The sequence below is a fragment of the Phoenix dactylifera genome, chromosome 1 (genome assembly GCF_051530095.1).
Source record: "Phoenix dactylifera cultivar Ajwa chromosome 1, Ajwa_hap1_PhDact_Kaust_v1.1, whole genome shotgun sequence".
NCBI lineage: Eukaryota > Viridiplantae > Streptophyta > Magnoliopsida > Arecales > Arecaceae > Phoenix > Phoenix dactylifera.
In genome coordinates, this window is record NC_143190.1 from 20,132,568 (window position 1) to 20,268,946 (window position 136,379).

The 136,379-nt window shown below is 40.4% G+C and overlaps 2 protein-coding genes across 2 annotated transcripts; both read right to left on the minus strand.

The window, feature by feature from the left end:
- Nucleotides 1-18,169: 18,169 nt before the first annotated feature.
- Nucleotides 18,170-18,766, minus strand: LOC149768539 (uncharacterized). Its single transcript, XM_089929924.1, has one exon. The coding sequence runs from the start codon at nucleotides 18,764-18,766 to the stop codon at nucleotides 18,170-18,172; it is 597 nt and encodes a 198-aa protein (XP_089786050.1).
- Nucleotides 18,767-31,255: 12,489 nt separating this feature from the next.
- On the minus strand, nucleotides 31,256-96,610 carry LOC103720603 (histone deacetylase 15). The gene is made up of 18 exons (XM_088717698.2): nucleotides 96,585-96,610; nucleotides 96,319-96,535; nucleotides 90,479-90,964; nucleotides 90,207-90,300; nucleotides 75,026-75,087; nucleotides 69,402-69,477; nucleotides 69,170-69,234; nucleotides 68,677-68,732; nucleotides 67,714-67,837; nucleotides 67,420-67,545; nucleotides 67,201-67,251; nucleotides 62,604-62,672; nucleotides 57,546-57,654; nucleotides 56,887-56,966; nucleotides 48,654-48,736; nucleotides 48,511-48,556; nucleotides 47,167-47,335; nucleotides 31,256-31,592 (listed from the first exon to the last, which is right to left on the minus strand). The coding sequence occupies exons 1-18, from the start codon at nucleotides 96,608-96,610 to the stop codon at nucleotides 31,459-31,461; spliced, it is 2,073 nt and encodes a 690-aa protein (XP_088573824.2). The 3' UTR covers nucleotides 31,256-31,458.
- Between the last annotated feature and the right edge of the window lie 39,769 nt (nucleotides 96,611-136,379).

Sequence of the window (136,379 nt, forward strand, 5' to 3'; positions counted from 1 at the left end):
GTCTCCAATGCACTCAGTCATTTAATGAACACGGCTCAAGACGATCTCCGGATCACTGAACCATCAAAGCGTATGGCTCTCCCTGACCGTCGGTTCATTCGGTAATAAATGCACTTACCATCCACGGACCCCAGGCCCACCACAGCCGGCGGTTCAACCACTCCAACAGGTCCGATCGACCGTGACAACTCCCTGGTTCCGGTCTGATTCGGTCCCGTTCTCCACTACGCCATTAATGGGCCAAATCGTGCCCAATTATGATGAAAAGAGACAAATTCCCCTGCCACCTCCCAGGTAACGTAATCCCCTTCTATAAAAGAAAACCTGGGAGAAGGGAATGGGGGACCCCCGGAGAGAACCCTCCTGGACCGGATGAAAAGAAGCAAACAGCACAGACACAATTGAGGACATCATCCTCTTCATCTTCTTTATCTGATCCAAATGCTCTCCTGCCTGCTCTCTCCACATATTCTCCCTCTGACTTAAGCATCGGAGGGCCGGCGCCGGGCTTTTTTGCAGGACAGGACAGGACTGGACGCACCACCCCTCTTTGCTCTCTTCCACTCCCTAGCGGAGGACGCGGCCGGCCGGCGCCCCGCCGTCCGCCCTCTCAGGCGGCGGAGCTCCTCCTCCCCTGGCTTCGCGGCGGCCCCCGGGTCCAATTTCCAGCAACAGTTGGCGCTAGAGGAAGGGACCGAGTTCGCTGCCATGAAGCTAAGAAGCAAAGGGGCTTCCAATGCCTCTCGACGTCCTCCACCCAGTCCTGAGCATTCCGTCCGGAACTCACCACCTCCGGCCGAGTCAACCCCTCAAGTTCGGCCGGAGCAGTTTGATGCCCTGGTGCAACAAGTGCAAGCCTTGGCTACCGCTGTCCAAAGCTTGCAACCCAGGGGCATCCCAACGGCACCGCCTCCTCCGGCTCCAGCTCAACTGGAGCCTCCTACAAGCGGACTTCCCCTTCGAGGTCAGGACTCCCAAGTCCAGGCCTCCCTCTGGAGAGAGCACCCAGCCAGAGGCTACGGAGGCTGGCCACAGCCTTCAGAAGCTGAGTCGGTTCCAGGGCAACCTGCGCTCGAACGAACCGCTGCAGCGATCCTCCAGAATGATGAACTCGACAAGAAGGTCGAGAAGCTGGAGCGCCAAATCCAGGCACTCCACGGGAGAAAATCAGGACGTGATAACGACTTCGAGTTCACTACGAAGTCACCCTTCTCCCCGGAGATCGAAGATGAACCGGTCCCACTACGGTTCAAGATGCCCCAGGTGGAGCCCTACAACGGCAAGGCTGATCCCCTTGACCACCTGGAGAGTTACCGGGTCTTAATGGCCCTACAAGGAGCCTCGGAGGCCATGATGTGCAAAGCTTTTCCGGCGACACTCCGAGGGCCAGCCCGGCTTTGGTTCACCGGGCTGAAGCCGAGTACTGTCTCTTTCTTTGAGCAGCTCGGCAGATAATTTGCTGGCAACTTTGCCGCCTGCCAGCCCCAGCGGCGGACATCCGACTCCCTCCTTGATATCAAACAAAAGGAGGGAGAATCCTTCAAGGAGTACTTGGACCGGTTCACCGCCGCAACATGGGAGGTCCGGGAGCTTGACCAGTCAATCGCCATGTCGGCGTTGAAGACTGGAGCCCGGTCCTACAGATTCCTCTTCTCGATCGAGAAGAATTTCTCCACGGACCTCACCGAAATGTTCGCTCGGGCGCGGAAGTATGCCAAGGCAGAAGAGGCCGTAGCGGTTAGGCGGGGCGGGACCGAGCAGAACCCCAAGAAGAGACGTCGCGAGGAGCGCGGCCAACCCAGAAGCCCGTCTCTGCGACGAGCTAAGAATCCGCCCCGCCCGAAGAGTCCACCTCGGTTGAGAGGACCGCCACAGCAGAGGTCACCACTCCGCCCGAGATTCCCACTGCAGGCCCGTGCACCCGAAGGGAGGTATGAAAAGTATACTCCCCTCAATGCTCCTCGAGCTGAAATCCTCATGGAGATTGAGAGTCGGGATTGCATCCGGCTCCCACCTCCGAAGCCAGACACCAGAATCCGGCGTGATCTCCGGAAGTATTGCCGTTTCCACCGGGATCACGGCCATGATACCGAGGATTGTTATCAGCTCCGAAATGAGATCGAAGCACTCATTCGCCGAGGGGTGCTCGATCGGTTTGTGCAAGGCCGGCGTAAAGGGAAGAAGCCAGCCAAAGGAGCAGCACAGCCTGAAGGTTCAAATGCCAACAGGCCCATCGCCGGCGTCATCAACACTATCCGAGGCGGGACCTCGGCTGGGGAAGCCTTAGGGGAAGAAGCCTCCTCGAAGCGCCCGCGCATCTCTGAAGCCATCTCCTTCTCAGATGATGATCTAGAGGGAGTCGAAACTCCCCATGATGATGCCGTGGTCATCTCCATGATCATAAATAAATTTGATGTAAAACGCATCCTGGTTGATAATGGAAGCTCGGCGAATGTTTTGTATTTTGGTACTTATTGTAAAATGGGGATGACAAAAGAACAGCTACGGAGGATGAATGGTCCGCTAGTTGGATTCACTGGGGATTCAGTCCCAGTAGAGGGCGAGATCGACCTTCTGGTCACAGCCGGGCTCGCCCCTCGTGAAAGTACCGTGGGTATGAGCTTCCTTGTAATACGCTTGCCCTCGGTTTACAACGCCATCCTCGGAAGGCCAGGACTCAACGCCCTCCGAGCAGTGGTCTCAACTCACCACCTGCTGATGCGATTCCCTACCAGCCAGGGAGTCGGTGAAGTTCGAGGGGACCAAATGGTGGCAAGACGATGCTACCTAGCGACCCACGAGGCAAGACGACCAGCCGAGGTGCCTGCCCCAACGACTGACCAGCCCTCAACTGAAGTTATGGAGGCACGGGTCAACCCCCAGAAAGAGCGGGTAGAGCCTGGTGAGTTGTTAATTCAAGTTCCCTTATGAGAGAACTTTCCCGAGCTAACCGTGCAGGTCGGCTCTCTGGCCTTGGCGAACACGAGAGGAGTCGCCTCGTCAACTTCCTACGGGACAATATGGATGTCTTCGCATGGTCGCCTGCAGACATGCCGGGGATAGATCCGGAGGTCATGGTCCACCGGCTTCAGGTGAAGCCGACCTGCAAGCCCGTGCGACAAAAGAAGCGAGGCGCCGCCCCTGAACGACAACGAGCAGCAGCCGAGGAGGTCGGCAAGCTCCTTGAAGCCGGCTTCATCCGGGAGATATCCTATCCGGAATGGCTCGCCAATGTGGTCCTCGTCAAGAAAGCCAGCGGGAAGTGGCGTATGTGCGTGGACTACATCGACCTGAATAAAGCCTGCCCGAAGGACAGCTTTCCACTTCCCAGCATCGACCAGCTCGTGGACTCCACATCGGGTCACGAGCTGCTGGCATTCATGGACGCCTTTTCCGGATACAACCAGATCCGCATGGCGCCAGAAGATGAGGAAAAGACAGCCTTCATCACCGACGAGGGAACCTACTGCTACAAAGTGATGCCATTCAGCTTGAAAAACGCCGGGGCAACTTATCAAAGGCTGGTCAGCCGGATCTTCAAAGACCAAATAGGCCGAAACATGCAGGTCTACGTGGATGACATGCTGGTGAAAAGCAAGGTGGCGCAAGACCACATAGCCGACCTCAATGAAGCATTCTCCACACTCCGAAAGTACCAGATGAAGCTCAACCTAGCTAAATGTGCATTCGGGGTCACCTCCGGCAAATTCCTCGGCTTCATCATTACACAACAAGGAATTGAGGCCAATCCAGAGAAGATCCGAGCCCTCCAAGAGATGACGCCTCCCAGGACGGTCAAAGAGGTACAGCGGCTCACGGGCCGAGTGGCAGCCCTCGGGAGATTCATCTTCCGCTCGGCCGAGCGCTGCCTTCCATTCTTTGCAGCCCTCAAGAAGCCGAAGAACTTTTTGTGGTCGGACGAGTGCCAGCAATCTTTTGAAGAGCTCAAGCACCTACTGGCTTCCCCTCCCCTGCTCATGAAGCCTCAACAGGGTGAGCTCCTCTACTTGTATCTAGCTGTCTCCCCTGTAGCAGTAAGTTCGGTCCTGGTCCGAGAGCAGGGCAAACTCCTGAAGCCAGTATATTATACCAGTCGGGTCTTAAGGGACGCCGAGACCCGATACTCCAAGCTTGAGAAAACCGCCTATGCTTTGGTCATCTCGGCTCGGAGGCTCCGACCCTACTTCCAAGCTCATACAGTGGCTGTGCTGACTGACCAGCCGGTCAAGCAGATCCTGCAGAGATCGGATCGTGCGGGTCGGATCACTAAATGGGCCATTGAGCTCGGGGAATTCGACATCGAGTACCGGCCCAGACCGGCGATCAAAGCACAAGCACTCGCAGACTTTATAGTCGAGTGCACCATACCGGATGAGGTCGAGCCTGAACCTGAGCCACCAGTGGAGCAGACCCCGAGTTTGACATGGACTCTGCATGTCGATGGCTCTTCAAACTCGGGGGGTAGCGGAGCGGGACTTATCCTCACCAGCCCGGAGGGGGTGGTCGCCGAGCAAGCCTTGCGCCTCGAATTTTCTGCTTCAAATAACATGGCAGAGTATGAGGCACTTGTCGCCGGGCTTAAGCTAGCCAAAGAGCTAGGAGTGAAGGACTTGAAGGCCTTCAGTGATTCTCAGCTCGTCGTCAACCAAATTGTGGGCGGCTTCGAAGCCAGAGACCCGACCATGCAGAAGTATCTTCAGAAGGTACGGGATCTCGTCTCGACCTTGGAATCCTTTCATATTCAACATGTTGCCAGGTCGGAGAATCTCAGGGCCGACCAGCTATCAAAGCTGGCGTCCTCTCGCATGAGCGAGCTTCCCAAAGAGGCAGTACTGGAATATCTCCAAAAGCCCAGCACAGACGAGCCCGAGCAGACCCTCTGCACCGAGTTCGAGCCAAGCTGGATGGATGAACTCATCAGCTATCTGCAAGACGAAACCCTCCCCGCTGATGAATGAGAGGCTCGCCGAATCAAGCGACTCGCCACCCGGTACATACTATACGAGAAAAAGCTCTATCGGAGATCCTTCACCTCTCCCCTCCTCAGATGCCTTCGCCCAACGGAAACTAATTATACCCTGCGCGAAGTCCACGAAGGGATTTGTGGAAACCATCTGGAAGGGCGAGCATTGGCCCATAAAATTCTGCGCCAAGGATATTATTGGCCGACACTCCAGAAGGATGCTATGGATTTCGTCCAAAGATGCGACCGGTGCCAAAGGAACGCCAATGTTCAGCGCCGGCCCTTGGCTCCTTTGACTTCTATCAGCTCCCCTTGGCCCTTTGCCCAGTGGGGAATTGACATTCTAGGGCCATTTCCACTGGCCACCGGGCAAAGGAAGTTCCTGGTCGTCTCCATCGACTACTTCACAAAGTGGGTAGAAGCCGAGCCCCTCGCCCGGATCACCGAGCAGAAGATGCGGAATTTCGTCTGGAAGTCCATCATTTGCAAATTCGGGCTTCTCCGCATCCTTATCTCTGACAACGGTCGCCAGTTCGACAACATCCATTTCAGAGAGTTCTGCTCAGAGCTTGGCATTGACCACCGCTTCACCTCGGTCGCGCATCCTCAGACAAACGGAGAAACCGAGGTAACAAATCGTACTATCTTGCAGGGTCTCAAAGCCAGGCTCGACAAATCTAAAGGACAATGGGTCGGAGACCTGTACAATGTCCTGTGGGCTTACCGGACCACGTTCCGCGTCCCCACCGGCGAGACCCCCTTCAACCTAACATATGGGAAGGAGGCCGTCATTCCACTAGAGATTGGGCTCCCCTCTCCAAGAGTCGAGCACCACGATCCCAGCTCCAACTCTTCGCAGCTCAGAGGCAACCTCGACCTAATCGAGAAAACAAGGGAGGCCGCCCGAGTGCGTATGGCAAGGTACCAGCAAAAGACAGCTCAGTACTACAACGCCAGGGTCAAAGTCAAATCTTTCAAACCAGGGGACCTTGTCCTCAGAAGAGCTGAAGCCTCCCGACCAACTGAGCAGGGGAAGCTGGCCCCGAATTGGGAAGGACCATACCGAGTCACGCGCATCCGCCGACCCGGGACTTATAAGCTAGAGTCCCTAGACGGGACTCCCATTCCGCGGAGTTAGAGCTCTGAAAATCTCCGCGTGTACCACCAGTAGAACCCTAAGGGGTTCCCCATTATTCAACCATTGAATTTCATTCTATGAATTTCATTTCACAATAAACTGATGGTTTGCGTGCTTATTCCGAGCTCACCAATTCTCCTGATTATCTCATGCCATCAGGTTTATTCTTCTTTCCTGACCACGGTTGGGATGCCCCGGTGCCTCGGGATGATAGAGTACCTACGCGGGCTCCCTGAAGATGTTCGTGAGTTCGTGGCGCGCTCTCCACCGGCAACGAGCTCGGCTCGTTCTCCTACCCTGACCACGGTCAGGATGCCCCGCCGCAACGGGATGCCCCGATTCGTCGGGATGGCCCGAGACGTCGGGGAGTGGTCCTCTCTGACCGGACGAGCTCGGCTCGCGCTCCATCGACTATGAGTAGCGGTCCTCTCTGACCGGACGAGCTCGGCTCGTGCTCCATCGACTATGAGTAGTGGTTCTCTGACCGGACGAGCTCGGCTTGTGCTCCATCGACTATGAGTAGCGGTCCTCTCTGACCGGACGAGCTCGGCTCGTGCTCCATCGACTATGAGTAGCGGTCCTCTCTGACCGGACGAGCTCGGCTCGTGCTCCATCGACTATGAGTAGCGGTCCTCTCTGACCGGACGAGCTCGGCTCGTGCTCCACCGACTATGAGTAGCGGTCCTCTGACCGGACGAGCTCGGCTCGTGCTCCATCGACTATGAGTAGCGGTCCTCTCTGACCGGACGAGCTCGGCTCGTGCTCCTACCCCGACCTCGGCCGGGATGCCTCGAGACATCGAGATGCCCCGGTTTATCGGGATGCCCCGATGCGTTGGGATGCGGTCTTCATTGACCAAGACGAGCTCGGCTCGCTGTCCGCCGGCTTCAACCGACGAGCTCGGCTCGTTCTCCATCGCCGGATTTCTCTGCCGACGTTCCCAAAGAACGGAGTCCGAGCAGAGAAGCGTCTTCAGTCGCCTCGGCGCCAGGACGCATACGGTACAAGGTACCCATTTACTTAACGTTAATGTCTCTATATTGTCTATTCTATTCTTGGATTTCTCTGTCGACGTCCCCAAAGAACGGAGTCCGAGCAGAGAAGCGTCTTCAGTCGCCTCGGCACCAGGACGCACACGGTACAAGGTACCCATTTACTTAACGTTAATGTCTCTATATTGTCTATTCTATTCTTGGATTTCTCTGTCGACGTCCCCAAAGAACGGAGTCCGAGCAGAGAAGCGTCTTCGGTTGCCTCGGCGCCAGGACGCACACGGTACAAGGTACCCATTTACTTAACGTTAATGTCTCTATATTGTCTATTCTATTCTTGGATTTCTCTGTCGACGTCCCCAAAGAACGGAGCCCGAGCAGAGAAGCGTCTTCAGTCGCCTCGGCGCCAGGACGCACACGGTACAAGGTACCCATTTACTTAACGTTAATGTCTCTATATTATCTATTCTATTCTTGGATTTCTCTGTCGACGTCCCCAAAGAACGGAGTCCGAGCAGAGAAGCGTCTTCAGTCGCCTCGGCGCCAGGACGCACACGGTACAGGGTACCCATTTACTTAATGTTAATGTCTCTATATTGTCTATTCTATTCTTGGATTTCTCTGCCGACATCCTCAAAGAACGGAGTCCGAGCAGAGGAGCGTCTTCAGTCGCCTTGGCGCAAGGACGCACACGGTACAAGGTACCCGTTTATTTAATGCTTTTACATTACTTATCTACCCTGGGATTTCTCTCTACCGATGTCCCCAAAGAGTGGACTCCGAGCAGAACATTTTCAATCGCCTCGGCGAAGAAGTGCTCATGACACCAGCACATTATTATACTAAGCCCGGTGAATCCCCGTCACGAGCTGACGAGTATTCAACCCATTTGTTGGAAAAGAATCTGGTCCACCCCGATAACTCAAGGCTCGGACCCAGAGTTCACTAGCCTCGCTAAAATTTAAGTCCTAGAGACCGGCTTAGGGCTCGATCGAATTCTGGACTAAGCTCGGAAAGACTCTCCGAGCCCAAATCCCTTTGGCATAAGCGTTGTTATGCCGCTGGTCGAAGGTCTGAGCAATAAAGCTCGGCAAGCTGAACCTAAACCCAAACCCTGTGGCGGGCGAAATTAGAGGCCATAGAGCCCATCTCCTTGGAGCCTAAAATGGATCCGAGCAGAAAAACTTGGGACTATAACAGAATAGTTTCCAAAATTATGTGTTCATTTCAAAAAGGCCCGTAGGCTACAAGGATTCGGGCTCGGCCCTTACAAAATGCGGGGACTCCCGACTTAAAAATAACAAAATTACACTCTAAGGCTCGAGCTCGACCACTTCGGCTTCGGCAGTGTCGGGGGCGGCGGGCTCAACAGCCGGGACCTCCTCGGCCTCGACAGCGATAGGAATAGTCTCGGAGGCGATCTCGGCAACTTCGGGGACGGCTCCGGCCGCCTCGGCCAGACCTCCCTGGTCGGCCCCCGGAGTTTCTGCCTCTGCCTCCGCCTCCGGCCTTTCGACTCCTGCTCCCGGTCGGAGCAAGTTTACATCAAAATCCGGGAGGAGCCGCCGCAGCTGGTTGCGGAAGTCCCGGAAGCCCTGGATCAGCCCATTCAGGCCCTCCTCTGCTAAGAGGTCGCGGAACTCCTCCGACTCGCGAAAGAGCGCCACCGCGCTCTGGGCTTGCTCCCAAGCCTCGAGCTCCCGAGCCTCATGATAGGTGGCCTTCCGCTCGAGGTCCCTTAGCTCCCGCTCGAGCTCTAAGTGGCGAACGCGGGCATTCCCCACCTCCTGCTCACGGGAGGCCAGCGCTTCCTCGGCTTGGGCCAACCGAGCCTCTGCGGCGCGCAGCTCGGACCTCGCCAGTGCATGCGCGCCCTTCTCCTCATCGAGCTCTGCGGTAAGAGCTCGAACCCCCTCCTCGGATGCTCCAACTTTTTCCTGGAGCACCTGATGTTCGGCCTCGGCGGCTTGGTACTTCGCCTCGGCGGCTAGGTACCTCGCCTGGGCCTCGTCATAACCGCGCTGGCACCTCCGGGCCTTCTCCCGGTATTCTTGGACTAGGTGCATCAGCATCTCCGTCTCGTGCAAATGCTGTAAAAGAGACGAAAAGAAAAACATAAGGCGCCACTAGTAGAAAACCTATACAGATTACACAGGTGGAAAATTTTACTTACCCGGACGACGTTGCAGTGGGTAATGTCCATGAAAGCATTGTAGCTCATGGACTGCATCGCGGCCCAGTCGGCTGGGAGCAGCGCGACCCGGAATATCTCACGCGCTACTCGAGGGTTTTCGAGGGCTGAATCACCCTCGAATACCGACCAGGTGGGTGCGAGGGGCACCCGTTCTTCCAAGCCCGATGGGCCCGGAAGGCCAGCATCGGCTGGCCTAGGCGGAGCCGACCCCAAGGCTCCCTGACTGCTCCCCAGCTCGGAGCTAGGGGGTTGGGGTCGAACGAGCGGCTAATTTGACCGCCGCACAACTATAGCGGGGCGTGCAAGCACGGGACCCGCGGAACTCCTCCCCTGGTCGGCAACTGAAGCGTCCTGCCGACCAGGAATCTGCGCTAAAGGCGCTGGGCATGGGGGCGCCACCGAGGCTTCTCTGGAGCCCGAGCCCCCGGAATCCGCGCCCTCCCTCCGACCAGCTTCGAGGCGCGCGGGCTGAGAAGGGCCCGCCTCGGAGTGAGCGGGGCGAGAAGGACCCGCCTCGGCCACCGCTGCCGCCGGGGGCGCTGGGGTCGCCGAGACCTTCCGTTTCTTCCTCGGCTCGGTGGGCTCGCCCGAGAGCTCGGCTGCCCTCTTCTGGAAGCGGGCGTAGAGGACTTCGCTTTTCGTCACCATCTTTGCGATATCTGCAAAGGCAAAAAGGATTAGAACATTAGAACAGTAGGGAAATAAAAAGACATCTTGTAATTACTTACCGTGGGGATGCGCCGAGCTCAAGCCCACGTTCACCAAAGCGTCCTCACATATGAGGCCGTTCAGTAAGATGCCGTCCCCGAGACTGCGGATGGCGTCGAGGATCCCCTGCTCACGCGGAGAAAGCTGGGGGGGCCTGTTGATAGACTTAAGCTGGGCTGGCCCCCACCTGGGGTCAAACCCCCAAGACCGTTCAGAGCCAAGGAAGAAGAATTTCTCCTTCCAGCCATGAATGGACGAGGGGGCACCATGAAAGAGTGGCCGACCCGCCCGAAGGGCGATGTAAAGCCACTCCCCATCTCCCGGATTCGACTTAAAGATAAAAAGTCGCCGGAAAACGTTGACAGAGGTCGGAATCCCCTGCAGTAAACACAGTGACAGGAAGCCCATCACTGTCCTCCAGGCATTCGGAGTGAGTTGCGCCGGAACCAACTGGCATACCGTCAGCAACTCATTCACGAAGCCGTGAAGAGGAAATCGGAGGCCGGCCCAGAGTGATTCCAGGTGCACTCCAATCCGGCCTACCGGAGGATCGGTTATCCGACCCCTTCGCCTGGCGGGCTCCAAACGGAACCCCTGAAGAGGGAAAAACCACTCTTCGGTCATTTCGACCTCCAGGATGCTCATGGTGGACTCAACCTCACTGGGAAGAGAACCCATTGCAAAAAAAAAGAAATTAAAAAAGAAGGGGGACCTGAGGAAGATGCCGGAGAAAAGGGACTTCGGTCTGAGGAAGACTGGAAGAAGGAAAGCTGGAAGCAGAAGGCAATAAGAAAGAGGACGGAAGGCCAGGGGAGGGTTTATATAGACCTCCCCAATGGCCCGGATCAGCAAAGAAAACGCTCTGTTCCAATTAGATGATAACACGTGTCGGTCTAAAAGACAGAACGACGCATTTAATTAGAGCCAGCGCTTCGAACATTGAAGCGCCCCATCGGATCGTGCGGAAAGGCGTCCGCAATCGAAGATCGTGTGGCCCCATCATGAGCCCACGACGCGAGGACGCTTCGCGAAAGGTGCCCCAATAATGAGGCTTTTCGGGAAAGAAGAGACGCCGCCTATTAAAGGCACCTCGAAGCTTCCGATAATTCAAAATGCGCAGTAAATTAAAATTTTCGGAACCCGAAATGACCCAACCGAGGCTACTTCCCGCGCTCCAGCTGGTAGCCAACTGGAACTCGGAAGTCGGGGGGTAGTGTTGGGGGAAAAATCCCAAGTTATACCGCCACAGAGGCGCTCGGCTAGAGAACGCCGACCGAAAAAGCGCTCGACTAAAGGACGCCGACCAGAGAGAGCGCCAAGAGGCGCCCAACCAAAATAACCAAGTAGGGATGCTCGGCTAGAAAGAGCCGACCAGAAGAACGCCGACCAGAGAAGCGCTCGAACTAGGAAGCGCCGACCAGAGACAAAGCGCCAAATAGAGGCGCTCGGCTAGAAGGTGCTCGCCCAAAGGGCGTCGACCAGAAGTACTAGAAGCAACCCCGCCATAGGGCGCCCCTCTGGGCGACCAGCTCGGCTCGGCACTCTTGCCGAGCCGATGCCTTAACTAATACTCCTCCCCGCCTAGCTTTCTCGAAAGGTCCGACGGCTATACACGCGACTCTACTACAACCTGCCACTATCTCCAAGCCATCAAGGCATAAGATCTCCGCAGGCATTCGGCACGACCTGCCATTAATGCATGAGGCTCCCTCAAGTCTCCAATGCACTCAGTCATTTAATGAACACGGCTCAAGACGATCTCCGGATCACTGAACCATCAAAGCGTATGGCTCTCCCTGACCGTCGGTTCATTCGGTAATAAATGCACTTACCATCCACGGACCCCAGGCCCACCACAGCCGGCGGTTCAACCACTCCAACAGGTCCGATCGACCGTGACAACTCCCTGGTTCCGGTCTGATTCGGTCCCGTTCTCCACTACGCCATTAATGGGCCAAATCGTGCCCAATTATGACGAAAAGAGACAAATTCCCCTGCCACCTCTCAGGTAACGTAATCCCCTTCTATAAAAGAAAACCTGGGAGAAGGGAATGGGGGGACCCCCGGAGAGAACCCTCCTAGACCGGGTGAAAAGAAGCAAACAATACAGACACAATTGAGGACATCATCCTCTTCATCTTCTTTATCTGATCCAAATGCTCTCCTGCCTGCTCTCTCCACATATTCTCCCTCTGACTTAAGCATCGGAGGGCCGGCGCCGGGGAGCCCGGCCACCGGCTTTTTTGCAGGACAGGACAGGACTGGACGCACCACCCCTCTTTGCTCTCTTCCACTCCCCAGCGGAGGATGCGGCCGGCCGGCGCCCCGCCGTCCGCCCTCTCAGGCGGCGGAGCTCCTCCTCCCCTGGCTTCGCGGCGGCCCCCGGGTCCAATTTCCAGCAACAATATCTATATGGTTAGATCAAGACTGGTACTTGCTTTAAGTAAGAATTTTAGATTTATTAATTAAATATTCATTTTAAGTGAGCAAAAGGAAGATAACAAAATTCTTGATGATTATATTTTTATGTGATCGGCTGATATGTGGAGATTAGTAGATGTTCAACGGAGACAACGGTCAAGGTTTCTTTTTATCATTTTAATGATAGAAATCAAGATCTAGGCCCAAATAAAATCTTGCTTTGAATATACTTGTACAAAAAAAAATAGGAGTACATAGATTTGTAGTATTTATGTATTCATTAAGTGTGCATCTGAGTATGTATGCATTCACATGAGATTAGGCATATAATGGTAGGATAATGTCCAAAGCAAATTGTTTTTACATAAAAAATAAATAAGTATACATATTTTATATATTTAATTAAGTAAATTTGATGGAAAATATTTAATATTCAATTAAATGATATTTTGTAAAAGAATGCCATTAGGCCATCTCGTAGCTTTCCTTGACCAACTATTTTATCATGTCTAAAGTGTGATTTGGGTTGACAAGGAGCTGCTGAAGTGATATTGTTGGGTCAGTTTGGTTCGTATTCTAAATAGATTTGGATCAATTTTGATTCTAATTTTTAAAACCTGATTGGATTGGTTTATGTCGAGATTAGAGGGCTAGTATCCCTACCCAACCAATAAAGTGTTGGAAATATACTGTCCCAGAAAATTTTAAATCTATAATACTCTACTTCAACAAATAATAGGCAGAAATAGGCTTACAGAAAATAAATAGAGAAAGTGAAAAAATGGAACCCGAGATGCTGAGGCGTGGTATGTTGGTCACTTTCCTTGAAGTAGATTTCGCCGCCTTACAGTGCACTAGGCTTGGATGGCGTTCTACTCCTGAGATACAACAGCCTCTCGCACTGTTCCTTCTGCCTCAATGATTTACACGGATCAAAGAAGCTTTCGAACCCAGAATCAGTATGCAGCAAGCCCGTTGATTGAAAGAAAAACAGCAAATAGGGAGAATAGAAGTTCTCTGTTTTCAATTTTTTTATATCCTGTCTAATCCGAAGAGGTCTATTTATAGACTTCTTCGGGACAGACGCGACCCAAAAACGATCCAACGGTCGAAACCGGTAAGAAAGTTTGAAAAAACACTGGGAGTATGGCCAGCGGATGCGAGGTTGGTTGCGAAGAGGTGCTAACGAGGAAGCGACGTGGCTCCTCGTGCTATGGGTGCGAGGCACGACCCACGCACCTCTTGGCTCATCGTACCCGTTGTCCGACCTCGGCTCCTCTGGGCTCATCACACCTGTGGTCCGACCTCGGCCTCGGCTCTTCGCGCTTCAGTTGAGGTGGGTCGGACGAGCACAGGCACACAGAACCTCGGACGAGCAGGGGCAGGGCCCAGCGAGCACAAGCACATGCGCAAAGAACCTTCGCTCGGACAAGCACAGGCACAGCTCGGCTACAGAGAACCTCGGCTCGGACAAGCACATGTCCAGCTCGGCTGCAGAGAACCTCGGCTCGGACAAGCACAGACACAGAGAACCTCGGCTCGGACAAGCACAGGCCCAACGAGCACAAGAGAACCGAGCTCGGCTCGGACAAGGAGGGAACATCCCAACGAGCACAAGAAGACCCAGCTTTACGTAATAGAAATAAAAAGGAGGGAATGGGAATCGAACCTGTTATCTCATCCCCACCCAAACAACACACCAACCACCAAGCCAAACTCCCTTATTAACATATATGTATAATATATATATTTTAAGTATGAAAACTTTTAATCATTATTTAATAAAAATCTAACATTCCCCCACCTGATTAAAATGTTTTCAAAACTTTATAAAATAAAAAATAGTCAAACCGGGCTTGTTTATGTCACGACTTCAATAAAGGTAGCTTGCGGCTTTGAACCTTTACCTAGTGAAAGTATATTTTCATCTGAAAGGTATAGTGGTAGCTAAAAAGCTTTGAACCAAATCCTTTGGTTCAGATTTCTATATACTTCACCCATGACAAATGCAAATACTGGGTTCATTATAGGTGGTGCTTTTTCTGGCCTTATGCACCAATATCTCAGTTTCATGAGTGCTCTAGGGGTTAAACCCTTATCCCCATAGACTGCGGCCACACAGTCACACTCACATAGGTGAGTCCTCCAAGGGTGCTCGCAGCACGGCACCTTGCCATAGACTCGGACTCATTCAGAGTTTTAAACTCTTCCGTATACCTCTGCTGTATTTAGCACTCACATCACAGGGAGAGACCAAATGACATAAAGTCATTTTATAATAGTGCTAACTAATCATTTAAACAACTTGTTTTTCCCGTTGAACCTTTCATCTTGGGATCTCCAGTCAGAATAGGTCGGGTTGCCATTGTCAATGATTCCTTATGGGTTTCAGTCCCATCCCCTTTGATGTTTCTATGACTTTGCTTCTAGCCAGTCCTTTAGTTAAAGGATCTGCTAGGTTATCTTTAGATCCAACAAATTCCAAAGTTATGATACCATTTTTAATTAGGTATCTAATAGTCTTATGTCTCACACTAATGTGTCTTCTGTTTCTCTTGTTATACTCAGTATTTCTACAAGTATTAATTGCAGCTTCATTATCACATAACAAAGAGATAGCAGGTATAGGCTTTTCCATAATAGGTATTTCAGACATAAGATTCTTAAACCATTCTGCTTCTTGACTTGCAGAATCTAAGGCTACAATCTCAGCCTCCATAGTGGATCTTGTGATCACAGTTTATTTGGATGATCTCCAAGCAACAGCTGCACCACCCAACATGAATATGTATCCACTAGTTCCTACTCGATTCACTGAATCAGTGATCCAACTAGCATCACTGTATCCTTCAAGTATAGTGGGAAATCTTGAGTAATGTAAACCATAATACATTGTACCTCTCAAGTATCTAAGTACTCTATCTAGTGCTTCCCAGTGACTAAGACTAGGGCAACTATTAAACCTACTAAGCTTTCCTATAGCATAAGAAATGTCAGGTCTACTTGTATTTGCAACATACATCAGTGTCCCAATAATTTGAGCATATTTCTCTTGGGCCACTGGATCACCTTTATTGCACTTCAAGTTCAAACCATGCTCATAAGGTGTACTCACTGGTTTACAGTTGTACTTATCAAACTTCTTCAATATTTTCTCAATATATTGTGATTGATCAAAAATTATACCATCAGGTATTCTGGTAATCCTGTTACCAAGAATTACCTCTGCCTGACCTAAATCTTTCATATCAAAATTATTAGACAAGAAAGTTTTGATATCAGTCACCATATTCATATCAGTACCAAAAATTAAAATATTATCAACATATAAACACAAGATAATACATGAATCATTTTCTAACTTTGAATATAAGCACTTATCTGATTTATTTGCTTTAAAGCCATAAGAAACAATTATTTTATCAAATTTCCTATGCCATTGCTTAGGAGCTTGTTTTAAACCATAGAGGGATTTGACTAACCTACAAACTTTTCTTTCCTGTCCTTGAGCCACATATCCCTCTGGCTGATCCATATAGATCTCTTCCTCTAAATCACCATGAAGGAAGGCAGTCTTGACATCCATTTGATGAATTATCAAATTATGGATTGAAGCCAGTGCAATTAAAGTACGAATTGTGGTTATTCTAGTTACAGGAGAATATGTATCAAAGTAGTCAATACCCTCTTTCTGAGAAAAACCCTTAGCAACTAATCTTGCTTTGTATTTTTCAATAGAACCATCAGGTCTTAATTTCTTCTTAAATATCCATTTACAACCTATAGCCTTACTACCAGGTGGTAAGTCAGTTAAAAACCATGTTTTATTAGTCATAAGTGAATTCATTTCACTATTAATAGCTTCCTTCCAAAACATAGAATCTAATGAGTTCATAGCATCTTTATAAGTTTTAGGATCATCTTCAACCATAAAAGTATAGAAATCAGATCCAAAATCTTTCTTTTTCCTAATTCTTTTCCCTTTACCAAGTTCATTAATATCATTAAGTTCATTTTCATTTTCATTATTAGGAATAATTAGAGAATTAGATGGTGAACTACAAGATGCATCATTAGATCTATTTATTACATGCTTTTCTATTTTATCCTTAAATGGAAAAATATCTTCAAAGAAAGAAGCATCTTTAGATTCAATTATAGTATTCTTTTCTATGCCATTAATATCAGAACTAATGACTAAGAACCTATAAGTAACACTATTAAGAGAATAACCAAGAAACACAGCATCAAAAGTATTAGGTCCTAATTTTCTTTTCTTGATTAAAGGAATATTAACTTTAGCCAAACAACCCCAAACTTTTACAAAGTTTAGGTTAGGTTTTCTTCCTTTCCAAAGTTCATAAGGAGATTCATTAGAACCTTTAAATGGAACCCTATTAAGCAGAAAACATGCAGTAAGCATTGCTTCCCCCCACCAAACCTCAGGTAAACCTGAGTTGGCAAGCAAAGATCTTACCATATCTTGCAGAGTCCTATTTTTCCTTTCAGCCACTCCATTAGACTGAGGTGAATAGGGAGGTGTAACTTCATGTAGAATTCCATTAACTCTATAGAATTCATTCAAGTCATTAGAGGTGTATTCTCCTCCTCTATCTGACCTGAGAATCTTTATTCTCTTGTCAAGTTGATTTTCTACTAAAGATTTGTAAGTCTTGAACATCTCAAATGCTTCATCTTTAGATTTCATTAAATAAACTTGACAATACTTAGAATAATCATCTATGAAGGTAATGAAATACCTTCTACCCCCTTTAGTCAAAGTTCCATTTAGATCACATACATCTGAATGTATTAATTCTAATAAAGTGGAATTTCTATTTACTATTTTAAATGGTTTTCTAGGTTGTTTAGATTGAACACAAATTTGGCACCTTTCCTTTTCATTTAATGAAACATTAGGTAATAAACCAGAGCTAATCATTCTTTTAATAGTATTATTATTCACATGTCCTAATCTAGCATGCCAAAGAGATGAAGAACATATTGAAAGCATAATTTTATTATTGTTATCAGAAGGAAAATCCAAAGATACATTATTTATTACATACAAGCCATCACACTCATAGCCTTTGCCTACAAATGTTCCATTCTTTGTTATAATCACTTTCTTAGATTGAAATAACAAAGAATAACCACTCCTATTTAGAAGAGATCCACTGATCAGATTCCTCCTTCCATCGGGCACATGGTACACATTAAATAGTATAAGCACATTTCCAGACGTAAGCCTTAGAAGTACTTTTCCAGTTCCAAGCACTCGTGCCGAGGTGGAGTTCCCCATAGTTACTGTTAGGCCGCTCCGGACTTGATAAGTAGTAAAAAGGGTATGATCAGTACACATATGAACATTCGCACCTGTATCCACTAACCAATCGGTAGAGCAAATTGCCAAATTTAATTCTGGACTTAAAGTTACATACCGATCATCAGTACTAGTAGGACCAGTACTGGATAGCACCATGTTGGTTTGTGGATTTGCAGGTTGAGAAGGCGCATGTTTGATAGTTCTGATACTTCTTCTTCTTCATCCGGCATACTCGAGCCATATGACCGAGTTTCCCACAATTGTAGCAAATCGGCTTCCGATCATTCTTATTGATATGATGTTTTGGCTTCATAAGTTTTCTTTTGTTTCTAGGTCCACCCTTTTCAAATTTGGAGTTCTTAAACTTATGGGTCTTATTCTGGCCTTCTACAAAGTTCACCTTGGTTAGAAGCTCAGGATTCATGAGTTACTCATTATCTTTCTCAAGGTGTTGTTCTTGGATCCTAATGGCAGACAATAGAGTTTTCATTGTCATATCCTCGGTTTTATGTTTCAGGGATAACCCAAAGTCTTTCCAAGAAGGTGGGAGCTTGTCAATGGTACAAGCAACTTGAAGGCTCTCAGTTATTCCCATTCCCCTTAAGCCTAATTCATGATAAATCACTGTTAACTCATGGGCTTGATCAACTACGGGCTTGGTGTCAACCATCTTATAAGACAGGAATTGACTAGCAGCATACTTGTCCATTCCGGCATCTTGGATACCAAATTTCTTATTAAGATCATCCCAAATCTCCTTGGAGGTTTTAAAAGTGCAGTAGACATCAAAAAGGGGATCAGTAAGATAGGACAGAATCCTTCCCCTACACAGGTAGTCTTTCTTCTTAAATTCCTCCAAATTACAAGTTCTAGCTGGTTCATTCTCTTCCTCATTTGGAGGAGAGTCAAAGATTATGGAAAATAACCCAAGTGTGGTTAAGAAGATTTCCATCTTCTGTCTCCAACGCTTAAAGTTATTTCCATTAAATTTTTCAGGAGGAACCAGGTCACTTGCATTGGCCATTGGGGTAACTCTAAGTACTAGCCTATTATATGTAGGAGAGAATCTACTTCAAGAATGTTGGGAATATACTGTCCCAGAAAATTTTAAATCTATAATACTCTACTTCAACAAATAATAGGCAGAAATAGGCTTACAGAAAATAAATAGAGAAAGTGGAAAAATGGAACCCGAGATGCTGAGGCGTGGTATGTTGGTCACTTTCCTTGAAGTAGATTTCGCCGCCTTACAGTGCACTAGGCTTGGATGGCGTTCTACTCCTGAGATACAACAGCCTCTCGCACTGTTCCTTCTGCCTCAATGATTTGCACGGATCAAAGAAGCTTTCGAACCCAGAATCAGTATGCAGCAAGCCCGTTGATTGAAAGAAAAACAGCAAATAGGGAGGATAGAAGTTCTCTGTTTTCAATTTTTTTATATCCTGTCTAATCCGAAGAGGTCTATTTATAGACTTCTTCGGGACAGACGCGACCCAAAAACGATCCAACGGTCGAAACCGGTAAGAAAGTTTGAAAAAACACTGGGAGTATGGCCAGCGGATGCGAGGTTGGTTGCGAAGAGGTGCTAACGAGGAAGCGACGTGGCTCCTCGTGCTATGGGTGCGAGGCACGACCCACGCACCTCTTGGCTCATCGTACCCGTTGTCCGACCTCGGCTCCTCTGGGCTCATCACACCTGTGGTCCGACCTCGGCCTCGGCTCTTCGCGCTTCAGTTGAGGTGGGTCGGACGAGCACAGGCACACAGAACCTCGGACGAGCAGGGGCAGGGCCCAGCGAGCACAAGCACATGCGCAAAGAACCTTCGCTCGGACAAGCACAAGCACAGCTCGGCTGCAGAGAACCTCGGCTCGGACAAGCACATGTCCAGCTCGGCTGCAGAGAACCTCGGCTCGGACAAGCACAGGCACAGAGAACCTCGGCTCGGACAAGCACAGGCCCAACGAGCACAAGAGAACCGAGCTCGGCTCGGACAAGGAGGGAACATCCCAACTAGCACAAGAAAACCAAGCTTTACGTAATAGAAATAAAAAGGAGGGAATGGGAATCGAACCTGTTATCTCATCCCCACCCAAACAACACACCAACCACCAAGCCAAACTCCCTTATTAACATATATGTATAATATATATATTTTAAGTATGAAAACTTTTAATCATTATTTAATAAAAATCTAACATAAAGATCCATATATGTGTTATATAATCATGTATAGTAGATATGTACTAATATATATTAATCATGTATAGTAGATATATACTAATATATATTGTATATAATATGTAGGTTATTATGTTTAGTTTAAGATTTGCTTTTACACACACAGTATTGAACATTTGAATGATGTTCACTCTCTTTTCTTCTCCTTTTCTTAAATAATTTGTAGGTCTATCTTGATTTTTGATATTTATGGGATATTTTTGTGGTTAACTTGATAATACATTTTAAAAAAGGAAATAACTCGAAAACTAACCCAAACTAATCCGAACTCAATTGACTGGTGTTGGGTTGGTTCCAACATTCATTTTAGTTCCAGTTCTAAAAATTAGGAGCTGGTTATGATTGTGCCAATCCAAATTTAGCTTATAATATGAACCAAAATGATAATGCAACAAAATAATTAATCAGCAATAAACTATTTTGCTGTAAAATATAATTTGTTACTGATAAGTATTATAAGCCAACGAAATAAAAAGTTGGTTATGGAACATCTTTAAAGTAATTTTTTTGGCGATGAAATGTTATCTCATTGCTAATTTCTGTCACCAAACTTGTGGTGCCAAATATCCCAATCGTGCCTACTGGTGCAAACTTTTTTTATAATGATTTAAGACTTCTGTGCAACAAATTATTATTGTCATAAATACCAAGTTTTTAGTGATGACATATTAGTGTCACAAAGTAGTTATTACTTTTGATGGCTTTGTTAGAATCATTTTCAAATATATATTTGTGAATATAAAAATTAAAAATTATCTAATTTTTATGATGAATTAATTTCATCATTAATATTTTTATAATGTTAATAAAATTATTTTTCAATGCAAATGGATTTTGATTTTTTAGCAAGGATAAAATTTCATTGCTAAATATTCTTTTATTGATGACATTTACAATTTTATCCCAGAACATAAACTATTTAGTGATGAAACAACGCTTCATCATGCAATTCATCGCTATATAAATTTACAATGAAAAGGTTTTTGTTATTAATTATCTATAGAATTTTAGTGACAATAATATTTGATCGTTAAATATACTTTATTACCAACATATATAGTTTTGTTGCAAAATACTAACTATTTGATGGCAAATTTGATTTTGGCATCTCTACATTATTGTATAACTTTTACAAGGAAATAGTTTCATTACTAATATTTAAATAATTTTCAACAATGACAATATGTAATCATTAAATATAGCTTTATTGGCAACATGTATAGTTTTCTTACATACTATTGACTATTTGGCGATGAATTGAATTTTGTCATCTACATCGCTGGTATTTAATTTTATGATGGAATAATTTTCATTGCTGGTTATTTATATAATTTTCAACAAGGTTAATATTTTATCATTAAATATAACTTTATTTGCAACATGCATAATTTTGTTCTAGACTACTAACTATTTAACAACAAACTAGATTTTATTGCTTATACACCATAGGATAACTTTTATGATGAGATAGTTCTTGTTGCTAATTATTTATATAATTTTTAGTTATGACAATATTTCACTGCTAAATAAAACTTTATTGACAGGATATCTAACTTTGATTGTAGAATATTATATGTTTGACAACAAACTAGATTTTGTCATCTATACATTACTGTATAACTTTTACAATATTATTTTATTTCTAATTATTTATAATTTATTTTTTGGACAAATTAATTCTATTGCAAAATAATTTAGATTTTTTGCAATGATAATATTTCATCACTAATTATGTAGTTGTAAGTTTTTTTTCAAAAATATGTACTTGAAAATCATATATTAGAAATAAATATTATATATATCAAATAAGTATTAGAAGCAATGAAGTTTCTAACTGCATAATTGATTATATGTCCTATTTATACTCAAATATCTTTAAAGGGTTAAGTATGCTATTTTCATCCTGATTTAGTTAGAATCCTTTACTAAATAGGTTACAAGAGTGTTTCTCTCCTTTTCCATCAAGATGGGATAACAAACATATGGCTGACTTGGATGCTTACATGGGCATACCACCAACATACCATATCACCATTCGGTATTTTTGGACCTACTATTGGCTAAAATACCTGAGCACTGGGTCCAATATGAGTAGGATCACTTAGTCATGATTTATAATTGGAAAAACGGATGCTATGAAAATACATGCCACTCATTCAAAGAAAGATAATGGAAAGTTGATCAAAATAAGTACTAAATACTTTTCAAGAGATCTCCTCTAAATCACTTCCAGAAAGAATGATAAGGAAAAGAAATGGTAGAGTAGGTTCTGGTGCTTTGACCTTCAATGACTTAAATTACACTTTCATAATATCACTTGCTTGAAAAAAGAGGAGGCAAGATGTAGCCCTGATAAACTAGATAACTAAGATCAAGGAATTTAAAGAATAAAAGCAACACTAAATTAAGGATAAAGATAAAAATAATAACTTGTTATTTGATTGGCAAAAAGGTTTTTTCAGATTACATCTCCTTATGTATACAATTTGATAGACAATACAATAGTCATCCATCTTCAATGACAACAGCTCATGTCTAGCCTCTATTTCTTCTGACAGTTCTGGTAACTAGCGCTAACTATTCTCCACTACCCATATTGTCATAATAGATAGATCTCGTATCATCTGTCAGATGGATAGAGGGTTTCCATATAGTCATACTCGATCGGCTTTAAGCCTGTCAAAAATTGGTCTTCATTCGATCAACCCATAACACTTCACCTTCATCATTGCTCTCTCTACTCAACCTATGAAATGACATCTCATGCTAAAGTACTTTCAATCTGAATTAATTAGCTCTCCTACATGGTGCCTACTACTTCGGCCTCAATTATCATCAGAATGTTTGTTTGAAATCCTATCATTATTGTCCTGCCCCAACTTTGCCCTGTAGTTGAATATACATGTTTCCCTCAAGTACTATCATGAGTTAGGATGTGGTGTAAAGAGTGCCCATGCATCCCATTGGCCATTGATTAGAAAGGATGATGGGATGTACGGAGCAAGTTCGTACTCTATGAAAAAATTTGACATCTAGAAGGATTTTTCAAATAACTCTACCTATAAGGATTTCTGTTTTTCTTAAATTTGTCTCTATCATCGTAATGGAACCATACAACAATACTTCTTCTCCCTAAACGTAGTGGCAACATACTTACATAGCATAGGTTGCCTCTAAAAAACTGCTAAAACCTAATCTTTAAAGATCTTGCAATCAAGACAAGTCTCTTTAGATTACGCCTCGATATGGCTATAATTGAATGTCATATTCATCTTTCCTACCTTGACCTTGAGCCTCCCAAGTCCTTATTACCATCCTTGTAGGTCATTCCCATAGGCCACCTAGCCACCATGGAGAAGGAAACAAAATTCCAAATTATTACTCTACAGAATAGAGGTGACCTTGCTCGTGCTAGTATTCTCAAGCAAGTAAACTCACATGTACTCATTGAGGACCCTTAAGGCTTCTTCATTTTTGGTCATGTTTTCCATTCTAAGATTTCCTAGTTCTCTTTTTTTTCTTCTTTCCTCATTCTTCTAGAGAGATCTTTCTATATGACAAGTGAGATTTCAAGACTTCGATCTAGAATAACCTCAATTGCCATTGCCATGGCCAACCAAGATCCGCCTTTCTGATCTATGGTTGGACCAAGTCTAGTGATAAAAAGTTGTTGTCTAGGAGGCCAAAGGTTTTCTTGATATTCTTTTTTTTTGAAGTCACCTCGAATTACCGATCATCTTTTTGTTATGGATGCTTTATGCTTCTAGTCTCCCATGGCTTACTCCTTCCACTTTAACTTTTATATGTCCAACCATAGACTTCTAGATTTAAGGTTTCTTTTAAATATTTATCTTACTAGTGAGATGTCTAAGCAAATACCATAAGTTGAGATCCTTGACGGTGACTTTGGCCTCGATTTTAGCAAAACAGCCAATTGTACATCATACATGAAGGCCTTTTGCTATCATAACAATTCAATCTCAAGGTAGGACTTTATCGCCTTCTTTCTTATTTAGATTTTTAAATTCTTCTTTTATTATCAAATGGTGAAGATTGTAAAAGCTCACTTCTGACTAGTTGCTGTCCTAGCCGAAGATCAACCTATATCTCCAGGATCTTTAGTCTTCGGTTGTCTCTACCAAAGCCTAATGGACTTCACCTTGGGTATTTAGAGCTACAAGGGTCCCTTGTGGAACCTTCAACTATGGCTTTCTACTTATTTCTTAGAGGTCCATCCTTTGGTGAAAATTCTTGAAGCCTCGCTCCTAAGTCTCTATTTTTTTAATATAATGGGACAGAATCTTTCTTTCGCCAAATACTTCAAAAAGTTTTATGAAGATTTGACTTAATAGCACCGACTCTCTTCTTTGTCCATTCCTTCATGCTCTGAAATCTTGTTGGTTTCTTTTTCCTCGAGCTAACAAGTCTCCTAAAGAGCTTGAGGTGGTGGGTGACCAATGGAGACATTTTCTCATCCCTTGAGACCTTTATATTGGTTCTGCCATCGAGCAATTAGGCAACAACACCTTCAAAAGGCTTTGATGGTGAACTAGCTTTTTAGAGGACTTCTCCTAAAGAAACTAGTCTGACCTAAGGTCTATCTGATCCAACGACAAGGAAGTCACCATCTAAAGATATTTGACAATACATGGTCACCATCTAAAATCTTGAAGCCAACTCTAAGTTGGACAGAAAGACCAACCGATATGATGGTTGCCTAATCACTATTAGGTCCTACACGATGATGGCATAACTGTCATCCAAACTATTCTAATGGCAACCAGGTCATCATCGGAACTTCTTTGCTTTTAGAAGCTCACCCCATGGTAAGATAGCATAGTTTAGATTTAGAATTTTTTTTTAATCTTTTCAAACTCTAAAAGTACCCACTTATTCCTATAATTGTAAGAAGCGGCAAAGTCTACCTCTATATTTACTTAGTTTTGATCATTAAAAATTAAATAAAATTTCTCTTTTTTGAATGCGCTATTGTGTGTCTCTTTCCTTTGTGGTGGATTTTGAGCAAATTTTGGTTGATTCTAGGGAACAGTGATGTGATCAATTAGTGAAGTCCTTGTTTGTGATGCACTTCAAAGGTATTAGCTGGTATAGCCATTAGCAATTACAGAGTGAGGTGGTAAAGCAATTACTTATCCCTTAGCTTTAGTTATTTAGTTTCCTTTGCCCTTTAGCTTTTTAAGACCATGATTGCTTTTAACTTCTAGACTCTATTTAAGTTATTGCTCAATTGGTTTTAGTTTCTTCTTCTTTCTCTACTTTTACTGTCTCTCCCTTGTTGACACCCCACTTGGCACCGTACGCACTCTTAGGAAGTGTCTTCTTATGCGATATCCTAGGACCTATGACTATTGCATCCCCAAGGCAAAATCATTGTTCGAACATGCACATTTTGTCCCACTTGCTTCCTCAAACATTGGACCTTCCAATAATAGGATCTAGCGGGATCTTATTGTTAGATTTCCATATTAAAATTTCCATCTTTTAGAGATCTAACTATAGATCCTTATTGCTAGGACAATTTGACGATGGCCTTATGTTTGTTTAGGAGTAGCAAAATATGACCCGACCCGCCAACTCGACCCGTGTTCAACCCACCATAAATATATTTGGGTTTAGCCTAAACAGGTACGGATCGTAAATAGGTTGACCCGTTTAACCTATTTACTAATTGGGTCGGATATAGGTTTTAGTTGTTTGACCCATTTAACCCGTTTATAATTTGATGTGAATAGTGCTTTTTTTTTTTCCCGTGGTCTGGTCCGCAACTCTGCCGCTCCGCATCCTCTTTCGTTTCCCCATTTCCCCCTTCCTCTCTAGTCTCTACTCGAAGGCCGAAGCTCCATGGCAGTATGGCACCCTCCTCCTCCTTAGTTAGCGATCAACGACCCGTGGAAGCCCCCCTCCAAGACCCGTCCCCTCACCATCCTCGGCCCCAACGACCCCCGCGACGCCCCTGGACGCCGCCCACCTAAAATCGAGCGGCGGGGAGGACGCCGGAGACGAAGGGTACCGGAAGTTTGAAGACCTCCAAGGGGGGAGGATCCGAGAGCATGAGGGCGGCGGCGGGGGCTAGGGTTAGGATTTCGGGCCCTCCCCTCTTCGTTCTCCTTCTTCGACGCTCAAGACCCCGAGCCCGCCCTAGCGGCTTAAGGTTAGGGTTCTGGCGTCGACGGTGGCGGGGGCTAGGGTTAGGATTTCGGGCCCTCCCCTCTCTCCGTTCTCCTTCTTCGACCCTCAAGACTCCGAGCCCGCCCTAGCGGCTTAAGGTTAGGGTTCCGGCGTCGACGGCGGCGGCGATGAGAAGGTACGAGTTCTGCAGTTCCTCCTGGTACGCTTTCTCCACCTTTATTAGGTTTCTATTCTTCCAATCGTCGGATCCATCGAACCCCTCAGAGCCCAACCCTTAGGAGGAGGGGGAGGAGAAGAGACGCTGGGAGTCGAGCCCTCCGCTGGAGTCATTGTTGTCGAGCCAGAGATCATCGTCGTCGAGCCAAAGATTGTTGTCTTCTTCCATGGAGAGTGCGGGTTTGCAGAAGGATGGGAGGAAGAACAGGTGGAGAACGGGTTCAGGTTCGCCTACATCTGGCCGGCAGATTAAACAGGTGGAGAGCGGGTTCAGTGGGGACTGGGGAACGAGATGAGAAGTTTTTTTTTTATTAAACGGGTTAAACGGGTCAGGTCGGTTTACTTGTTTAATAAACAAGTCAGGTTCATGTTGTAATTTTCTGACCTGTCTAATAAATAGGTCGGGTTCAGTTTATGATTTTTTGATCCGACCTGCATCTGACCAACCCGTTTATATCCGACCCGACCCGATTGCCACCCCTATGTTTGTTGGTTTTAAATTTTAATTTTAGCACCCTCTAAATTGCTTGCGGTATTGCAGAGTGACTCAACGGGTTGTTGCTATCATAATGGATGAGCTATATCATCAAGATGTTTCACCAATATTTTTCTACTGTTGGATTATTCTGACAGCAAGTTCTTCTGTTAAATCACCTTTTCTATCACATTATATCCATGTGCACCCAAATTGAACTTTTGAAACCTAGATAGGGCCGATCTTATCTATCTGGGAACCTTCCCCTCCACCTCTCCTTTATAAGATCATTAGTCTCTCACCCAATGAATGTGTTGCTTAAATGTTAGGTGATGAGAGGCCCCAAAGGAACTGCTCTGCTATGCAATAGGACTGATTGGATTTTGCTTTAGAGGCATCTTCGGGTGAATCCGGGCCATCTCGGGCTCATCTCTACCACTCTTCTAGTTACTTTTTTCCTTCTCTTTTTCATAATTTACCATATTCTATAAGTGTATCAGCTTAAGCATTTTATCCTACCTATCATTTGCCAAGGTTTTTTTAGGGGGAGGAGTGAGTATTCATACTCCTTGATCCAATTGGAGGGAAGGAAGAATTCTTTCAACCCGCTCAATTTGAATTTCTCAAAAGAAAATTAAAAGAAAATGAAAGAATAATGAAAGTAAGGTTTATGTCCCCTTTTCTTTCAATAATGATTACCATACTCTAAACTGATGTACATAGCCTCTATATATAATACTAGTAAAGTTCTCCCTTTCACAGCTCGAGTTGAATTTCTCTTCTAGTTCGAATAAGACTAGATCTCCAAAAATAAATATAACTAATAAAAAGAATTTAAAAAAAATAAAATTCTGTAGGATATAAATCTCGACTTCTATATCAACTTTATCTTTTATTGCTCCATCTAATTCTTCAAGGATTGGAAAATAACATCCATTCAAAGTCTTTTTCCAAAAGGAAAGTTTCAGTTTAGCCAACCTATTTTGGACCCAAATGATAGAATTTCGGCTCATTTCAACGAGGTTAGGCATAAGTTGTAGATCTCGAAAAGTAATCTGATCTGGAAAAAAAAACAGCTCAATCAAGCATCGTATGATCAAGTTATAGCCTTCTAAGTTTGGCACACAGTTCGGCTTTCTGATGTAGCGAATCTTGCTCCTGGACCCTGTCCAACCCTACTAGTAGTGGCCAAAATGATCCAATCGAGTTTGAGGATTTTTCTGAATTAGGGCTCCCCTTGTTTAGGGGATTTATCTTCTGCCAAATCAAAACTAAAGGTGGGGAAATGTCTACTTCTCTACCTCACAATTGAACAACTTAGCTTTACCTGGAGATAATTTCTAGCCTTGCTCTACTTTGATCCCAGATTTCAGTGAACCACTTCCCTTGCTTCCATATATTGACTTCGTAATAGAACCACTCCTTGCCGTCCTCCTTCATTGATGATGACAATGGCAACTCCTCGATTTCAATATTGGTCGATCAGTTTGTGAAACCAAAAGATGAGAGCTTGGCCTCTCATAAGTGGTATTGAGTTCTTATTCTATCATCACAAAATTGTTGCTAACATTAACGAGTCACTTCACTTGGGCATCAATTGCAAGGTCAATATTACCTTGTATTCTGGAGGCATTAATCATGAACTCCTTCCCATCCTTTACGAGATGATACTTCCTTTGCCACTTGTAGAAGACTGCATCTTGATCCTAATGAGTTGAGTTCCAAAGGATGCTCTAAAAAACAATCAAATAAACTATACAAGTTACCTCATCAATATACCTCTCAGTTATGGTAAACTTGAAAGGTATACTGCTTGGTAATCTCTAATTCAATATTTTTCTGAATCCAACAGAGAGGGTAAAGATGTGAATGTGGCTTGGTCTACAATTTTAGCTTTTGAATCAGATTTTCAGAGATGAGATATTTTTGACTTCCAGAATCTACAATAGTCTTGATAATGCTTTGCTTCATCTGATCAAGTGGAAGAGCTCCTCTCATGTCTCTAATTTTGCCTCAATTACTGTCTTAGGTTTTCTCACCATCATTCTCAATTTTGAGTCTATTTGCTCAAACTCAAGTTGCTCCTCAACCTCCACAGTTGTGAAATGCCTTTCCTTTCTTCTTGGAATCATCATCCTTCGGTTACAACTCGAGATAAAGTTTCCAACACTTCTCCTTAGTATGTCCTTGAAGGTTACAATGATCATAATATTTTTCTAAGTCATGTTGGCCTACTTCTTGCCTTGCTCCCCTTTCTGGCTTGATTTTTGGGGGCCTACTTTTTGACAATTGCATCGAAGGCTATCTAACACAAGGTGGCACCTTTATGAGTTCTTTTTTTTTTTTTTTTTTGGTATAACGGATGCTCACCCTATTTTAGTGTAGGTGCAGCCAACCAAATCAAGAGTGAGAAACTAGCACAGCAATGTAGAAGAGACACCCTAGTAAATCTAGAGGACCTCTCCGGAGTGCCAAGCTGCATAGGAAGCGACCCAGACTGCAACTTGATTTGCTTTCCAGTACACGTGCACTACCTGAAAGGCACTGCAGTCTCCCATCATCTGACAAATATCATGGAGTAGAGGGCTCGCGTCCCCCTCCACCCCTCCTCCCGTATCCAATCGATTATCGTAGCGAGTCTCCCTCCAGGATGATATGTTCCACTCTCAGCCTCCGTCTCGCATTGAAAATGCCCTCCCATGCTGCCCTGAGCTCCGCCCCTGCAACTGTCTGCCCGATAGTGCTTCGGCCTCCCGCAACAATCAACCATAAGTCATACTCTTGATTACAAAATCCACATCTGCTCTGCCTCTTTCACTAATAACACTATCATCAAAGTTCACCTTGAGATGGCTGAAGGGTGGGAGCACCCAAGAGAAAAAAAATGAGCCTGGGCTCTATATCAGCAGAGCGAGTGTTCCAGATGTCCCCAGCCATCCCAGATGAAGACTCCGTAGTGGTCCGGGAGAGCTCAATAGCCTAAAGAGTGGCTCTCTCTACTACACTACTCAGTGGTACCCGCCTGTTTTCAAAAACTCGAATGTTCTTGTCCAACCAAATGTGATACGCCAAATCTGCGCAAGGGATCCCCCACTCCATCATTCTCAAGCTCCGCATAGGCCCCCTCATTTGGCATAGGAGGTCATCAACTGATTGGGTAGCTTGGGGCTAAATAAAAGCTGCCATGCTCCAAATTTGTGCAACTCGCAAGCACCCAAACAAAACATGACTGATAGACTCCATACCCGGGCACCTCCCACAACACGAAGTAATCCAAACGCCCATCCTCTCCAACACGCTCCTAGTAGGTAGACATTCTCATGCCACTTTCTATAGAAACAAGGCCACAGAGATGAACACACATCCTCTACCATTTATCTGCCTGACAACATCTCCATCCATCTTTAAGATGTATCGTTTTTTTTGACTAATATGTTTCAGATGTATCATGGTATGCTGCAATTCAAAAGCCCTCTGGCCCCCAACATAGAGCTACTCATTTTGGTCAGCCATGGCAGCCTCGATTCACATCAACCCGACTCCTCAATCATCCAGAAAAAAATATTACAGTCATTGCTGAACCTAGTCCAATTCCAATAACTCACTCAAACCATCAGGATTGTTAGAATACTACATATTTAATCAATAGTTTATATGGCAAATCAATATTGATTAGATCTAAAATCTGCCACTGCTCATTCAATGAGCACCCAATTCGACACTCAACACCTTGAATACTCAATTGGACACTCAACACCTGCAGAATCGATCCTCCGCTCCTCACCTTCAAGTGGCACGGGATCGATCCACAATAGAGTTCTACTGATCTTGGATTTTTAAGTTACCATCATCACCCACACTTGCATCACCTCCCACAAATTTAGACAGGCATGCGAGCAAAATCAAAACAAACTCTTAGCTGCCAGTGACTGTTTCAGTCATTTTACTTCTCGAGTAATCATGCTGCAAAAGCCCAGCATTATACACAAACCTTCCCCCTGAACCCCTAGCATGCTACTTCGTAAAAATTTCTTCAATTCCCTGATTACAGATGTTGGCAACAGAATTACTTTTAACATTTCATGTAGCTTATCTAAAACTAGCACAGGAAAGAAACCAGGACAGGCAAAATTTTCCGTGGTGCCAGCAGCAAGGCACCAAAACGCAACCAGCGGCAAAGGTGGCGAGCGACGCATGCCATATACAACCATACGGCACCATCTCTGATTTCGTGTTTTTTTCTGTCACCTGTTTATGATGACACCACCGGTACTTGTTTATGAGAGAGCAAGACCCTGCAAAAGCTTGCCAGAAGAAAAATTCTTGTCCATGTGGTATTTTACGAGGGAAAAAAAAAACTTGCTCTTTACGCTACAAAACCTGCAATAGTAGGTTCTAACTCTGATGATCACAGCAATAATTTAACACCACCATGAAGTAAAACAACTTTTGCAAGTAAATGTTTACGATTCAATGGAAAAACTCTGGTTTAAATCTAGACAACTATCTTCCATTTTGAGCAGGAAAAAGTTTTGTTTGGGGAAAGTTTGCAATCTTCACCGATAACCTCATCCAAGAATTCCATGTTCATCATCAAACTAATGCATTGGTACACAGGCGACATAGCAACATGGTATCAACAGATTCTTTTTACATGTGCCCGCCCATTCAAACGGAAACTGCCATATAATAGTTCATAAACAAACCTTTTACTTCCCCATTTCCACCATAATGGACCGACTAAACGCCGCCTCTTCTTCATCTGGTTTCCTAGCAGCATCAGAGAGGATGTTTCATCCAAAAGAACAACTTAAATGAAATTTTATGCAGCGAAAACTTTAGAAATATTTCAAGAAAATGATTGGTCAAGTTAATGCCTTAAAAGCAAAAAACATAAGGATGCCTTATTTGCTGTAAAATTGGAATGTCCAATAACCATCCATCCATGATGATCGTTACTTTCACATGATTTCATTTTTTTTTTCACTTTGCCTATTGGTCACAACAGTTCTGAGTTCTAACTGCAGGATTGTAATGAAAATAAAAATTTACCACGACACAACAATCCACTGAATATCATGCTTTCAGCTGTAAATTTAAGTCCAAGGAATTAGCGGCTCCACAATTTTGTTATTATTTTAAGGTTATTTAACATGCACAAGTAACAGTCAAATTTTGATTTTTTCTAAAAATTTCCCGATATTCAAGAATGAAAGTAAGATGACATAAAGTTGACTTGGTTCAGATTACATATTCTTGTGGAGAGCTTTAATTTTGGATAATTTTCTCACATAATTTCAAAATATTCTCTAAGCACAGGTACCCATGACGATCTAAAATTACCTGCCAAGCAATGCTTAATGCAGTTGTGATCTAATACCCCCCCCCCCCCCCCCCCCCCCCCCCCGCCCCCAAAAAAAAAAAAAAATGGAAAACCAGAAAATAGTCCAGCATCCAGTTGAGAATTCTGTCCTTCAGTCTTCTATCATTTCAGTAGTTTCAAGGGTAGAACATGAAGCAACAATCACGATGACAAAGATATGAAGAGACGATCCTCGTTATTGAATGGAAACAGCAGAAGGTTAAGGTAATATTGTTTCATGAGAAATGCTATGTCCCCTTGACATTAAAAGGTTATGGTAATATTGTTTCGTGAGAAATGCTGTCCCCTTGACATTAAAAGATGACAGATTCTTTCAATATAAAGCATATAATATTTAATTGTCTGAATGTGTTGAATGCAACACAAAAATGTAAATGTTGCTATCTTAGCAGATAAGAGGCAGTTGCTAGATGATGGTGGCCCTACAGTTCTCCAATAAGTCCATCTGAAGAGGCAATTGTGGTTGCAGCCAGCTTATTCATATACCAGTGCACTTGTGGAGTCTTAATCGTTATATCACAAAATTCAAATCACAAAATTTCACTCTCCTACCACTCACTTCAAGCTGCATTATGTCAAACTTTTCCGATGCTACAGACAATCACCATTGTTAGAATTTGAACTATGTTAAGTCATTTTATTGTCAGTTTGTCTATCTAAAATTTAACATCTGCTGCACGCTAATCATAACATCACTTCACCTGTCATCAAGTGAATGCTATAAGCAGAACATCTATTCACAACGACAAAGTTTCAGAACTTAAATTATACAAGCTGCCATCAATGCCAGATTGCATCATCCACAAGAAAAAACCACTCAAAACAACGTAAACCTTAACCTTTTATACATTTGAGATTGAACTAACTATTTTGTTCTTGCATCCTACATAGAGCCAAATCCTCTAAATGGAATTTGTTTCAAACTTTAGATCAAAAATTCCAACTCTGTTTCAGGCCACTTCATCTTGATTCTTGAGCCAGAACCCGAAGACATCCTCTGCACTATGACAGACTTCCTTCTACACGTCACATCATCCCAAAGACCATCAAGCTTTACCTCCTATAGCTGTTACAAAAAGCTTGCTCATACGTCCTCATTTATGAGTCTAATTATCTGGCTCATGACATTCTAACTTCTAAAGTATTTGGGTCATCTGGAGCCTGTATCATATGTTCTTTGCTTTGTCTGACAATCTAATCAGATGAGCTAGTCCTGCAATCACTGTATTTGTTTCAGTGTTAATGTTAAATGAAGACCATGTGTCACTGCTTCACTAAGATGCACTGGCTCTACGTCTGGACATCTAAATAAAGATGTCCTTTTATTTGTGAGCTTCTATTCTACCCTTGAGTTACAAAAGAATTTCCATAAGTTGCAAGGATGCATACTCAATATTGTGTTCCAGCTAATTTTACTACTTGAGTGAGGACTCAGCCTATAGAGATACCACTTTAATGGTTGCTTTCATAAGCAATCCATGCACAATGAAAGAGTACATATATACAATGCACAGCATTTAACTACTAAACTGTTAATTTTAATAATCACCCTATCAGCTAAAGCCTTGCCAAGGAAAAGAAAATTACACAATCTTTAGGTATAAATTTTATTAAAAAAAAGTGAAAGGAGAGTTCAAGGAGGTGGACTAATTGAACAATTATAAGGACTAGAGTTTAGCATGTGAGATGCATGGTATGTCGATTGCCACTGATAGGGAGAATATTGGTTATCCTAACCTCAGGTTGTTCCGACCTACTTGACCTTGGTATTGACCGACGTGTCATTCTGGCCAGTCATGCCCAAGAGTAACGCCAAAGGTCATTGAAAGAGTTGCAATCATAGTCTTGGCAATGGTTACACCAGTACAATAGTAAATACACGATCAATACGATTATCGCTGCATGTCAATCGTGGAAAGCCGTTACCAGGCGCTAATGCTTGCTTATCCATTATCGTGCAATTATAGTACTTCTCGATAAATCAAGGGACACCTCTCTCATCCTATATATAGGGATGATTGGAGGACTCTCACATAGGCATCTTTAAGCTCCCACTTTTTCTAGAGCACTCTTCCACACTCAATCTCTCTCTTTCTCACTATTGCTCTAGATCTCCACTAACTTAAGCATTAGAGGGTCCCATGCCAGAAACCTCTGGCAGGTGGACTTCTTTGTAGGTCAATCCTACCTTCCTCGGTTTCGGCCAAGCTCGGCGTACCTCTGTTTCGGCCGACCTTGGCATACCTCGGGCGGAGACCAACCTAAACAAAGATTCTAGCAGCAACGATTGACACTAGAGAAAGGATTTGACCCACACCTGGGAAGAGAGAGATTGAAGTACTTTGTAAGCCAACATGCAGTCCGAAAGAGTCGTGATGCATCCAATGTGTCGCAGCGACAAGCTCAACCTGCATCTCATGCCTCCTAACAGAGTTTGTTTGTTGTGTGCACCACCACCACAACCGACCATCTCTATTAATCTTAAGCAATTCAACGTGCTCGTCCAGCAGACACAGACCTTAATAGCTACAGTTCAGGGCCTACAACAAACAACAACAAACCAACAGCGACCCACACCTACTCAATCAAGTCAACATTCCTGACCATTGATGCACCATATACGTCTATCATCCCCGACCACCGACGCACCATACACGTCCATTTAGTCATCATTCCTATCCGCGAACCCATGAACAATCTCGACAAAGTCGGCAGACTCAACATAGGAGTGTCAATCGAGATGAGAGGCGTCATACACCTAGCCCCCACTCTGACAAGGATTCTATTCTAGGGCACACTTTTTGCTGTCTCAAGGCGAGAGGCTGACCTTGATCGAAAGATTGAAGAGATGGGTCGCCAAATTGAGGCAATAAAGGGACAAACTTTGAGGCCTACTAATGCATCGACTTTACTACAGATCCCCCTTCTCCCGACGGATCATGGAGTAGCCAATTCCACCTCGACTCAAAATATCTCAGGTGGAACAGTATAACGGCACCTCGGATCCGTTAGATCATATGGAGAGCTTTAAAGCTCTCATGATGCTTCATGGAACAATCGATGTTGTGTTATGCAAGACTTTTCCTGCTACTCTTTGCAAAGCAGCTCAGTTCTAGTACTCGAAACTTTGGCCGAGTTCCATCCATTCCTTCGAGCAGCATGGAGGACTTTTAACGACGCACGTCATCAGCAGCCGGAGACAGCGCCGAGGCTTTGACGCCTACTTGACATCAAACAGAGGGAAGAAGAATCCCTCCGTGATTTCGTCAACCGCTTCAACGTGGCGATGTTGGAAGTACATGACTTAAATCAGTTGACCGCTGTTGGCTATGAAGGGAGGATTGAGGCCGCCTCATTTCCTCTTCTATTTAGAGCACTTTGTTGGCGACGCCCTGCACCGGAACCCACTCACACCGGTACAACCACCAACGTCGGACAAGCAAAGAGAGAAGCAAACGGATAAGCACTCTCTCGCTCCCTCGACACCGGACTCAAGGATCACCGCTTCGCTTCCGCTACGAAGGGCAAAAGATTACCCCGTGGTTTCAATAGGGTAAAACACTTGAGCACCGCAGCGGATTATCAAACCAAAGGAAGAAGAAATAGGAAGAAAATAGCAAAGCAAACACAAAGATGTAACGAGGTTCGGCTACAAGTAGCCTACGTCCTCTACCGCTCCAAATCTCAATTAGGATGAACAGATTACAGAGATAGCACACACCTGAACGATCACACGCAATCGCTCTACAAGAGATTCACACAGAATTCCCCTTGCACAAGAAGTAGGATCCCAATCCTCTTCTTCTCTAGAACCCTAGCCGCACAAAACAAGAGTCTCTCTCAAAATATCCTTGAATATCTCTACTCCTAGGGCTCTCATGAGTCCTATATATAGTCTCAAGACCTTCAGATGATCATAGCCGTCGAAACGCTACCAAAAAACACCAAAAGAAAATCGTCCGTACGATTTTCCGCGAGCCCGAGTCGACTCGGCTGTGGTTCGAGTCGACTCTGGCACGTCTGGACAAAACTGGCACGATCTAGGGTCGACTCGACTGTAGCTCGAGTCGACTCGACGATGCTTCGAGTCGACTCGACTGTAGCTCGAGTCGACTCTGACAGTCCAGACAGAAACATGGTTTTCTCGGTCTTCTGGTCTTTCTCCTCCCGGGTCGACTCGACTGTTCCCGAGTCGACTCGACTGTTCCCGAGTCGACTCGACTGTAGCTCGAGTCGACTCCGACAGTCCGCCAGACAGAATTATGCAGAATTGATTCTCCTTCAATTCTCTTCATCACCAATGGTCTCCACATACCCCAACAATCTCCCACTTGGAGACCATGGGTATATCCTCTTATTACTTGGCTCTCCTCTGTGCTCCCACTGAAACTGAATCATCCTAGTGAGATAGGTACGATGCCTCCTCAACGTCTTCAAGCATGAAGACCAGCAGAAGCTGAACAACTCCTCAGCTTCTCCACCGTGACGACCTTCGTCAACATATCTGCAGGATTCTGACTTGTATGAATCTTCTCCAACTTGACGAGTCCCTGCTCGAGCAATGACCTCACGAAGTGGTACCGTATGTCAATATGCTTCGTCCTTGAATGGAAAGCTGAATTCTTTGCCAGATGAATTGCACTTTGACTATCTGAATATAACATGCAATCCTTCTGCTCCTTCCCAAGCTCCTTCATCAAGCCCTGAAGCCATATTAGTTCCTTGCACGCCTCTGTGGCTGCCACATACTCCGCCTCCGTAGTCGACAATGCAACAACTGGTTGCAACCTGGAAATCCAACTGATGGCTCCACTGCCCAAGGTGAACAAGTATCCTGTCGTGCTCCTCCTGCCGTCCAAGTCCCCTGCCATGTCTGAGTCCACAAAGCCCTGTAACCGGATCTCAGAACCTCCATAGCACAATGACATGTGCTCCGTGCCTCTCAGATACCTCAGTATCCATTTGATTGCACGCCAATGCTCCAAGCCTGGGCAGCTCATAAAGCGACTCACAACTCCCACTGCTTGAGCAATGTCAGGTCTCGTACAGACCATAGCGTACATCAAGCTCCCCACCGCCGATGCATACGGGATTTTTGACATATTGAGCTCCTCCACCCGCGTCTTCGGACTTTGTCCTTTTGAAAGCTTTAAGTGGGCACCTAGTGGTGTGCCAACAGGTTTGGCACCCTCCATGCAGAATCTCTTGAGTACTCTGCTGATGTACTCCGCCTGAGATAGTCTGAGGATATGTTTAGATCTATCTCTGCTGATCCGCATCCCAAGGATCTGTTTCGCTGCTCCTAGATCCTTCATTGCAAATTTTCTTGACAGCTTCAGCTTCAATTTTGCAATCTCATGCATGCTAGCTCCTGCAACTAACATGTCATCAACATATAATAGCAAGATAATGTAAGATGTACCGAAGTCCCGGAAGTAGCAACAGTGATCCTCCTGACATCTCCTGTATCCTATCTCAAGCATGTAACTATCGAACTTGAGATACCATTGCCTGAGCGCCTGTTTCAAACCATAGAGGCTTTTCTTCAATTTGCAAACCAAGTCACCCGTGCCAGCTGCAACGTATCCCTCCGGCTGCTGCATATATATCTCCTCATCGAGATCTCCGTGAAGAAAAGCTGTCTTCACATCAAGCTGCTCTAAGTAAAGATTCTCTACTGCCACCATGCTCAGCACCGCCCGAATAGAACTCATCTTGACTACAGGAGAAAAGATCTCCGTGAAGTCGATACCTGCTCTCTGCTGAAATCCTTTTACAACCAGCCTGGCCTTGTACCGTTTCTTCCCATTCTGCTCTTCCTTCAGCCTGTAAACCCATTTGTTTGACAGTGCTTTCTTCCCCTTGGGCAGATCCACCAAATCCCACGTTTGATTCTGCTCCAATGACTCCATCTCATCATCCATGGCCAACTCCCACTCCTTCCTAGTATCAACCTCCAATGCCTCCGTGAAGCATTCAGGTTCGCCATTATCTGTGAGCAGCAAATAACTAAGAGTCCCATCATATCTTTGAGGAGGCTTCCCATGAGTACTACGAGTGGACCTTCTTAGTTGTGGAAAGGGTGCCAATACTTCAGGTTCTTGCTCTGACTGAGTCTTCTGACCAGAATTTGTAGACTCCTCTTCAGGATCCACAAAACACGGCTCAACAGGTTTTGTTTCTGATTCAGTGCTCTGCTGCATTTTCTCATTAAATACCACATCATTACTACGAATGATTTTCCTGTGTTCGGGATCCCAAAACCGATACCCAAACTGTTGACCTCCGTATCCAACGAAAATGCACTTCTTTGATTTGGCGTCTAGTTTGCTTCTTTGACTGGAATCAACATGGACATAACTGGTACAACCGAATACTCGTAAGTGCGCCAAATCAATCTTCTTCGCTGTCCATGCTTCCTCAGGAATCCCAAATTCAAGTTTCTTTGATGGCCCTCTGTTGATCAAGTAGGCAGCAGTGTTAACTGCTACCGCCCAAAACTGCTGTGGCAATCCAGCATGTATCCTCATACTCCTGGCACGCTCATTAATTGTTCTGTTCATCCTTTCAGCAACTCCATTTTGTTGTGGTGTCCCTGGAATTGTCCTCTGCCTGACGATCCCAGCCTCTGCACAGTAGTCCTCAAACTCCCTGCTACAATACTCACCACCGTTGTCTGATCTCAGGCATTTTAACCTCCTTCCTGTCTCGAGTTCTACCATTGCCTGCCATCTCCTGAAGACCCCAAATACCTCTGACTTGTGCTTCAAGAAGAACACCCAAAGCTTCCTGGTAGCATCATCAATAAAAGTAACATAGTACTGAGATCCACCAATGGAAGAAACCGGTGCAGGCCCCCACACGTCCGTGTGCACGAGATCTAGCTTTTCTTGCTTCCGAGGTTTACCTTCTTTGTTGAATGAAACACGCTTCTGCTTTCCGAGAATACAATCCTCACAGAAGTCCATCTCAACACTCCTGAGACCCTGCAACTTTCCCAACTGGTGCATCACCTCCAGTCCCTGATAACTCATGTGCCCAAGTCTGCAATGCCATAACTTGGCGTCCACATCTGCTGCAGCAACTCCAATAGAGTTCTCCGTGCCGTTGGCGATATAAAGTGTCCCAACCTTCTTGCCACTAGCCACCATCAACGAACCCCTGGATATCTTCCACTGATCAGCTGTGAAAATAGTCTTGTACCCCTGGCTCGCCAACTGTCCAACAGAAATCAGATTCCTCTGCAGTTGAGGCACGTGCCGTACGTCCTCAAGCTCAAGTGAAGATCCAGAAATCAACTTCACTTCCGCGCTTCCCCTTCCTTGTATGGTGCAAGGCTCTCCATCCCCTAAGTAGACTTTGCCGAAGTCTCCCTTCTCATATCCTCCAAGAAGCTTCCGTTGGGATGTAGCATGGAAAGACGCGCCCGAGTCTATCACCCAAGACTCGTCACCGGTAGATAAAGATAGAACGAGGGCATCCATATCACCGTTTTCAGCAAGATTTGCCAGATCCTTGCTGACTCCTTCGGTGTGGTCGCCTTGCTTCCCTTTAGGAGATTTGCAGTCCCTCCTAAAGTGCCCCATCTTCCTGCAGTTCCAGCACTTCGCTCCCTTGTTCTGAGGTGCTCGAGACCTGCTGGATCTCGACTTCGAGTCGCTTCGAAATCGACCGTCCTTCTTTTGTCTTCCCCGGTTAGAGATGTTTAGTGCACTTCCAGACGACTCCGTAGCTCCAGAAGATTTCCTTCTTGCTTCTTCACTCAGAAGCACTCCCACAACGTCATCAAAGATCAACTTCCCCGTCGCCGAAGAGTTGCTCACCGCCATCACCAGGCCCTCCCAGCTATCAGGCAATCCGGAGAGAATTAGCAATGCCCGAATCTCATCGTCAAAACTAATCTCCACTGACTCCAACTAGGCCGTGAGTCCATTGAACTCGTTGAGGTATTCTGCTACGCTACCGCCATTTTTCATACGAAGATTAAACAACCTCTTCATGAGAAATACCTTGTTTGATGCTGAGGGTTTCTCGTACATCCGCGACAATGTTGCCATCAACTCCATCGTCGTCTTCTCGTTTTTGATGTTGAATGCCACTTGGGATGCAAGTGACAATCTTATGGTGCCGAGCGTCTTCCGATCGAGGACCTCCCAGTCTTCATCGGACATCTTCTCTGGTTTCTTCGCTCTACCTCCAAGAGGTAAATAGAGATCCTTCTGGTAAAGATAATCCTCTATTTGCATCTTTCAAAATCCGAAGTTCGTGCCATTGAACTTCTCAATTCGCAACTTCCCTTCATCCGCCATTGCAGAATACCAATAGCTCTGATACCACTTGTTGGCGACGCCCTGCACCGGAACCCACTCACACCGGTACAACCACCAACGTCGGACAAGCAAAGAGAGAAGCAAACGGATAAGCACTCTCTCGCTCCCTCGATACCGGACTCAAGGATCACCGCTTCGCTTCCGCTACGAAGGGCAAAAGATTACCCCGTGGTTTCAATAGGGTAAAACACTTGAGCACCGCAGCGGATTATCAAACCAAAGGAAGAAGAAATAGGAAGAAAATAGCAAAGCAAACACAAAGATGTAACGAGGTTCGGCTACAAGTAGCCTACGTCCTCTACCGCTCCAAATCTCAATTAGGATGAACAGATTACAGAGATAGCACACACCTGAACGATCACACGCAATCGCTCTACAAGAGATTCACACAGAATTCCCCTTGCACAAGAAGTAGGATCCCAATCCTCTTCTTCTCTAGAACCCTAGCCGCACAAAACAAGAGTCTCTCTCAAAATATCCTTGAATATCTCTACTCCTAGGGCTCTCATGAGTCCTATATATAGTCTCAAGACCTTCAGATGATCATAGCCGTCGAAACGCTACCAAAAAACACCAAAAGAAAATCGTCCGTACGATTTTCCGCGAGCCCGAGTCGACTCGGCTGTGGTTCGAGTCGACTCTGGCACGTCTGGACAAAACTGGCACGATCTAGGGTCGACTCGACTGTAGCTCGAGTCGACTCTGACAGTCCAGACAGAAACATGATTTTCTCGGTCTTCTGGTCTTTCTCCTCCCGGGTCGACTCGACTGTTCCCGAGTCGACTCGACTGTTCCCGAGTCGACTCGACTGTAGCTCGAGTCGACTCCGACAGTCCGCCAGACAGAATTATGCAGAATTGATTCTCCTTCAATTCTCTTCATCACCAATGGTCTCCACATACCCCAACACACTTCCCCGCAGACTTTGCAGAGATGTTGGCCCGAGCAAAAAAGTATGCCAATATGAAGGAAGCCATGGCATTTCAATAAGAGTCAGCCGAGGATAGTCCCAGAAAAGGAGGCAAGAGGAGACGAGAGGAAAAAGATGCTCCAAGAGAAGATTCTCGCTGAGAAGAAAGTACTCGCCGGATGAAGAGACCACGTCAAAATTTTGAGAGCTACACTCTTATCAATGCACCGAGGGCTCAAATTCTTATGGAGATAGAGGGCCAAGGATATTTGCCGGCTCCTTGGTGATTGAAGGCGCCAAAAAGTAAGAGAGATAAGTGCTGTCGATTTCACTGAGACAATAAACATTACACCGAGTGCATCTAGTTGAAGGATGAGATTCAAGCACTCATCCAATGTGGTTGGTTAGATCAATAGAACAATAATCAGCGTGGTTGGAAAGAGCCTACCTCGGATCGACATACTCCTGAATAGCCAATTGATAATCGACCAACAGTGGAGGTTATCAATACTATTACTGTGGGTGCTGCAGGTGGGATGTTGGGCACCTTGAAAGGTCGCGACTGAGGAGAGCAGGAGGAAGATGCATCCTTGAAGAGGTAGAGGGCAGGAGATGTCATTTCTTTCTCCAATGCCAACTTGGGAGGAGTTCAGACCCCTCATAATGTTGCTGTAGTTATCTCTCTTACTATTTCAAATTGATGTAAGAAGAATTCTAATTGATAATGGAAGTTCAGCCGATATGTTATTCTATGATGCTTTCCAAAAAATGAAGTCACCTGCTGAACGGCTAAGAAAGGTTAATTCGCCACCAGTCGAATTCTCCTAAGTATTCTCATAAAGGGTGTAATCAACCTACCAGTTACTGCAGGTCAAGAGCCTCGACATAGCACGGTGAGGCTGGATTTCCTAGCGGTCCAAGTCTTCTCTGCCTACAACGCAATTTTAGGTCGGCCCGGCCTAAATGCCTTTTGAGATGTGGTGTCTACTTACCATTTGTCCGTGAGATTCCCCACCAAAAATGGGGTAAAAGTCCGAGATGACCAAACATTAGCTCAGCAATGTTATATGGCATGCTCAAAGGAAAGAAACCTGTGGAGACGTTGCCAATTGAGGGGCTGGACACCAGATGAGCTGAAGAAGCAACGAGGGGAACCAACCGAAGATTGGTGCTTATTCACTTAAAGGAGGAACCTGATCGAATTGTTTAAACCGACTCGCAATTGAACATGGAGAATCGAGAAAAGCTCATCGATTTTCTTCATACCAATGCCGATGTTTTTTCTTGGTTAGCCTTGAACATGCCAGGATAAGCCCCGAGGTGATTGTTCACAAGCTCAATGTGAATCTGGCACACCGACCTGTGCGGCATAAAGAGGAACTTTGCCGTGGAAAGACAAGTCATAGACCAAAATGTTGACAAGCTTCTAGAGGCTGGATTTGTACGCGAGGTGAATTATCCTGGTTGGCCAATGTTGTCTTAGTTAAAAAAAAAAGCTAGTGAAAAATGACGTGTCTGCATTGATTGACTACACCGACCTAAAAAAGCTTGCCCCAAAGATAGTTTCCCCTTTCCGAGGATCGATTAGCTCGTGGACACAACCTCGAAACATCAACTCTTGATCATTATGGATGTGTTCTCCAACTATAATCAGATCCAAATGGACGTCGAGGATGAGGAAACAACTTTCATCACCGACAAAGGCCTCTATTGCTATAATGTAATGCCCTTTGGCCTAAAGAACATAGGGCGACCTATCAGCAACTTGTCAATAAAATCTTCAAAGAATAGATCAGCCAAAACATAGAGGTCTACGGAGATGACATGCTTGTAATAAGCCGAACAGTCGAGCAACATACTGACGACCTGAAAGAGCCTTTTGCAACCGTCAGAAGATACCGCATGAAGCTTAATCTGAGCAAGTGCACCTTCGGTGTTACCTCAAGCAAATTTCTTGGGATTCTAGTGACATGGAATGAAAGCAAACCTAGAGAAAATCCGAGTAGCGCAAGAATGCAACCCCTAAAGACAATAAAGGAGGTTCAGCATCTAGCCAGTCGGATAGCAGCACAAAACCAAATAGAACGTTAAAGGTATAACTTCATAACAGAACAAAAAAGATAGAAATTATAAAGAAATACCCTGGAGGTCGATCGAACTCAAGTCGACATTGATCAAGGTTTCTTCGAACAACAAATCTCGTAAGGGAGAAATCTTGGATTTGAGAAGAGTGTCCAAACACCGTTGATCGTCACTAGATAACTTTGGAGGTCAGTTGAACTGACCTCCGAGGTGTTCCCCACAGTCTCGAACCACCATGGCTGCTCGGATGAAATGAAGAAGAATCTCCCCTTCCATCCATAAATGGAAGAGGGAGCACCTTAGATTATTTGGCAGCTTTTTCGAGGAGAAAAGTACCGCCAACTTCTTTCCTGAGGATGCCTCTTCAAGGTGAAGCAACCCCAAAAAAAAGAAGCGGAAGTTCGGAGGTTATGGAGAAGGCAAAGAACAAGAAAACCTACGGTGACTCGCCAAGAATTAAGAACTAAATAGGTCGGGACGAGGTTGTAAACCCTCATTAACTGAAGTATAAAAGAATGTAAAGGAAATCTCAGCCCGACCTTAAGAGTTTCCTCGTGCAGGCTCAGTCGAGAAGGAGGATTGGTGACTCGATCATCAGGACCAACAAGCTCAAGGTGGAACTTGGGAGGAAATAAAAATTGAGCTCGGATTCTTTCCAAATGCTCTCGAATGAGGATGGATTCCTCATTCTCCGAGCCAAAATTAACTTCGAACCCGACCTCACTAGGAGTTGGAGAACGCAAAGCGACAACATTAAAATGTTGAATGATAGGCTTCAAATACGAAGCAGTTTGCCATGATTAAGGCATGGGATTTTAAGTGCCAAAACCAAAGCCACATATCCTGATGACATTTGAAATTGAAAAATTAAATATCAATCATTCAGCTCTGACATCACGACAAAACAAGCCACCGAGCTACCAACACATCCAGGCAGACTATTTTCCCGGGCCGAGCTGCTGATCTCAACTCAGTTGAGGAAGGGGCAGGTAATGTGGTAGAAAATAAACTTGATGATGTGGCATAATCGAATTCGTTTAGCTCACAACTGACATGGCAATCAAGATACACTCTGTAGCTCCTTGAGCAGAGGTTGAGCAGAACAAACAAGATCAACGAAACCGGTACTGGGCACTATACCGGTTCTCCAACAACACGAGTCGGTACGGGCCGCGCCGAGCCTGTACCGTACCGACAGAGACGACACAGACCGCGGAAGAGAGAGAAGAGGGACAGGAAGGAGGCTTGCCGACTTTATTTAAAATCGCGAAATTTTTTAAGTCCGCGGTCGGACCCCTGTTTCGATCGAAACAGGAAAAGCAGTCGCGGCCTCGCTTCCCGCAGCCTCCGCCAGCGTCCTGCCCTCTCCCTCCCCCACTCGCTCTTTTTTTTCTCTGGCAACAGGTTTCGTTTCTATTGCTGGAACCGTACCGATGAGCCACTGGTAGGCTCGAAACGACCGGAACTGCTCGATTTGGGACGGTTCCGCCGACCTTGAGACCAAAAATGGCTGACCTTCAAGGTCACACATCATCCAATGTGCCGATAAAGTCTCACAGCTCACCCAGATATCCAATAAGCTCGGCAATCATTCCACCGACCAAAGCCCTCTTACCTCGAAAAATGGCCCTACATCTTCGTATGGAAGTAGGCTCCCTCCACAATGCCACAAGTTAAAAAGCCTGTAATAAATGGCTCTGAAGTCAATTAAAACACATCCCTAAACGGTTACAGCCACGTACCGTACCGGTACCGGCCGGTTCAGCACGTACCGTACCGGTACCGGCGCCAACTGGTATGGTTTAGCCATGAAAAACGGTACAGAGCCCGTACCAGCCGAACCCAGCCAGAGCTTGGAAAGAAGAGGAGAGAGCAAGTGGGGGAGGGAGAGAGGCCTCCGCCGCCAGCAGAAAACCGTGGGGGGGGGGGGGTAGCCGGAGGCCGAGGTCGCATCACCTATTTCTTTCGAAATAGGAGACGCGACTGCGGCCTTGGCCTCTCCGCCGCCCCCCCCCCCCCCCCCGCGCCCGCAGGCGGCGGAGACCTCTCCTCCCTTCCCCACTCACTCTCTCTAGGCCTTCATCTTCTCCGACTCCGGCTAGGGCCATTTCAGTACGGGCCTGGTACCGGTTCTAGTTTCGAACAAGTCGAACCGGTCCGGTAGGCCACCGGTAGGCCTACCGGTACCGGTTCGACATACCTTGGTTACAACACGTCCTTAGGCAATTACAACACAACCCTAGACGGATACAGCATGATCCTAGACCATTACAGCATGTTCCTCAACAATTATTGCACGACCTTAGTCAATTACAGCACGACTTCAAGTGGTTGGGTCACGACGCTCAGGAGACTCAGAACTTCATGGCTATAAATAGACCTAGAACCTTTGCATGAAAGGTAGGAGACTCTACGATCAAATTCCTTCTCCCACATCATCAAACTCCGTCTGACTTGAGCATTGGACAACTCAGCAAGAGCCCACTTCGGCAAGAGGATGCTTCGGCATTTTGGTATAATGCGAGGATGCTTTATTTTTTATTATTTATTGTTTTCAAATATTTAAACTTTTTAGTGCCTTAACTTAATTTTTAATTTTTAACAAATATTTAAATGTTTTAGGTTTGAGGAGGCCGGATACCATTAAAGGTAGGACTGACTTGGGTTGAACCTTCCTCCTTCCCCTCATTTTTCACCTCTCTCCTCCCTTCCCCCTCTCTCTAACCATCCCATAAATGAAGACGAGGAAAGAGAGTAATAAGGGGGGCATGACTTCCTGTTTTTTACCCAAAACAAAGGGACTTGCTTGCATCGCAATTGGTATTGGCTAAAACAGCCTCCACATTCGCTTGTCTCGATTGGTTCTGAGTGGGACAGGCATCATGTCCAAGTTCATGCCCAAACCAGTGTCCCACACTTGTCTCACAATGTTCTCTTTGTGGAACCATATGATATTGTGGAGATACAACCGATACTTTAATTCTTGGCTACGTTGATCTTCCCCAAGTCACAAAACCTCAGACTCATAAACAATTTCCTACCTTCTCAAATTTTTTTTGACATCTTTTATAAGAGTAGACCTTGTACTACCATGTCCATTCAAAAGTCTATTCTCATACTCGTCTTTCAGAATTACTTCTATAACATTGTGTAAAAGTTGGATTTTTTTCCTTTAAACTTTACACTCCTCCTTGACCATAGTTCCTTAGGTTGCTATCCTTGTAAATTAAAAGGGACTACCAACAAAACTTCAAATCAAGTACCATATTACATGCAAAATTCCTTTTTAAGCATATAACCATGGACAAACACAGAGATGAAACATATGGTGTGAAGTCTCCTATAAGACAAAAAGTAGCTATTTTGCTCCTTTTGACTTTTTCAGAAGGAGAAACACAGACGATCAGAGAGAGAGAGAGAGAGAGAGAGAGAGAGAGAGAGAGAATCAGAGAGAGAGAGAGAGAGCGAGAGAGAGAGTAGGTTAAGAAAAAAAGGAAAAATCACTCTTTGATTCGCAAAGAAACACCAGTAGCAACCAGTTCTCGATTGTGTGCACGTGTCTAATCTAGTTTATCTACAGTGAGCATGCATGTGTGTGGTTATATAATAATTAACACAATAATGAACTTTGTCACTCACTATTGTTTGGAGAAACCAATCCCCATTGTGACTGCAGAGTTGTATAACTTTGTTTCAAACTCGGCCAATACTTCAGTTGAATTTTCAGGACTTGCAGAACAGTATACAGGCCTGCTTTTGATGGAACAACGTTACTCATATCATAACCAGGAACTTCACCGAGCAACACCTGTTAATTGAAAAAAAAAAGAAAAGATAAGTATGATGCAGGGAATAATATCATTTCTGCTTGAAATACTTGGCAAAAATTTAGCAGCAACAAAAGAAGGCATTTTTCACAACTTAAAACTGAGAAATTAGGCATACACGTGCATGCAAACACACAGATAGATAACCCACCCACCCTCCACCACCCACCCACCCACACACACACACACACACACAGATAAGGGGCATGTCCTCTTTCCACCAAAAAAAGAAACTATTCATTCATTGCCAGCTGTTTGATATAGTTTGATTAAATGTCCATATGGTTTACACAAACATGATATCATTGGTGCTTGCGATTGAATTGCAGCATCAAGATCTCAGAAAAAGCCTTGACAATCATTTTTTCCCTTGTTTGCATGTGGATGCATTTTTTTTTTTGTGTGTGTAAATTTAAGAACTAATTCACCTTAGGAAAGACGTAAATTAGGGAAAACTTGGAAAAAACTGAGATATTACGAGATTGTTGGTATCAAAATCTTCGCCAACATAGTAAAACAAGATAAACTAATGTTCAAGAAGAATGTTTTAAATATGAAATAATTAAAAATTAATGTAAAAATGTAAATGAATGAATAGGAAATCTTGGTCAATATACTGATATAATACCAACCAAGATTTCTGGATATATCTCTCTATGTAGGCCGAGGTTATATAAGAACCAAGGTAACAATTATATTGTAAAGGTGCCCAAAGCTGACAGAAACTAATATCTCAGCTTAGATGAAAACCTTGATTTCACAACAAAATCAAAAAGTAAAGGACCTAGTTATGCCACATGCAAATTGATAAAAAAATACTGACTTTGCAGATGGACAAATAGCTTAGAAGAGGAAATATGAGCTACAATGAGAAGTTATACTAAAGTGGTTTTCATCATTTTGTACCACTCACTGTCTTTTGAATTGCTTATATCCACTTTCCCAGCAATGCTAAATTTTCTCTCTTATCTCAACATCAGTCTTCACAAAACTAATTTAATTGTCAACACCACCAATAAAAGCTATATAAAAGTCAACTAAAGAATCTGTATGTGCTAATTTGTTCAAATCTAAAATAGATAAAATGAGCATGAGACCACTGCCTGCTATTTTATTGGCAATTGGTAAAGAAAAGTATGTTCAAGAAGATATTTACCTTAACCACTGCTGTAGCCGAAGATGATATTGATCGGAGATTGTAGCTGTGAAGGAGAACAAGTATACTTAGTTACTTACAGTTGATAAATCACAAAAATATAACTTTAAGTAACCAACCAATGAAGCGAGCTATGAACCCACCCTCCCTCGAGTATAACCAATAATTTGCCCTGGGAGAGACCAGTCAGCATCTGTGTCATCTGTGCATAAGCAGCAGGGGTCACCTGAGACCAAAAATACTTGGCATTGACTTGGATCCAACCATAACTATAATTGTCACGTTCTCCAGATTTTATTTGAAAGTTATGGAACATTTGCCAAGACATCAAAATCCATATAAATTAACATACTATTAACAATAGAATTATACCAAGGATTGTAAAAACTAACATGCTTTGTGCAATAAACAATCTATAAGTCATGTGGTGGTGTGAATTACCAAGCTTATGCATAAATTGGACATCAGTTTAGTGAGACGTGAAACTTTCCCAATTACTTTTTGGTAGTCATCAATCTCTCGATGATTATAAAGATCATAACTATAAGATGATTTAAGGATAGTAAGCTGAAGAGAGGCAGCTATTAAGTTGTAAAAGAGAACAACCACAAGCTGCAAAGCTAAAGCAAAAGACATACATGTAAAACATATGGCAAAAGTGTAGAAAAATATCCACAGAAAACAATCAGCTAATTTACTGGCCTGATCAACCTTCTAAGCGCATATTGTTGCAAAATGCAAGCAATTAGACCGTGCCAGAATTCTAACACCTCTAAAGAGTGTTTACTGCAATTGCTTGACACAAGGGTCAATACTTCAATTCTCCTCAAGCAATCTCTTTCCCTAATCATAAATTATGACAAACAAACACCATCAAGCCTCTAAAGAATCATTAAAAACAAAATATAGAAAACAAAAAAAGAAAAATAAAAATGGGCATCCCTATAAATTATTGAGATGCCAACCTCTCCCAGGTGTCAGTATGGTGGTCAATACCAGATCCGAATATGGGATTTAGAACTTTGAAATACATAGTCAACTTAAAACAATTGGAGGCCTCGAATGCTAATTGCTAATGTGCATGACACATGCTTTTACTCAGCGATATACAGAAGGGTACTTACATCGGTCAACCCATAACAAGGCATCAGAATCATACCAAAACATAATTTCGCTTGCCTTGCGACATTAAAATTCCCTTGATTTGCAAAAAGAGAGAAGCATCAAAAATATTTCTACATCGAGCCAGTGTTCAGATCTAGGAGCAATGTTCCAAATTGTAGTCCACCATACCATAAATCTTACAGTTTAACTTCTGTGCTGATCCTTTCTCTAATTGTACTAGTGACCGCTGAAAAATAGACAACATTCAATTCCTTCAAGTTTTAAAACCAACAGATAGATTTAGGCTTGCAAACCTGATCTAAGTTAAGAAAGTTAAGAAAGTATCCACCTAAAGTTAAAGTTTTCCTGTCAACTTCAAATATTGTCGGCCGACCCCACTGAAATTGCAAAGCTGTGAGATATAATCTTGAAAGAATGACTTTCCATCGTCCACAGTTCCTCCCATAACAAAACTTTTCCTTCCAGAGGACAGACCTCTAATCAAATTTCTCAATAGCCAAAACGAGCCCTCGCTATCTCTAGTATAGAAAAATGGAAACATCACAAGATTAGAAGGAGAAATATGATTAGATTAACAGCCCAACTTGATAACCTCACTTTGTAGTCTGCATAGAAAGATGATTCAAGGAAGAATCTTTAAGACCAAAATAAGGACCCACTGGAACCATGACTTGGAGCTTACGGGGGTCGGGTCAAACCCAAACCCACAAATCCAAAAAATCCATGCAACATGCTGAGCTAGGTAGTCCAACTACTCGACCAAGCTGGGTCAACCTAGATTTGGCCCATTATAGTCAACCACTTTAGGGGGGTGGAAGAAACATAAAACACAAACAATTATCATTTTATTACTTTACTCTTTAAAATCAAGGTTTGATCACTTCGCCATTGCAAAGTTCCCAAGTTCCTTTATCACCATTGCCATCCCAAGTAATAGGTATGTTTGGTAGGGCATATTAATGCATATCCTCTATATTTTTTTCTTCTGTAAACAATAATCTGTAAGATTTTATTCTGTTTTTTGGTTTGGATGTTACATACGTCATGGAATTATTAATTTTTTCCATATTTTCCACTTTTATATTTCTAACTTTGTATTATTTATGTGTATTTGTTTAATTTATAAATAATGTCACAGAACAATGTGTTGACTCACAGTTGATTGTGGTTGAACTGTTGGCTCATGAAACCGACTCCAAAAAGGTTCTATGTCAGTGTTGGGTTCACCATAATCAACCGAGTAAGAACCTTCAAAGTAATTAAAGAAATATGACTGTGGCACCCACATGCCACTGCCCAATATAAGAGTAGCATCTTGCCTACAGTACCAATATCTAACCACATCACCATCTCTCAGAAGTCAGAACTTCCGCCAACCAGAAGAATCCTACAAAGCTATCAAGGTAACAATCATTAACCTGGTAGAGAATCCTACTCAGAAATTCCACAAACCAGAAGAATACTGAGCAGATGTGATCTCCTTGTCATGTTATTTGGATATTTCGGTTTCTTTTTGGTTTGATTCTTTCTTCAAAGTGGTGAAATTTAGGTCCCTGCAAAGGGCATAGCAAGGAACACCAAACCGATTCGAACCAGATGGTTTAGCCCATGGTCTGCCGTACTGGCCGGTACGTACCGGTCCGGCCTGGGACCGGTACCGGATCAGTGTAGAATCCGGTACCGGTAGTTTATTGTTGAAGAACCGGTGCGGACCGGTTCGCCACCGGTACGGACCGGTACGGGACCGGTTTCGTACCGGTCGCCGCCACCGGTACGCCGACCGGTACCGGTACGCCGACCGGTACCGGTACGGCGGATCTTGGTTTAGCCCGTACCAAACCAAACTAATGCTGACCTAGAATGGTTCAGCCGTGCATGTCGGTTCGAGTCATAAAATTCCTCGCCTCCCCCCCCCCCAACCTAAGTTCGAACTAGAGCTTCGAGAGCCTTCAAGGGCTCTCGCCCACTCTCTCCACCCTCTCCGCCTCACGAGCATTCTCTCCACCAGATGCTTGGAGCCTTTGCTCTCTCTCTTTCTCCTTGCCCAATAGTTGCAAGGTAAGCCTCCCCCCTCCTTCCCTCCCCTCTGCCTCTCTTGATACTTTTTGCTGGATATGAACAGCGCAAAGCTACTTGGAGCCCTTGCGAAGACCTCACTTCCCCGCTCTCTCTCCTTTCCCCACCTGTTCCAGCCATTGCCCCCTCACGAAGATATCGTTAGACACTTAGGCCTCCATTTATCTCTCTCTCTCTCTCATGTGAGTCTGGAGGCCTCGACCTCTCTCTACTCTCTCTCCCTCTCTTTTCTCCCCCCTCTCCCTCTCCTTCCTGTCACTCTCTTCCTCTTGTTCTCCCTCTCCCCCCTCACTATTTCGGCATGCTTCAGCATGGTACGGTATGGACCCATCCTATAAAAAACTGGTCACCAACTAGAACAAGACCCGATACCATCCTAGCAGACCTTGCTGCGTACTTTTCACCGACATGCCCATGCCTCCCATACTGCAATCTTTTCAGTTGCTGAAAAACCACAACCAACCTATCATAGTATTAGATGATCCATCTTCCCCTCCCTTCATTTCTTTCTCTTCTCCAGAGGAACAACAACTCCACCAAGGAAAAAGACGAGGAAGAGAGGGAAAGAAAGAGAATAAGGAATATGAGCTGGGGCATTTACCATTTTGTCCTATTTGCACCCGAAATCTTCTCCTCACAATCTCTCCTTCATGTACCTTCTCTTCTCCTCTATCTTGGACTATCTTCACCATCCCCTCCCAACTTATTCTGCTAGGGCACTATAACTTTTTTTTTAATTCCAGGCTGCAGCCTATCACTTCTCTTTTGAGAGTAAGTTTTCAAGTTACATAGCTGATGCGATCTTTTTAATTTCTTGTACCATTTTATTAATGACAACTTGTTAATAAGATGGGAGAAGCACTATATACCTTTTTGAGATATATTTTTGTCACTACAGTTCTTTTTTTAAATATTGTGGCTGCCACTTTCTTGTTTTCTCCTTTTACTTTATTATCCCTAAATAGTTGTCTATATTTACTTGTCAGCTGTTTTGGAATTATAAGAACAATATTACTTCTGCCGTGTATGGTATGCAATTGAGTCTATTTCTATGTCCTGTTATTTTAGTTATATGTAAATACATATAAATGTGCTCCAGTGTCTGAATTTTTTGAAATTCTCATGTCGAATACTTTAGGACACCTAGACACTTGACACCCATGTCCTGTGTTTAGGTAATGCCAAGTATGCCTCTCCAAACCTAGTGTTTTTTTTTTCATTAACTTATAAAAATAGCCTTAGATTGAGTGATTACAACAATTTATACTGCTATCAATCTATTGCAAATACACGACTCAAGGTTTTCACCTCGACTAAGCTTCTCAGTTTGTATTTGTAGTTGGCACACCACCCCCACCACCACCTCCAGGTATGAGAGAGAGAGAAAACCCTATCCTTTTTTTATCTTGGTTGAACTTAAACCATTGATACTATATCATGTATCAGCCAATATTCTCCGATCAAATTTTTAGATCCTCAAGTTGATATTTCAATTAATAAATCATAATGTTAGTATATTAAAAAAAATTTTAATCCTAGATCTACCATATCGATAGAGATTTCGATATCTTGGATCTAAAATACCAGTTGAGATTTTAAATAATTTGACACCTCCAAATCTTCCCACCTTCCATCTTGGCTGCCTGAGATAACCAAGATCTTGATTCATCTGTCTCAATCACCAACCTAGATGACTGATAACTCATTTCCTAGAACCCTTGGCAGGTCTCTAGGAGATAGAATTTCACTGTGGAATGAGGAGAGATGCCTTGGTTTATTGCTAGGCACGAGATGTGTCCCATGGGGCAAGAGAGCTTCCAACTCTACTATTTGCAATTACATTTCCGTAAGAGAATTGGAATCTAAAAAAGAGCTGGGTCCCATGGGAATCAATGGTAAGAATCTATGTTTCTTTCATATTTCAGTTCGAAACATTGGGCTGTAATCCAATTATTTTGATAAAGAAGTCTTGAATGGCGACTATACGGAAATCAAATTGATTCTAGTTCAACAAAGGAGTGTAAGTAAAGTTTTTGGAGCTAATAATGGGGTTTCTTTAGAGTTTCCACCTATAAGAGTCCCCCAAAAAAGCAAGCTAGACCATGGAATGCTGCACTGCCCCAAACTGCCCAATTTAGGGCGTATCAATCCATCTCGGGGGCGGACTGGCATGGTTCCACCCTTTGGTGCGAGAAATTTGAAGAAACAAGAGGGAGAGAGAGGAAAAGAGAGAGAGAGGGAGGGAGAGGTAGAGGAAGGGAGGGAGAGAGAGGGAGACGGAGAGGGAGGGGGAGAGAGAGCCCTCTCCCCACTGGCCACACAAAAACAGGGGCACCGCCCCTATTCTTTTAATTTTTTTTTAAAGAGAAGCCGGCACTCAGTGCCCCTATTTTGAAAAATAAATCAAAAAAGGGACGGAGACCCTATTTCGAAAGCCCCTATTTTTGTGCGGCCGAAGGAGGGGGCTCGAAAACCCTCTCTCACCCTCTTCCTCTCTCCTCCCTCTCCCTCTCCCTTCCCCTCCCCCTCTCTCTCTCTTTTCAACAAAACAAGGGCTCTGCCTCTGTTTTCGTGCGGCCAAAGTAGAGGGGGCTCAAAAGCCCTCCTTCCCTCTCCCTCTCGCCCTCCTTCCCTCTCTTTTCTTCTCCCTCTCCCCCTCCCCCGCCGGCTCTAGCTATGTCGGTACATGCTCGGAATGAAACAGCACAGTACCATACTGTGTCATATTGCCAGGCAACATGTATGAGTCCCTATATTGGCACAACATACCTCAGGCTTGGCCGTAGGTTTTGTAGTTACCTAGCCCAAAGACATTCCACAACTAAATCCCTTTTAAGAAATAAAAGATTAACAACCCATTTCTGATTATTTCCCTTACATTTTTTCTATTCCCCCCAACCAGAACATCTCAGTTCTAAATTTGGAGCACTCATAATCCTCATCCTCGTTTCTAAACTACAATCATAATCACCACTTAGTTGCCCAAAAAAAAATAAAACTACTTTCTGAAATTTCCCTAACTTTCTGCAAGATCAAGAATTACCTACCTTCCAAATGCTTTAGACTGTCTCTGAGATTGCAAACATTCCAGAAACCTACATTGCCATTGTCAGCAAGGAATAAACATGCACATAGACAAATTTGGCTTACATTTTATCACAAAAGCCCCCATCAACAATTCCACAAAACTAAAGGCCAAGAATTCAACCACTGAATATAAGCTATAGGAGAAAAGATCCATGCAAAATGTTGCTCATAAAAGGGGACTAACAACTAGGCGAACAAAGTACCCATTTATCTGATGATGACCTTAATATCATATATGTAGTTGTAGACATGATAGGTAATTAATGTCGGAAAGAGTCAATCGTGAAGGTTTCATTTTTCTTAAGCAAAAGGCCTCAAATGCAGGGCCTTTAACAGAATTAGGATCCCCAAATAAATCAATTATTAACCAGACAAGCTGTTCCAAGGACCTGATAATGCCTTAAGTTTCTCTCTTTCTCTCTCTCTGTATACACACACACATACACTTCCACTAAAATTATATTAGAAAAAAAAAACAGCTTATAGAATTCTTGAGTTGAACATCATGACTGCAAAGCATATTGCAATCATAACAGAAATTCATCTCTATTTAAATTGTGAGAGATAACAATACATCCTCCAGTCATCTTCTCTAATGCCTAAAGGCTGCTAAACAAGCACCTCGTATGGTTCTCTGTCCCTTGGAATTCTTTATAGGATCCCATGATTTGACACTTGCAGATAACCAAAATAAGACCATAAGAGTATATTATTGGCATCTAAAGCTGACTTCAAGTAATTTTATTAGTTAACACTGTGTAAGGAACCACATTTTATGAAAGCCATATGCTAAGTTTGGTCAAATAATCTTCAATTAATAAAGAATAAAATTATCAGAAACTGAAGTACAAAGGTCGCCGTTTACAGACTGGGCAATTTCCAATAAGTGGCAAAATCATCATATCAATCAGTTTTCAATCTTATTATGTCATAATAAGCCTTGGCTTCAGACAAATGACATATTATAATAATAAACCAAGAAGAGATGAGGCAACAAGACAACACCAACTTCAATGATTATGGCAGTAAAAAATATTTTAAATTAATTTTAAAATTTTGTTGTGAGGATTCGAACCTTGGTCTCTTAGGTGAGCTTTTGCCTTAAAAAAAGAAAAGAAAAGAAAAAAACAGCTTCCAAACATGATGTCTCAATTAGAGCTTTTACCCAAAAGCTCCAAATTGGAGCTTTTTCTTGGTAGGCTTTCATAACTTTTGGAGGAAGTAGAAAGCTTTATCAAAATTTTTACCTAAAAAGCCCAAAATCACCCAAAATAGCTTTTGGCTCCCTAGAAAAAGCAATACCAAACAAGGCCTTAACAATACAAGGCAATCTGAATTTGAATACCTTCTTTTCATCCTCAACAAAGGAAAAAAATAACTGACGTTTGCATGACAAGCAGCAGTTCAAAAATTTAACAATTACATAGGTTAATTAAAAATATAGCAGCAATTTAAACATTTTCTTTCTATAAATGTATATGAATGACCAACAATGTGCAATATTTGTATTTAAATATATATTCTCCTCTATTGGATAATTTTTGGATAATTTTTAGAGTAAATTACAAAAACCCTTGAGATCAAAGGTAAATTATACTTACACCCAATAGTTTGAAAAACCTATGCTTATCCCCTTAAGGTTTATTTTTATCCAACATTTTAACCCATATTTTAATAGAACGTTAGTCAAACTATCAATCTTAAATGGAACACAAATGCCATGCCAGAAAAAATTTTAAAAATGACCAAAAATAACTTTAAGTGACATAACAACCATCCAAGGACATAAGAAAATATGTGCATCCTCCTCCCCACCCAAGGGTGATTTCACGTTTTCACATAAGATAAATGGTTTCACTAACACTGTTAATTTAACTGGGTGTAAGTGTAGGTTTTACAAACTATTGGATATAAGTGTAATAAAGGGGTTTCGTAATTTACTCTAATTTTTATTATCCACACAAGTATAATTGCAAAAAAAATGGAATATTTTACAAGTTAAACAAAGAAAAAAGGGATAAAGGAAGAACTTAATTTATATTTCTGCACATATTATTGTTTAACCAACAAAGAGGTTAAAGTCCTTACATCACAACAACCAAGGGGATCACCCCTTGCTGCATCAAATCCTGCTGATATAATGGTGATGTCGGGAGCAAATTCGAAAGCTGCATTGAACATCAGCACTTCATTAGATGGCTAAGATGTTATACAAAGAAGAAGCAATAAATGAGGCTGCAGGACATGAAAATACATTGCACAGAAATATTCAAAAATAATTACAGACATACACGCTACTAAATTCAGAGATAAGAAAACAAAGTTCAATCAATATGAAAACAACAATGCAGCACAAGCAATATGCGTACAATCTTGTGCAAATGCCCCTGGAAAACTAATGCTCCTTTTTTATCAGGAAAAATAGTATTCCTTGACTTAAAATGCAGCTCAAATTTTTTTTGCAGGAATAATCATTTTATTGAAAATGTTTAGCTTGTTTTCCCCATGTCTTACCAAATGTAAACAGAAGATGCATGATGGGCATATATAATTCATATCAGCATTTTTTCTGGATGAAATATCTTGGTTCCCAAGACATAAAACCAGCTGCTAATAGGTGGTCTTAATTATAACTCTAGGAATCATGTTTGTTATGATCCTTTTTAACGGTATTAAGTATTTACTATTAACTATTGCATGATTTAAACCACTCCAGTTATCATGAATACAGAAATAAGGATAATGACCTATAGGAAGCACAACATGCTGAAAGGCAAAAATATAATCATCATCCCCAACACCCCCACAGCTCCAAGGAATATTCACGGAGTATCCTTTCGCATCCATGGTTCCAACCTGTGATTTGTAGAATGAACTATTATCAGTTGATGTCACAGCATCAAAGATATATAAACTAGCAAAAGTTGAAAAGGGCTGAATGATAGCACAAGATGAGCATTAGTAATGAAAAAAGAAATCCTAAGCATACATTCTTTTGCCTATAAATGGATCTGCAAGTCCAATAACTGACCACAAAAAAATATCACAGGCAGGTTTTTTAAGACTAAAGCATAATGATCTTGAGGGAGACCACATTTATGAGAAGTGTCATTGAAAGATTGCATTTTTTTTTCAGTAGGCATAGGATGGTGAGCTAATTAGCCAACCACAATTGATCCATACATCCATAATAATTGTTAAATTTGGAAGCACCGAATGTGGGGAGATTGGATATGACACGATATGGATGTGCTGATGCAATAAATCTTGAAAACAGGAAATGATACATCTAGGATACGACAAAAATAAATATTTTTTCTGTGATATGCTTAAAAAACATCAATAAATAATTAACAGCAGAACATTAGGTAAATAATTAACAACATAATAAGAACAAATTCAGCAAACATTTACAAATTGCTAGACATAAATGTAGCATCTAACATTCTGCTGTACTGTAACTTCATATGCAGTGGCTAGCAAGCCAGCAACATAATGAAAAGAAGATACAGCAATAATAAGAAAACATGCAGCAAAATACATAAATTTAAAGCCAGGTGCAAAAAAAAATTGAACAATAGAAGAACAAAACTAACAAATACAAAACAAAGAACCAAAGAAAAATAAATCACCAAGCCAACAACATGAAATTGTGTTATTCAAAAATTAAACACGAAGCATGAGAAAAAATGAATGCAACATTCTCCCTCCTCTCTCAATCACCAAGTATCCATTCTCTCACTTCCCTCTTCCCTCTTAAGTGGGATTTAAGATAGAAACATATGACGGGAGAGAATGGATGGCAGACTCCTACTTAGTTTAGGTTATTGGACCCAGACAGAAATTCTTATTGACACAAGGAAATCTGGGTTGAAAACCAACTTGACCCAAGCCAAATAATGCACCACTAACTGAAAGTATCCTTGAAGTATCCCAAGAGTATCTTGGAAGCATCTGGATGTATCCTAGAAGTATCAAGCCCCAATTTAAACATAAAAAATCTGGATAGTTATTTGCCATACTGGACATGTTATAGCTGTATCAGACCTATGTCCCTATCTCATATGTATTGAATTCTGCACGGCACCTGTCTTGAAGAATCCGTGCTGATGGAAACTCATTCATCCACACTATCTTCCTGATTCACAGCCCAATCTCCATGAGACCTTGAGATAATGCCTAGATAACAAGTAGACGAGGACATTATGTGAGGGCCCGATCCATTGACCGGCACTTGTTTTGGGTCTGCGGGCTGGCCCGAAGAGGCCAGGCCCAAGGCCACCATGCCCTATGACACAATGAAGGCTGAGAAGAAGACTCCAATAGGCTCTAGGTCCAAATACTTGGTATGGGAACTGAATAGGATGGTACCAACACTGTAATAAGATGGTACCGGTACGGAAACTGATACCAAGACGGCATACCTTGGTATCGAGTTTACATATATAAGGCTCTAGGCCCAAATATAAAGTTTATATTACCAAATAGATTGGAAAAAATGATTTGCTTTCTTCCACCACTCTTCCCCTTCTTCCTCGCTCCCTCCCTCATATCCTTCGAAGTCCCATTGTTCCTCTTTTCCAAACTCTCAAGCCCCTCAAAATTGGATTTCTTTCAAGTTAGAACTAGTCGTGTAGCTTCACTTGCCTAGATCAATTAAAAACAAACTCTTTTTGATCTCGATAACTTTCTACTAAGTAGTGCAGAAGGGTGATCTTCATTTGGATCCAAACAACCATTATAGAAGAATTTGACATCCTAGAGCTCATAAGCTCATGCCATCAGCAACCAATTAAGGTCTACAATTGTTTTGGGTCAAAAGTTGAACTCATTGAAAACCTTTATGGGAGTGCAATATAGGTTGCCTTGTCTCATTTGCAAGATACACATAGGACTTCGATACCATAAAGGTGGGGATAACGCTAGTGGGTGGAAAATTGGGGGCAAAATAACTTTCAACAACTTATCAAAGGTTTCCTATGAAGAGATGGAGAAGGTACAAGGTTTATTTTGTGTTGCAATTTTAACTGAGTTTGTTACTGGAATTTATTTTTGGCAATTGTTGATAATATTTAGCCAATGGATAAAATTTCAGTCTGCATGTACCATATGGAATGATACAAACCATGGCTGCACCTTATTGGCATGTGGCATTAGCATGACACTAGTCGCTTGAACCAAGTAGTAGAATGGCTTGGTACATACCTGGTACCATCTCGGCATGCCACCAACAAGTGATTTCTCATTCCATGATTTTAGCAACATCTGAGAGGTTAACAGTTAGTACTATGGCTACTTACTCATGTTGTGCCATGCATGTGATTCAAGGATGGCATGATAGGTTTATAGTCTAAGATGTTTACTATAAAGATGAGGGATTGGTTTTATCTCATGTTTTTGGGGGATTGGTTGCGCAAGGATGGATGACTTTATATGTAGGAATTGAATGTAAGTTGGTCTATGCTCGAGTGGTGCAATTTAGTATGCATCTTTGAGGATAGGATGCATTCTTCAGTTTCAGTTCCTTCGTACTAATATGATGTCTCTGAGATGGAGAAGGGAGATTTGCTTATGGCCCTTTGCTAGCATTGAGGGCCTTTTATTAGTGGTAAATAGCTCGAAGGAAAAAAGTTTATCTAGGGACTTGTCTCTAAGCGTATCATCTTAGCGACCATCCAAAAGCAATATACTATCTTTGCTTAATTTTCTAGATATGATTTCCATGGATAAGCTGCAAGGGTCAAATTTTTGTACTGTTATCTTCAACCATCACACTGTAAGTGGTTGATCTCCTCCTATTTACTTACAGACTTGGTAACCATATAACATGCTTTCAGCTCTTCAAGAGTGCTTGTAATGATGTCATGCTTCTCCGAGATGATAGATATAATCAATTCTCCTCTTTTTTACATCAAGGTTCTCTGGTGTTGCACCTTCCAACAAATGTCTAAGCCATCTTGAAGAACAAAACAGTGGAAGCTCAGAGTAGAATTATGCTCACCACTAACCTGCCCTTCAAAGCTAGGATGAAAATGGAGACCATGTAGCATGTGTGAGGTATTACTGGATTTAGGTGTAAAACTTTACCAGTAAATTCGCTCCAAATACCTCACACATGTTTCATGATCAATGATGGAGATCTATGATGGTAATACTTTATGAGATTTTTACAGCAATGAGTTTTTTACTGTAAAAGCTTTCCCCAAACTCATTTGCTAGTAAGGTTGCTTTAGTTGTTCAACTACAAGTTGTTGATGTTGCATCCTAGTTGCATGATTCCCAAACAAAGTTTATTAGTCAACATCCATGGTTGCATGGTTGTATGTAAAGCAATAAAGTTCAAGCAGGATGGTTAACTTCCCTTTTTTTGTGCGTTTTTGATTATGAGGACTTCAAAGGAAAGAAACAAACAGGTTGTTTCCTAAAAGTACACCACTTACTTCTCTTCCTCTACCTTCTTGTTTTCCTTCTTTGGACATAGAAGCAGGTCTTCAACCACATATTTTGCTCTTGATTTTCTGTGCCCCCCTCTCCTTGTCTTTTAATTACGTTGATTGGGTGATTTCTCCTATATTAGCTAAGCATAGGTTCCCTTCCTAAACTAAAAGAAACCATGGAAATATTGAAAAACGAAAATTTTACAAAAAATAAATTTCAAAAACCACAATCCATTTTTATATAATAATATGTATGTGTAACCCAAAAAGTGATATGCTAAATCTATATATATTATACACGGTCAGTAAAGGTATGAGGATTTGTATTATGCTAGTAGCGTTAACATTCATCCATGTTGCGCCATACACATTATAATATCATACAACATTTCTAACATTTAGCAACAAACTAAATGGCCATCTATATTAGAAAAAGTAAAGAAACAACTAAATGGCTTATAAAAAAAAAAAAAAGTTGTCAAGTAGGCAATTTTGTTATTCAAACAGTCATGGATAGAACAAGTGACTGCAGGTCTAGAAATCATAACTTATTTGATAATTGCATGAATCACATTCTAAGATTCATAACATCCTGTTAAACATTGAGCGTGAATATTTTTGAGATGTTTGAGACATCTATACGGAATTTTAAGCTTAACATGTAAATGCAATCATAAACAGACTGGCTTGGTCAATTCAGCTCCAGATGCCAATGATCAAATGAGTCCAATCGTCCATATATATTTCATTATTTGGAAGACAAAAATTCCATTAAATGGTTACCATATATTAATCTACAGCAGACTTATAGAGCGATAAATTGACTAGTTGGGCCACCAATAGCTGTTTAAAATAAATCTTATGACGATTACAATTATGAATAAACTAGTCCAAAATAACAGCTAATTAACTGATTTTTTATCTATGCAATGAAACATATCACAAATCAGTTATATCAAACCCGTCATAACCTTTCCATGAATCCTTTGTTTCATCTCTATAATCTATTTTGTTGAAGATTACTAGACATTCAATTTATACTATTATGTACGAATTATTGGGCTTTGCCAATTGATTTCATCTGTAACTAGGCCTTAATGGCTGGGTTTCTGACCTATTTATACTGCATCAACAGCTTAACAGGGGTCAACAATCCATAACAGTATTTTAGTCATCAACCTCAAATGACGGTACATTTTAATAATTAAATAAGTGACATGTAGTGCCCCTCTCCTCCCATCTCCTTCTATTCCTCCTTTCCCTCTTAATCACCCACTGATTTTACTTTGAGCTACATTTTACTACTTTGGGTCTCAAGTGAACACCACTATCAAGTCAATAAAGTCAACAATTTTGAACAATAAGCACCTCATACGCTGCTCCAGTCCCAGGATAGAACCTTCCACCCTCATGTCGATGTAAAGATACATATAATACCTTCAAAAAAAAAGAAACAATACCGCATGCAATCAGCCTGTTGCAAAATTAACTAGATGAAACAGGTTATAATGTAAACAGCTAGTAAGGGCAAAACAGATTATACAAATGAACTTAGAAATTAGATAGGAATCTTTGCTTATAAAACGTTTCATTTATATCCACAAACAAGATCTTATAAAGTAAAAGATAGACTAATATTTGACAGAAAATGGAATATACAATAAAATAGAGTAGATGGGGAAAAGGTGGAGAAAAATAAATCAGATAGTAGATAGTTGGATGGACAAGGATGGTTGCATCCCGACATTTGGTATGGTCGGCATCTCAGGAAACCAATTTTTTTAATTTATTTTTATTTTTAGATTTTTTTCTCTTCATTCTTGTTGTTATTGGTTCCACCAGTCCGCCCAAGTACCATACTGACCGCCAACTAGACCAGCAAGGGTACCAGTACCAAGACTTTATCCTTGTTCCATATGGTAAATGGCGAAGGGCGGGAGGAGGGGTGGGGGGGCCAATGTATTTATGATAATGCATCTTCAACACGTAGTTACCCAAGGGTATCTACTTTATGAACTTATGCTGAACTACTTTAACATGAAGATAACAGCATTACATGCTGGACAAAAGCTTTTTCACTATGACAAACCAACAACAAATTAATAATGATCAAGGTTCGCCGTACCGGTACCAGTTGGCCAGTGGCACGGTTCGGTATGCCCCGTGTCAGGCCCGTACCAACACAGCAGAGAGGGCGAGGGAGAGAAAGAGGGAGAATAGAAGAGAGGACAAGAGAGAGAGCAGGGACGGCTCCCTCTCCCTTCATCCTCTCTCTCTTTTCCTCTTTTTCCTTCTCCCTCTCTCCCTCCAACTGGTTTTTTGTTTGAATGCTGGAACCGTCCCGGCCCGCGGCCTGCACGACTCAGTAGGCCTCGAACCAGGCAATTCGGGATGGTTCTGCATTTCTTGATAATGATATTATCCAAATAATGCTTTTAAATATTCGAGTATGCTATCTCATGTACAGGAAGTTGCTCATATTGTTAAGCAGTCATGAAAAAATTCAAAGAATGTATGCATGCGGAAAACTTTTCTACATATAATGGATCATATTAACAGAGAAAATCAATTACAGAAAGACCACAACAACAGCCAAAGATAGGCTTAGAGATCGTTGCAAGCAAAAATACATGCCGACATGTGATAGACATGTCACAAGGGCGTAAAATCCACTCCATCAACTCATTGTTCTTCCGGTAAACTTTTAAACCTTCATTCTCAAACTTACGCTTTGGGTATTTTTTGCTGCGCAAACTCCTAGTGCATGATCCACTTTCAGTTCAAGAGTGGAAATTATGATTTTATATTCTTCCATTTTCATAAACAATATCCAAATTTTGTAAAGTTTACTCATCACTACTCATTTAAACTCGCCTATATTTATTTTTTTTTTTGAGAATTTTCCATGATATATATGCCACCCCAACATTTCATGGCAAGTTAAGTTTGTGGTGAATCAAATAAAAAAGTATATGCCATTAGAACAAACGGTACGGATGTTACTTCAGTAAATGAAAAATCTCAGATTAACAAGTCCAAATGCCATATGATACATAGTGTGCACACATTCAAGTAGGTAGCATTTAGTGTTTAGCATCCATGGACAAAAACCTACTTTACAACCAAGTTCATGAATATTCTTAAGTGGACAAAAATGTTAAAACATAAGATTTAGATCTCCTAGGTAGAATGAGCTGATAAAATGTTTAATTGCAATTTTTCACTTTGATGCCATTTTGATGGGAATCAAACATAATTCAAGGAAAACTTGCTAAGGATCTACAGAATTTGGCAATTTTATGTTGGTGAATCGAGTAAAAGGATATCGAGAAGAAGAATTAATTGAGATGAAAGAGAAAAAGGATCATTGTGTTGAAGCAAAGTGATATACTTAAGAATATTTAGCAATTATTTTGACTCATATTTGACAAGCTGCAATGAAATATTAGTAGGACAGCCTCACTTAAGGATTAAGAAGCATCCATGACGCAGGAGATGGATTAAATCCCATGGTAAGACTCCAGTATCATGAAGCATTGCAATTTGAAGAAACATTTAGGAAGCATATATACTTCAAAGCAAGGTCTGCAATTTCGGTACCGAGTACCGTATCGGTACCTTATGGGTAGGGTACGGTACGGTTCGGTATGGTATACCTCTATACCAAAATAGCTCTCTAATAATTTTTCTCAATTTTTAACTTGATACGTCTCCATACAAATTGGTATGCCTCGGTACGGACCGGTATGCACCTCGGTACGCCTCAATACGGACCAATATACCTCGGGACGGGGCAGTACCGACTTGAAGGTAAGTTTCGTACTGGTTTCCTTCCGATACAATACGATACACCTCATACCGGGCGGTACAGGACCGTACGACAGACCATGCTTCAAAGTATGGACTTTGTTATTTTAACAACCTACCATGAATGCTTTTTTTTATATACATGAATATGTATTTGGGTGTATTTATGCACATATATATATAAAGTACATAATAAATATGTATATGGGTGTATTTATGCACATATATATAAAGTACATACATACATTGAGATATGCACCATTTTTTACCACTCTAATTCACATAATTTTTAGTGTGCAAGCAATTTAAAGATAGTAGATCACATCCAACGGCTTGGATTATTGATGTTGGCTCCCCATTGTCCGACTGGATTTGATTTAAAACCCAATCAACAGAATTCTATTATATGTATGACATGTACAGTACAATATATAAAACATAAAATATGCACATGATTGTGCATGTTGTATTCCTTCGTGTATCCCATTTAGTGTATCCCATTCATATCTTATCCTACTTTTTCAAGATTTGTCATATTGGTCTATCTGTATCCCGTATCCATATTTGTGCTTAATAAAGAAACATCTACAAATTATCATCTATGGATCCTCGCTACAAGCACCATGCTTCCTACATAAACCTCAAGAGACCGCCTCCTTATTCTTGATCATATTGGTTATTTCTCCAAAATACCCGTTTTGAAAAAAAATTCAAAAATGAATACTCACATTTTTAAGACAGTGAATATCAAATTAATGCTTTTAGTTTGGTTTATACACTGAATGGTGGTATATTAAGAAATATGTATCCCATATCATGTGCTAATTAAATTAATCTTTTGTTTCTTAACTAACTTCCTTAAACCACTACCCTTTAGCTATGCATTTTCATTTCAGATTCTGTTTCCTGATTGACGATCTCAAGTCCTCCATGTAGCTTTAGAGTTGTGTTCTCGTTGCTAGAAGGATGGGCTCAAAAGCAGAGATCAAGAAATAGAAAGGCAAGGGGCAATTGTTGATTTTATAGATCTAAAAAAACTGTAGAAAACACTTAGCTCCCCTAGTTGAAATTGTTTCTGCCATATCACAACATGAAATTGTAAGTGAGACATTATATCCTGTTAATAGGGTGTACTTGTTTCCTCACAAAAGAGACCTGAACTCAAGTCCACTCTAAAGTGGACACCTAGGAATGTTTGCTTCACCTAAGCTCGAATGCCAGTGATTAGAAAGAGAATTATTTGCAATCATACACCAATCTACCAGGCCTGAATATGCTGGCCCCTTAGGAGTTCTTCAAGCTCTGGAAGGACTTTGGATTGGGGCTTCAAAGTCAAGATTGTAAACAAAGCGTTTAATATATTACTTTAATGCTCTTCTGCTCACTCCTTCCTTATAAATGAGACACTTAAGCAGAATCAATATGATTATTATTAATAATGATTTAATGATAATTTATAATGTCTAAAAATTGCAATTTTTGTTCACCAACATCCTGCAGAACAAACAGTAGAACTGGCAAATCTTTGAGTTTGCTACTGTGAAACAAACACCTTAACAGAAAAGTTCTGGCAAGCTGTCCAGACACTTCCAACACTTGCAAGCAAAGAAACATCCCCCTTACTGTATGGATGTAATTTATATTTAGATAGATTTAATGTTGGCCAATTTATCTATTTTTAATTATTTATTTTCTTTCAGAATCAGGAGAATCAATTAAATATATTATAATATCTGCATGATCATTCAACATATTGTGCTGTAAAGTTAGGACCATTTCAATTAATAAATTTGTATTTTTCTTTTCTAATTGAAGTTTTAAAGCTAGATTACCTTGTCTGAAACCAAGAACATTTTTATAATTCTTTTTAACCTCTCTTATAAAAGGAAGATAATAGTATTATTAGCAATGGTTACAACCGTGCCCATAACATCCTATTACAGTGTCAGTACGCAATATAGTATGAGATGGCAAGGTGTGACGAGCGTCGGTATGCTATGAGATTACATACCGATATAGTACGGTACGCCCGATATGGTACAAGACCAAACGATACAGCAATCCTTGGTTACAACATAAACTAAAAGTTCTATATAACTAACAAAACTATATGTCAACTTTTCACAGAACAAATGGAACTAATCATGTAATTTCTCACCGATTTATTCCCATCAAATATTTCTTGTGTACCATTGCCATGGTGTACATCCTGCGACCACCACGAAAATGCTAAGGTTTAGAACTTATGGCATGACTAGCATTTCACTAACACATCTCTCTCATAAAATGGTTATGGAGGCAAATAGAGGCATCAGACAACTTAATGTAAGATTTAACACATATATAGCTCAGACAGTTCAAGATAGTTTAATATTACCCAATCAACAATTAATACTTTCTTGGCACCTGCACTCTGTGCTGCTAATGCAGAAATTGCTGCATTATTATGGAGGCAGAAACCCATGGCTTGTTTTATACCTGCGTGATGCCCGGGAGGCCTAACCTGATTTATAGATCACATTGTTAGCACTTGCTGCAAACTAGAAGCAGCTACATAGCAAACTTAAATGTTATTCAACTATGGTCCAAATTGTTATGCTGATTCAAACTACTTGGTGATAACAATATAGAACATCTAAATTGAATTTGCAATGGAAAAGAAAGAACATACCAGAGCAAAACCATTCCTTGCATGACCAGACATAATTGTGCGAGCAAGATCTGCACAGAGTCCTGCTGCAAGTCTCGCGGCACATGCTGAATGTTCATTGGCATATGTGTCTGGAGTGAAGTAGCTGTCAGTTGGATCCAAGTAGAAGTCATCATATTTAATGTCATATTCAACTATATCTACAGACTATAAATCAAAGTTCATGAAAGCAATAGCATTCAACGCATCATCATCATCTCCTCTTCACATGTAAATAACCATCCAAAGACACTCTTCTAAGTTGAGAAAACTCCATGGAAGGATTACAAGTTTTTTCTTTTTTTGTTACAACTAGCTGTAAATCTGGTGTAAACCTAGAAGGTCGATCAGTGGCTAGGGGAACAACCTTATCAGTCATAGTTTTAAGCTGAAAAGATCAGAGAACAACCCTCCAAACTTCCCATTAATCTCACAGAATCTAGATGGAGAGTCAAACTGAAGACAGTCCGATTGATCAGGAAGTCAAAAAATCTACCAAGATCAACCTTGAGCAATTAATAAACTACATGAACTAGTAGATTAATTGACCATCCATCAGAAAGTGTTGACTTGCCCTACAGTATAGGCACTTAATGTCAGCTATTTTCATGTGATGCAATCTTGATCAATTAAAATCTCATTGAAATTTTCAATGATTGCTTTGGAAACTTAAGGGTGGTGGATACTATGATGAAACGTAGAAAGGCAGTACCAAAAACATAAGAGTAGAATAGAGCAGTGACCTTAGAAGAGGAAAAATCTGAGAAAAATGGAGATATTAAAGCAGGGATCTGGTTTCTCATTTCGCCTATGCTTTCTTGTTCATAAATAATATTAGGATCATTTGCAAATAAATAATTAAATAGACTGAGATACTCATGCATCATATTCTCATGATTAGTTTATATCAACTAAGAAAAAGAAAAACAGTAAGATCCAAAGTACCTGGAAAGCATATGTCTTGTTTGTTGAACTGCTTCGATATGATCCAAGGAGTGGACCTGCAGAGAGCCAAAGTTGAAAGGACTATGCTATCTATAGAACAAGGAAGCTGCAAACTAGGTAATACCCCAGTGGTTAAACCCTGAAATTTGGGAGAAGGTACTGGGTTTGAACTTCAAATCTTGGAGGGTGGTCCCCAAGTGTTTGGCTCAGATAAAACAAAAGAGAAGCTTCATGAACTACTGTAACATTACCAAACTAGAAATAATGAAAATGCATTCGATCCAGAATTTCTTTTTTAGAAAAAAAGAACAGAAAATGTTTAATCCAACAATCCTACCCATGGTTCAGAAAAACAAAGGAACAAATTATTCAACCAAAAGTCATTCTTATTTTTGATCAACTTTTAGTTATTTGGCGCCTAATAATCTGGTAGACAATTTATATCAGGGGCAAATAAAAAAACAAACTAAAGAAACCAGAAGATATGGCTTACCATCAGAAGTGCCTCTTGTGTTATTTCTCTAGGTGGTATGAAGGTGCATTTTCCAGGAAATATTCCTGAAATGGGAATTCAGTTTAGCCACACAAGAACTTTAAGAGATAATACTAGCATTAGTACCAACATTAAATGCAAAGTAAAACCAAAAACAAAAGAAATGAAAGCTGCAATGAATCTGAAAATGATTATCCCTTAAAGCTACAATTACTAAAAATGATAGTAGTACCTGCAGCAGCAAGGCTAGCTGCAATTGCCCTAAGGCGATCAGCCCTCTCTGGGTGTGGATGTGATTTCATTTCAACCTAATTACACCAATGAAGACAATGCCATCAGGAATCAAATTCTTAAGATCCTGACTCCTTGAGTCAACTTTATATATAGGCACCAACAGTACCAAAATAAATACAAACACGAGCAGCATTCACATACATATTCATAGTGTGTGCGCAAGAATCATTTGTTACTATCAGCAATCGAAAAGGTTGATTGTGAAATAAAATGTCAATTTAACATTGCCTCAGTCACACGACACGACAAAAGTAATTGCACACGAGTGACACTTTGATGTGAATAGAATCACATGGCAACATGGACAAGGGAGAGAGGGTACCGTGTGAGTATTTAAGAACATGTACACGCACATATTTCTAAATATGTATGCATAGATACACAACAAAATCAATATGCACTTCAAGGATCGAAGAAAACTTTGTACATATTTAAAAAAATTAGTAAGAAAAGAAGGTAGACAAGTCAATGAGCAGAGGATTAATTTAATTTGAAATAGACAAGCCCCATTAAAACCAAAAAGAGGAATAAAGAAAAGCAACATAATGTTAGAGAGGTTAAGGAGCAATGGGTGTTTACTATTTGTTTTTTGGTAGAGTATGCGTGTTTACTATTTAGAGCTTTAGATTTTATAAATTCATGGACCTCTTATTTTGGTACTAAGAGATGAAAATCAACGTTGAGAAACAAAGGGTTAAGAAGCCCAGGTTTCCAAGAGATCAATGATGAGTCCAAAACTAGGGAATAAAGAAAGCAAAAGCTCTTTCACGAATAAGTACAAAGCATGAAATAATGGGGCTAAGGAGCATTGAGCAGAACTTTTAAAAGTAAACAGAAAGGTAGACGAAAAGATGAAGTTTGAGGTTTAAACCAATCAGTTCTTTCATTGCCCCTTTCTAAAGAGAAAAGAAATATCCCAAAAGCTTAAGCCAAAACGTGCATGGGCACGAGCATACGAAACCACAAGGGTTCCTAACAAAATTCATCATCTCAGTACCTGACCACGTACTGATGCCACACTAGCACTGTGACGGTATGGTATGGTACGGGGTCTTTTCGGCATACCAAGTATCGATACGCCACAAATACTGGATACCGATAGCAAACCGGTACGGTACGATGCGCTCCTACCACCTGGCTCAGGCCAGTATGGCGAACCATGGTTCCTAGCCTATGTGATGTGCGCCTATTCCTCAAAACTTCTAAAAGGCATCAAATTTTAAACAATGGTTGGGGCAGGAAGAGGCCTCACACAAGCCTGTTCCATGCATGATGGATGCTTATTTGCAAGCACTTGTTTGGGTATTAAAGGTTTAACCTTCTTATCTACCACTAGAAAATCTAATGGCCCAAAGACCCTCTGCAAGTAATGAAATGTTGGAATTTTAACTTTATATCAAATCAATATTAAAAGGTCTTGATCATTTAATGGTCCAAATTTATCCCATGGACATAAACATTCAATATCTATTCCTATTTTCAAATATAGGGGTCAAAGAGATTTAACCATCCAATAGCAAGCACCCACTTCATAAACAATCTGAACATTAGGGGTCCCATTCACCTAACAATGTGAAGCCCTTTTTAGAATTTAACAACTGCAAATGGTTGAGGACTTCAATAAAAGGTGATTGTAAATTATATATAATCCAATTCGAATCGGATCCAACTTTTTTTGATGATATTAGTCGAGGTCCCTCATCTAATGGTGCAAATGGCCCCATGAATATGTTAGACTACAACACAAATCAATCTCAATTAATCTCAGCAAGGGGTTTTATTACGTCAATAATCCACTGGGATTGGGTTTGACTTCATTTCACACCTAAAAGGATAATAATTTACTTGTTTAGTGTAGATTGGCCTATATTTGAATCAAAGATAATTAAAGATCTCGATCATATCTAATCCCAGTTATTAATGAGAATAGAACACATCCAATGGCATAGTGGGATCCCATTCCAATAGCTAGACATGAACTTTGGATGATCCAATAATAGAACTCAATAGTCTAACATTACCCATGTCTGAAATAGAGAAGCCTTGATTGTTCAATGTCATGCACAACCTCAACAATCAACAAGTGTGTTAATCCATTGACAATCAAATGATTCATATGGCTGGTATGAGTGTTACCTGCACAGATTCTTCCCTTTCAATGGCCTAGGATCATGGATGACCTACTGATAATAGAACAACCAACACTAAAGATGTGGCCTAAACTAATGGCCTGGCATAAGAGCTCGGCAATACACAATAGCGCACCTTATGGACTTGGAACCATGGACTGTCTTCCCATGCCGCAAAACATGAAGACAACCAAGTCTTCCCAAAAATTCACTAAAACTCAGTCAGGAATCCTCGGCTATTGGTAGCATATGACTAAATATTTGGGCAGCTAATGGAGAGCATTGCATAATTCTCTGGGTTATATATAATCCAAAATTACAGCTAGATCAGGGCTTTTCTTTCAAGAAGGAAAAAAAGGAAAGAGAGACTTATAGATAAGGTTTTCTTCTTTCCTTGGAACCACAAAAGCCCTTTCTCTCATAGTCCTGTTACCTTACCATTTTCCTTTCTCCTTGTTTCTTCAGTTTTTCAGAACATCCGTCTACGTACATTGCGTCTCAATGGTAGCAAGAAACTCAATCTATATATTTTAAAGCCCGTTCATATGCATAATGATGCTTTTAGTACTATCTATCTATTCTATCTCTTTTATAAATTATGAATTGTTAAATACTTAAAATTATTGATTGTTTTCATAAGCTAGATTGTAACTGCTCAAAAGTTTTACAAATGTAATTCCAATGCAATTTTCTGGAATTAGTGTCTAATTACTTGTTTTCTCATCTATATATGATCTAACTAAATAAGGTAATTTGTTAGTTACTAGGCCATGGATCTTATTATTTTGGTTTTCCCATCTTTACGGATCTAGAGGCTTTGAGGCTAGTGAGGCATAGTTCTGGGAGCATGTTTAGACGCAAAGCCTGGTCTCTACTGTGGACTGAACTTATCTTTACAGTTTATTTACTGAAATCTATTGAGGATTCTTTTTAGTCATGAACTGTTTGGAGTTCAAACCTTACGTATAATTTCTGAGATCAGGATGGATTTTGGAGATGTTAAATTATTATTTTTGGAGAATGTAGGTTGCTCTGACTTTGTACTGCTGATTGTCTATGTGTTTATTATCTTGTAGTATGTTTGATTTACAAGTTAAATGTCTTGCATGCCTGGAGGGCTTTGTCGTATGAGAATGCGGCGGTTGACATCTCTCCAGCCTTGGGCTCTTGGGTCAAGGGCATGATAGAAAAAAGGCAAAAGCAATTTGAAGGCCACAACAAGCTGTATCAAGGGTGTACCAACCAAACCTAGCTGTCAATGATTAGCCAATATATTTGCTCATAAGATACATAGTACAATACAGCATATAGTCAATACTCAATAGTGTACAAATCAACAGCCAATCTAGCCCTAATCCTCAAAATTTAGAACTTTGGTCCTTCCAAGCCTTCATTAAATCAAATTAAACTACTTGAATAGCTGATAACGCATTGGATGTTTGAAGTTTGGTCCATCAATCCATACCGTAGTTGGAATTTGGGGCCAACTAGGAACAATAACCCACTTAGTCAATTGCTGAAACCTTAGCTCGTACCACATCTGAGCTCTGGGGGCTAAATCAGATCACATTTTAAATTAGGTTATTCAATAAGCTCAAGAATCAAGTCAATACAACATTTGGGCTCAGGAACCTAATGCCAACTTTCAAATTGCTAGTTCATACCATATTAAAACATGGAACGCACATCAAACGAGAACTCTTTTTCTTTTTGATGGTGATATGAGAGTTCATAACCACAGTCCAGGCCTTTTTAAATAGATGTGCACCTAGTGGGCTATCTTTCCATATGTACTTCACAAGAGATGAAACAAAATGCACCGTAAAGAACGAGACACTCTTAATCAGCTCCTACGATAAGTAAAAGGCATAGCTGGAAAAGAAAGAATGATGCAACACCAACAATCAAGGAACCGAGGAGCTTAAACTAGAAGAATATAAATACCATGAAAGATTTAGCTTTACAAAATAATTCAGCCACCATTGTAAATCCAAAATCATCTATAATTAATCCAAGTCATGTTTGTGAAAATGGACCTTAAAACTTGGGATCCTCCAGTAACATATGATTAAAAAAAGGTTATGTGAGTAGTTAGAGTTGCTGTTGTAACATGATGTCCATCGAGTAAATCCATATTGGTAGAAACACATTTTGGGCATAACAAACATATATTTCATTTCACAGAAACAAGATTATATATAACATCCATGGATGGCTGACTAAGGATGAAGATGATGGATAAAGATTTTCCAAGCAATTCAAATATTATGCTAGGAACGTCAACCGACTAGCCTCTTATAAAATGATGGAGAGCTTTATAAAGAAGAGTGACGTGCTCATTGGTAAAAATTATAATATATCAAAGGTTACAAAGCTAAACTCAACAAGAGAACCAACAAATTTGTTTCAAGTTGCATGAGATACTGCTAAGTGCTAACAAGATTACTCCTTGACATCTTTAGGTATGTCATCAACAGTTGATTCTTGATTCACAGGGACCATCCATAGTTCATATTATTTATAGATGCAATCTTAATTGACAAAATGGCAACAATGATAGATGCCATCCTGCTGCAATGAAAAGAAGCTTAATGATACAAGTCCCAAAAACAATTGAGCTGAGAAAAAATTGACATAATTAATTACTAATTATCCATGCCCAAAAAAAATAACTAATTACTTTATTATCTGAAATATATTTTTACAAGAGTTTTGAGAAAAGAGGATAGGCATTTTAAATCAACAAGAGAAGGAGACAAGCTTCCACATGTTCAAGGAAAAACTGAATAGGGGCAGCAATAAGGCCAAGATTGTTTGACGGGTTAAAATGTTGGCTGGTCAGAAGAGTGCAAGCATCCAACATATGTATAAGACAAGAAAAGAAAGAAGTGGTTTCTGGCCATACAGTTAATATAGAAAAATTAGAATTGACAAGTATTGCAGCATGGGAACTTATATAATAAAACTAATTGGTGACTAAGTGAACAGGATGTACCGAGATAGCATGAACTTAAGCAATGAAGAACAAAGAAGGCCTATGTGGGGATCCTTTAAATAAAATGGCCAAAGTTTGCAAAGAAAAAATTTAAACAAGCTAAAGTTACCTGAAATTTAAACCCTCAACATGCATGTCCTGAAGCAAATCGTGTTGATGATGTAGAGTTACTAGAAAAGGTTATGGTTACTAAGGCACTGCTTATTGCAGGAAATATGGTAAAGCTGACTGTCCAACTGGTAGGCATGGTCCAAGGTACCAAAAGAATACATACATTGGAACCTTGGTTATGAGGCAATTAAGAGCTAAAAGTGGCAGGAAGGATCCCAGAAGTCAGAAGACCCACAAACAAAACTAGAGGAGATACACCAATACCCACATAGAGACAGTTGTTGAATTAAACATCATATTCACAAACAAAGTAAGACATATGGATACCTCAGAATGAAGCAACATTCTCTCATCAAAACCTATGGCTGTACAAGTTTCTGAGGATGAATCTGCATAACAGATTGCAATCATGTAAACAAAAAAAGAAAAAGAAAAAGAAATATTGGCAAAATGTTCTATGAAATTGGCACTTGTCTTCATGAATCCTAGAAAGGATGGCAACATTATTGGATAGGCTTTTTACTTCTACTAAAACAAACTAATCTTACTAAAATGGCAAAAGTGTAAGGACAATAAAAGTAACCTTGATCACCAAATCATTTATTATAAGCATAAACATAGATCCAACATATTCAACTTAGAGCAAATTGGACCATAGTGTTAATTGTTAAAAAAAAAAACGAAGACATATATAGTCAAAAATTCACCATGTTCACTTACTCAAAAATATTAACCATATGAATGTCAACCAAAAATCCATCCAAATCTCACAAACCACTAAACAATAAACACAGTGTATTTCCTCTAGCTTCTTCCCTAGATGTTAAAGGAAGGTAATAGTCATAGCAATCAATATTGGTGAAAAATTAAGCATGACAATATCCAAATGCTCGGCTGAAGAGATGGCAATAGAAGTTGGTTCAGCATTCTCAATGTCTGCAACATATATACATAATGCAAAATGGTCAATAGATACATATTAAAAACTGGAGACAGCTACCCTGGAATTAGACCAACTGATCTTGTTGTATGCTTTGCTTTGAGATGTTTTAGTGGAGTTTATTTACCTTTCATGCAACGACATCATTCATATGAACAGTTACATTCTTAAGAAAGTGGTGAAAAGTCTTTCAAGGCTAGAACTTAGGAATTAGGATGGATTTGACATTAGATTAGTAAAAGAGACACAGGGTCAGGCTTGTAAATGGCTAGGGTTCAAGATCGGTAAAGGTCAACCTCACCATGCAGATGTTTTAAAACTTTTATGCAACCAACGCGACCCAACCAAAATTCCAGTTGTCAACCCAATTAGCCAACTTGAAGTAATCAACTTTCCCCTTCTTTTTTTTTTACCCACTCCCCCTTTTTATCTTTCTTTGTTTGTATGAGTGGGGTTGCGGTTGAGAGAGAGGGAGCTGTAGAGTAACGGAAGACGAAGGGTGGCGGATGGGTTGGATCTTCTTGTCATCTTATTTTCCTCTATAAAGGGGTGGCACAGTCAACCACCATGCCCCTCTCTATCAATGCCTTGCTATCTCCAAGCCAAAAGGTGTAGTAATAGAAGTTTTTTTTAGCACAAAATCCTTTAATATCCATGATTATTCACTAACAATTTTTTTTCTCTGTTATTTCCCCTCCAACCCGTGCTTCTATAAAATCAAGGATCAAGACATGTGAAATTAGATCCAACAAAACTAGAAGGGCTTGCCATCAAGGAGCAAGCAACAGTTACAAAATACAAACTGGTGGCTAGTGAGAAAGAGGGCAGAGAAAAAGAAGAGACAGAAAGAAAGAGGGAGGAGGGAGCAAATGATAAAGGAATAGAGGCACCCGGTCTTTGGTGGCTGCTGATGTTGTTGCTAGTTACTTGCTGTCAGTGGCTATAGAGATTGAAGGTAAAATTGGGAGGAACAGTATTAGGGGGAGATGGAATTTGGGCACATTTGGAGAAGGGTTTCGAAAATGCAGATTCAAAACAAAAGAGATTTACAAATATAGAAATAAAAATCCATTACATAATGTTTATCAGCTCAGGTCAATCCCAAATTGAGCCCGACCAATTTTGTAGTCAGGTACCCAGGTTAAATCATAAATCTAGTAAGTGGGTTAATTATGAGATCCAAATTTGAGTTAATTGCGCCATGTTCAAGTGAAAACTTAACCCATTTTGACAGGCCTAAGAGGGCATTATATCTTCCTTTCTCTCTCTCATTTCCATTTTCCTTTAAAACCGCTTTGGCTAATGCAAGACCTTCCAATATTATTGCTTGGCAGATTTCACTATCAACCCATCAAGGAAAAATAGACATTTCACTCAACCACTCCTAAGGCCGAAGCTCACAACCACAGAAGAGTATTAAGATATACAGACTCTTAAATTCTGCAAAAAGAAGACATAATTAATTAGGAAGAAATACAAAATAAAAGGATAAAAACAGGGACTCCTGATGAGGACAGAAAAGATAGGTAATAAGACAAGTCACCTAATCTATGATCAAGTTTGAATGCTCAAAAAGATCCCGCCTGCAAAAGAAATTGCAGATATATTTACTTTAATAACAAGTTTACAAATTAAATCATTTCTCAAATCTACAAGTATCTATTGTGTTCAAACGCCCGAGAAAGGCCTTTGTTGCCAAATCAGTAAAGAGAATAAAATTAAATAGCACTCCATACCATTATTATTATATCAGTATGTCTCTGATGGGAGAAAGGCATTATTGATAGACGACCTCAAGTTTGGATAAACCCATTCCAGATTGTTAACATGCTCGTAACGACAAAATATTTAAGAGAGAGAGAGAAGAAGAAGAAGAAGAAAAAGATGCTCCAATATTTCTCTTTCATGAATGCACATCCCACGTAAAGACTGAAAGTCGGAGATTGTTTCCACTCCATTATTATAAAACTAAGGATGCAATCATTATGAATTGACTGGGGTAGGAACTGCTTCAGTATCCAGCAACATTTCACAATATCCTCTTGGTTAAGAATAACTTGAAAGGTAGACAAGTGCCCAATAAACCAATTAATTTCTTGATTTAGTCCCCCCTTGATGTCATATTTTATCTAAACCAGAAAAGCTTTAGACTTCTTAATGACATTTGAAAAACCAGAACCACTTTGTTCATTATATTGATAACTGGAGTTAATAAAAGAATATGAGCACCACCAACCAAGCTAGAAAAAGATTGAGTACTATGTCCCTACAATATACTCAATTACAACATCAACTGCTAGCTTGTGTGAGAAACTAGCCTCACAAGCTAGAAATGTTGTGATGAGTTCTTGGAGTTTTCTTTTCCAATATTTTCAGTACCAACTGTTGACCTAAGGGATTGATTTTGATGATTACAAGACAATTGAGTAGGTTACTAATGCTTGTGTGTTTTTGGAGCAATTTAAGATGTTTTCCAAAGAAGCCTTAGAAGCTTGAACATTTAGAGAAGCATAGAAAAACTCGAGGGATCAAATTTTCAAAGTTGGAGACAAGTTCAAAGGTGATTGAAGGTTTTTGAAACATGAGAGCCGATTCTAGTTGGCTAGAAGTCGACCCTTGGATGTCCATCAGTCAAAACAATGAAGGGATGAGAAGGTCCGAAAGATGATGGATGGAATCAAGGTTTGCCATATCAGACGTACCATATCCTATCGGCACCGAACCGGTATGCAATCTCCTATCGTATTGACACTAAGTACGCGCCTAATCATCCCGTACTATACCGCGTACCAACACTATAATAGAATGATACTTGTATAGGATCCACCGAGACAACAAACCTTGGCAAGAAGCATGGAAACTAGGCTAATTGGATTGACCAGGAGGCCTGATAGTGGTAGTGGGAGTCCTAGCTGTTGCATAAGCAGTAAGGGCCTCTCAAGCTGTCCGACCAATCTGCCTAAGGGCTGAGGAAGAGAAGCAATACTTGATGTGAATTAGTCGTTCGAGCCTCTCATCTCCTCTCGCAGCTGCCAAATGCCTGAGCCTGAGACTCCCAGCCTCTATGATGAGCTCTGACAACTGAATGCTCTCATCCTGCCCATCTCTATCCTCTCACCTCAGACTCTAGATCTATCACTCTCTCACATAGGATGGCGACCAAGTTCGAAGCAACCTCAATACTCTGATCGGCCAACATTTGAGTGATAGTGGAAATATGAGGCACAATATCTGACGAAGGAGCCATAGAAGAACCCTTTGCACTCTTTTCCTACGTTGGATCTCTGGCTAATAGCAATATAGCAGCCATATGGTTAGAGATGGTCTACGCTGATCATCATCCAGCCTGACGAATATAGGTCGTGAACTGCTCTTTCACTGGTGAGTATGCGACTCAAACTGAAAAGTATCAAAAGTATACGTGCTCAAATGTTGCCTATTGCTCTGACTTACTTCTGACTATGGAAGGTCCGGCCTCCCACTTGGTAGAAAAGTAGAACTCAGGACTAAGTCTACTAGGTACGGCTCTTTAAAGGTGATGGTGGTGACTTCGCCTTAGCTCTGTCATCCTCATCTCTGTCGTCTCTTCCAGCTCCTCTTCTCTTAACCCATTGACTGTTTATCTTGTTGTATCTCATATGTATCTGAATACATCAAATCACATGTGGTCTCCCCTTCAAAATCAATATCATACTGTCCAAACATCAAGATGAGAACCATACCATAAAACGACAAGGTTTTTGACCGAGTCATAAATCGTCGTGCATCTGCTGCAACATTAGGGCATATAAGTTCAGAGGAATCTCTTTGATAATATGATACATAATACATATGTCCCGCTCAGATACAAACTCAAATCTTCTTGTCTTCAGATACATAAGTCTCATCTCAATACCCAGTTGATTCGCCTCCACCTTCTCATACTCTGTCACATCCTCCCTACTTGAAATACCCTAGAGCTCGATACGACTCTTTTCCGACCTATCCAAGAGCGCATCATGACCAAGCAAATAAAATATGTGTCCCAACACGTAGCTATCTAATTCAATCTCAACTCCCTTAATAACTAACACCACGCTACTTATCACGAGGTCGGAAAAAGTAGGTACTTAGAGCTACACATATGTTCCCATCCTTGGGCCTCGATTCTCTCTCCCATAGAGAATCCCTCACTCTCTAAAAATGCAAAATCAATGTTTATGCCAATAGTAACATTACGAGTGGCAAGAGGTACCTTACTGGGCGTTCTCTATAAGAAAGATGACTCAGAATGGTGGGAAGAACAAAGTCCAGCTCGAGGAGGTGACAAACGCTCGGCCCATTCCTTCTTTCTACTCCCTTCTTCATGCCCTTCGAAAGATTTTCTTCTTTGACGAATTTTCTTCTTTGGAGTCATGGAAAGCAAATAGGAAGCTAGAAACCCAAGAAATCGAAATGGGAACAGTAGATTTGAAGGATAGAGGGAAGATTAATTTGATTTTTGGCCATTTGAAGGGGGCAAAAACTCTATTTGGGAAGGGAAGAAATAAAGAAATCAAGGTCGGGTTGCCTTAAATTAGGGCCATCGCCCATGAGGGGTCGACACTTAGTGCAAAGGGTTCTTCTATGACTACTTTGTCGGATATGACTGTTGTGCGTCATATTTCCACTTTCACTCAGATGCTGGCCGATTAGAGTATCGAGCTTGCTTCGAACTTTGGTCACCATCTTATGTGGAAGAGTGACAAATCTGGAGCCTAAGGTGAGAGGATAGAGACAAGTAGCTCGATCTGATCAGGATGAAAGCATTCATTTATCAAAGTTGATCGCAAAAGCTGAGAGACTTAGAAGCTTGATCGAGTCAGACAATTGGCTGCTGCGAGAGAAGGTGCAAGGCTCGAGGGACTCGATCACATCAAGCATTGCTTCTCTTCTTCAGTCTATGGGTGGATTGATCAGACAGCTTGAGGTCCTTACCACTTCTGCTAGAGCTTCTGTAGCATCTAGGACTTCCACTATCACCATTAGCCCTCCCAGTCAACCCAGTAAACTTGCTTACCATCTCTTCCAACCATCATTTTCCGATCCTTCTCATCCCTTCATCAGCATTAGGCCTTTTACCAGGACTAGAAGCTGGAAAGCTGGTACCAATGTCTACTAAACCGGGACGAACCGCCCAGCTTGGGCAGTGCCGAACCGATCCGGTGCGAAACCGGGTCGGTTCGCGTAATACATTCAGTTTGGGCCCCGTACCGGCCGGAACCTCTACCAAGACAGTCAAAACCGGTCCTTTACCGACCAGAACTAGCTGGTAAGTGTCTGAACCAGTCGAAACTGACCAAAACCGGCCGAAACCAGTCAGTTCGGTGCAGACTCGATGCTAACCAGCCGGTTCGCACCGAGTCAATCTGGTTCCACACCAAGTTGACACTGTGGACTCCACCTGATGCTTTTAAGCGGCTGCTCAAATCGCCGCTTCTTTTTCCCAAATACACCAAAAAAAATACCAATTCAGACTATCAGAAAAAAGATCCATTCTCATTCCCTCTTTTCTTGAAGGATTTAAAAAATAGCTCAAAAATTGCAAAATAAGAAGAGATGCCAAAATTTTCGATTTAGGCTTAATTTTTTATATATTGTAGATCTATGGACGATCTACACGCTGACATATAATTTTTAATTTTCATGGTACTACTTAATTTGAGAATATTTTATGTTGTTTACTGTAGAATGTAGCATCTCACTAATTATTTTATGATTTGTATCATTTCTTTGATTTGTATCATTTTAAAGAAATAAGATGCATCATCTAAATTAAACCGGGATCATAAAAATATCAAATTAGACTTAAAATCATTAAAAAAGTTCAAAAAAAGTGATTGCCAATTAAATATTCTTGAAAACTAAAAAAATAGGCGTGTAGGTACGGAACCAGCATGCCCTACCCATAACCGTACCGGTTCGGTACAGAATGTACCAGCTACCGACTGATACGGGTCCCAATATCGGTTCAGCAGACCTTGGCTAGTACCTTATCTAGATCATTTGTTCACCAGAAAATATCTTCTTCATCTGACGAGGATTGAGCTTCTTCTAATTCTAAACATAGTTCTTATGTATCTTGAATAAATGTTTGTTGTTTGTGACTTTGTTTTTAGTATCATGCTTCGAATATATGTTATGGATGATATTTTTATATATATTATGCACTATCTTTATGGATGACTTTGTATCTTATCTCATTTATCACATGTCCACCCTTTGTGCTATGTATGGTTTTCTTTGATTGATGATCCCAAAAAGAGGGAGTACATATATAATGTGGTAACAAAGCTTGGTACTCTAGCTCCTCTTTGATCTAAATGTCAAGAGTTAAAGATTGATAGCAACCCAAATAGGATCTTCTCTTGCCAAGGGACAATCTATTAATAGATCTTCTCTTTTCAATGGTACAAACTATACCTATTGAAAGGCACGTATGAAAATTTTTATTCAAGCACTCGATTATAATATTGAAGTATCAAAATCAATGGACTATACACACCCACAAAATTGATTGATGGTATGCACTCTTTCAAGCCTGAAAGTAATTGAATGAGTTTGACAAGAAAATGGCTCAACTCAATACTAAAGCCATAAACATCTTGTATTATTCTTTAGACGCAAATGAATTTAATATTATTTCAACTTGAAATTCTGCAAAAGAGATTTCGGATAGACTGGAGGTAACTCACGAAGGTACTAACCAAGTCAAAGGATCTAAAATCAACATGCTTCTACCTACATATAAGCATTTTAAAAGAGAATATAATGAGTCAATTATTGAAATGTTTACTCGTTCTACTGATATTATCAATGGTCTTAAAAGTCCTGCAAGTCTAACTCTAGTAGTGATCTTGTGAGAAATGTACTTAGGTCATTGCCAAGATTGTGGGAGGCAAATGTCACGGCAATTCAAGAAACAAAGGATCTCAACAATTTACCATTGGAAGAGCTCCTTGGCTCGCTAATGATGCATGAGCTAACCATGAAGAAGAATCAAAAAATAAAAAGACAATAACTCTCAAGTCCACGAAGCAAGAAGATGATGAAATGGACCAATCTGAAAATGGAGATGATGAAAAAATGGCGTTAGTCACCAAAAAATTCAGAAGATTCATAAAGAAAAGTCAAGGAATGAGGAAGAGGCCAATGACTAAAGAGAGGGTAGCAAAGAAAAGGAAAAGGAGTAGCCACTTGTATGCTATAAACGCAAGAAGCTCGATCACTTCAAAATGGATTGTCCAATACTCAAAAAAGCTTCCAAGAAGCCAAGAAGGCAATGATGGCTATGTGGAGTGATAGCAATGATTCAAGCTCGGATGAGAACACCCACAATGTAGCCAACTTATGCCTCATGGCCTATGAGGATGAGGTAAATTCTGAACAAACGACTTTGTTTTTGATGAACTTCAAGAAGCCTTTTATGATCTTCTAGATGAACTAAAGAAACTAGGACTGAGGAATAAAGATCTGAAAATGAAAAAACAATGTTCGGCTAATGAAAAGGAAGAAATTTCAAAGGAAAATATGCTAATAATAGAAGAAAAATCAGAACTTAAAGAAGGAAGTAGATAGATTGAAACATATTACACAGAAATTTACTTTTAAGTTCAGAAAAACTTCAAATGATTTTAGATAATGAAAGAGCGGCGTATAACAAGGCCGCTCCTGGTTATAACCTGCAGAAAAAGCAGAAATTTCTGAAAATATTTTTGTTCAAACTTCTAATGATAGTTTGTCAAAATGTTACTCGTTTCAGCTGGAGTAGGTTGGGACATAAATCTCTTATGTTTGTAGTGCCTTAATTGTTTACATTGTCCATTCCGTTCTTTACTTTATTTATTGCTTATACTTATCATTGCACATCACATACACCTTCGAAAGTTATTGTGCCGCTGCACATAATCAATGAAATTTTTGAAATAACCCAATTCACCCCCTCCCCCCCTCTTGGGTTGCTTCGCTACGCAACACCGACTCCATACTGCTTAGTATCAGACATACCATACCAACCAAATATAGGATAAATACATTATGAGGCCTATACGGATAGATGACACATGTGCTTTGCCAACTCCAACAACGTACCATATGCCGTATAAGGGTGTAACATACCAACCAAACCTATATCAGTGCACGATCCGATGCCAAACTATAAACCTTGGTGTCACCACTAGCTCCATGATATGCATTTCATACATAATATTTTACCATCCACATTTGATACCATCCTTTTAAGCTTCAAAACTTATTACATACAAGGCAGCCTTCTTACCTACAAGTTCCTGAATCAAGTTATGATTGAATCAAGTTCCTCTTAGTTTGTATACCTAGCCACAACTAATGAGATAAATTGTTTGAAAATCAAGTTATGATTGAATTCCATTTGCATAATCATGACGGCAAATGAACTATAGGAAGCAAGGATGGCCGAACCATGCTAAACTAGACTAGTTGGGGATCGGCACATTTCAGCCTACCTATTCAAGATGCAGCCGATTTGCTTATTACCCCCTCCACCTCTGCCACCGCTTGCTCGCATTGGATCCAATCCCCCCCCCTAGGCCGCTCGCGATAGTCCAAGAGCACCTCCCCCCTCATGTTTGAGGGTTTCCAGTAAGTTCCTCCCTCCCTCCCTCTCTCTCTATCTCACTCCACTAGGGTTAGAGTAAGGATTTCCATCGGCCCTCCCCCTCCCTCCCTCTCGCTCTCCCTCCCCCCTCCTGCCTCTCGCTCTCCTTTTCTCCCTCTCATCCTCTATCTGTTTTTGATATGCCCCAAAATGGCATTATACAGATCCGTACCGTACCAAACTAATAGCTGGCCGATATGACCTTCAATACCGGTTCGGCGAACCTCGAATTATAAGGTACAAATATTAGCCCGTAAGTTAAGTTTCCAGATACATGTCTATATATGTATATATGTATAATGCATACACATGTCTATATACATATATATATATGCACTCTTCATACATATATGTGTGCATGTATATATGTACATATTTACGAACATATATGTGTATAAATGTATACATATATGTGCATACATAAACATGTATTTAACTATTTATATGTACTTGTGCACGGGTATTTATATATACATATGTTAGACACATAAATATGTTTTATATGGACAAACTAATATAGATATATGAAACATATGTACATCTACATACGTGTGCACATATGCATATATGTGTATATAAATATGGACATCTCTTTCCAAAGACTATAAAGCAATCTATTCATCAAGCTTCTTAAAGATTCGATCCCATGTGTGTTTTGTAGACTTACTTGAGGGCAAAAGGTGGTTGAGTCAAAGGGGATTTCTCATCCTACAATAAATTAAGTTGATGAATTCTTTGCACCATCATTCATGCACAAAACTAACATTAAAGGAAATAAGAGATTTCTGGCCATCACAGATTCACAGTAGTTGTAAGCAACAGAAGAAGACCTTGAGTTTCTAAGTCTAATCAGTCTCATTTCCACAAGGCTTGTACTTTACATATTTATGTCTTGAAGAATGGGGCCAGGTAGTTGGAGTCCTGCTGGCTTCTCTTTTTTGTCCCCCCCTTTTTGGTGGGAACAGCCGTGCTAAGGATCTAGAAAGTTCATGGCACTATCCTCTGTAACAGTATGCCAAAACCCTCATAAATCAGGACCAAACACCCCACACAACACCCCCACCCAAAAAGAAAAGAAAAAAAAAGGACAACCACCATCATAATTCCTTAAAACTCTTTGAGATTTTTCAATTACACCTTGTGTACAAAACTCCCCATAACTTCATCCAACCTACCTTACTGGTCAATTTGGATCATATCTTTATCAATTAAGGATTGCAACCATCAATATTTTATAATTGGATTTGATCATATCTTTATCAATCCTCTAGCAGTGCTTAGCCAAATATGATTTTAGCAATCATGGCTCTAACTTAAAAATATAAGTTCTTTTCTCTGAATCATGATCACAGACTCCCAAATCCTTGCGATCCCCCTTTTTTCTCAATCAATTAGGCACTAATTCCCATTAGATAGATCATAGCTCAAACACCTCCCTTCCAAGAGTGCTTCCCTCAAATGGGGTCTCCCAAACCATAAAACTATAACACTAGTTCTTCTGAGATTGTTCCAAGTAGGTTTAGGTCGATAGAATTAATTACATAAGGTGTGGAACTGATTTTACCTTCTTCATATTTGGATTTCTACATAGGTTTTGTTTCTCTTGTAATTTTAATGAATTGTATTTTTTAATTTAGTATTTGCAATTTTGTAAGTTTCTTTTTGGATTTTTTTAATTCAATATTTGTGATTTTGTGCTTTCCTTTTAATTTATCAATACATGGGAGTGATAACATTAGTAGATTGGATGGTTTAAGTGACGACAGGAACCAATTTCTGAGTTGCTTATCGATTTCAAACTAAAGTTCTTAATTTGTTCATGTCTATCTTGTATCTAGGTGGGTGTCTTAACAACTCTTTATAGACTAGGTATAGCATCTTTTAGAATAATTTGTGTATTGTATGAGCAAGATAATAGGTATAAACAAGAAATGTAATAAAATTTCCATAATGTAGAATTTTGAGCTTTTAATGCTAACACTTTCAGAAGAATACTTTGGGTCGCCACCCACAACATCTGCACCCAAGGATGCAAGTGATGATCCATAGTGGTGCATCCCAACTGTCTTGAATTGGAACGGGAAGATATTGGGTGACGAGACAGGTTTGGGACCTTTGTAGTGACAAACTAAGTTATCACGATTAACACCAACCAGGATAGTATCTAGGACAACTGATATCTCCATCGATGTCGGCAAAACGAGTTCCAGGCACCGTACTAGTTGTCCGACGGGATGAGTCGGTATGGGCCCGTGCCATCCGTGTCGAACCCGTACCGACACAGTAGAGGAGGCAGGGGAGAGAGGAAAAAAGAGAGAAGGGGAGGGAGGCCGGCGACTCGGGCAGAGAGTCATCAAAAGCTTGCCAACTTCACTTAAAAATCGCGAAATAAAAAAAGGGTCATACCCCTGTTTCAAATGAAACAAGGGACCCGCCCTGTTTTCCGGCCACGGAGCCCAAAGGAGCGTCCTCCGCGCAACTCGCTGGCCGGCCTCCACCTCCCTCCCTCTTCCTTCCTCTCCCTCTCCCTTTCCCTCCCTCTCCCACTCGCTCTCTCTTTCCATCTCCTTCTCTCTCTCCGGCAACGGACTTCGTTTTCGTTGTTGGAACCGTGCCAATCAGCAACCGAGACGACTCGGTACAACAAGAACCACCCGGTTTAGGACGGTTCTGCTGACATTGATCTCCATCCTGACGCTTAGGACTAGTTAGCATCTAGGTAATTCACAGAGACGCCATTTTTTGTTTTTTCATTGTTTCTTGTTTTTTATGGTTGTTTATAGATGTTCATATTTTTTAATGTCATAATTAAGATTATCAAATATTTTTAAAGTAATTGGTGAGGTTATGTTTTGAACTTTTTTTGTTGTAGGTTTAAAAAAGACAAGAAAAAAATGAGGTGAAAGAAAAGGAGAGTAGATTCCTAGAGGAGATTACTAAGTTTTAATTTGGATTTGGGGTTGATGGAGGCCAAATTTGAGCTATAGGAGATGGATTTGCAGTTCTCTCTCCTTTCCCTATCACTCTCCCTCTTTTGCAAGCAAGGCAAATAGCCAAAAGAAACATAATGCTAGTACCCAAGGTCCGCCGTACCGGTACCGGTCGGCGTACCGGTGGCCGGCCGGACCGGTACGGTACCGGTCCGGTCCGTACCGGCTGGTACCGGTCCCGTACCGGCCGGTACGCGGTGGTTTCAAAAACCACAGCGCGCGGCGCTGTGGTTCTTAAAAAAAAAAAAAAAATCGTACCGGTGCGAACCGGCCGGTTCGCACCGGTACGAGGTGCGTACCGGCCGGTACGGGCTCCGAACCGGCCGGTACGCACCCGTACCGGCCGGTTCGGATAAAAAACCGGAAATACCGATTTTTAATCCGTTCCGGTACCGGTCCACGGCCGGACCGGTACGGCATTCCATGCTAGTACCAGTACCTGCATTGTAAACTCACCTATTACCTTGAAAACCTCCCTAATCCTAAATGATGATATAGACCAGCCCTAAAAGGCCTCTAAACAACCATTAAAAAAATAGAAAAACAAAGAGAAGAATGTGTCCAGATTTACGGATGCCAACCAGTCCCAATTACCGGGACAATATCATCTCAATACCATTCTGACCCAATTTCTAACTGCTATGGACTCTAAAGTTGCTATTTAAAACCTTGCTACTACTAGTGGCATGTGCATGAACCTTTAGATCTAGGTTCACAACTAACAATAACCTCAAGAAAGACACCCTCCAAGGTAGTGTAATGGGGTTTGATTCACGAGTTTGTGTGCTCGAATCAATATGATATTTGCCCACAACAAAAAGTACTTGATGCTAGTAGCACGCTAAATCACTTGATACCAGAAGCACTTGATATTCTAGTAGCCCACAACTAGAAGCACTTGATACTAGTAGCACGCTAAACCACTTTCCCCTCTTGACCCGAAGGCGATAACCTTAGCTCCAATCCTAGGCTCAGCATAAATTCTCCAAATGTTCTAAAGTCCTTTCGCTTTGTTGTGGGCGTACTAAATCCCTATCTAAGCTATTGAGGCCTCGAACTCATCCACTTGTAAATTCTTTTCAATAATGAGGCAAATACTTAACACAAATTGTTTGAACTACCTTGATCAAAATTCTTGTTAAGACTTTATCCACTAGCAAGTAGGAGCTTTTCTCGCACTAAGCAAACATGAGGCTCCATGAACAAGGACTAAGATCCTTGCAAAAGTTATCCTTATATCCACCAACACCATAATTTTTGCAATCCTACACCTCTCAAATCATCTAAGTTAAGGTTCACTGAGCCGGTATTGGAGAGGGTACCGGTTGGCGACTGATTCGAAATGGAACGGGTTCATACCATGCCGTTCCAAGGCATACTGACATACGAAGAGTTGTAGAGGGAGGGGGAGAGAGAAAATGAGAGAGGAAGAGAGAGAACGAGAGAGGGAGGGAGAGGGAGGAAGGAGAAGGGCCGAGGGGCACCCTAACCCTTGCCCAAGCAAGAGAGAGAGAGAGGGAAGGAGGGAGGAGGGAGGGAGGGAGGAGGGAGGAGGGTGAGGGAAACCCCTAACCCTAACCCGACCCCAAGAGAGAAAGAGAGGGCAGAGGAACCGCACGATTTGGGCCACGGGTAGTTTAATAGCTGGGGGAAGAGTTTAAGGAGCAAACCGGCCCTGTCTCACTTTAAAAGCCTGAACCGTGTCAGTCCCTGATCGGTCACCCTCCGAGCTAGCCGGTTCAGCGTGGTTCGACAAACCATGATCCAAGCACTAGCATTTGCTACCTAATCATACACACCTTCAACAACCTACCTATAGATTATCCAAGAATTCTCAAATGACTCACAAATTGACTATATAAACTACCAAGAAATCATTCCGTGCAACTAGACCTTAAGATAAGCATGTTATTGTCTAGCTAGTGACCTTGTCCAAATCATTAAGAAATTCTATAGGCGCGCTCCTAACAAAATCCATATGAAGCCTTAATTAACAGGCCTAGAAACCAGGTTTGTGCTCCTTTAATTTTGTAATCAAGGGGAGATAGGGCCAGTGGAAAACCTATAAACATCCCTAACAATGAACAATACATAGAAAAAACCATAATTCATCAAGGGAACAAAGAAAGATATTCAATGTTTAAAGTCACATCTATTTATATCCATAAAAACAAGCATGTCATCAAAACATGATAATCGATATTTAAATCTAATAGACCTTATTCATTCAGCTTTTCAAGGAAGTTAATCTTTGTTATTTATATTGTCTCGGTCTTTTACTTAAGACATCATCTATCACAAGTCTCTATCATATAGTTAGATTTCCTCGGGTCATTTTTCGTAATATACCTTATTCATTCAGCATTTGAAGGAAGTTAACCTTTGGAATTTACACTATCTCAATTCTTTACTTAAGACACCATCTATCAACAATCTGTATCATATAGTTAGATTTCATCCTACCATTTTCCATACCATAAAATAAAAAGTGATGCATTGCATGATACATACATTAAACTTAGCTATGAAAAGCAATGCCCACAAAACTAGTATCAGGGACTGTACTGGTAGGTCACCAGTTTGGTATGTACGATTGGTATAGCAAACACCTTGTACCAAGCCAATCTCCCAGCACTTTTTTCTCACTCCCAGTCATGGAACTTCTTGGTTTGGACTGATTTGGACTCGTTTGGCCCGAGTTCCGAACCGACTAGCAAACCGACCCGGTTTCAATCAATTTTGCAAACTTTGCATGCGAGCAACAAGCATCTAGGATTTAGCCAACTATATAGAAAGAGTTCCTTTGAAAATTAGCGGATTGGTGTTATTTACCAAGAATGGTATATCGATTCACTTGTTCATAGATAGTTCTATTTCAGGAATAAAACAAATGAGTCTTACCAAGTGCGAAATACAAAACAATACCTGCACCTTGGTAGCTGTTCGTTGCCTCTCCTCCAACATGCAATTGGGAAAAATCATATCTAAAGAAATCTGACTCTCTATGCTCCCCACAGACCTTCAGGTAAAATATAAATTAAACATATAGCAAATCAATAATCTTCAATAATGGACTGTAATAACCTATAAGGTAAACAAAATATCACGAAATATACAGGTAAAAAAAATTAATAAAATCATACATGCATCATAAAGAAAGTTCATGCAAAAAAGGCAAGCAGGGCAAGTTATCATACATCGCAGTGACAAACATCATCGAAGTTTGGCATTGTGCAGTTAGCACAAAACCACTTCTTGATAACAAAATGACTGACAGGTTCCCAGTCGCTATCATCATCATCCTCATCATCATAATATTCTTGAAGATACAAGTCTTGTAATGTGCTGCTATTCTGCTTCAAGTTTTCTTCTGCTTCACAACTCTCATGTTGCCCATGCAAACAAGCATTTTCATTAGCATTCACAACATTTCTCGGCCTTGGTGTGGGTTCATCAGCCATGCATTCAGATAAATCAGATTGGTTGGTCCTAGCATTGCACATTTCATCATTGTCCTCTCCAAAAAGTTTTTGCTCAAGACAGTCTTCACGAAAATATAAAGATCCTTTGCTTCCTTCGGGAGCTGATTTTCCCTGGCATTCATACAACAAAGAAAAGCTGCTTTGGCTCTCTACTCGATCAACTTGATTGTGCATTTTACTCTCCAGAAACACTATCCTCTGCTGAGTATTTAGACAAGTTTTTCAGATGCAACAGAAATAGGCATGGAAAATTCTCCTCGAAGCTGTCAATGGAATTTGCACTATCCACATAATTCAGAAATGGACAGCGTAAACCCATATGCAAATAATCAGAGCCAGCAGCAAAAGGAATTATGCCAAAGAATGAAAAGGAAACATATGATAGGAACTAGAAAAGATGTCCATGAAGATGTATAAGAGGTACAAGGTATTAACATATAACGTTGCAACAAGGTAATTACTCATAGACTTCCCTTCTGCTAGTAGAAGTGTATGCAAAAGAAATTGACTTATCATGCTCACAATATAGCAGAAAATTGCATCACAAAAGTCAGCATTTGTCATAAATCACAGTAAAAACAGTCATGCATCTAGGGTAAAAAGATGCTCTAGAATACAACATGGAATTATAAAGAATAAGTATTAGGCACCAACACATTTGGATACAGCATGAATATATGCAAAATACTTGTTTTATTTTTTTTAACTGAAAATAAAAGTAAGGTTCCAAGAATCCAAATAAATCTCGGATACATCTGGGATATTTCCCAAACACTGTTGGGGAAGGATTGCAGATTACCAGGTAAGGTTCATTGGGATTTGAATCTAGATTCACAAAACTGTTTCATCTTGAGCTCCATACACTTTGTTCTTTGTGCTTATTGGGAGAGGCAAGAGAGTGGGAGGGACAAGGGAAAGAGAGGGAGAGGGAAGGATGGAGGGAGGGAAGGAGACCAGTCCAGTCACAACATCCAATGTTGAGGGGGGACCTGGTGGAGCAGCAATGATGCCTGGCATCCAATGAGACCACAGCAAATTAATATTTTCTTCTTTGCTAATCATATTTTACTCTGCAACCATTCACCTTCTCTGTTTACTCACCTCATCCTTCCCCAGGCTTGAAGAAACAACCATACTGCAGCACAATACACCCTATATTGAGGTGTACCGGGGTGTGTATCGGATATTGTACCAAGGCACATTGACGAACTGTGAGTCAATACATATGTGCCATGCCAGCACATGACCAGAATGCCCTGGTACCACGATACTTCAAACCTATTCTCCTACTACTAAAAATCTCTACAGTCATCAACACAAGCAGAGAACCATGAATAACTGTGTCTTCTCATGTTGGCATTTTAAATTGGCTTTTCGATAATTTAGAGTAGCAGTACCTGTTTTGAGCAGCTAGACTTAAATGAAATATATATAATTTTAAAATATATATATATATATAAATTTTCTCCTGTATAGATTCATACTAAGATGAATTCGAGGTTTTCAGTTACACAAGAATATTAGAACATCTGCTAATTAAGGTTTTACCAAATATTACTGCAACCAGGGCCATCAATAGTCCAAAGGATCCTATTAAGTCAAATCAAGACATATTTTTTTGGGAATCTGTGGTCATGGAGTCAAAGCATGACCTAAGGGGGCGTTTGGTATAGGATCATCGTCCCAAGATCAAGGGTGACGTAAGTGGAGGTAATGAGATCACCGTGTTTGGTAGCACCATGGTGATCCTACGTGGCGGTGATCCTAAATCACCTCCACTCCTTAAATCACCACCCAACCCGGTGATGGGATATCCGTCCTTGAGGTCAGAAATCTTAGATCACCCCAAAGCAGTGATCCTGGGTTGAAAATTAAAGACAAAAATACCCCTCAATTTAGCAAAAAAATTGATATATCAATATACCATCAATATATTATGTCAATGTTATATATATATATAATATTATGTTGATATTATATATTATATTAATGATACATATTATATTATAATATATTACAAATCATATTATTATCATATTATTATTGAAGGATAATTTTAAATTATAGTAGAAATATATTATTATATTTTATATTTATATAATGAAAATATTTAATATATTACTCCTATTTACCTTATTTTTCTAATCAAAATAATTATTAGTATTAAAAATATATTATAAGTATAAATACAAATATTAATTCTACAATGAAAAATAACATATTTTTATAAGATTAATAATTTATAGGAGTAATAAATATATTTTTATGGAATATATTAATAATTAATATATTGATAAATATATTAATATTTTATTATAATATATTTTATATGATTAATAAATATATGATAAGGGCTACTAAAAGTAGAATATGTGACAACATTATGGAGCTATTATAGGAATTAACACATTGACTTACATTTTTGATTCATGAGAATTAAAAACACATAAAAAATCCATCTAAGATATATCAGGAGTATTTGTGGTATTATGTAGTCGGTGATCTTGGATCTTCGTACCATACCAAATAAGTTACTCATGGATACCTGAAGATTTTTAATTACTAGACCATAGCCTGCCAAACACATTGATCTTAGATCACTGGAGATCAAATCACCCCAGCATTCGGATCATCGGAGATCTTAGATCACCGTGGTGATCCTGTTGGGGTTACCAAACGCCCACTAAAGTGACAAATCAGCATCATCCAAAAAGGCAAAGGGTAGAGGAAGAAGCTGGGCTGAGGATGGAAACTTCATGACAAAACAAGTTACTTAGCCTACATCCTCTAGCCAAAGTAATGTATCTTCTAAGGAAACTTTGGAAGGCATATGGACATTTAGCCCTACTTTGTCACATGATTAAATGGATTTAACAGAATAAAATCATTTTTTCTGATTCACTCCATTTTATCCCACCTAAAACCTGTATGCATTAGCGGAACACTATTATTAAGAATTTCAAGAGGTTTTTCACTCACTTGTTCCTTCGGAGCAAAATAAAGATATTTATCTTGAAAAAAATAGTATAACAGAGTTATTCCTCCATTTTCACCTAACTTATTACTCCTCCACTTTCCCACAATAACTCTATTTAACAACCAAACAGGCCTTGGGCAAAAGGATTTTGAGCCTAAAAAAGAAAAAGGCAATTAGAGAATTGATCTTAGGAGTCATTTAAACTTGCAACTTCAGAGCATCTACATGGTGCGATTGCTAGGATGTTCATTCTATCCTGAACCTCAGAAAACCCTTACTATGTAATAATATATTGTTATGTTGATAAAATTTCAATTTAGTCACTTATCCCTTGTTATAATAATTTAAGGACCAGACTACAAATACAAAGGGCGAGCTTTGGAAAGTTAAAGAAGGTTAGGGAAAAATGGATGGTAAGGAATAAGCATCACATGTGATGGATGAACAGAAGCATAGATGAGGTCACCCATAAATTTTCTTCTTTGGGTAATAAACAAAAAGTTAGCCTACATTCTTGAAACAATAATTGAGCTCATATACTTGGAGTGCTGAAACATACTTTGTAAAGCATATCTAGGGCATGTCTGGTTGAGGAGAGTTAGACTCTCGAATGAAAATGGAATCGAGTGACTCCCATTCCAGTTGTTTGGTTGGGGGGAGTCCCACTTCCATTCCGATTTCAGAGAGGAATGAAAATGCCTCAATCCCCCAAAACGCAATCCCTACTCTTCTCTAGTATTCAAATTTCATTATGATTCCAATTCTGATCACAAATCAAACATGTCTGAGGATATGGCTATTCTAATTCCCATTCTAATCCATTCTAAATCTGATTTTGATCACGAACTAAATGCACCCCTAAAATTGCAATCTACCTTAGTTGTACAAGCATAAGCCAATCTCTTATGATGCCATATAATATTGAACTATAAATGTTTTAAATTATATACATAACCTACAAGAGAAAGGAAAAGAAGGAATCTTTACACATCAAATCCAATGACAATGATGATGATGATGATATTTATTATTTATATTTTGGTTAAATTCTAACATCATATGGAGTTACATGGTGGTATATAGACACTAAATAATCAGGTATGTTGTTCATTTCAAGAGACACATTATATATGGGTGTATGGTGGTGAAAACTAGACTTTTGTGCTTCTATGTGTGATTTTCTTTACTTTTTTTCATTTATCTAGTTTACATTAAGTCATGTTTCCATTTTTCACCTTTTCTTTATAACTTTCAGACACAGATCAAAAAGAACCTCAGAGCTTTCGATTCGACAAATGATTCAGTCCTAGTCCACCTCCTTTGTGATTTTTGGCTTGAAACCAATCTCGTAAATGCTGGTTATCAGGGATGACACAGTCACCAAAATTTTCCTCATCAATCACTCAATGAGATTGGCAATTTTCAATGAACTTGTGATTTTGAAAATGTTTAAAAATGTTGATGCAAATTATGCTTTGACCAATAAGATGCTTAGACAATTTAAACAAAAAAGTGGCATAAAATATGTCCTTATCACTAACAAAACATGCTTAAGAAACTCAGCTTGTAAGGAAAATGAAATCCTTACTGATATACTGCATGACAAGATTGGTTACATGCTTTCTTTAGAAAACCTATTCATATAATGATAATTAAGTACTAATACAAGTAAGCCATGTGAAGACTTAGTTCATGAAATGTGGGACTTAATGAAAGAAAAAGTGAAGATAGCATTAGATCAGAAGGGAAGAAAAAGGATGATCGTCAACATTTGATGCAGTGGTACAAAACATTTTAGTTGATTGATGGGGCAAAAGCAACACAGTACCTCACTGCTTGGCATGGTTGTTGAATGCAAGATAATTTCTAACTTGCAAATCGTAAACATTCTCTTTTATGTTCACTACCTAATCATGGTTGTTGAATCCAAGTAATTTCTAAACTTTCAAATCTTAAACATTCACTTTTCTATTCTCTATCTGATCATGGTCCATTAATTATCCCAGTTTCTTAGTATAGTATTATATCTCAACTTCGTATAATGAGGCTCCAAACCATGTTCCATCGAATTTATAACGGCTAAGGATACTATGCAGCAAAAAAATAATGGTCAATGCCGAAAATGCCAACTTTCCAACAAGCTATAGAAGGGCCGGCAGAACATAATCCCATACATGATAAAGGAATCCTAGTCCAAAGATCCTGTAAGTTATTTTTGAGGCCTCTAAACACATACTTCAGAGCTTGGCTTTATAGTTACTCAGGCAGCCATGGTCCTCTTTGGTTCACTTAATAAGGAGCAGACAAAAACCATATTGATCTTTCAGCACTCATAATTATTAATCTTTTTTGTTTTCTAATAAAGAGGGGGGAAAGCATGCTACCAACTAAAATACCCCAATCAGACAACATAAGAGACAGAAAACAAGCATCCAGTTAAACGATTCAGGAATCTAAAGTAGGGTCCCTCCTATTTCACCCCACCAACCAACATCTACATTCCAAGGCTTCTATTATCGTAGAAGAGCGGCGAAGAAAGAAGCATTATAAAAGAAGATGATGATGATGATGAGATTACCGGAGCTAGTGTAGGAGATCGAGATCTGGGGAAGGAGTTGGGAACTGGGGGCTTTGTCTTGGCCGTTCGGCGCTGTAACCGGAGTTTTGGGACGGCACGGCGCTGATTGATGTCCCCAGGAGGAGTTGGGGGTGAAGGTGGAAAGGGTATTAGGGCAAACGGGAGAGGAGAAAAGGAATTGACGCACCGCCGGGGTTCGGGATTTATTTTAAAATTTCTTATTTCATTTCAACCGGATGGATATCTGCATGCAGGAAGAAACTCACACCCGGATCCGGGAAATTGTAATCATGGCTTTATCCAGATCCAGATCCGGATCCGGATAGACCTGGAACTCTGTGTGCGTGCTGCGGGATCCGGATCCGGATCGACCTGGAACTGTGTGCGTGCTGCGGGCGGATTTTATCGGACCCGGTTTCAGGTTTTCAGCATTTCAAGGGGCAGGAAATGCGAAGGGACATTCCGGCCAACAGTTTCAGCATTTCCAAGGTGCATCATTGTCACACGGTGTACGACATTTTGTGGATTATGTTTCGCAATCGTACTAATGCAAAATTTCTGCAATCACAAGAACACTAGAATATAAGAATACAGCAGTAGAGCCATTTTGTTTTTTGGTAACTAGTAAAGCCATTTTGTTAAGTCCATCAGATTAAATTCAAAAAGCTTCCAGCATTTTAATATCTTTTAAATCTTGAAAATCGAACACTTTGCGTAGATTCTTTGCAAAGTAGTCAGTAATGGATCTCGTCAAATTTACACAATGAGAATAAACAAGATAATATATAAATTATTTAATAAAAATTATATACATATATAGAGTTAACAGCTATTATGTAGATATCATACCAATAAACTTTGTCACCTTTTTAGGAGTCGAACTTAATTTTTTTCATCCATTATCTCTTCCTTATAAGCAGTAATGACTGGTCTATTCTTGTAACTATGAATAAATAAAAATCAGTAGAGTTTTATTTCAGTAATTTTTTTATAGTAATTCTTTCGAAAATCTAATATGTGTCTAAAATAGTAACGAATAACTTTTGGTATGTTGATTAGTTCAACCGATCAACAAAAAAAAACCAAAAATGTTAAAAACTTTATCATGCTACTTAGGTACTCTCTATCACATAAGTCTCTCCTCTATTCTCTTCCTTAATTCAGGTTGTATCTCTTCCTTAACCAGGAGAGCACTTAGCATTGGGTTTTATGGTGCTTTGAAACTCATGTGATCTTCTCTATTTTTAAGGCAACTGTCGTTCTCCATAATGGTGTTGAAAAGCAGTCGCCGATGAGAGTTCCTTTTAATTTCTACTTTTAGATCATGTTGTCCACGACTAAAGGCAATAGAGTTCATTCATGAAAAGGAACTACTGTAGCCTCTTTAGTTGCCGATCACTCAAAGGACCACTTCTGGATAGAAGAGGCGGAGTTGCCAAGTGCACTCTGTGATGTACTGTTTTTTGATTTTTTTGATTGTATCCGTACATGTTATGTATGATACTCCTGTTTTTAGTAACAACAACAAAAAAAAAGGGCTACTCAAGGTTGCCGGTAATCGGCATGGCAGACCCATCGAATTACAAAGGAAGAGATAGCCATTCTCGAGGAACATTTTTTCCAAGTTCTTATATTCTTGGAAGATGAGATGGCTAAAGCTCATAGCAAGTGGGAGAAGTTATCAGTGGTGACGTAGAGTCCAAGGCAAAGAATGCTTATAGACTTGATTGCCAAAACTTTCACAAAAAGGTGCAAACATCTAAGGATGTTTAGAGGCATTTTCCATGGAGGAGGGGACTATCTATTTCATTTTCAATCTGAGGAGTAGAGGGATTTTGTTCTTATGAAAGGGCCATGGATAATCTCCAGTCAAGACCTTGATATACAACCATGGTCTTTGGATTTCTTCTCTACAAAGGAGACAATAAAATCAGCTTTGTCATGGGTGAGTTTGCCTCTACTTCCTATTGAATATTGGGACAGATCGAAGTTTTTGAGGATTATTTATCGCTAGCAAGTTGATGTTTGTGAATGAGTTTACAGATCATATCTAGAGACTGGGGTATGCAAGAGTTTGTATTAAGATGGATATTCCTAAACCTTTGAAGCTAGGATGATCTATTCAAGGTATTAATTCAACTTTCTGGCAATCATTTTCTATGAAAATATGTTGATAGTGTGCTTTTGATGCGGATGTCTTGGCCATTTGGAGGTGGATGTCAATAGGCAATAACTTTCTCTTCTGTTAGGAAAACACAGGTTCAACTGAACAATTTTGTGGTGGCGGAAAAAGTGCCAATCCATCCATGGCTACCAGCCAAGAAAAAGGGAATTGTAGTGGCGGGTCTGGTTTTTTGATGATCGTCAATCTATTTCACCGAAAAAGCTATATGGCACTTAGCTTATGGTAATAAAAATCAGAATCTTAACCCTAGATTTACGAATATCAATAGGGACGGATACATAAATATTTTATTCATTCTCGAACTCAATGAGATAGTTTTAACCAAAACTAAATAAGAATGGTTTTGGTGATGATTTTAAAAAATAAAAATTATTTGGTTTTAATTTTGGTTTCAATTTTAAGAAATTTTCTAGCATGAACCTGACCCAAAAACCAAACCCAAAACTAGACACAAAATCGAAAATACTTGATAGTTAATGCCCTTAATACCCTTTGTATTTGGTATAAATTCAAATTAGGAACTACATGAAATAATCTAGAACATTTCCTATTCTACTCAATGACAAATCTTTAATTTATTTGTAAAAATTATGACAATTAATTTATATTATAAAAATTATAAAAATTAATTTATATTATGAAAATTATTGATGATCTCTTTAATTTAGTTATTTATATGTAAAAGGTTTGAAATAAACAAAAAAAAGTTAAGCCATTTTTTGCTTTTCGGTTTTGACTTTGGTTTTGCCTTTTTTTTTGTGGCAGTTATGATTTTTTATTTCAAAAACTATTCGGGTTCGGTTTCAATTTCGGGGAGCAACAGTGGATTTCGAGTTTGGTTTCAATTTTTTTACCAACCGCACTGAATCCATCCTATTGACATCCCTACCTAGGTTCAAGGGTGAAAGAAGATGACCAAGTCGCCACTCAGTATGCATGGGGAATCATCTCTAACTCGTTCGATTCAACTAAGTGGGACGACAAGTGGAAATGTGCTTGAAGAGGGCTGGGAGAAGACCTCTAAAGTGGCACATCATCGCTCACCCGAGCATAGCTGGGTGAATTGAAGCACAAATCTATTTTGTCTATAGGTTTTAATTGACTCTAGTGGATCCATTGAACCATAGGATGTCTCTTTTATATGGGGCTCTAGCCATGTTCAAAAGGACCAAGTCCAATCCATAGGCAACAATAGGAAAAAGGGCGAGATTGCCAACTTTCTAGATTTGTGGATCTAGTAGAACCCAAGTTTATCTTCAAGAGCACCGTATTCAGGCCCAAACTGTGGGCAATAAGAGCAGTAGCCCATGAGTCAATAATGCTCAGCTTAAGAAGCCTACAAAGCCTCCGTCTAATCCTCTTGAAAAGTATGATGATTGCCCAACCTAGAGGCAAGCCTTGTCCAAAGGTTCGTTTGTTTTCGTATTACCATATATTGTTCAAAAGTCATGGGATGTAGGGAAGTCTGCTGGCCCTAGCAAAGAAAAGGTGGGCACTCTTTCCATGGCTCAAATTGTTTGGGGGATGTGATGCCGAATACCTCAAATGTTGGACTTAGTGAAGATGAACATGACCATGCACTTTGGTTAGAAGTGTATTGGAGATTGTTCTCATGATTGAGTGAAGAGGTGGTGGTAAGGACAACCTCAACCTGAGGAGCCTCATATAGCTATTGATCCTAATAAGGATAATTTTACTAATAATCTTTCATGATGAAAATTCTTTTGTAGAATTATAGGGAGCTGGTAAACCCTCAATCTTGGGATACTCTTATTGAAACTATAATAGAAATTACTTGTATACTTTCTTTTTATTTTGAGATGTTTTGGTTGTACTACCCTCACTCTTGGGATATTGTTCCAAGTGCTTGAAATATTCCAGTTAGGGGTGATGCTATGCACTATCTAATGCAAAGATTAGACCTCACTAAAAGAAGGTTGAAATACGGGAATAGAATAGTGGTAAGTATGATCTTCAAGAGGCTGGAGAAAATTGAATCAGTAATCTTGGAGTTACAAAGGAAAGAGTGTGAGGAGGAAGGACTTTCTAATAGTGATCTAAGTATTTTGCGGTCCTATCTTGCTTAGCATAATTCTCTTTTATGGCAATAGGAGGCTATGTGGAGATAGTAATCAAGAGTTAGATGGCTTAGAGAGGGAGATAATTATACTAAGCTTTTCCATCATGCTATAATTCTCAAAAGAAATAGAAATAGTATTCGTTTCTCAAAGATAAAAATGAGAATAATTTAGAGGATGAAGCATCAATCAAGAGTGAGCTACTAAGATTTTTCAGTTCTAGATAGAGGGTGGAGAAGGAGGATATGAATCTAGTTGCTATCCCATTACTTGATATCACATTATATAATATAGACAATGAGAGGCTATTAAGGTCAATTACTGAAAATGAAATTGAAGATATTTACACTCTCTGTTGGGTGATAGAGCCTCTAGCCCCAATGGTTTTCCACCTTTCTTCTTTAAGCATTGTTCGCTTATTATTCATGGAGATGTATATCTTGCAATTAAGCAGTATTTTACTTGTAGTTCCATGACTATCTTGGAAACACACCTTTATTACTCTTATTTCAAAGAGGTCTGATTCTTTACTTTCATTTTACTATCGGTCGATCAGTTTGTGTACTATACTTTATAAAATTATTGCAAAATTGTTAGCCAATAGAATGCAACATGTGTTACATCCATTGATAAATTCAGAGCAGGAGACTTTTATTAATAATAGGAGTATCTCTGATAATGTATTTATGGCTTAGGAACTAATATATGATTTGCAAAGAGCTCCAATCAGCACAACTATAAGGCAGTCAAGTTGGATATAAAGGGTGTATATGATAGAGTTCAATGGGATTCTATTCACTTTCCTTCATTGGTTTGGTTTTTATGATGCTTGGATTGATTGGATTCGAAGTAGTGTTTTTTTCCCTTTATTTGCTATTCTGATTAGTGCCTCTCCCTTTGAGATATTATACTCATCAATTGGTGTGAGAAAGGATGTCCACTATCACCCTATTATTTATTATTTATGTAAATGCATTTCTGAGGATGTTAAAAATTATAGCGGAGGAAAATCTTTTATTTGTATATCAGCCAACTCGAGTTGGGGTAACTATTTCTCATCTTCTCTTTTCTGGTGATTGTATTTTATTTGTTTGGGCTACTCTATCTAACACAACAGTTTTGTCTACCAATAAGTGCTTATTGTCAAGCTTTTGGTTAGAGAATGAATCTACAAAAAGCTATAGTAAAATTCATCCCAAAAGTTAATACCCTTACTAGGTAGCACATTAGAAATCAATTATATATTAGAAAAGTTGATGGCACATGGCAATATCTTGGAGTTCCTATCTTTGGTAGGAGACCGTCTATAGCCGATTTTAATGGTTTCGTACAACAATTTTGGATAGACTAGAGGGACGAAAATGGAAGGTATTATCTAAGATGAGTAGAGTCAAACTTATTAAGTCAATTCCTTTAGCGCACTCTATGTATTTGATGTCCAATACCATTATTCCCAAGAGTGTGCTACTGAAGTTAGAGAGCATTATTCAAAAAATTTTATGGGTATCATCTGATAATATAAGAAGGGTGCATTTGATTTTCTGGGATCGTGCATGCAGTCTATCCAAGATAGAGATTTGGGTATTCTTTCTTTATTGCCGCTTTAATGGCTAAACATGCTGTGAGGTTTTTATTAATTCAGGATGACTTCTGGAGTGCATTCATGAGAGCTAAATATGGTGCTTGGTCTCTATGTTTTCTCCTATTTGTCCTCCAAATAGCTCCCTAGCATGAAAAAAGATATGCTCCTATGGTTCGATTGTCTGTTCTAACATTAAATGGTGTATTGGGAATGATGTATCAATTGATGTGCTATATAATCTATAGTTAATATCCACTCCTTTTGGACAATGGCTCACTTCTATTGATACCAATTTGTTGCATGGTCTTATGGTAAAAGATTTATCGTTGTTGGCGACAGGAAATGAAATCAACTATTAGTTTCACAACCTTTTGGAAAAGAATTAGTTGATAGAGTCCTCTCTACTCTAATTCTAGGTGGCGACAGTGTAGACAAGTTGGAATAGGACCGATCTTCGGGTCTAATGATTAAGGTATCAAACTTTGACAAACTCTTTTTATTCCATTCTCAATCTAATTATGGTATTGACTGGGTGTGGAGGCTACGTGTTTATCTCAAAATTATTTTATTTATGTAAAAAGTTGCTTGGCATTCGCTTCCATGTTGGAATGTTTTACACAATCATGGACTTCGTATAATATGATTTATGCCTAAAGGTAGAAGAGTTTACTATTCATTTTATACTGCAATGTAGATTAGCACTATAGAGTATGGAGGCTGGCCCCTTTTTACCCTTCATTATGGATTGATGATTTCCTTCAAACTTTGAGAGAGATCTTTTAGTAATAATACGAAAGACTAGAAGTAATTTTGATGTGTTACATTGCTTATTATATCTAGCTGGTTAGAAATGAACATAATTTCCAAGGAACAAAATATAGTGTCAGAATGATTTTTCTTAAGGCACGTGGTCATGTGACTACTTCAGAGGGACTATTGAAAGTAGGGGTAACTTATGGCTCTTCTCATCCAATTTCTATGTCTTCATAAGGAGTATATTTTTCTAGGGAGCCACCACCTCCTGCTTCCTCAAGATCAATTTTGATGGTAGCGTACATAAGAGTGGCACTTTTGGTGGAGTAGGCTTTGTGATCAAAAACTCTAATGACGCTTTATTAGTTGCAAGTGGAGCTAGAATTTTTGATATGACGGTTCCAATGGTAAAGATGCATGCTGCTTGGGAGGGGTTAATTACACTACATAAAATTTAAGGGTTTGACATGTTTATTTGGAAGGAGATTCTAGGACAATAGTTAGATGGCTTTCAGAGAAACCTATCTTTTAAGTCCAAAAATCATCCTCTTTTATAGGATTGTTGGAGGATTATATGTATATTGAGCTTTTTTGAAGCCTCACAAATCTAAAGAAAAACTAATAGTGCAGCTGATCGGATGCCATCTTATGTAACCAACCATACTGAAACTATACTATGGGATTCCATAGCCGTTATACTATCTCAATTTTTGCATATTTTATTTTCTGATTTTTACAGATGTATTTATACTAGAGTGATGTAATTTTACTTGATTTACAAAAAAAAAAGATAAAAGAGAAGAATGAGTGTGTGGGTGTGTTAGGGGGGGGAGGTGGTGAGGGGGTAGGAAGAGAGCAATGCAGTATTTAAAAACCTACCGATCTTGATTGAAACTCGATTGAATTGCTAAAAGTTCTCCCTAAAAAAGTAAGTGAATTGGCGTACTACTAATTAGTTTTCTACTTATTAGCCATGCAATTTTACTAAAAAAAATTTGGCAACTAACATATGGATGAATGCAACGACATGGACTCTAGAATCCAAAAAAAGAAACTTTGAAAAAGAATCCCAAATTTTGTGGAAAACAAAGGCCAACTCCAATCATATTACAAAATTCTCAAATTTTGCATATTCTCTATAAAAAAAGGAGATTATGCATATAACATCTAGGTAATGAGATCAAGCATTTCTCTTTTTACTTCATTCATTATGTTAAATTAGATACATTATACCAATCATGTATAAATACATCATGGAATCGGAAAACAAAATATTTAGAAATTAGCTAGAGCATCTATTGTAGAGTCACATAATATAGTTTTTATATAGTTGGCCACATAATCCGCCATCCAATCAGCTGCATTGTTGGCTTTCTTATAAATATGTATTGCCTCAAAAGAAAGTAAGGAGTGCACCATTCGTGAACAATCTTGTATACGAGGGTGAGGTCTAGTATCTACAGATGCTAAATCATAGCTACTAATAACTATCAAGGGGTCCCCCTCTAAACAAATATGGGAAGCCCTCAATATCTCTAAAGCATAAGTTAGCCCTTTCTAAGCAGTATGCAGTTCTGCAATTGAAATTGTAGAGTGCACCATTTACCGACAATCTTGTAAACAAGGATAAGATTTGGTATCTATAAATGTCGAATCAAAGCCACTAATAATTATCAAAGACTCCCCCTCTAAATAAATATGGAAAGTCCTTAATAACTTTGAAGCATAAGTTAGCTTTTTCCAAGTAGTACATAATTCCGCCATCAGAACTGTAGTATTAAAGATTTTGACTCTCCCTGCTGCTATTAGAGCACCACTAGCACTCCTAATAACGAAGCCTGCTCCACCAAAAGTATCTTTCTCATGTATACTACCATGAAGTTAACCTTGAGAAAATAAGAGGATAGTGGCTCCCAAGAAAAATGTCACCTATAGGAATGTTGAACTTGCATGAAAAGAGTTACAAGTTTTCCCTACTATAAAGGTCCCTCTAGATTAGTCGTATGAATAAACTCGTGAACGTACATGGATGCTCTAAGAAGAATCACTCTAGCACTTTGACTCATGCCTTGAAGGATGTGGTCATTCCTGGCCATTCAGATACGATAAACAATATAACACATCAAGATTGCCATGTGTCTTCTATCATCATTAGAAGATCTCTCTTTAATAGACTGAAGGAAGTCATTAAGGAAGAGAGTAGGGATTGTAAATCAATCCTAGAGCAAGGTCAACCTCCATATTTGATACACCAATCTGCATTATAAAGTAATATGAGGTTTATATTTCTCTATGTTTGGACATAAGTCATAGTGGCTTAGAATGTAAAACCCATGTTGATATAAGGTATCTCGACATGGAGCCGATACCATACAAGTTTCTACATAAATAAAGCAATCTTGGGATGAACACCAATCCTCCATACCTAGCTAATGCCATAGTTTGAATGGGTTTTGGGAAAAAAAAGTATATAAAAATTTGATACCTTGATTCCAACCTAAAAGATGGGTGCCATCCCAACTAGTCAATATTGTCGCCGTTGGTGATTGGAATATAGAGAACTCTGTTTGCCAACTCCTTTGCAAAAATTGACAAACTAGGGGCTGATTTCGTTTCCTTTCGCCCACCACTAGGAGATATTTTACCATTAGGCCTTACAAAGAGCTAGTATCGATAGGGGTGGGCCACTGTGCAAGAAGAGTGGATGATAATCATGGATCATAAATCACATCAATGAAAGCTCCATTACCAATGCACTATTTTATGTTAGAATAGACAATTGGAACATATGAGCAAATCTTCCTCCACATTGGGAAGCCACTAGGAGGACAAACCAAAGAAGTTAGAAGTGACCAGGATCCATATTTCATCCTTATGAACACCTCTAGAAACCATCCCAAAATAAAAGGAATCTCGCGGCATGTTTGGGTATGAGAGTCTCACAGCTAGCAACTAAGGAGGGAATCCCCAGACCTTCATGCTAGATGGGCTGGCATACACAATTTGCAGAAACCAAATGCACCTTCTTGGAATTGCCAGATAAGCCCTATAGAAAATTCTCAATAATGCTTTCCAACTTTAAAAGAATACCCCCGAGGATAATGGAATTGATTGTCAAATAGATCAAGAGTGAAGATAGCATTAATTTGATAAGAGTGACTCTACCCATCATAGATAAAGCTTTCCACTTCCATCCTTTAAACCTATCCAAGAATTGTTGTACTAAGCCACTACATTAATTCAGCTGAAGACAATCTCTTCCCCATGATAGGACCCCTAGGTATTGCTATGTGCTATCTAATTCCTTGATATGGAGGTGATTCTTGATGTGTTGCCTGATAAAGGTATTAACTTTAGGGATGAATCTATCCGTAAATTTTTCTAATTCACATGCTGGCCAAAAACTTTATAATAGTCACCTACAATAGTAGACAAAACCATTGCATTAGATAGAGTAGCTTGAATAAACAAGATACATTCATCAACAACAAGGTGGAAAGTAGTTATCCCTAATCAGGCTGGCTAATACACAAACAATGAACTTACCTCCACTGCAGCTTTTAGCATTCTTGAGAATGCATCTACACAAATTATGAATAGATAGGTTGATAAGGGACATCTTTATCTCATATTAATAAAATAGTGTAAGGTCTCAAAGAGGTGCCACTAATCAGAATAGCAAAGTAAAAGGGCACAATACAAATCCAAATCCAGTTAAATTAAGTATCTTGAAATCACAACTGATGAAGAGAGGTGAATAAGAAGTCCCATCAAACTCTATCATAAGCTTGTTCCATATCCACTTTTATGGCTATGTAACAACATCTAACTAGAGCTCTTTGTAAATCATACATGATTTTCTGGGCCATAAAAATGTTATCAAGAATTCTTCTACCCTTTATAAAAGCATCCTATTCTGGATCTATTAGATGATGCAACACATACTGCATTCTAGTAGCCATTAATTTAGGAATAATTTTGTAAAGTATGGTGCATAAACTAATTGGGCAAAAATGGAATGGGAGTGAAGCATCTAACATCTTAGGAGTGAGAGTAATAAAAGTGTATTTCCATGATGGAGACATAAAGTATGAAGTACAAAATTGCTTCACAGCAAGGCACCCATCTTTGTGGACTATAGGCCAAAAATGATTGAAAAAGAAGGGTGAACATCTATTCGGGCTAGGAGCTCTATCAGCTGACTAATCTCAACAGCATCTTATTATCTGATGGTAGAAAAAAGGCTAGATCCAGATCCTCCTCCTCAACCATTCATCTAGATCTAAGAAATTTGAATATTTTGATGACGGCTTTCTCTTCTAAGTTGTTCCCACTACCATCCTTGAGAAAGTGAATGTTGTTCCTGTTCTTCTATTTTTCCTCCTTTTCTTCTCCCAAGCAACAAAGTAAACCTCCAAGACCTGGTTATTTAAACCCTCCCATCAAGCATTCTGTAGTTATGAAATCAAGCTTTTTATTATTAAAATGGTTTGATTTTCTTTGTTAAATTTTTGATTTGAATATTTGATAATTTTTTGATCTATTGAAATCCTTAGGTTTGAACATTGTGAATTTCCTCTAATAATTATTTTTTTACTATTTACATCCCATCTTTTCTCAAGATGATGCGTGGGGGATGCATGCTCGTGCAGCCACATGGCAGGATAAGAACATGACAAGTGTGATAGGATTTCAGGTGAATATCCCAAGAGCTAAGGCCAAAGTGAAGGATACCATATAGAAGCTGATCGAGTTGATTAAAGAGTATCATGTAGAGGTCGAGTATACAAAAATGACCAAGCGTAAAATCGGCTAAGTGGAGATGCAACAATAAGGTTTGAACCTATTGAACACGACTATTAGTCTGATAGGCGGTACAGGATTGGGTTGTTTTGATGAACGTGAAGCAGGGAGAGGACACCTAGCATCAATTATGAAAACCATCAGAAGTGGAGGATGAACGTGAGCCACCATAATGTGGACAATCAATATACTATTTGTTATTTAGTATAAATAAATGTTTTATACTTTAAAAAGAGGACTCTTGGACACATTAATCAAACCTATTTTATCTTCAATTACCCTTGCATTAACTTTATCTTGCACTTTAATTATGAGCAGGACTCTACCTTAAGAGTAGTGAATATAAATTTTCAATCATAGCTCCATCTACACTCTATCCAAATCCATTTCTTTCAAAAGTTCTTGAAGGTTAAGGTACTTAAACCAATGCTACTCTCAATATTTTTCTTTTAATTATCTCCTTTTTGGTTATTTAAACACCAGTTGTATGCCCATACATTTATCTGGTGTAGCCAAGAGGCTTGTCACCACTCTTTACTTGCCAACAAGTTTCTTTTGGTATGCCTGTTTTTCTTTTACCAACACTTATAAATTGAGAAAATTATCATATTATATGCATAAAAATTCTGAGAGTATAACTCTTCAATATTTCATTTACTACATTAATATTATAGGTTATTATGGTTTGTGATTCAATTTTATATTGGTAGTCTCATTATCTAATTTATATTAATATTTTATTTTTATATACATTTATTTTCATAGTCTAGAAATTTTTATTTTTCTTTTACATTGATTTGCAAGTTCACTCATCTTTATTCAGATCATTAGAAATCAAAATAAGTCAAGTTTTAGAGTATAAAAAATTGAAGCAAAGAAAGAGCATATCACAGAGGAAGAGGGAGGGAGAAAGGAGAGAGAGTATGTGAGAAAGAAAAGAAACTACGTATGAGATAGAGAGCATGGGACACAGAGAGAAAGAGAAAGCATATAAGATAAGGAGATAAGCTTGTGATTTTCTTTTCTTATATGATCATTAATCTAATTAGATTAGTATTCAAATATATTCAAAAGAGCCCTTAAAATTTAGAAAAATACATATCTTTCATCATTTTTAAGGGTTTGGGTTGTATCTTTCATGCAAAAAAATGATTGATCTTCTTTCATGAGCCCAACCGTCTGATAGTGGATGGCTCTTTGAGATGAGTACCGTAAGGTTAATGCTGCCTAATGGAAACAACATATGCAAAATGGGGGTTCTTAACTATATTGACTTTTTTTTTTCCATCTCCAACCTAAATGCAATAATAAGAGAAGTCTTGTTCCTCCAACCTCGTCGCCCGCCGACCTTCCTTCGGCCCTCCATCCCCGCTAGGTGTCACCCTCATCCATCCCCGCCATCTACCACCCTCTCCATGGTCCTCTTCCATCCCCATCATCCATCGCCTTCCCTGCTACCCTTCTCCGTTTGCGTCGTACACCGCCCTCCCCACCACCAACCAACCTCCACTTCCCCGTCACACTATTTTGTAGAGAGAACTTCCTCGCAATCATTTCTCCTTTAAGTATGACTTCTCTCTCTTAATCTTTTCATCTCTCTCTCCAAAGCCATACATCAGGATTTTGGTTAGTATAGTACTACTGTATTTGAGAAGTGAGCATATGCAGATGAGGTGGATTATCAATTTAGAGTTATTTTTAGAGAACCAACATTAGTTTTGTTATGTGTGGATTGATGACCTTCTTCTTTCATGTTTTCTTCTCTCTCCTCTTTATATTCTTTTCTTTGTTCTATTGTTTTTGATCAATTAGGCCCTTTGTTGTTATTATTGTAGTTCAGAGCATGGCGGTTGAAATATTTTAATTCTTTATTGTTATTATGATGATTTTCGAGCCTTTATGATTTTCATGGAGTCCTAAATTTGTACCAAAATATTTTAGAACTTATGATGTTTAGGACTTAATAAAATAAATTTTTATAACCATAATATGTAATTCATTATTTGTTCATCCTCCTCAAATTGATAGTCATAATTTTATAATCATGATTTTATTCTCTAAAATACTTTTTTTTTAGATGTTATAATTCTTACTTTTTTTTGGTATATATAGAATTTCATCAATATGTCTCGTCCTATAGGACTTGTTGATTGCATGAAAGATAGTGATAAAGATGATCATTTTGATGTACCAAAAATTGGCATGGAATTTAACAATAAGGAGCAGGCAAATGAGTTTTATAATAAATATGCATATAACATTGGGTTTAGCATTCAGAAATATGGGCTTAGAAAGAATAGATCAAAAATTGAAATACGTAGAAGCTATTCTTGTTGTAAGGAGGGATACTATCGTAATAAGAAATCGTCGATACATAGCCTACCAAAATATTAGAGGTTGGACGAAAGGACTGGTTGCAAAGCATATATATGAGAAAGGTAATTATAAGGTGTCAAGTTTTGAGGCTAAACATAATCATCCCATCACCACACCTAGAAAATGCCATCTTTTGAGATCACAAAGAGAGATGACTGATGCTCAATAAAAGACATGACAAATGCAATTGGAATCACTCCGAAAGGAACTTATTCTTTGATGGCTAAACAAGTTAGAGGACGACAATATCTCTCTTTTCTTCCTCATGACTATAGAAATTATATCAGATCAAGGCACATGCATGACATGGCTATAGGGGATGCAAGAGCTGTGATGCAGTAACTTCAAGATTGAGTGAAAGAAAATCCATTATTTTATTATGTAGTACAACTAGATGAAGAAGTTTAAATAACTAATATTTTTTGGGCTGATTGAAAGTCATTATTGGACTATTAATTCTTCGGTGATGCTATTTGTTTTGATGGTACCTATAAAACAAATGAATATGGTAGGCCTTTTGCACCTTTTATGGATGCTAATCATCATAAGAAACAATTGTGTTTGATGCTACATTGTTTAATGATGAAACAATTGCTTCTTTTCAGTGGCTATTTAAAACATTTACACATGCAAATGGAGGTAAAGCTCTAAAAGTTATAATGACCAACCAAGATGCAGCTATGAGTAGAGCAATTGTAGTAGTATGGCCCAATACAGTTCATCTTCTTTGTGTATGGCACATGTATCAAAATGCAACAAAACATCTTAGCCATGTATATAGTGGATCTACTATGTTTGAGCATTGTTTCAACCATTGTGTTTATGACTGTGAATATGAAGAAGGCTTTCAAAGGCATAGAATAACATGTTAGAAATATGATTTGTTTGATAATGAGTGGTTAAGGAAGATATTGAGAAGGAGAAAAATAGGGTTTGGTGCATGGACATGAATTTTTTTGTGCTGACATGCAAACTACACGATGAAGTAAATCTTTGAATGGCACAATCAAACTTGCATCCAAAATAAAGACTGTTGGATTTTTTTTGTCACTACGAAAGACTTATTGAAGATCGACATTACATAGAACTAATTTTAGATTTTCATTCTAGTCAAGGTGTTTCCAAAGTTAAATTTTCGGATATGTTGAAGCAAGTTGCAATTAAGTATACCACTAAAGTATACAAAATGTTTGAAGAAGAGTGGAGAATGTTCAATAATTGTATGTTACATGACTACAACAAGGATGGGATAGTGCGTCACTATAGTATCATAGGTGGAGGGAAAATAAACAAAAAGCATCATGCAGTTTTTGATGAATTAAATGACACTTTCACATACAGTTGTAAGAAATGGAAATTTATTGGAATTCAATGTTGTCCAATCATAAAAGTTTTGGATCTTATGAATATAAAAGTGGTCCCCCAAAAATATTTCTTGAAGAGGTGGCTAAAGGATGCTAAGACCGGTATAAAAATATCCGATCAAGGTCCAAGTCAGAAAGATCCTAAAGTATTGTAGCTAATCATTATTGTTTATTAATGCATATATACAATTTATTCTTTCAAAGGCTTCACAAAGCAAAGAGGGATATGAATATTTCAAGAATTAGCAAAAACTTTGACCGAAAATGTAGAATCATTTGTGCAGTAGGAGATGGTGAGGATCATCCTCTGAATGTTCCTAATGAGTTCCAATTTGATGGAGGCAAAAATACTTTAAGCTCAATGTTGCCCAGAAAGACAACCCAAGAGGGGGGGTAAATTGGGTTTTAAAATAATTTTGCAATTAAAACGTTTGTGGATGACTAATTAATACTTTTGAAAGATGATTAATTAGTTGCTATGTGCTGTGAGTGAAATGAGAGTGAGAGAGAGAGACACAAGCAATCACAAACACAATGTTTATAGTGGTTCGGAGCTATCCCTTGCTCCTACGTCCACTCCCCAAGTCTCACTTGGGAATTCACTATAACCCCTTGGATTACAGCCGGTTGTTTTACAAGCTCACAACCCAACTTGTTGTTTTACGAGCTCACAACGAACTCGGTCGGTTTTTCCAGGCTCACCGACTAGAACCACCCCGATTGTTTTTCCGGGATCACAATCGAACCCTTACATGTTGGTTTTACCCTCGGCTCACCAACCAACCTCTACACTCTTGATTCAATCCCCTGATTGAATCAAGCAAAGACAAGATGGAAAGAACAAAGACAAATAGAAAAACAGAGCTTCTAAAAAGTAGATATACAGCAATATAAACTAGAGAGAAGTTAAGAGCCCTCAAACACGTTTGAGTTGGAGTAGAGTAGGGCTTCTTGAACTGTGAGTCTCCTCTTGAATGTCTGGTCGACTTGAAGGCAGGAGGAGACTTCTTTAAATGCTGGGAAGAGGTAGCTGGATGGAGTTAATGGCGCTCTTCCTTCTTTTCTGTTGAAAAACAGTTGGCCGAGATAGGATGCTTGATTTCTTTGAGTGGAATGGTGCTTCTCTGCCTTGCTACAGTCCTCTGTGGCTATTTAAGCCATCCCCCACGGAAACTAGCCGTTAGACACCTTTTTCTGCCCGTTCTGCACACTCTGCACATCCTGACAATATGTCCGTTGGGGTCGGAGTCGACTCGCGCGATCTGGAGTCGACTCGGCTGTAGCGGGAGTCGACTCATACTTTTCTGGAGTCGGCTCGGCAACTGTTCCGGATTTGAATTAAAGTGACCTCCGCGACTGGGAGTCGACTCGACTTAACCCGGAGTCGACTCGCCAACTTCTGGAGCTGACTTGCCATTTTCGGAGTCGGCTCATCCCATGAAGTCCATGGAGCTAATTTTTCAACTTGGCCCACTCGAGTCGACTCGACAATCCTGGGAGTCGACTAGGCGCTCAGAGCCCGAACTCCCGATCTTCTGTCTTTTGGCTCGTCCAGTCTTGGAGCCGACTCGGACTGTTCCGGAGTCGACTCGGCTCTCAGTTTCCGAAACACAGCCTTCTGCCTTTTTGATGTAGCGCTGCCTTGGAGTCGACTCGAGCTGTCTGGGAGTTGACTCGGCTCTCAGAGACAATAATTCGGTCTTCTGTCTTTTTGGGGTCGTGCTGTCTCGGAGTCGACTCGCGCATTGCGGGAGTCGACTCGGATCTCAGAGTCCGAAAACTGCTCTCTGACTTTTGCCTTGTGTACCACTGAGAGTCGACTCTGCACTTTCTTTGGAGTCGACCTGCCAACCATCGGAGTCGACTCGCGTTCTACAGGAGTCGACTCGAATCTCAGGGTCGAAAATCGCTCTCTGACTTTTCTGTCTGTAACTCCTTGGAGTCGACTCATACTACTCCAGAGTCGACTCTGTAAGCATCGGAGTCGACTCGCGCACTTCAGGAGTCGACTCGCTGACAGGTTTTGAGTTGATTCTTTCTGTTCGTCTGTCTGTTCTCAGTCGGAGTCGACTCGTAATGATCCGGAGTCGACTCGAGCCCGTGCCAGGAATTCTGATACACTTGGAGTCGACTCGTACTATTCTGGAGTCGACTCGAGTCTCAGACTTTGGCTCAAACTGACTTCTTAACTTATCAAAATATTTTGAACCAAATCTAGAAACACTTAGACAAGATTTTCACTGAAACACTCAATTGAATTCATTAGTAAACAAAAGATATACTCAAATGCTTTGAGCTCATCAAAATCAAATAGGGTTTTAATCAATCACTCCACAATCTCCCCCTTTTTGATGATGACAAAACATTGAGTATATGTAAAGTGAATTGCTCAATAAACAAGAAAATACGATCTATAAATGAATTCAAGTGTCTGGTTATTTAATTTATCCAAGCTTGAAAGGTGTGAAACAATAAATTTTGGAGTTAAAGCTCTCCCTTTCATTTGGAATTATATAAACCTTCATATCATGCAATCAATTGTTTGGCTTATATATATTTAATGATTTAGCTTTAAAAATTCAGATTCTCCCCCTCAACATATGCATTCTACTTTGTTTTGATTCTTTGAATTTCCTTTTAATGCATTGAAGTTTTTGAACTTAAGTATTTGGTTTTTAGAGGGAAAATCTGTCAATTTGTTCTTGAGTAGGATTCAACTAATCTCCGAATATCCCTTGAATAGATTCTGGAGATTACTCCATTAGGAGCCCCAACAGAGAGATAATGAGCCTCGAGGTATCAAATCCACTAAGAACAAATTATTGTGTGTTTTAAAAGTTTTTTTTTTTATTGATTTTCATTTATTCCTTTTACATATCTATTACATATTTCTCTTCCTTTTTGTCATCGTATCAAAATGGAAGTGAATAGAACACACAAGCAAGCAGAGATCAATTGGCACAGTATGAAATGAATATGTCTACTCATTGTATTGATGTATATATAAATACATTTGTGAATACAATAAGTAAAGCAAAAGATACATGTCAAAATAAAACAAAAGCAGCTAGGGTCTCCTCGAGGATGTGGCTCCTCCTCTCGAGGATGTGGCCCCTCCTCTCAATCTGTTCTGTTCCATGAGGAGAGTGACCCCGTCTGTGACATTCCCAAACTGGGAGATAATGGCCGAAGTGGCCCTGCTGTGTGTGGTGGAGAGCTCGGTCAGGGTCTCCTGCAGTGTGTCCAATTTGGCGATCAGTACATTCGCCAAGCGCTCTGCCCTTGGGTAGTGGTGCCCATATCCTGTCGGACGTTATCGCGCATCTTTCGAGTAGTGCTCGTGACTTCGCTCATGCTGTGGAACTGGGCTTGGATCAGGAACCTTACATTGTCGATCTCTTCCCGCACATGGGCCGTCATCTCAGCCACGGCGGACAGGGAAGGGACCAACGCTGAAGAAGGTGCAGGAGAAGGAGCAGGCACTGAACCCCGGAGCTCCCTAAGTAGGTCGTCCCGGAGATCTCTAACTATCTCCTGCCGCAACTCTCGGAGCTGCTCAGGAGCGATCCGGACCTCCATGGGCTGAGTAGGTGGAGCTGAGGAGGAGGGTCTGGCTGAGGTGGTGGGAGCAGAAGTGGAGGGAAAGGTAGGATAGTCTGAGTCTGGGTCAGGACTGGGGGAATGTCTGGTGGTATGTGTGGAGGTGGATGATTTCCTAACCCAGGTTCCCTCGACCTTCCGAAACCCCATCCTGTGTAGGGTTCCCGGACGCATGCGATCTGTCCATCGCAATGCGCGAGAGGGTTCCTCCTCAGGAATGGGAATCTCGGCCTCCCTAAACAGAAGAGTGAACATCATGCCATAGGGGAGGGTGAGCCTAGGTCTATCTAGTGGCTCACATAGGTATCTATACATCATCTTGGGAAAGTTGATTGGGGTGTCCTGGAGGATGTAGAACATAAGAGCTAGGTCTCTCTTACATACAAAATCGAAGCGGCCAGTCTTCGGGAAGAGGGACCTAGAGATGATACTCAAGAGGAGCCGCATCTCAACAGAAAGTGAGCTAGCGGACACCTCATCTAAGGGGGACTGAGGTGGATGTCCTAGAATGGCCGTAAGGGCCTCAGTCCTATCCTCGGGGTGTGTGGAAGCTACCCCTACTTGTGGAAGGTGGAGGATTTGGGCTATGAAATCCTCGAAAATAAACAATGGGACACCGGCTACAGTTCCCTCTATTCCCCCATTGCCCCTATGGACAGTACCATAAAACTCTCTAACTAGGCCAGGGTATGTGGGGAGATCTAAGGAACAAAAATACTCTAAACCCTGGGCCCGCAATCTCTCTCCTATGGTAAAGCCCTCTCGGGAGAGATAGTCGAAATCGACGTATCTCCCGGTGGAGACCGCCTTCCCGGCGCACGGCCTCGAGGGAACCTCCCTCGGCGGGGAACGAGCCGGAGGTTGTGGCCTCGCGGGATCGTTCCGAGCTTTGGACCGTCGCTCGGTGCCGCTCGCGGGTTGGGGCCTCTTCCGGCTTGGGACAACGGCTTTACGAGGCATGGTCGACCTAGAATGGGGTAGAACGCTAATGGACGGAGGAAGGTCGACGGAAAAAGTCCTAAGGACGGTCGGAGACGATCTAGGAGACGGCTCTAGGGTTTTTTGAACAGTGGCGGCGGTGAATAGAAGTGTTGATAAAACGCTTGGATTAGGGTTAAAAACCCGGATCTCGACCTCGAATCGACTCCACTGAGTCGCGAGTCGACTCGATCTCGAGTCGACTCCAAGGTATGCGCGAGTCGACTCCCCCTCATGAGCCATCGACTTAGAGTCGACTCCCGTCAATGTGCGAGTCGACTCCTCTTATGTTTCATCTTCCTCGAGTCGACTCCCGTCTGTGTGCGAGTCGACTCCTTCTTATGAGTCGACTCCGAAACTTACTCGAGTCGACTCGAACTCTGGCACGCACCTAAAAGTTATGCTATTTTCGTACCAAACCAGGGACACTCACTAAGTTATGATCTAATTTGATAATCATAGTTGAGAAACTCTATTTTTAATCATCAAAATCAATGAACTAGTGGAAAATACCACTAGGATGGATCAATCACTCCTAATCCCCTCCTAAGCACACTAAATCTCTCTTCACTTAAGGGTTTTGTAAAAATGTCAGCTAATTGATCATCAGTGCAAACAAATTGAAGTGTTACATCACCATTCAGTACATGATCTCTTATGAAGTGATGTCTTATCTCAATATGTTTAGTTCTTGAATGCTGAATTGGATTTTTAGTTAGATTAATGGCACTTGTATTATCACAATTAATGGAAATTTTATCTTGTTTAATGCCATAATCTTCCAATTGTTGTTTGATCCACAAGATTTGAGCACAACAACTCCCGGCTGCAACATATTCAGCTTCAGCAGTAGATAATGCAACCGAGTTTTGTTTCTTGCTAAACCATGAAATTAAGTTTTCTCCTAGGAATTGACATGACCCGCTGGTGCTTTTTCTATCAAGTTTACATCCAGCAAAGTCTGAATCTGTGTATCCTATTAAGTTCAGGCTAGATTCTTTAGAATACCATAACCCTATATTCTTTGTTCCTATTAGGTATTTAAAGATTCTCTTGACTGCAATTAGATGAGATTCCTTAGGATTAGACTGATATCTAGCACACATGCAAATACTAAACATGATATCAGGTCTACTTGCAGTAAGATACAATAAAGATCCTATCATACCTCTATATAGTTTCTGATTTACAGATTTACCTGATTCATCTTGGTCTAGTTTGCATGATGAGCTCATGGGGGTGCTGATTGACTTGTTCCCCTCCATATCAAACTTCTTAAGCATTTCCTTGATGTATTTAGCTTGATTGATGAAGATGCCTTCTTCAGATTGTTTGATTTGAAGCCCGAGGAAATAATTCAGCTCTCCCATCATGCTCATTTCAAATTCACTCTGCATCAAGTCAGCAAATTCTTCGCAGAGGCGATTGTTAGTAGCATCGAAAATAATATCATCAACATAAATCTGTACTAACAACATATCTTTGTTTTTCTTCTTTAGAAATAATGTTGTATCTACATTACCCCTAGAAAACTCATGTTCTAATAGGAATTTGCTAAGCCTCTCATACCATGCTCTAGGTGCTTGTTTCAAACCATAAAGTGCCTTGTTCAATTTATATACATGATTAGGGTATTGATGATTTTCAAAACCAGAAGGTTGTTCTACATATACCTCCTCATTAATATACCCATTTAAGAATGCACTTTTTACATCCATTTGAAATAATTTGAAGTCCTTAGAGCATGCAAATGCTAGTAAAAGTCTAATTGCTTCAAGTCTAGCTACAGGAGCAAAGGTTTCATCAAAATCTATACCTTCTTCTTGATTATAACCCTTTGCTACTAGTCTAGCCTTATTCCTTATTACAATTTCATTTTCATCAAGTTTATTTTTATAAATCCATTTGGTACCTATAATTGAATATTCAGTAGGTCTTTCAACTAGATTCCATACTTTGTTTCTAGTAAATTGGTTTTATTCTTCTTGCATTGCATTTATCCAATTTACATCTTTTTCAGCTTCTTCTATGTGTTTGGGCTCAAAATGTGAAACGAAAGCTAGATGATTGTTTAAGTTCCTAAGAGATGCTCTAGTCCTAATAGGTTGAGATGGATCATCTAGAATTAATTCCTTAGGATGCCCGTGAGCAAACCTCCAAGCCTTAGTCAGCCCATGATCCATAATAGCCTCTTGGCTTGATGATGCATTTCCAATTAATTTTTGATTATCATCTTGTAATGTCATCTCATCTATCTTCTCTTCAAGAATTTCACCATCATCATCAAAATTAACTCTCTTGCTAGAAGAGATATCACTAAAATCATCAAAAACAACATGTATGGATTCTTCTATAACTAGGGTTCTTTTATTAAAGATTCTATAGGCTTTACTAGTTGTGGAGTACCCCAAGAAAATACCCTCATCAGATTTAGAGTCAAATTTTCCTAGATTATTTTTCCCATTATTATGAACAAAACACCTACATCCAAAAATATGAAAATAGTTCACTTTTGGTTTTCTGTTTTTCCAAAGTTCATAAGGTGTTTTCTTTATGATGGGTCTTAATAAAACTCTATTTAATATATGACAAGAAGTATTGACAGCTTCTCCCCAAAAGTACTTAGGAAGGTTACTTTCACACAACATAGTTCTAGCCATTTCCTCTAGAGTTCTATTTTTCCTCTCCACAACTCCATTTTGTTGTGGTGTCCTAGGTGCATAAAAATTATGTGTTATTCCCTTTTTACTACAAAACTTATTAAATAAATGATTTTCAAATTCGGTACCATGGTCACTTCTAATAGCTATTACAGAAGTATCTCTAGCATTTGTTACTTCTTTATGAAATTTCTTGAAAATTGAAAATGCTTGATCCTTATGGCCTAAGAACATGACCCAAGTATATCTAGAATAATCATCTACGATAACTAGACCATATTTATTTCCACCTAGACTTGTGGTTCTAGTTGGTCCGAATAGGTCCATGTGTAGTAGTTCTAGAGGTCTAGAGGTAGAGACACAATTTATAGATTTAAAGGAGTTCCTTGATTGTTTGCCAAATTGACATGCTTCACATATTTTATTCTTTTCAAACTTTAATTTTGGCAAACCTATCACAGAATCTCTTTTAACTAGTTTAGATATGGTGTCCATGCTTGCATGACCTAACTTACGGTGCCATAACCAACTAGCATCATTATCCTTAGTTTCATTAACAACTAAACATGGGTTGTGTTTGGCAAGATCTTCAAGGTCTACAACATACACATTTCCACGTCTTATTCCTTTAAAAACTAAACTATTGTCATTTGGGTTTGTTATGATGCATAGTGATGGTTTAAACATAACATTATAACCTCTATCACATAATTGACTAATGCTTAATAAATTATGCTTAAGACCATCAACATATCGAACATTATCAATAAAAGTTGAAGGGGTAATTTGTACTTTACCTATACCAATGATGTGACCTTGGTTATTGTCTCCAAAAGTCACAACACCTCCCTTCTTAGCTTCAAGGGTGAAGAATTGATTCTTGTCACCCGTCATGTGTCTTGAGCAGCCACTATCCAAGTACCAACAATTTTTGTCGACCTTGGATGCAAGACACTCCTACACAAGCAAATCATATAATCTTAGGTACCCAAGTTTTCTTGGGTCCTTCATGGTTAGTAATGTTGGTTCCTTTTGGAACCCAAACCCTCTTAATTTTTCTTTTAGTTTTCCCTTTCCTATACTTACACACATTTGCTTTATGTCCTAAAATTCCACAACAAAAGCAGGTTATTTTCTTAGTTTTACTTTTTCCTGCTTTAACAAAGAAGTTACTAAGAAGTTTTTGCTTATGTTTAGGTTTATACCCTAAACCCGCTCTATTGAATACCGCTCGTTGACTATTAAGTATCATATTCAATTTTTCAGAACTATATATAAATTTTTCAACCAAGGGTTTGTATTTTTCAAGTTCGTTAGTTAGTGTTTGTTTTTCTGCTTTTAGATCATTTAGTTCTTTTGTGAGACTCTCATTTATATGTTTATTGTTTTTGGGTTCTAATGTTTTTTTGTTCAGCCTTTCATTTTCTTTAGTTAAGGTATTATTCTTTTGTATCAAGATTTGGTTACTTGTTTTAAGTTCTGCATTTTCTTTGATAAGAACATCTTTATCCTTAACTAATGAATCATACTTACGGAGATGAGTTTGGTTAGTTACTTTTAGTTCTTTGTTTTTAATGTTTATTGTTTTGTATTCATCCATTAATTCATTGAAAGCATCATATAATTCATCGAAAGTAAAATCTAAATGTGATGCGGATGTTACCTCATTTTCATTGGCCATGAAGCAGAAATTGGCCTTTTCTCCTTGTTCCTCATCCGATGATGATGATGATGTGTCGGAGTCCGATAGGGTGGTGACAAGGGCTTTCTTCTTCTTGTACTTGCTCCCCTTCTTCAGTAAAGGACACTCAGCTCTGATGTGTCCCGGCTTCTTGCACTCATAACATCCAATCCCCTCATTTTTCCTTTCCTTACCTTTATCCTTTCGATAGAAATTTGAGGGGCCTCTCCTTTGATGAAAGGACTTCTTTTGGTTGATGAATCTTCTGAACTTACGTACGAGAAGAGCCTCATCATCCTCTCCCTCGTGATCTTCTTCTTCACTACTGCTACTGCAAGACAAGTCTTTGTTAGATGATGTAGATTTGAGAGCTATTACCTTTTTCTTATGGGAGGACTCTTCTTCGCTGTGTTGCTTCATTGTTAGCTCGTGCGTCATTAGGGATCCAAGAAGCTCCTCAAGTGGTAGCTTGTTCAAGTCCTTAGCTTCTTGGATTGCCGTCACCTTGGCTTCCCATGACCTTGGTAGACAGCGAAGAATCTTCCTGACAAGATCACTGTTAGTATAGTTTTTGCCAAGGCTTTTTAGGCCATTGACAATGTCAGTAAATCTAGTGAACATGCAAGTGATTGTTTCATTAGAATCCATCTTAAATAGTTCATACTTATGAACCAATATGTTTATTTTGGATTCTTTAACTTGATTCGTGCCCTCATGGGTCACTTCAAGTCTATCCCAAATCTCTTTTGCAGAATTGCAAGTAGAGACTCTATTGAATTCATTCCTATCTAATGCACAGTAAAGCACATTCATTGCTTTGGAATTGAGTTGTGCCTTTCTCATGTCATGGTCATCCCAATTCTTTTCGAGTTTGGGTACAGTGACACCCTCTACATAGATGGATGGGATGTATGGTCCATTTACTACAATGGTCCACATCTCATAGTCTTGGGCTTGGATAAATATTCTCATCCTAGCCTTCCAATATGAGTAGTCGGATCCATTAAAGAATGGGGGTCTTTGGGTGGACTGACCCTCAATGTGGGAAGATCCAAATGGGGTTGTCATTTTGATCTTTTACTCTTAGGGTAGAAGAGTTTAGGCTCTGATACCACTTGTTGCCCAGAAAGACAACCCAAGAGGGGGGGTGAATTGGGTTTTAAAATAATTTTGCAATTAAAACGTTTGTGGATGACTAATTAATACTTTTGAAAGATGATTAATTAGTTGCTATGTGCTGTGAGTGAAATGAGAGTGAGAGAGAGAGACACAAGCAATCACAAACACAATGTTTATAGTGGTTCGGAGCTATCCCTTGCTCCTACGTCCACTCCCCAAGTCTCACTTGGGAATTCACTATAACCCCTTGGATTACAGCCGGTTGTTTTACAAGCTCACAACCCAACTTGTTGTTTTACGAGCTCACAACGAACTCGGTCGGTTTTCCCAGGCTCACCGACTAGAACCACCCCGATTGTTTTTCCGGGATCACAATCGAACCCTTACACGTTGGTTTTACCCTCGGCTCACCAACCAATCTCTACACTCTTGATTCAATCCCCTGATTGAATCAAGCAAAGACAAGATGGAAAGGACAAAGACAAATAGAAAAACAGAGCTTCTAAAAAGCAGATATACAGCAATATAAACTAGAGAGAAGTTAAGAGCCCTCAAACACGTTTGAGTTGGAGTAGAGTAGGGCTTCTTGAACTGTGAGTCTCCTCTTGAATGTCTGGTCGACTTGAAGGCAGGAGGAGACTTCTTTAAATGCTGGGAAGAGGTAGCTGGATGGAGTTAATGGCGCTCTTCCTTCTTTTCTGTTGAAAAACAGTTGGCCGAGATAGGATGCTTGATTTCTTTGAGTGGAATGGTGCTTCTCTGCCTTGCTACAGTCCTCTGTGGCTATTTAAGCCATCCCCCACGGAAACTAGCCGTTAGACACCTTTTTCTGCCCGTTCTGCACACTCTGCACATCCTGACAATATGTCCGTTGGGGTCGGAGTCGACTCGCGCGATCTGGAGTCGACTCGGCTGTAGCGGGAGTCGACTCATGCTTTTCTGGAGTCGGCTCGGCAACTGTTCCGGATTTGAATTAAAGTGACCTCCGCGACTGGGAGTCGACTCGACTTAACCCGGAGTCGACTCGCCAACTTCTGGAGCTGACTTGCCATTTTCGGAGTCGGCTCATCCCATGAAGTCCATGGAGCTAATTTTTCAACTTGGCCCACTCGAGTCGACTCGACAATCCTGGGAGTCGACTCGGCGCTCAGAGCCCGAACTCCCGATCTTCTGTCTTTTGGCTCGTCCAGTCTTGGAGTCGACTCGGACTGTTCCGGAGTCGACTCGGCTCTCAGTTTCCGAAACACAGCCTTCTGCCTTTTTGATGTAGCGCTGCCTTGGAGTCGACTCGAGCTGTCTGGGAGTCGACTCGGCTCTCAGAGACAATAATTCGGTCTTCTGTCTTTTTGGGGTCGCGCTGTCTCGGAGTCGACTCGCGCATTGCGGGAGTCGACTCGGATCTCAGAGTCCGAAAACTGCTCTCTGACTTTTGCCTTGTGTACCACTGAGAGTCGACTCTGTGCTTTATTTGGAGTCGACCTGCCAACCATCGGAGTCGACTCGCGTTCTACAGGAGTCGACTCGAATCTCAGGGTCGAAAATCGCTCTCTGACTTTTCTGTCTATAACTCCTTGGAGTCGACTCATACTACTCCAGAGTCGACTCTGTAAGCATCGGAGTCGACTCGCGCACTTCAGGAGTCGACTCGCTGACAGGTTTTGAGTTGAGTCTTTCTGTTCGTCTGTCTGTTCTCAGTCGAAGTCGACTCGTAATGATCCGGAGTCGACTCGAGCCCGTGCCAGGGATTCTGATACGCTTGGAGTCGATTCGTACTATTCTGGAGTCGACTCGAGTCTCAGACTTTGGCTCAAACTGACTTCTTAACTTATCAAAATATCTTGAACCAAATCTAGAAACACTTAGACAAGATTTTCACTGAAACACTCAATTGAATTCATTAGTAAACAAAAGATATACTCAAATGCTTTGAGCTCATCAAAATCAAATAGGGTTTTAATCAATCACTCCACACTCAAAACAAGATTCATGTGAAGCTAGTACAATTCAAGGTCCATCTAAAAATGTAAGGAGCATATGCAAGAGAGATGGGAGTAAAGGCTCATAAGATCCCAAGTGCACTAGAAACCAAGAAGAAGAGAGTATATAAGAAAGATTTGTAATAGTTATTAATTATATAAATCTCCATATAAAATTATGCATTATACTACATATAAAGTTACAATCAAATTCTATGCTAGTCATCATAGGAGCATCAACAAGGGCACCAAAAGCTATTAGATGCTATGCATGTTTCTAGATCTCTTCACTAAGAATCACAAGACTTATTTCCTACCACGCAGGTATATAAATGTAAATTATTTATATTATTTATATAAGTTATTATCATTACTTTAATCTCATTTGTTATTTATAGAAATATAGAGATATACATATGTTTTACCACGACATTTGCTCTGCAACGAGGATGCTCCTTCAAGTCAAAATGAATCTTCTTATATGCAATATCGTCCCAAAAATTGATAGGTACACATTAAAATGCAGACATGGGCATTCCCAAAGATGTAAAAAAGGTCGAGTCTCAATAAAAATGAGCGGAAACTTGTGGACCGTGATGATGCGCCATCATTTTGGATCATTCTTTGTAATTTGTGAGGAATTAGATCATTCTTTCTTGTTATTTAGTGGATTTGGACCTTCATTGTACTTTGTTGGAATAGAGGTCTAATAATTCCTTTTGGCATATTTTGCTAAAATCAGTAGATTTAAACCTTTGTGCTTTGCTGATATTCTTTGTTCTTTCCTAGAACCAATGGATTTGGACCTTCTTTGTACTTTGCTCAAATCCGTACTAGTTGCCTCTCCAAAGCCAAATTTTGAACTTGATCTTGGAACCATAACCTTTCCATAAGTTTCTTAGCTGATTTGTTTGTTATGGATATCTGAGATAAAGTTAATAATAAGTAGCAACATGGACAAGGAATTCAAGTCGATAAACTAGGAGCTTTTTAGGTTGGTTTAACAGACGACTTCTCAATTTAGTAAAACATATTCAGAAGTTTTTTCTGGTGGCTTTATAGTTAATATCAGCTATGCATATTCTCTTTGTGAAGGTATTCAAGTTGAATCAGATCGTTTTCCATTTGATAACTATTCAGTAGGAATAAGGTCTGCGTAACTGGCGAAGCGACTCTTCCAATGTGATAACCCCTTGCTAAACCAACAAGAACTTTTTAACCGACAATGACATAGGCCCTGTTTGGGGGAGCTATTGGCAGTAGAGCTGTTGGAAGTAGAGCTGTTATAAAAAACTGTTTGCTGTTTGGTAACTACATTCGTAAAGTGCTGTAGTACTTTGTTTTGTGTTTGGTAAACAAACTGAGAAAGTACTTTTGTATGGCAAAATTACCATAAAGGACATTGCATAATATTATACAACAGAACATAATAAAACATAACATAAATTAATACATAAATATACGATATAGTATAATATTATTGTAATATAAAATAATATTATGTTAATATAGCATAATAGTAATATAATTATTAGAGTAAATTAATATTTGGTAATATAACATAATATTAAATTATTTAACATAACATATTAATGTATTATGATATAATGTAATATATATTATATTTATGGTATAATACAATAATAAAAGTATAAAATATTATAATTATTAGTATAAATTAATTTCTCATAATATAACATAATATTAAATTATTTAAAATAACATATTAATGTATTATAATGTAATGTAATATAATATAATATTTATAGTATAATACAATAATAAAGGTAAAAAATATTATAATTATTATTATAAATTAATTTTCCATAATATAATATAATATTAAATTATTTAAAATAACATATTAATGTATTAAAATGTAATGTAATATAATATAATATTTATAGTATAATACAATAATAAAGGTATAAAATATTATAATTATTAGTGTAAATTAATTTTCCATAATATAACATAATATTAAATTATTTCACATAACATATTAATGTATTATGATATAATATAATATGATATTATATTTATAGTATAATACAAAAATAAAGGTATAAAATATTATAATTATTAGTATAAATTAATTTTTCATAATATAACATAATATTAAATTATTTAACATAACATATTAATGTATTATGATATAATATAATATGATATTATATTTATAGTATAATACAAAAATAAAGGTATAAAATATTATAATTATTAGTATAAAATAATTTTTCATAATAATTTTTCATAATTTCCCATAAAATAATTTTCCGCGGTCCATGGGCTCTTCTTCGTGGTCCACGCTCGAGAAGGACCTCAGTGTGGGCCATGAGGTTGATGATAAAAAAAAAAACAATAGATTGATTTTGGAAGGTATGGAGAAGGATTAAAAAATTTTTCTTCTAAAATGTGGTTCAAGAGATGCATACAAAAATTGAAAAAAAAAATACCTCTTCTTACGGAAGGGAGTCTGACGGCTAGGGTTCTTGGCTCCAGCAGATTTTTAGGTTTATAAAGGGACAAACTATATAATTATGTTATTTTAATATGGGCATTTTTTGTCAAAAATACAGCTTTCCGAAAAAGCTGAAACAGCTTTCTCCCAAAAGCTCCAAATTGGAGCTTCCTCCCAAAAGCTGTTTTCAGCTTCCCGCAAAAGCTGAAACAGCTTTTTGAAAAATTTTCCAAACACAGTTTTTCATCTAAAAGTACTTTTGGAGGGCCAGAAAGTGCTTTCTGGCCCTCCAAAAGCTCCCCCAAATAGGGCCATAAATAGAGAAGGATTTTGAAGCATTTTTTGAATCTTATTACTATGATCAAGAGGTACGTAGTCATGGTCCTGCTAGTAAGATACATGTGCAAGTGAGGCCTGATGTTGAAAAATTATCCCCGCTCCATATTCCTAGTTCAGCAATCAAAAACTACTTCTAGTTGATAAAAGAAAAAGAAAAATTATTCCTTCATTGAATCTTTCATTATTCTTTTACTTCCATGCCATCCAATCTGGAAGTTTAGTTTGCCAGAAAATGAGAGAGTAATCTGTCCAAAGGTATTTGTACATTCTCAAAGATGAAGAGTGTCACGCCCCGGATCCGGATCCGTGACACGGCCGTGCTATTGCCGACTACCGCCCACAATAGCACGCAGCCTCATACCTGGGAAATAGGGTAGTCAAACCAACCAAATCTTTTCATGTGTATTCATCTAGTACAACATGCTGGTCAGTACCCAAATACAGAGCTTCTACGTAGTTTATATACACAAAAGTATATACTTGCTTTACCCCAAAAGAAAGAAGCGCTAATACCAAATTAACGTGTCTCTGGCAGCTATCAGTGGTGAGGATCTGAAAGAAAAAAGTAAATAAACGGATATGAGCTACACGGCTCAGTAAGTAATCCTGCATAATCCTACCGGATCAACCAGTAGACTAAACATATAAATCAGGGTTTTGAGAAGCTGACATGCATGTTTATCTAATAATCATCATGGCATAATAAGTATGCGATTTAAACAAAGCAGTAGTGCAAATCACAACAATTTTCATAATATATGCATATGAAACCGTGCCCCCCGGCATGCCGTGGTCCTTTTTCTCTCGGATGCTACTACGAAGTCCATTCGGCCACTGGCGGGGCCAGCTAGTCATTCTCGGCCACTAGCAAGGCCAGCGAAGTTATTCTCGGCCACTAGCAAGGCCAGCTCAGTTGCATTCGATCAGTAGCATCTTTGAGCCCGTTACAGTGCCTCTTGGCTAACTAAGACTTTATAAACTTACATGCATGATTAAAATATCAGTATCATCATGTCGCATACATAGCCATAGCTTCTGGGATCATGCAAGTTACTTATGCATTGTAACATATCAGGCATGAAACATATATACTTAAAATAAATGCTTAGGAAACATTAATAACATAATATGATCCATAACAGGATTAGGACAGGTTACTTACATTCTTCACTAATCATGCATACAATTCAAATTGTATAAAAAAACACTGGTTCATCTTATAAAACGTATTACAAGATCTACGATAGGATTAAGACAGATTACTTACCTCAATTCGCTTTCCAAATTGCTCAAGTCCAGGTGACTAATCCTCAATCACCTAAAACAACATCATAGGGATTACATTATTCCCCCTTCATTTATTATAAAATTTCTTAGTTCATCATACTATGAACTTACTTGCTTGGGTCCTATCCAAGGATTTAGCCCAAGTCCAATTTGAAGCCTTTGGGATTCGATTTAAAACCAGATTGGGTCCACCTGGGTTGATTGGGTTTTTAATTAAAGGATTGGGCCTCGTTTATAATTGGGTCCAACCTTTTCTAGCCAATTGGGTCCTCTGATTTGGTCAACGTGGCTCATTTGGGTCTGAGTCAGGATTAGCCCAAGGTCAATTCGACCTTCTGTCAGTTAAATTGGGCTTGAATTGGGCCTGATTTACAATCAATTAGGTATGCTGAGACCAACTCAGCTTAATTGGATTCGGACCCAATTTAATTTGGGCTTAACGTGTTTCGGATCCGAACCCGATTCCGGCCCGTTAACCCACTCTTTTCTTTTCTCTTCTCATTTTCTTTCTTTTCTTTTCTTTTTCTTTTTCTTTTCTTCTCTTCTCTTCTCCTTTTTCTTTTCTTCTCCTTCCCGAAGCTTCCTCCCCTCCTCCTCTCTTTCCTTCCTTCTCTCCCGATCTCCCCCTTCCTCTCTTCTCCGACGATGGCCGGACGGCGAGCGGAGGGGAGGATGGCGAGCGAAGGGGGACGGGCCACGACCGGCGGCGTCCGCGGCCAAGCCCCACGGCATCCCCGGCCGAGCCCGCGGCCGAGCTCTCGGCTTCCCCGGTCTTCTTCTTCTCCTCCGGCCGGATCTACGGCCTCTTCCTCCTCTCTCTTTCTTTCTTTCTTTCTTTTCTTTGGTCCTTCCCCTCCGGCACCACCCCATATTCTCTCTCTCTCTTACTCCCAAACCCTCTCTCTTCCTCTCTCCATTTTCCCCTGTGAAGGAAGAAGGGGGGTTTGGGAGGGCCGAGCCACAGTCGGCAGTGCCACCGCCGAGCTCGCGGCGTCCACAGCCGCGCCTGCGGCTGAGCCCACGGCCGCGCCTGCGGCTGATCCCGTCGGCGCGGGCGTCGGCTGCTGGCAGACCAAGGGAGCGGCCGCACGCGGTGAGCCCTGTTTCTTCCCCTTCCTTTCTGTCTTTGTTTCTTTCTTTATTATCTTGAATAAATCAGGAGGAGAGAAGGCAGGGGGCTTACCTAGCTTTTGGAAGAAGTCACGAGCCTCTCCTCCGGCGACGGAAGTAGGTTGGCAAACCCTCTCTCTCTTTCTCTCGTTCGGTGTTTAGGGGGGTCTGTGATTTGGGGTTGCCGGCAGAGGCTTAATTGATTATTTAGAGGATGAGACCCCCCTCTAAGAGGTCCCATCCTCTCCATTCCCTCCTGCTCCGGGACTGGCCGCCGCCTCCCCTTGTCTCCGGCGCGCCGGCAGCGGCTGTCAGCAGGGGTGAGGGTCACCCCTCCCTGTCGGTCTTATCCCTTCGTTTTTATTTCTTTTTTTTTTAAATATGATAACAGCACTGCCCACAGTGAAATTTGGGCCCAACCCTTAACTGGGCCCATTTCTTATTGGGCCTAGTAGGTTCTGGGCCCGGACATTACATCCTACCCCCCTTAAAATAATTTCGTCCTCGAAATTAGTCATACCTTAAGGTTCAGGCTTTAAAAGTATTCAACCATCGAGTCACCCTCTAGTTCTCGGTTAGTCTCCCTCTTAAAATGTTTGCTGATAAGATTTTGGCAAAATCATGGCACCTCAAAACTTGATCCCTTCTATTTATGATATAGGAGTTCTTTTGATCTCTTCCAAAAGAAGACTAATCTTCCCACCTTAGATGCTATAATCCTTGGCCCGAGAAATTAATTGCTTTTGATTAAGTCCACACAAAGATCGTAATCGGCTTAACAAAAATAGGTGAGAGCATTAGCATCAAATACTTTTCATAATCTATAATCTTCTTTCTTCTCTTAACCTTGCCTACAATTTTATGATCAACTTTTATCCTAGCAAAACTTCAAACCCCTTTTAGATAGGTAGATCGAAGATGTCATAGCTAGGAGTAGGGAACATTTCAGGTCTAAGCCCAACCAAGGCACCATCAATTCGTTAATACTAAATTTAAGATGCCAAGATTCTCCCGGGAGTTACCAATAATAGAAAAACTCACGGGTGAAGATTATACAGCTCTCTCTCCAGATTATTCATAAAATCAACATCTTAATTCTGAATAAGAAGATCAAGTTTCTTTGTCAAAGTATCAACTGCTCTCGATTACCCGATCTATCACAAGATTAGATCATAAACAACTTCAATCCACCCTTGATAGTTATTCATCAAAGTCAATTGACAACCTTAATTTCTTTCAATCGAATAAAGGATGGATATTAATTAAAAAAATTCAAGCTTCAAATTTAGGAGGGAGAAGGTTCATACCAACATATTCTAGATCCAAGATCAAAATCGATGATCTATTAATTCATGTCAAAAGATGCTAAGAAGTTTTTTAGCATGACATAAAACTGGAGAATCTAGGATAGCACAGTGCTATCCAGAAATCAGAACATTCTCCTTTTATTTATCCAAAAAAAAAAAATCTTACTATACAAGAAAACAGATCAAAACTTTCCGAATCAAAAGAATAATACTTCTGGCCAACTTAGATAAATAATTCCGATCACTATGTTTTCGCTGCGCATTCTGATCAAATTCCTTTGAATTCACAAATAACTTTTGATCAACATACTATTTGCCTACAAACAGAACTATTTAATTCCTCATCTGTATTTGCACTTCAAATCTTTCCTCCATCTAGATCGTATGTTACTTAGCCAAAACTTCTTTTTTACTTTTCCATGAGCGAGCAAAGAAAGGGTACCCCAACATAAGATCCTCTTAAATAAGCGACAACGCTTTAAAATGAATTTTACATTTTCAACAACTTCATTCATTGAAAATAAGCCTTCTTTCCTAATACGAGATAAGCTCTCAAATCATCTTAGGACATTTTAAGCTCGAAATTGTGTAAACTTCTGAAAATTATTTCTCAATATTCCAATCTTTTATTAGGTATCTTTAAATTGCATGAACAATAATCTGCCCTACTTTAGCATTGCTAGAAGGTGATTCTGGATCTCACATCCCCGTTAAAAGAAAAGGATGTATACTTTTGTTGTAAGATCTCTATTTAAAAATCTTCTTCTATTGTACTCTTTCCACTAGACGATGATATGTGGAATTATCATCCATAATTTTTTCACCTTCCTCATAAAACAATTTAGACTTGCTTCTTAGTGATAAATGAAAGCATTTAATAATTGCCCCTCTATTAGAGATAAAATAATTTATTTCAAATCTTACAAACATGATCACTAAATACAAACTCCTGCAACATCATGTGCTATTGGGCATGTTCCCGTATCAATTCTATTGCTGATTCCACTCGCATTTCCTAATGACCCCATGTCATCATCATTCTCTCTCTTTTTTTTTTAATCAAAACATCAACTAATATTTGTTTAATTGATTTATCACAGGATCACAAACTACTGCACTTTATCCAATGTAGAACATTTGAGCCTAAAATATTCTTCAACATTGAAAATTATTCTCAGAATTTACTAAATGACTTCCAATCGAAATATTAATCTTGCATTATAATTTGCAAAGATCTAATATTTCACATTCCAAGTAAACAAAGGGGAAACCCTTAGATCTCATTTCTCAAATATACTTTCTTTCTATATAATAGTTGCCTGCATAATTTGTCATACAGATTTTATCCTCGAAGAATATTAAAAATATCTTTCCTTGTCCAAGCCTGAAACAACTTATGAATAAACCCTATCCTGCCATCAAAATAATTAACTTCAAACTAGAAGTATCATCCACAGTACCCAGTACCAAGTTAAACTTCCAATATCACCTATATACTGATACATAAATAATCACAATGTACTTTAATATTCCATGGCTAGTACTCCACTTAATATCAGTCAAAATATACTTTAATCATAATCCAAAATACAAATTACTCCATCGAGAAATCTCCAAAATAATTTATTCTTATTTTGGCATGGCTTGCTAGCATTCTGATTCAAAACACCAAAATCCTTAGTAGTCTTAAATCTTAAATTCTGATACCATACCTGTCACAATCATGCCCCTAGAATGGTTTTGTATTAGCCCTAACATCTTTCTTTTTGTTGCTCCTTGTCACCTATCAAAATATTTGTGTCAAGCAATTTTTTGTGACAGACCGATGATGCGACCAATAAAATCTTTTCTTTCCTTTCCGGTTATGCGGAATCTCACTAAATGAGACTTAACTACCCATTTCCTTATTAAAGCTTAAAATTTTTACTCATGGTTAACCTATTGCTCTGATACCACGAAATGTCACGCCCCGGATCCGGATTCGTGACACGGCCGTGCTATTGCCGACTACCGCCCACAATAGCACGCAGCCTCATACCTGGGAAATAGGGTAGTCAAACCAACCAAATCTTTTCATGTGTATTCATCTAGTACAACATGCTGGTCAGTACCCAAATACAGAGCTTCTACGTAGTTTATATACACAAAAGTATATACTTGCTTTACCCCAAAAGAAAGAAGCGCTAATACCAAATTAACGTGTCTCTGGCAGCTATCAGTGGTGAGGATCTGAAAGAAAAAAGTAAATAAACGGATATGAGCTACACGGCTCAGTAAGTAATCCTGCATAATCCTACCGGATCAACCAGTAGACTAAACATGTAAATCAGGGTTTTGAGAAGCTGACATGCATGTTTATCTAATAATCATCATGGCATAATAAGTATGCGATTTAAACAAAGCAGTAGTGCAAATCACAACAATTTTCATAATATATGCATATGAAACCGTGCCCCCCGGCATGCCGTGGTCCTTTTTCTCTCGGATGCTACTACGAAGTCCATTCGGCCACTGGCGGGGCCAGCTAGTCATTCTCGGCCACTAGCAAGGCCAGCGAAGTTATTCTCGGCCACTAGCAAGGCCAGCTCAGTTGCATTCGATCAGTAGCATCTTTGAGCCCGTTACAGTGCCTCTTGGCTAACTAAGACTTTATAAACTTACATGCATGATTAAAATATCAGTATCATCATGTCGCATACATAGCCATAGCTTCTGGGATCATGCAAGTTACTTATGCATTGTAACATATCAGGCATGAAACATATATACTTAAAATAAATGCTTAGGAAACATTAATAACATAATATGATCCATAACAGGATTAGGACAGGTTACTTACATTCTTCACTAATCATGCATACAATTCAAATTGTATAAAAAAACACTGGTTCATCTTATAAAACGTATTACAAGATCTACGATAGGATTAAGACAGATTACTTACCTCAATTCGCTTTCCAAATTGCTCAAGTCCAGGTGACTAATCCTCAATCACCTAAAACAACATCATAGGGATTACATTATTCCCCCTTCATTTATTATAAAATTTCTTAGTTCATCATACTATGAACTTACTTGCTTGGGTCCTATCCAAGGATTTAGCCCAAGTCCAATTTGAAGCCTTTGGGATTCGATTTAAAACCAGATTGGGTCCACCTGGGTTGATTGGGTTTTTAATTAAAGGATTGGGCCTCGTTTATAATTGGGTCCAACCTTTTCTAGCCAATTGGGTCCTCTGATTTGGTCAACGTGGCTCATTTGGGTCTGAGTCAGGATTAGCCCAAGGTCAATTCGACCTTCTGTCAGTTAAATTGGGCTTGAATTGGGCCTGATTTACAATCAATTAGGTATGCTGAGACCAACTCAGCTTAATTGGATTCGGACCCAATTTAATTTGGGCTTAACGTGTTTCGGATCCGAACCCGATTCCGGCCCGTTAACCCACTCTTTTCTTTTCTCTTCTCATTTTCTTTCTTTTCTTTTCTTTTTCTTTTTCTTTTCTTCTCTTCTCTTCTCCTTTTTCTTTTCTTCTCCTTCCCGAAGCTTCCTCCCCTCCTCCTCTCTTTCCTTCCTTCTCTCCCGATCTCCCCCTTCCTCTCTTCTCCGACGATGGCCGGACGGCGAGCGGAGGGGAGGATGGCGAGCGGAGGGGGACGGGCCACGACCGGCGGCGTCCGCGGCCAAGCCCCACGGCATCCCCGGCCGAGCCCGCGGCCGAGCTCTCGGCTTCCCCGGTCTTCTTCTTCTCCTCCGGCCGGATCTACGGCCTCTTCCTCCTCTCTCTTTCTTTCTTTCTTTCTTTTCTTTGGTCCTTCCCCTCCGGCACCACCCCATATTCTCTCTCTCTCTTACTCCCAAACCCTCTCTCTTCCTCTCTCCATTTTCCCCTGTGAAGGAAGAAGGGGGGTTTGGGAGGGCCGAGCCACAGTCGGCAGTGCCACCGCCGAGCTCGCGGCGTCCACAGCCGCGCCTGCGGCTGAGCCCACGGCCGCGCCTGCGGCTGATCCCGTCGGCGCGGGCGTCGGCTGCTGGCAGACCAAGGGAGCGGCCGCACGCGGTGAGCCCTGTTTCTTCCCCTTCCTTTCTGTCTTTGTTTCTTTCTTTATTATCTTGAATAAATCAGGAGGAGAGAAGGCAGGGGGCTTACCTAGCTTTTGGAAGAAGTCACGAGCCTCTCCTCCGGCGACGGAAGTAGGTTGGCAAACCCTCTCTCTCTTTCTCTCGTTCGGTGTTTAGGGGGGTCTGTGATTTGGGGTTGCCGGCAGAGGCTTAATTGATTATTTAGAGGATGAGACCCCCCTCTAAGAGGTCCCATCCTCTCCATTCCCTCCTGCTCCGGGACTGGCCGCCGCCTCCCCTTGTCTCCGGCGCGCCGGCAGCGGCTGTCAGCAGGGGTGAGGGTCACCCCTCCCTGTCGGTCTTATCCCTTCGTTTTTATTTCTTTTTTTTTTAAATATGATAACAGCACTGCCCATAGTGAAATTTGGGCCCAACCCTTAACTGGGCCCATTTCTTATTGGGCCTAGTAGGTTCTGGGCCCGGACATTACAAAGAGTTTCTTTTTTAAGAAAAAAGGTATAACACAATCAACAAATAAGATCCACTATAATAGAGCATGAGTGGTGGCACGAGGAAAACTGGAGCTTCTGGACGATAAGGTTGTATACTCTTTCTTTCAAGTTAACACCCTGATGTCATGATATGCCTCATCAAAACCCATAAATTGTTTATTAAAGTGCAATAAAAAAATCCTCCATAAACTAAATGCAATTTTCATGGCAATTAGGCAAGGAACCGACAGGGAGAGAAATTGAGCAATTTAAGTCCAAGAAGAGCCTTTGATCCCCAAGCATGTAGGATGGTGGCGAAGAAAGTCTCTACTAGAGATGATCGGTGAGGGAGTCCTTTCTAGAAAATAGTTTGACTGAGAGGTGAAGATTGGTAGATGGTAGGCAAGAAGGAGGGCAGTGGGCAAGGTGGCGCACGGTGGGGACGGAGAAGGGCAGCGGGTGGCGAGGATGGAAGAGGGCTACAAGGAGGGTGGTGGCTTGTGGGGATGGAGGGCTGAAGGGAGGTGGGAGGCTAATGGGGATAGAGGAGGAGGAGTTCTTTTCCTACTATGTTTATATTGAGCATAAAAAAAAATCAATATAGCTAAACACCCATATTTTGGGTCCTCTCTCTATGTTAGGTGGCGTTAACCTTTTTATATTTATCTGAAAGCACCATCCGTAGTTAGACGGTTGGGCTCACAAAAAAAAAGATCAATAACTCTTTCATGCAAAACAATACCACCTGAACCTCATTTTTAACTAATACATATGAGGAAACCAGCTGGTATCCAATTAGAGAGACGGATTTATACTATTCACATAAAAAAAAAATGGTTAAGAGAAAAAAAGATGCGGCAAAGCAAAACCTTAACAACAGTATATCATTACATATAAAAAATAAATAAATGTAACAAAAATGCTTTTATTGCATATGTTTGATTAATTTGTCTTGGTCCCTTTGCTAGGTTTAGGACCAGTTCTTCTACAACCAAATCATTTAACTAACAGAAATCATAAAATAAGTAACCCAAATTAAGCAAAGCAATAATTGAGTAAATATTGAAATTAGTCTTTTACACTGTAGATGATAAGCTCGAAGATATGATTTACAGCACCTACATCACCACAATCCAAAGATTGTTTGAGAAATTCATCATAATCCATCAACAAGTTTCAAATGGAAAAAGAACTGCAATGTAGCTTACTGGATCGATTCATTCTTGCTCTTCTGCTTCAGGTCAGTGAAAGAAGACTTGGATTTGAAGAAAAATGGTTCGATTTGGTGAAAGAAGCTTTGATTTAGAGATTTGGAGAAGAGGCTTCAAAATCGAGTGAAAATGAACCCTAAATCTCAATTTTCAGATGAATTTTCTCTTCATCATTGCGCAGGTAGGTAACGGCGGCTTGTTGTCTAAGTCTAACAGAGCAGAGCGGACCTCAAATGGGCTATGTGCTATTTTTTAAACCACAAATAGGCCTAGTGAATTCGGACGTTACCACAAGTGGAAAATATGCAACCATCCCTAATTCAATTTTAGCTGCCTCCTCTTAATGGTAGAGAGCTAGGCGCCTTTTGCGTTGCTTGGGATGGTACTGAAAATATTGTGGTTGCTCAGGAAATCCTGCATTCCATGAATGATATGAGAGAACGTGCACCTAATATGCCCCTCAAAGTGAGACATGGAGAAGACATGACCGACTAAGCTTCCTTGTGTACCACATATATCATGTCTGCCAGTTTTGGAGGACAATTTTATATGGTTATCTGGGTCTCCCATGCTATCTTGTAACCTCAAATTTGATGTTGATTTGCTCAAATGCAAATATATTATTAACATCTAACGTAACA

Coding starts and splice junctions, on each gene's coding strand:
- LOC149768539 (XM_089929924.1), bottom strand. CDS start 18,766: ATGGCCAATGCAAGTGACCTGGTTCCTCCTGAAAAATTTAATGGAAAT.
- LOC103720603 (XM_088717698.2), bottom strand. CDS start 96,610: ATGATTACAATTTCCCGGATCCGGGT. Junction 62,673..67,200: donor TATTTGATGGGAATAAATCG/GTGAGAAATTAC, acceptor TTTTTTTTGAAG/GTATTATATGTATCTTTACA. Junction 56,967..57,545: donor GCATGTTGTGCTTCCTATAG/GTCATTATCCTT, acceptor TGTTCAATGCAG/CTTTCGAATTTGCTCCCGAC.